Source organism: Rhamphochromis sp. 'chilingali', assembly GCF_963969265.1.
Source record: "Rhamphochromis sp. 'chilingali' genome assembly, chromosome: 1".
NCBI classification, from domain to species: Eukaryota; Metazoa; Chordata; class Actinopteri; order Cichliformes; family Cichlidae; genus Rhamphochromis; species Rhamphochromis sp. 'chilingali'.
The window spans coordinates 18,721,934-18,866,112 of record NC_137929.1 but is presented as its reverse complement, the minus strand read 5'-3'; the positions used below and the strand labels follow the sequence as shown (position 1 = coordinate 18,866,112).

The 144,179-nt window shown below is 39.9% G+C and overlaps 2 protein-coding genes and 1 long non-coding RNA gene across 8 annotated transcripts; 1 reads left to right on the top strand and 2 right to left on the bottom strand.

Moving 5' to 3' along the window:
* Positions 1–40,644: 40,644 nt before the first annotated feature.
* Positions 40,645–113,453, top strand: pde5ab (phosphodiesterase 5A, cGMP-specific, b). Of its 3 annotated transcripts, none has more exons than XM_080905160.1 (22): positions 40,645–40,964; positions 44,211–44,733; positions 45,544–45,717; positions 51,248–51,337; positions 52,044–52,115; positions 52,426–52,515; positions 52,609–52,746; positions 66,362–66,444; positions 82,324–82,432; positions 82,512–82,596; positions 83,549–83,724; positions 88,683–88,742; positions 90,995–91,141; positions 94,242–94,367; positions 95,350–95,444; positions 95,538–95,625; positions 103,617–103,717; positions 104,414–104,491; positions 104,881–104,944; positions 109,307–109,381; positions 110,300–110,383; positions 110,498–113,453. In XM_080905160.1, exons 1-22 carry the CDS (start codon positions 40,867–40,869, stop codon positions 110,615–110,617), a joined length of 2,676 nt encoding a protein of 891 aa, XP_080761286.1. In that variant the 5' UTR covers positions 40,645–40,866; the 3' UTR covers positions 110,618–113,453. The 3 variants fall into 3 exon arrangements, with proteins under 3 accessions (XP_080761286.1, XP_080761288.1, XP_080761287.1); XM_080905161.1 differs by having other exon boundaries at positions 40,646–40,964; positions 88,683–88,733; XM_080905162.1 differs by lacking the exon at positions 109,307–109,381.
* Positions 113,454–113,747: 294 nt separating this feature from the next.
* Positions 113,748–118,325, bottom strand: LOC308411303 (mitotic spindle assembly checkpoint protein MAD2A-like). Its single transcript, XM_080905188.1, has 5 exons — positions 118,149–118,325; positions 117,531–117,677; positions 115,713–115,833; positions 114,354–114,457; positions 113,748–114,280 (listed from the first exon to the last, which is right to left on the bottom strand). The coding sequence occupies exons 1-5, from the start codon at positions 118,210–118,212 to the stop codon at positions 114,108–114,110; spliced, it is 609 nt and encodes a 202-aa protein (XP_080761314.1). The 5' UTR covers positions 118,213–118,325; the 3' UTR covers positions 113,748–114,107.
* Positions 118,326–118,923: 598 nt separating this feature from the next.
* LOC308393469 lies at positions 118,924–123,688 on the bottom strand. 4 transcript variants are annotated; one of them, XR_013970987.1, is made up of 5 exons: positions 123,548–123,688; positions 122,774–122,946; positions 121,754–121,819; positions 120,179–120,449; positions 118,924–120,003 (listed from the first exon to the last, which is right to left on the bottom strand). It is a non-coding gene; the product is annotated as an uncharacterized lncRNA (long non-coding RNA). The 4 variants fall into 4 exon arrangements; XR_013970988.1 differs by having other exon boundaries at positions 120,186–120,449; XR_013970986.1 differs by having other exon boundaries at positions 118,924–120,449.
* Between the last annotated feature and the right edge of the window lie 20,491 nt (positions 123,689–144,179).

Here is a 144,179-nt window from a genome sequence, read left to right as displayed (position 1 = left end):
TCTTCTATCACCCTCATCTCCAACATAGCAACCAATTCTTTCTGAACTATTTGCCACTTATGTTCAGTTAATCTGTAGGGCTGTGAATGCACCATCACCCGTGGGTGGGTTTCAGAATGGTGCCCTATGAGAGTAGTGTAACTGGCAGGGCTAAATCCTGTTGCAATGCAGCAACATCCACTCTCTGGGCTGGTGTGAGATGGTCATCGCAAAGGAGCGAGAATGGAATATTAGAATTTGGCACCTCAGACCCCAACTTTTCTTGATCCGTAACCAGGTTCACCAGAAAAACAGGTTCAACCTCTCTCCACACTATCAGCAGTCAATACATTTGACAAGCTAATGAATACTTACAGATAACTGCCTGGGTGGGAATTAGTACAGTATACAAATCTTAGAATCTTTATGGCTGTAGAGTTCTTGGCTCCAGTCAAACTGTCCCCAGTGCTCTGGTTGCTTTTTGAAGCCTGTGGAACATTTCCTGGGAATGATGGAGTGAACTCAAGATAAGCCAAGTAGACTTATGTGTGCAAGCACATTACTTTCCAAAAGCCAAAGCAAAATGATGGAAAGAAGGGTGATTGGATATAACAATAAAGATTTTAAAAAATGTGAGGGTGGTACATGTGTGGTCAGGTGTGGATTGGGGGGAGAAATCAGCTCTGAGCCCCTTCTTGGTTGCAGTGGTGATGATCAGACAGACAACACTATGATCTGCAGTGAGTGTTTGGTGTTGACAGATGAGAATCTGTAGAGGTGGAGGCATGTTCTTGAGAGAAGATGAACGAGTCAATAGAAGCATGTACATGTATGCGAAGAAGACAGAGGCTGGTGTAATAGTTAAAGAGCAGAAAGAGTGAAAGCTGATTAGTTTAAATACCTGTGGTCAGCAAGGCACTGTGCACAACAGAGGTGAAGAAGAGAGTTTTTGAGAGAAGATTGTCGTGAAACGTACTATGATGTATGGTTTGGACATGGTGCTGCTGACTAAAGACAGGAAGTGAAGATTGAGGTGGCAGAAATGATGATTTTCATTGGGATTGACAGGAGGGACAAGATTAGAAATAACTATATCAGAGGGACAGGTCAGGCTGAGCAGTTTGAAGATAAACGTAGACGTAGCGTTTTCAGCGGGAGAAACATGTTGTCACTCATCCAAGTGACTTCCCGTTCTTTCCCCAATCTTATAAACAGCAACCTGCATATTAATGTTTAAGGAACTGACCTCCCAGCCCATTGTTCCTTCAGTGGGCTGGTTTCAGTCATTATGCAAATGTACTGTTTATAAGTCTGGGGAAACCTGCAGTCAGCTGGGACTGAAGAAGTCACTTGGATGAGTGACGAAATGTTTCTCCCACTGAAAACGCTACGTCCAGATGAACAGAATCAACTTTTGGGGATTTACTTACCTGAATGATTGAGCATGCATCAAGACGATTTGAAGGAGGAAAAGTAAAGGTTTGGTGGGGTGAACCAAGATCACAAAATTTCCGCTGGGAGGTGTGAAGGGCTGATAACTAAGGCCTTATTTTCCAAGTCATTTAGTTTTGAGAAGGCTTTAGCCCTCAATAACTGAAACTTATTCAAATCAACAAGAATTGAAGAATCCTTGATCACCAGGGTTCAATTAAAGATGTAGTGGAGTATTATCAACATTTTCATACCAGCATTTAATTTTATTTTCCAGTTAATTCCACTGTAAGTTGCATAATTAGGAGATAATTAGGAGATTTGCTAATGACGTCAAGGAAATATGAGATAATTTAGCGTTCAAAAGTTACTTTGAAGAGTCTAATAAAGGTTATCTTATCTTATCTTATCTTTTGATCAGTTCCCATGAACTATAAAATATAAGTAGTATTGTTGCCAGACAGTTGTAAGATTTAGTTGGAATATAGAAAAGCCATGAATGCTACAAAGGAAATGTGTTATTTTTTTATTGCTCAAACTTTTGTGGGTTTTAAAACTGCCGCAGTTTTGGGAAAACAAAGGACAGTGAGAGCCAAAGTCACTGGAGAATCCCTGTCACAGGATAAAATTGGAAAAGTGAGGGCAGCCTCTTTGTGGGCCTGCACAGTGTTCAAGCTGGAGCGAAGGAGGAGAAGGGAAGAAAAAAGAGGCACGTTTGGAAGGGATACTGGTGTCACAGTAAGGTCCCTGGCTTGGGACACTGTGAGAAAATATTTTGATCCTATTTCTACTTCCCTTGCTTGCTTTCTGACAATTTTATTATTCATTTTTTTTCTCTCTTCCCTAATTCCAAAATAGGATACAGCTGAAGCCAGAGAAAGGAGGGTGAAGATAAAAACAGTGGGAGAAACCAGCAAAGGAAACCCCCTGGTAGGCTCCATCAGTGCATGTGCATAAGAGTTTGAGACTGAGGTTGCTAAGTGGAGCCACAAAGACATCTTTCCACTGCCATGGGGTAAGTACAATGCATGAGTGAGGATGGGGGTTGCCCATTTAGACAGACCGCAGCCACATTGAACCATGGGAGAGTTCACTGTTTTGTGTGTGTTGAAGAGAGTGATGGAGGAAGGAGTGGTTTGTAAGGAAGTGGAAGAGTTTGTGTGCGACACTCTGTGGTGAAACAGAGCGCTCATGCTGTGTGTGACAGTTACTTGAATATACTTGTTACTATAATTGACTACATCATGGAACAATCTGAGTGTAACTCTTTCTGAGACATTTTTACAACACCCTGAAAGAAAAGTGGTTTTGGCATTTATTAAAAAACACAAAACTGCTGCCTCACAGCTGCAAAGGGGAATTTTAAGTACTGTCAGTAAGTCTTTCTTTCTTTCTTTCTTTCTTTCTTTCTTGTTCCAACTGTTTGTCCTCTAGTAGTGTGGCTTTAGTAGAGTGCCAGGCTGAGTCTGTCAGCTCTCACACTTTGACAGCCCCTCCTCTTGGATGATTTTTCATGTCTTACCGTAGCCGCCCACAGAAGCTAACATTAACAAACACATGCTGTCCCTTGAAAAAAAAGAAAGGTCTGTGCAAATCCCACAGTCCTGCGTCGTACGGCACCACTTCCAACGAGGTCGTGGGACTTCTGGGATGAATCTGAACTGAGTCCAGGGACTAGGGGACCAAGCTTGAAAGACAGCCAGGAAATCCTCACCTTTGACCCCCTTTCCCTTCTTTAAAGAGTGGACTACTATGATTGGAAATGGAGAGTCTGAAGGGAAGTGGAGAATTTGACTGGCTTACCGGTTGGTTTTATTTTTGTATTCTCCATCTGTCCCCTGTCTCTGTCCCCTCTGCTTTTGGTTTCTTTTTCACCATTTCAAGGTCACATTCTTTCTATCTTCTATAACTTAACACACATAAACACCAGACATCTTATTTTTTTTCCCACATTTTCCCCTCTTAGCCACTAAAATAAGTCATTAGTTCTGATAACTTATCACTGAGGTTAACAACACAAGTGTGCTGAGTTCTTAAAGTCAAGCATGAGTTTGTTCTGACTATATAAGGCCTCTGCTCCTGCTCCTCGTTCTGCAATTTGGCCTACTTAGTGGTGAAAATATCTCAAGAGGCCTTTTTGCTTTGGTTTTACTACACAAGACATTAATGCTTATCTGCTGAGATCTTTGATGCTCTTTTAGAGGTTTGTTTTTTTTAAAGTAGAGCATTGGGGTGGTTAGTGCTGAGTGTAGATTTGTGTACAGTGGAGATATATTAAGAATCGTGGCAAACAAGGCAAAGTGGAAACATTTTCAACCTCTAAAGTGATGGTTAGTATCCAGCTGAGCTGTTCAAAAGATTGAGAGCTTCATTTGAATTTGCTTCATTAACTAATTCGCAATACCACAACCACAAGATGAGAGTGACAGAACCACTTGTAACATTAATTTATGTATATATATATATATATATATATATATATATATATATATATATATATATATATATATATATATATATATATTACAACAGATGAAATAATACACCATACAAAATGTGGAGCATCTTGTTGTAAAATTGCCTGCTATCAGGTTTGCACAACATTATAGGATTGTAAACATCTTGCGGCTCTTTCCGCTCTCGTCTGCTGTTGCTCTGAACTACAAGGTAGCAAAGTTAGCAAAGAGAGAGACTATGAGTTAGAGAAAGTTGGTTATCTTGCAAGTATCCAGTAAACAATGCATGCTAAGAATCTTTATTTCCTGAGTAAAATCTGCATAATATTATTTTTTGCACCTCTATTAGACCAGGACTACAGCCTTTGTTGTCATGTTCACCAATAAACACTTAAGAGCAATGCTGATAAGTTTGTTAAGTGTAGTAATTTTACAGTAACAGTACATTCAGCAACTTGACAGTTCTGGTATGTGGTAAGCAGTGTTGGGTAAGTTACTTTAAATTAGTAACTTAGTTACATTACTAGTTACTTCTAGCAAAAGTAACTCAGTTACTTCAAGTTACTCGTTACTTTCAGAGTAACTAGTTACTAGGGAAAGTAACTTTGGTTTTACTCAGAATTCTCTTGTTAATGTGTTGCTTCCGTAACTGGATACCCAGCCAGACTGCCAGTCTTCTAGCTTGCTTACATGCCACAAGTGCACTGTGCCACCTACCAATAGAAAGGAAAGAATAATGTGCACATTTCCACGAGAGAAATCCCACACCTGATTCTATCCTAGCCTGCTTTTTACATCCAACACAAAAACTGCAGTCGTGGTGCTTTCGATTGTACTCAGAACTCGGAAATTCTGCCTTCTGAATAGGAAGATGTAGGTAACACCAGACTGCAGATGGACTGGGACAAAAAAATCGTCCCGGGCATTTTGACTAGAGGCCGGCCCACCATTATAGGAAAAATCATAAAGCCTTTGAATGAAAATAAACGCTGTTGTGACAGTGATGTACACTGTTCTGATGGTATATATGCATCAATCTATCAATCGTTTGTTGTAAGACTCAGATAATTATTTTTTTAAAAGTGAGACATTTTAAATGAGAATAAGAAAGAAAAGTATTTCTTTGTGCCCCCCTTTCCCTGTTAATGCCCTACATGGACCCCTGGCAACACTTTGCTAGACCCGCCCCTGCACAGTTACCAGCTGTCAGCTACATAGAAAAGGATCCTGGTGTTATTTGTCTCTCAGAAACAGTTCATAACTTCCCTTCAACTCATTCATGTCACCTAAAAGGTAAACCTGTTTCTCCATCACCTGCTCAGCTCTGATGATTCAGTAAGGACATCTCCTGGTTTCATCTTCATGTTTCCCTCTCATCACATAACCAAACCGATATCATGACCAGCAGGTTTACAGCTGTGGCTCCAGCAAACATCAGCTGATACTAGAAATTAATATTAAATAAATTCTAACAACAGCTGATCAAACGTGCTGCTGTTGTTTATAGAAACTCCGTCATGCTAGCTAGAAAAAGTCAGCATAACGAAAATAAACTCCACCTAAACTTGGTTCATATCTGACCCAGATGGACTGCAGGTAATAACTACTTACCTGAAGTTCTGTTCACCTGACACTCTCGGACCAGCGGCCGCTTCGGGTCTCTCCTCTTGCCTCCCTTTTCCTTCATCCACCTGCTGGCTTCCTCCACTCGCTAATGTTACTGAATCTGTGGAAGCTCCGCGATAGCCACCACACGAAGTAACGAATAACGAGCCTATCTAAATCCCAGTAACGAGTAACGTGTTCCCGGTTTTGGCATAATAACTAGTTACCATGCTCGTTACCACAATAATAACGTAGTTACTGTAACGCGTTACTTAATAACGCGTTAGTCCCAACACTGGTGGTAAGTGGTTTCTTTTCTCCCAACCCTCAGAAAAACTACAAAGAAATTTCTGTCTTGGTTTCTGTGGCTTAAGAATTTGCCTAAAATGTGTATTTTTCTGTTCTTGTTTCAAGTTTGCTGGATATGTAAAATGGCTCCTTATTAACATGGCGGTGTTAACACGTTTAAAAGGTGATAACTCAACATATTCTACAGGGTGGGCCATTTATATGGATACACCGTAATAAAATGGGAATGGTTGGTGATATTTAAGTCCTGTTTGTGGCACATTATGTGAACTCCTCAAGATGGGTGGTGACCATGGTGGCCATTTAGAAGTCGGCCATCTTGGATACAACTTTTGTTTTTTCAATAGGAAGAGGGCCATGTGACACATCAAACTTATTGGTAATGTCACAAGAAAAACAATGGTGTGCTTGGTTTCAACAGTCATATGTGTTTATAGAAGAATATATTTGCTTTCTCTCTCTCCCTCCCTCTAGCGGGTGCAGATCCTTTCGGGTGTAACAGTTTGATTAATGGCCCTGCTCTTCAGCTAGATTTAGATTGAGCTTGCCCAGCTTGGAAGTTATTGCTTTATAATAGGAACATGTAAGCAAAGGCCATGTGCTTTTCGTCACTCCAGGAGCAACAATTACATAATGAAGAAGGAAAGAAAAAAGTAGGATCAAAGGTTTACATATAGGCCTTGTTTGAATATGGACAAGTGTTGGCACAAGTTTGTATTTGTGTTCTTTGGTTCACGTTTCCAGTGCCTTCTTTCACCCAATCCTCTTCTTCCTCTCTTCTTTTGGTTTGTTGAGGTTACACGAGTCACCTATTCCCTCTGGAGGTGACACTAATGGAGCAAAGTTCCCGTTCTGTGGATCCCAAGTTTCCATTTTAGGATGAGAGCTATTCCAAGCCATCTCCAAGATGAGATTAAAACAAAAACTGCATTTTGATGAGAGAAAGAGAGAATGAAATGAACAGATGTGTAAAAGTTATTAATACTCACAGTTTTCACCCATATCTTAAGAGCCTTACTCATTAAGAGCAATACTGTATTTTTACAATTCTGTTTTACACTTTAAAATATCTGTTTTTCACTCAAGCTTTAGAAAACCTTTAATGGAGCACAGTGTCAAAACGTGATTTACACTTAGAGGCGGTTCTCCACGGTACCTTTCAAAAGATATAACAGCACAGAGCCTGACTCTAGGACAAGTTTCCGCTGCAGAGGTGAAGTGTCAGCCAGCCAGGCGCCTTTGCGTTTATGTGAGCTGGGTAATAGATTCACTGAATCTGTGAATGGGGAGAATAAACAGAATCAAGTCCATGAAAGGAAGGTGAATCAAAGGATAGCTTATTATGACCCTGGCCAGAGTCGTCCCTTGACTGTTAGAGATGAAGATTTATAGTCACGCCTGCTGTAGATCACTGGTAATAAGGAACAAGCACTCAGAACTTCAAAAATGTAATACAGGTCTTACATAAATTATTATATTAAAAATAATAGTAATTATATATAATATTTAAAAATATCTGCTGACCTTGGGCAGATTGGATATAAATATTCAGCTTTAGATGAAGTTTATATAGAACAAAATTAGAATATTAGAAACAGCAAAGTCATACTTACTTTTCCAAGATCCTTCTAAAACTATATCCACCACTTATTCCTTTCATTTGAGTAGTATAGCCACAATGGGATGCTGTTCCTTTATTTTGTGTCATAGTAATTTGTAAAAACTTTTGCTTCAAAAATTTGAATGGAAACTGATATTGTACCGTTTTTCCCAACACTTTATTATGCGACTTTTATGTGCTAAATGTTTGGCCTGCCACACAAGACCATAATGACTTAGGTTCAGCCACAAATTAGCGTCATTTTATTGACTTGCTGCCAGAACCAGCTGACTCCCACAGCATCAGCAGAAATGATGAGGGCAGTGAGCTGGTGATCTAACCCAAAATCCCATGTATATAATAAGGTTACTGTTCCTACTGGACTGTTGTGGTTGGTATAGGCTGTGCCCTCACCTGGATAGCCCTTTATGTGTGTTTAAAAAAAGTTGTTATGTTATCCTGTTCTGGTGAATAAAATACTATACATGGACACTTTCAGAACATTTTTAAAACGTTTTTGTCAAAATTTAACAGATTATTAGATTTATTAATATTAAATTTATAAAGTTTCAAGAACATCAATTTCAGCAAAAACAATAAATGCACTAGGGGCAATAATATTAATCCTCATGTATTTGTAATGACAAAGTCTAACGTCATATTTACATGATATAAAATGACATTTAAAAGGTACAGGGAGACAGCAAACCTTATGAACAGTTTGTGACACACTTAGGACTGCAGCTAACAGTAATGAGATGATAAAGGATTGCATGGTGTTTGTCAGAGGTTGCTAAGTGCCAGTTCTGATTTAATACTGTGCAAAGCAATAGATATTGCTAGGTCTTACAAACTGGCACAAGCACAACTCAAAACAATCAATAGCTGCCATAGTCTGAAGATACAGACAGTTCATGAATCAAAGGAAGCAGTCTGGTTAAGCTTGGCATACACTGTATGATTTTTGGCCATTTTGAGACGATTTTTCAGTCGTGCGACCGTTTTAGGGATCGGCCCGAGTTTCGCCTTAATCGTGTGTCGTGCATCATATAGTACACATGGGGTAACGAGAAGCGATTAACACCTCACGACCAGCTCCCGATCAGCAATCGTATGGTCGCAAGAAAATGTTTGAAATGTCTGAAATCCTGTCGCCCCTCGTGGGGTATCAACGCAAGCTCTCACACTGTGCACACACAAACACAGAAATAGAAGTGAAAAGATGGAGTAGCACGACAGTGCAGTCTTTGATCTGGACACAAGCGATGGAGGCACAACTTCTAGAACTTTGGCAAGCTCATCTGAGCCTTTTCCATGTGGCCTAAAATTATCACGACCACAACAACCGTGAAAAGAGACGGACGGACGTAAAGAGACGAGAGACAGATTTTGTGTTATAACCTTCATGTTATGGACGCAGAGTGTGAGCACTCAGGTCGCATCAGAGCATGTGAGACCATGCATCGTGACAGACGAACTTCTAACCCCTGCGATTCAATCGTACAGATTGACCAGGAGCTAAATAAGACGACTGAAAAAAATCGCACAGTTTATGCCCAGCTTTAGTAAAAATTAACCTAGTGAGAATGTAGACAGTAACAATTTATTTATTGACCAAAGGGAATAACACCTGCAATACAAACATGTTTGCAAACATGCCAATTGGACCAAACAGAACTCCATTTGTTTTTATCTTGTTTGAGCCATGAGCATGCCCACTTCATGACAAGGTCACTGAAACAAATAGTTTCAGTGGTAGTTGTTGGGTAATCCTGACTTTATGACCAATAAGATGTGAATAAGGTAATCAAACTTTCACCCTACAGCTTACCAACCTTCGACAAAATCACATCCAGGGTCAGTGAAGCATACTAAATTAGAGTCATGAATGCTAGGACAGGCTCCTGGGGCCTAAAGCTCAAAGGAATCTTCCAAGTTAACATAGGGAATTGAAAAAGACAATCAACAATGGATGCCCATGGCAAACTGTTGCTACACTTGGAATATAGAGCTGCAATCATAATGCACAAACTCAAGGAAATCTTGAAAATTGTTGTAATGGAAAATGGTTATAGTTATAATATTTGTTTTCCACTGTATGTGGTCCACCTTTACCAGGTTTTATAAGTGGTAAAGGAGGTTCTTTTTATATTTGGGTTTCTGCCAGGCAGAGGTTTCTGCTAAGTGCCACATAGCAAAATATCAGGATCTGGAGCAGACCTCCCCAGATAGAGAAGAATAAGATGAATGCCCAGGATCTGCACTGCCTCAACACATTACCTTACACCCTCTGCTGACTATTCATCTGCAGGCTGCCACACTGGCTCTAACCCAGTTAGCAGAGCGAGCATGGAGCACCAGATTCCACTGAGGAATTAGTGTATGGATGCATATTTTCAGCTAACAAATTACCTAGGAAACCTGACTGCAGTGACTGGTTCACTTTGTGAGCACTCTTGAGTGCTTTCAAAGAAGAAACACCTTAACATCTATATTTAATATACTGAAAGTATATTTTTCACTTGTGAATACGTCCGCGAGCATATAGCTGTTTACTTTTAGATCCTTTAACTAGTCTTAGTGAATAATTTTTTTAAGTTATAATATTAGTGTTAATCGATAAATGTTAACTAGTATGTTACATATTATTTACTCTTTCAAACTGAGAGCGGAGCACTGCAAGCAAGCAACATTTCATAAATGTTTTGGCTTTGTATTGTATAGCTGATTAGTATATTAGTATATTATATGATGCAAAAAAATATTACAGTTGTGTAAGAATAATTTTTAAAAAAGTGTAATGTGTAGGAAAACCTGAGGAAAAACCTGTATTGATGGATCAGTTCAAGTTGACATGTCAGACAGAAGGTAACATATCCATTAATACAGAGGTGTAATATACCAAATCATGAGAAATAGACAGCACCCCGTAGTTTCGGGGCCAGAATTGTACAGTGGTTTCAATTTGTCTCTAAAAACAGCTCCTGCTTCTGTTGCTCCCAAAAACTCTTGCTCTTGTTCATGCCAGCAATCGCTAAAAGTGAAATTTTAACTGCTGGCACATGCCACGCTATGGTATCTTTTTGGCAGGTCACTTATATGTATGTAAATATATGATTGTGTCTTCTTCTACTGGCATTTGAATGATATATCACTACATTAGCTCAGAGATTCTCAGATTACAAAGAGGGAGATGCTGCAAGAGCTAGAAAGGATGAGACATTTTGGAGAAAACCGTTAGCAATATAAAAAATGGATGTAGCTACAACCAGTGATAATGTAGGCATCATCCACTGGTTTCTGAAGTCCTGTTTTGAGGCCTAGAAATGAATATTTCCACTCTTGCTTGGTTCCAAAAAAACAGATGTAAGAAGGAGGGGCAATTTTGACTGTGAAAAATTAGTTTGCCACAGAAGGTCTTGCAATCCTTTTAACAGATTATATCCCCAAGAAACAAACAGAACATCTATTCCAAAACAAACCTAAGTTTTTATCCATAACTCTATCTCTGTAAACTCATCAGGAAAGTGTTTACAGAGGTCAAGTCAGAAAGTTGTTTTCCCATAGACTTGTATAGAAGCAGACAGTCTAATTCACTTCTGCATTCCCTTTATTTTTAAGAGATGACTCCAATGGGTCCAGCATGCCAATATACTGCTCAAAAAAATTTAAGAAACACTTTTTAGTCAGTGTATAGCATCAAGCTGATTAAACTCCTGCGGTATTAATTAGAGATGGACCGATCCGATATTACGTATCGGTATCGGACATAAAAAAGTGGTATCGTGCCATCTCTAGTATTAATCTGGTCAGTTAAGTAGCAGAGGTGTTTTTTAATCCGTGTTGGCTTCATTGGTGTTAATGAAATCAACAACAGGTGCACTAGAGGGGCAACAATGAGACAAGCTCCCAAAACAGAAATGGTTTAAGCGGTCAAGGGCAGTGACATTTTTTCTCCTCATCTTTTCTGACTGTTCTTTCCACTAGTTTTGCATTTAGCTAGGGTCAGTGTCACCACTAGTAGCCTGAAGAGATACTCTTAAAATGTATTTCTTTTAGTTGCAATAACATTTGCAGTGACTCCAACATAATGCTTTGTCACACTATCAATATCAACATTGTTTATTTATTTATTCATTGTATTATTTTTATTTATTGTACTTTATTGTATTTTTACTCACTCTTTCATGTGTACAATGGAAAATGCAGGTTTAATGAAAATCATGAGGAGGAAAAGAAGCATTGAAATTGCTTGTGCAGCAATTTTTAGGTAATTTGCAAAAGAGATACTGAACACTTTCAGAATAGTGTTCAGTATCTCTACAAAGTACTGAACACTGTAGAGGTTTTATATAGTAGATTTGACAGCTTAAAAGCAGAGATTGGTTGATGGTAGATGTTATAGATATGGGGAAAAACTAGCTCTGATGACATAAACGCAGGGACCTCAATTCAGTAGCAAGAGCTGCAGTCTGTAAATATCTATTCTGACAGACACCTGTTGACACAGTGAATGTGTAGCACTGCACATACTTGTCCTCACTGTCATGTGAACATGCAAATTGTGCCAAAAAGAGGAAGCTTGTGTTTACTTTAAAGACGAGCCTTAGCAGTTATGACCCATTTAAACATGCAGTACTGAGCAACTTTCTCTGCATTTCTCTCTGAGGTTACTCAGATATTATTGATGAAAATGGGTTCTTCACCAGTCATCTCAGGCAGCAATTTTTCTCCTGTTCCCAAGCAACTAATGATCCTCTAATGGTTTCAAATCCATCTTGTGCTCTAAAGGAAGTAAGTAAGTGATTTTCCACGTAGAGCAATTATTAAAAGTTGGCGTGATGGTATGATGTGCAGCATGTTTTCTTTTAAATTCTGCTTATTCCAAATTGGACTACTTGTTGTAGTTCTGTGTCATGTTTTTACAGCAAACGTTTTAGCTTGTCATTGCCGTGGAATATTAAACAAAGCCCTTGTGCAATATTCAAAATGATTGCATTCCAGTTGGGTTCCAAGTTCTTGGTGTTTTGCATGCTGGCTCACTGAGCTTGTATAATGGGACTATCTCAGCTGTAAAAAGGCTTGGAGGATTTTTGTCTGTAGAGTAGACAACATGTTGGAATTGTCTGGTCTTGTTGCAGCTAAGTAATGCTGTACATTATTCAGTTTTCACTACAGTGGCCAAAACATAAAAAAGAAGAATGTTTACCAGACATATGATTAGGTGAACTAGCACTTGATCTTGTTTTTTGCATGCATGGCAGCTTTGATGCTTAGGTAACAGTGTTCCACGAAAAAGAAAAAAAATAAACATCACACACACACACTGAAGCTTTGAATGGGGAAAGCGCCTTGGAAAGCCTGCCATGGAGGTTGTAGAATTGTTTGCTTACTCCACCCAGGTAATTTGCACTGTTTGGTAGTAGCCACATACCGGAATGACACATCCTCCTGGTTGGTTCTCTCTGCTTGTCCATTGGTCTGGAGGTAAAAGCCATAAGAAAAATTAACCAAAGTCCTCCTTCTACACCCAAGAAGGAAACTGGGGTCCACAGACCGACACAATATCCAAAGGAATTCCATGTTAACATGTGCTCTAGCAACAGGGCTGTTTCCATTAAGTTTCAATACAGTTTTATTTATACAGCGCCAAATCACAATAGCAGTCCCCTCAAGGTGCTTTATATTGTAAGGTAGACCCTACAATAATACGTTCAGAGAAAAAACCCAACAATTATGTGACCCTCTATGAGCAAACACTTTAGCAACAGTGGGAAGGAAAAACTCCCTTTTAACAGGAAGGAGCCTCACGGCCGAACCTGGCTCAGGGTTAGGGCCATCTGCTTTTGTGGTGAGAGAAAGAAGACAGGATGAAAGACAGCTGTGTTTCTAGCCCTGATGGGAGCTTGAGCAGAGTGAAAAAGTGAGCAGCGTTAGAAATATGATCAGTGATGGTCAAGACCATTCATGAAGTCCAGAGCAATGTAGGACTAGTCGTGTACAAGCGTCGGCAGCAATCTAAACTGTCCCCACAGCGCAGAGATGGAATTTTAGACACAAAGAGAAAAGACAAACATATTCATAAATATTTTTGAACAGAATTGGCCACAAAAAATAGTCTGAAGGAAAGCAATTGTGTATTTCTTTTGTAGGATGACATGAGAATTTGGCTGTGACCACAATGTCCTGATACCTAATGTAATGTAGAGGAGACGGGGAGGTCAGGTTTATTCTGTTGAGCGTTGATGGCCAGAGACTTCCAAACTCTTCCAACCGAGAGACAGCCAATGATCCAGACAGAATCAGTGGCCACACGTTGGTGGTACAAGGCATTTGGCTTTATATTAGATAATGGGAACTGGGATGATAAGTTATAGTGAAGTTTAACCTAATAAATAACAGGGCCAACTGGACTTGTTTAATGTTTAGGTGCTTTACTACCCAACTATGCCAAGGTTTTGTGATCTGCCCAAAAGGGATACAGTGGCAGCTCTGTATAGTCACTGACTACAGGATTTCCTCAGCCTTAAATACTGTATCATGAAGTGATGAAGGTGCAAAGAATCAACGTCTTCAAGGTCTGTGAGATTGGAGGACAGTCACCAAAGACAACAACATGAAATGAGAAGATAAAACTTTACACAAAGTTCAGATCACATGTTAAAAATACAATCCTGGTGCTTCCTAGATTGAGGCAGTAATGCTAATGAATGAGCTCCGATGCTGCTTATTTAAATGTCAAAATACATGGGGAGCAATCTTTGAATAATATGAAAATTAGAATGACTTTACAGTTTTACAGGTCTTTCACACAACAGCTCTGTCTTAAACCGGCTGGTGTAGTTTGACAGTAGCATCCTGGGCATCAGAAATAATGTCTCTAATATAACATATTTAAAGCACTTACTAACAATAACACGATCTTCAGCAACAGTGCAACTGGAGCAAGCTACAAACGATGCAGTCCACTTTGCCATAATTTCCAAAAAGGTAAGCTAGGCTGAGTATAAATGAGCAGGAATACTGTAGGCCGTATTTGAAACTTCCTTCAGGAGCGTTGTTTTATTACTGTGGGAAAGGCTTCTCACCAAGCTTCTCATCGGTCTTGTAGTTCATTCCTGCCTTGTGCAGGTCTACACTCTTGTCTCTGACATCCTTTGGGAGCTCTTTGGACTTGCACGAGGTAGTGGCAAGGTTAGTATGGAATTAACTGATGGTTTGGACAGGGTTGCTTTATACATATAAGGAGTTTACATCCATTTGCAATTGATTAAATGATTGATTGATCATAATCCAGTCTGTCGGAGTCTATAAGAGTCAGAATTCTGGCTGGGTTGTAGGGTATTGAATACTTATTTCACTCATTGAAATAAGTATACACTTATTTCAGCATACACCACATACATTATGTGGTGTATGCTGGACAGTGCAGCGAGGAATGCTCAGACCTCTACATTGGAGAGACCAAACAGCCACTTCACAAGCGCATGGCACAACACAGAAGAGCCACCTCCACAGGACAAGACTCAGCAGTCCATCTGCATCTTAAGGATAAAGGACACTCTTTCAAGGATGCCAATGTTCACATTTTGGACAGAGAGGACAGATGGTTTGAAAGAGGAGTGAAAGAATCCATCTATGTCCACTGTGAGCGACCATCTTTGAACAGAGGCGGGGGTTTACAACACCAACTCTCTGCCATCTATAATCCAGTTTTGAGTTCCCTTCCCAGACGCCTTAACGCCCACTCACATCCTGGGCCATCTGACCTCAGGAATTCGCATGATAAGGTGGGGCCAGGTTTCACAATGAACACACCTGAAACTCTGGCTGATTGGGACCCACGCCCAGTTTCCCACCTTGGCTCAGGCGACTAGAGGATCATCAGGGGGTCCTTTTGTCCCTCTGTGGGGGGTCACTACCACTAGGTTTATATCTGGGACTCTCCACCATTTGACCTTAGAACTGAAGAAGCTTCTCGGATGAGAGGTGAAACGTCTTCAAGCAACTTAAAGAAGTCCAGACGCTTTTCTTTGCAAGCTCCTTTGACTACGATGACCTGGATGACTGAGAACCTTCACAGACATATTTCACTCATTAATGTGGAAATCAATTTATGACTTATATGTAATGGATATTTAGTTGGTATTATGTCTCTCACCAGATGGAATGAAACTACCATAAACACTAGAGGATGTTATTTCTTTTCAACTGAGCAAATTTACAAATTCAGCAGGGCATCAAATAATTATTTCCCCCACTGTAACATGCATGTCCTCTGCCCTGTTAGTCCAATCTTTGTGAGTCCACTTACTCTGGTTTGTTGCACCCAGTTACAGAAGCATACAAAGTACATCGTAGCATATGCATTAATTGCGTCAAGTAGTTCAAGAAATTTCACATTTCTCCTAACACAAAGTCACTGTAGATGTATGTGGTGAAACTGTGACATGCTGTAGATGCAGGTACAATAAGATAAAATTGCAATTTAATTTTAAATAAAGAACCTGACAGCTGGCATCAGTGACAATAAATACACTCCACGGTTCTTATGATTAATAATTAATCAGAGTCCTTTGAGGAAACAATAATTTTATGTCACATTATGAAATATTTCATATTTTCCCTCCATTATTTTAATGTTCTTCTTTTCATTTCCTTAAGATACCTTGATGATCTTTCCTGGCCCTGTGGCATTTTAATGGCTTTACTGGTTAAAAATAAGGTTGTGTTGACTTGTTACATCATCTTGTGGCACAAAGAGGTATTACACAAAAGTATGGCAGGGCATCATTTCAATGTCGGTTGATATCTCTTGAGCAATATAAAGGATTTAGAGACAATGTCATGACAGTTGTTTCTTCACATTCTTTTTAAAGGCTTAGTTAAATTTGGAATGGTTTAATGGTTTTAAAACACATGAATTTACAAAAAATACATTTATGCCTAGTTTGAGACGTCATTATCATCACGCTAATTCATGCTTTGGTACATAAAAGTAACCTTTATTTTTCTGCTGTTACAGGGCAATGATTACGATGGAAATCATTTTCTGATATGATGTAGTTTCTTCCAGTCTAGACATAAATCTCCACATTTGATCTAAACATAGTTAGATTAATATATATATATATATATATGTATATATATATATATATATATATATATATATATATATATATATATATATATATATATATATATATATACACGCGATCAAGAACACAGGCCACAGACAACAACAGGGACACCACCAACAGTATCCCTTTAGATTGGAAAAATAGATGTCAACCACGCCATAAATCATGGTGGGTCAATGACTGAGGCAGCTAGAATAATTCAATTTAACCTCGAAAGATCAGCTGTGGTCTCAGTGATCAGAACTGCAGTGAGAACTGCTGAGTCTATAGTGTACATTACAGAACTATAGACGTCTGTAGGCTCAAACAGCGAAGCTTATGTAACTGTAAATGTGTTCTACAGTCTGAGGTCATGTTCTCATGTAATTTTCCCCACTATATTAAGACTAAATCAAATAGTGGAGACAGATTCAGATTCAAGAGTGAATTGTGTTTACCTTAGTCTGGGACAGAAATTACATTTGTCTTACAGAAAGACAGCACATCCAATCAATATTGGTACCAAATGTACCTAAAACAGTCATACAATGTGGATTTTGAGAGAAGTGTATCCACAATTCACCAGCATTTCCCCCCCGCTTCCATTACCGTTTCAAAACATTCAAAACATTGCATTCATATTCTTTAAGGAAATCTCAGACTTTCAAAATAATGAAGAGATTTTGTTAGAGCACCCACATAAAAAGGTACCGATAGTTTCACTGTTTATGTCTTCATAAAACCATTAGTTTTTGTAGCACAGAATATGTAATACATGCTTCATCATGGAGCTACATGTGATGCCGCTGCAAAAGGACTAGCATAGCGAATACCAGAGACGCCGTTGAATCATTAAAGAAATATGAAAATTATTGATGAAAAACACAGTTTAAATTTAAATGAAGTCAACAATTAGCCGCAAAAATAAAACAAAATAAATCACTTATCTGTAACAGTTGATACTATTGTCTCATTGTCCTGAAATTTTCACAGTATGAACTTGGAATATTTTTCTTGAGTTTCCCAGAAAGAAACAAAAACATAAACACTGAAAAGGAATGCAACTGTTGCTCATCAGTTTAAGCAGTTGTTTCACCATAAATATAACTTACATAACTATTGACCAGGGATCATGATCAGCAGTCTTACCAATCAGGGATAAGTGCATTTGCATGCACATAATGTGACAAACACTGTTTGCAGTGTGTGTTTATAGGTTAGCAACCAAACATCATCTAACAACCCTGGAGAATAACACAACGCAGAGATCTACACACCTATACAAACAGCTTTAATGAGTGTGTTTCCGCTCATCAGAGATCTTTTCCATAGGGTCATTTTTTTCCACATACATGTGCACACATGTACTTTAAAGGCAAGTACGACATAAATTATTGAGGAATTTAATTTAAAAACCACTGATGATTCATTCTAATGTGGATCTAATTTTTCCATTTGAACATTTGCTGTGTTCTGTGATTTGATGTTTTACAGGGACTAAAGTTTAGTCTCAGACTGTATCGAGACCTAAACATCAATCATTATTTCTCTTAGCTTTCTTTCAAATTGTTCTACTTGTTTCTATTACTGTGCTCTGACAATCACACATCCAGTCTACTGCATAATGGGGCCACAAATAAATACATTTATTAATAATGCCAACATGGACAGCTTTTTTCTGTTGATGAAGAGTCTGTGACATCTAGGGTAAATGGACATTGAGTTTAAATGTTTTTCCTATCAACACTCAGTTGTTATCTTAACTAGTAATACACTGATTGCCATGGCATTTGACTCAAAGATATCTATTTCATCATGATGAAGATGGTGTTATATGTCAATGTCATCATCATCGGATCCCAATTTCAACTCATCATTAAATTATTACTAATGACCAAGTACCTGCCAAACAGCTAGGGTTATCTTTCTCCTCTAAGTGCTAAATAAACACATGAAATATTTTTCTTTTGGCCAAATTCAGCTTACTACATGCTGACATCTTTTAGTGGCACACCTCCAGCACTTGCTCATTGTAATAACCATGGCTGCTAAGACAACTGTATTGGTTTTTGTTGTATCAGCGTCAGAAAAATTATATAACTCATCATGTTACTTCCCAATCAGGGCAGTAGATGATACTATAGCCTTGTGTAATTAAGTAACAAAATACAAAGTTCAAAATGAGATCACTGGCGAAGAATGCCATAAAATATGAGGGGAAATCTATTTAGGCTAATACATGCAGTCTAGATGGGAACACCTACTGTAAGCCTATATCTGCTGAGTTATTGAGGCCAGTATGACTGTGGAAACAGCCATAAATCTGGACAGTAACTGAAATCAGGACAAGCATTTGTTACACAAGGTAGATGAACAGGAAACTGAAAGCACTGCCCGATGTAAGGCAAAAAGTGCTTTTAGGAGACACAGGGGTCAATGCTGGTTCACATACTTGTGTTAAATATGTATCAGTTCTTTTCAAACTATACATTTCACTAGCTGAGCCCACGTCCTCATTCTAGGTTTGACAGCGTTTTAGTAGGTAAAGGCGAATGCTTTGACATGAATTGAGCTGTGGGACTGGGGAAGGCCTCGAAGGGGACTGGCGACGGCTCCCAGGCCTGGCAGATCCCCATGCACTAAATAGAAATGAGGCACGTAAACAAGAATGAACAGCTTGCAGAACTGGGGGAGCCTATGTAGATGACAACCGGAAAGAACGTGTTTGGGGGCGTGATCCTGCTCCTGAAATTCCGATACATAATCTCCAATGAAAGCCCTGGAATTCCAAATTGGTCTCTTTAAGCATTTTTAAACAGCAAATAATTTCATCAGCTTAAAACTATTCTAACAATATGCCAGAATTATTTGATAACATAGCTATTTGACTTACAAGTATAAAGATTCAAAGGTAAAAGGTTGAGTGCAAAAAGTGTTATTTCTAAAAACAAGTTCCACAAAAAATTACCAAAATGATTATTCTCTGTTTATACTCCGTTAGCCGGCAGTTAAGTCTCGAGACTGTTCTTTTCTTGTAGTAGTAGTTCACACACATTATGGAGGTATTGTCTAGGTTGCCTTCTTGCTGTAGGGTAATCCCATGAGGAAAAAAGTATAGACCAGAGGGAGTTGCATTGCTTGGTGTGGTAGTTCTGTAGTTCTCAACCAGTTATGCCTTTTTTGAACCTTGAAATTGTACATAAAAGAACCATCCTTTCAAATACCTTATAGTCCAGACAATCCCAGTCTAATGAACATAAGAGCTGCAATTTCTTAGTAATACCCAATTTTAGCCTCTTGGAAGTTTCTCATGACTAAGGCAGGATTCATTTATTTTTCTAGTCTTGCTAACCATACACAGCACTTACACTACAAGTCGCACTTTACCTTTTATTTTATTTATTTATTCATACCTTTATTCTGTGCATATAAGCACTTTTTCCACGCAGCCAGACATCTAGCTAATTTAAAATCATCAGTTATTCCAGCATCAATATCTTTGGGCTGTGGAGGAAGCTGAAAATCAACCCACAGGAATATCATAGCAACTCTTCCCAAAAAGGCTTTGTCACCAGGAAATTCAAACCCTTAACCTACACAGCTGAACCTGATACCTGCTAAGTTTAATCACTTTTAAGCTGTGCTTGAAGCTTTTAGCACGTTGGCCTTTTCACACATTGCCAGTTCTCCAGTTTTCCATGTGCTTTTGGCTCTAGGGAATTGGACTGTCAGATCCTTTGGCTTTTATTGCAGTTTCTTTGCAGATTGAACAGTGTTTTAAGTTTAAGTTGTTTTGGCATATTGAAGCTGCATCGTAGTTCATCCGATAGTAGTGGCTGTTGCACCTTGGGGTGCCATTAAGATAGGTTAAGCTAAGCATGTTACTGAGGTCTGAACAGAATATGTGGTTATTTACCAGGCTTGAACTGTAATTATTAGGGTGCCTCACCTTTTTGGCATTAATTTTCCCAACCACTTAACTAATTCAGGGTCACTGGAGGATACACCTTGAATAGATTGCCAGTCTATTACAGGGCAAACACTGAGAGACTAATTTAAAATCATCAGTTACCTTAGTCTCTGGGTTAATATGTGACTGTGAGTGAGGCAGAATACGCAGAGAACCCACATAGGGAAAACATGCAAACTCCAAACAGAAGGACCCTGGTTAGCTGGTGGATTTGAACCAGGAGACTTCTTGCTGTGAGGTGAAACTATTATGACATCCAGTCCAACTAAACCCCATTGTTGCACTGCAATACAGCAAACAAAAGTAAGATATGTCCCCCAATTAAGCACTCAAAGGTCATCTTGTGTCTTGTAAGTTGCTGGTTAGCTGCTTTGATGATTACAGGAATGCACAGTTTTCTGTGTCCTTTAGGGCGAAGCCTACCCCAGTGTACACTGGCCGAAAAAAGGGTAGGAAATCAAGTACAAGTAATTGTGTGGATGCCCTCAAGGGCATCCACACAATTGAGATCCTGTTTCTCTTTATTCTTTATCTTTTCTTCATCTTCAAGTTGCTTCCGTACGTTTTTCGGCGCTTAACTACTCCCTCAGTTTTCAGCCGATTTTCTCAGTTCAAATCTTAAAAAATTCTGCTCTTTCTGCTAATTCCAGCTATGACTTTTGGTGCTCATAACTTCTATACTTTTTGAGATATTGATTTTTCTTTTCAATACTTTTTGAGCTTTTTTGCATATTAACAGTGGCCTCACTGATTTTCCTTGCCGGGTTGAGCTGTGTTTTAGCTCAGTGAGATGAGCATCCGTTCTCGGACTGGGAGGCCGGGGTTCAAATCCCGCTTATGGCAACATTTCTTTCAGTCAACACTTAAACTTTTTTAACTCTTTTCAACACAAATTTAAGCTTTTTCTCCCCTTTTCAGCATATTTTTCAGTTTTTTCACCACTTTTCAGCACAAATACCAGCTTTTTAAACTGTTTTCAGCAAAAACCTCTTTTCAGCAGAATTCTACTCATTTAACTCTTTTCAGCACAAATTCTTCTGATTGAACTCTTTTCAGAAAAGTTTTTCAGTTTTTTCTGCTATTTTCAGCAAAAACCTCTTTTCAGGAGAATTCTGCTCATTCAACTCTTTTCAGTAGAAATTCTGCTGATTAAACTCTTTTCAGTAGAAATTGTGCTGATTGAACTCTTTTCAGCAGAATTTTCATCTCTTTTCAGCAGAAATTCTACTTATTCACCTCTTCTGTAAAATTTTCAGCCTTTCCACCTCTTATCAGCCCAATTCACCGCAGCTTCTGCTCATTTCAGCACAATTGTCAGTCTCTCCACCTCTTCTTTGTGAGAAAGAGTGTGGCGCAGTGAGATATGTGCCTTCCTTGAGTACCAGAAGGGCCAGGTTCGAATCCTGCTCAGGGCAACTTTTTTTTTTTTTTCAACCTTTTCTGCTTTTTTCAGCAGACATCTTCAGCGTTAAGGCATCCACACAGCATTTTCGCAGGAAATGCAAATTTTTCTAGTTTATTTTAGTTGTAATGGAAATAAAGATAAACATAATGCCTTCTAAATTAGTGATGTGTCGGTCGCGAACGAAATGGCTCTTAGAGCCGGGTCTTTGACGTGAACGACGCAAGTCGGCTCCTTATCGCAAGCCGTGGTTTTTTTTTTTTCCTTTTCTCTCTCTCTTTTTTTTGCACTTCACTCTGCACACAAGCCTTGTGCTTTGCGCTGGGAAGAGGGGGGAGGGGCCGTAGTTACACTCACAGTAGCACAGGAACAGAGCGGGAGGAAGAGAGAGAGAAAGAGAGCCAGGGACAACAACGTCACATTAGAAAGGTATAGTAATCATCCACATCCAATAAAGGATTCAGAAAGTTTATTCATGCAGGCCCATATGACAGAGAATATGCATCTTCTTTTTGTTTTCATATTATAATTTATATTTAATTGTGTTGTGGTTTGCAGTGTTTTGTGTTGTTTCACTTTAAATTTGTTTAAAAGGAAAAAGCTGAAAATTTAAATAGTTAAAAGTTGAACTGTGACTAGTTGGTTTTTGTATTATATGATTTATTTATTAGATTTTATGTGGAGTGAATAAATAAAAGTATATTTACAGTGGCCCCTAGAGACAAAGCACGTACAAACTCCAAAACACGTAAAAACTCCAAAATACGTAAAAACTCCAAAATACGTAAAAACTCAAAACAGGTACGAAACACAACAGAAGTGCTCCAGGATGCTAGGCGCAGTGCTGAGCTTTTGTTACCTAGTGGCTACACAAGCCAGCAAGTACCCACGACCAGATTTGGTGTGTGGTAGTAACAGGTAAATGAACATTTTTTTTAAATTATTTGAATATATATGAGTGCTTGTGTATAAATACACAAACAATACACACATGCTTTCAATTGTGTAATTTAAGTGATCTAGGTAGCTCTGTTTTGGAAGTTCAGTTAACTCTAGGAATGTGTTTTGGAGTTTGTACGTGCTTTGTCTCTAGGGGCCACCACATATATTTATATATAAACATATATAAATAAAACCACTTTTGTTTTTACATTAGTAATTCCTTTTGTGCATAATTTTATATTATTGTTAATAATAAATTAATTAAAGCAACAAAACAACCTGAAGAGCCGGTTGGGAGCCGAAAGAGCCGGCTCTCTAAAAAGAGCCGGAAATCCCTATTCTAAATGCATTCACACTCTGAAAGTAGATGAAACATCTCAGAAAGCTTTTTTTTCTAAGATGAAACTGCTGTGCAAACACATATACACCCTCTGTCTTTGTCATTATAATTTCCGTCTATTTTCACTCTGTGCTGTCTAACTGGAAACCTGCCAAAGTACAGTCAGAGCAGGCGAATGAATTATATTCCTCTACAAAAAGAGTCATTTTCTCTTGTCTCTTTTCTGCTGCGTAGGAATTTGCCTTTTTTTTCTAAGTATTGGGTGCATCCATTTTTCTGTATGTAGACTCAGACCAACAACACACCAACAAAGTGGTGTTTCTGGGGACGGTAGTTCAGTTTAGTAATGTGGTCCTCATTTCTAGCACAGGATAGGGGAAGATTATGTGATATTTGTACAGTAATTGTCATTTTTAGCTCGGTGCAATCAAAGGCTTCTCTGTTATTTCTGAGAAAAACAGCTCCATTTGAGCTGGAGGAGAGCAGCTCTCTGTCACTCTGACTCTCTTGTGAGAGTTATTCCTGCTGTCCTCACTCTGTGCTGACACTGTGCAGACACACATCTGTGTTTTCTCCAACTTTACTGGATGGAGGGAACCCATTACAGTTTTTGCTCGTTGCTTGAACACTATAAACCCATGCTTAGACTAAAGTAACACAACTTGAAGCTTTTGTTACCATACCTCAAACACATGTACCCATACCTTAAACAAAAGTGCTGCTTTGCACTCTGGTTGCAATTATGCAACACACTTACTCCTTTATGCAACACACATGGTCCTGCATACTACACTCTATTTCATACATAAGACACTTCGTTCAAAAATGAAATTTCAGGGTGCCATTTGGAAAACACATGTATCCAAAATACAAAACACATCGGGTAATTGCAACCACTCAAATATACACCTGAAGGCACTTACTTGCAACGAAACAGCATATTCTTTAGTCAGATAAATGATTACAACCTAACAGAGCACCCACAAACAAACAGCAACTGAGCAGTGGAGGAAAAAGAAAGCAACTGACTGAAACTGCTTTTCAGTCATTCCAGTAACTTTTGAGTCTCTAAAAAATGTGTTGCTAAACAATTAATATAATACTTTTGTTAAACCCCTTGAACTAAAGCCGAACTAAAGCTGAAAGTCTGCACTTCAGTCACATCTTGATTGTTTGATTTAAAATCCAGTTTACAGAGGTAGAACTAACAAAACTGCCTTCAGCCAACTAATTAGGGACCTAACTATTATTTTTCAAAATGAATAACAAAAAACGTGAATGGATGAAAATTCTGTGATTGTTCTGCTGTAACGAAAACTCTACTAAACAGTTATTTTATGTAACTTATTCCAAATATTCTGGTTTTCATTCAGAAAGCTTGCATGACTAAATCTTTAGTGCCTTGTGATGTTATGTTTTAATAATAATAATAATGGATTGCATTTATATAGCGCTTTTCGGGGCCCTCAAAGCGCTTTACAATGCCACTATTCATTCACTCTCACATTCACACACTGGTGGAGGCAGCTACTGTTGTAGCCACAGCTGCCCTGGGGCAGACTGACAGAAGCAAGGCTGCCATATCGCGCCATCGGCCCCTCTAGCCAACACCAGTAGGCGGTAGGTGAAGTGTAATGCCCAAGGACACAACGACCGAGACTGTCCGAGCCGGGGCTCGAACCGGCAACCTTCCGGTTACAAGACGAACTGCCGATTCTTTGAGCCACGACCGTTTTAGCAGCTTTTCTATCCATGAAACTACATTACAGGGATACACTTAACAATGATTGTGAAAATAAAATTTATTTTTTATTCTAGCATTCAAATGTGCATCTACAATGCCTCCCAAATTTGGACACTCTCTCTACACTGCACACACACACACACATGGCACACACACACGGCACACACACACTCAGGCAGCCTTTCAATTATGTCAGTTCTGATCTGACCTGAGGGGATAGACAAAGAGAAAGAGGAGTCGGGTGGGGGTGAGGTGGCTTCCTCTTCCACAAACATTCCACTTTAATGTTCACACACATACAGATAGGTCCAGATATATTTGGACACTGACACAAGATTTTTTTTTTTTTTTTTTTACCAGTTTACTGAAACATATTCCAATTATAGTTATAAAATGGGCATGGGAATAATGTGTAGACTCTCAGCTTTTATTTGAGGGTATCCACATTCAAATTGGATGAAGGATTTAGGAGTTTCAGCTCTTTAATATGTGCCACCGTCTTTTTACAGGGGAAAAAATAATTCAACAAGTGACTCAAAGGCTATTTCATGGTCAGGTGTGGGCAGTTCCTTTGCCATGTTATTATCCATTAAACAGATAAAAGGCTGGAGTTGATTTGATATGTGGTGTTTGCATTAGAAAGATTTTGCTTTGAACAGACAACATACGGTCAAAGGAGCTCTTCATGCAGGTGAATCAAGCCATCCTTAAACTGCAAAAACAGAAAAAAAAACCATCTGAGAAACTGCTACAATAGTAGGAGTGGCAAAATCTCCAGTTTGGTGCATCCTGAGAAAGAAAGAAAGCACTGTTGAACTCACCAACACAAAATGACCTGGACTTACACAGAAGACAATTGTGCTGGATGATCGCAGAATCATTTCCATGGTGAAGAGAAATCCCTTACCAACAGTGTTGGGGGAAAATTCTGTAAAAGACTCAGGAGAAATAAAGACACAATGAGACAAGATCACTTTTTATGCTTTAACGTGCACACGGGTAAGCTGTTCAGAACAACTCACACCGTGTACAGAGGCTGGGCACTTTTTATAGGAAAGACAGTGAGAACAGGATAAGAAAATACAAAACAAATAAAATAAACAACTCCATATGTGGCGCTAGTCTCGTCAGCAGAGAGCTGGGAGAAGGCTGTGAGAGATAAAACAATCTAAAACAATATGTCCCAAAACAGTATGTCTTTGCTGAGAAAGTCTAAAAAGATAATTCTAAACTAATCTAACCATAGACAAAAGGGCATGCTTGCACATTTAAAAGAAGGTAAAGAAACATAGAATCATTTTTCCTGTAACATTCCCTCCTGTTTTAACTTATTTTAAATGTATACAACAATTGTCTGTGAAGGTTATTTATTAAGTATCTTAAGCAATTTTTTAATTTTCAAAATGTCAGCATAGCAGAAATGGAAGTCATTTGGTCTAAAGATTAAAACAAAATAAAATAATAAAAAGAAAAAGAAAAAAGAAAATCATAGTAAATGAAAATCATAGTAAATGAAATAACAAGTGGAATAAACAAGAAAAAATAATAAAACTAAACTACAAAAAATAAAAGGATGAAAACTAAAATGAAAACTTTGTATTTAAAAATGATGAAAACCTAATATGTAAAATGAAAACTTCAAAAAATACAAGGATGAAAACCTTATATTTAAAATGATGCAAACCTTAAATTGAAAACTTCATATGTAAAATGATGAAAACTTCATATGTAAAATGATGAAAACTTCATATTTAAAATGAAAACTTCAAAAAAATAAAAGGATGAAAACCTTATATTGTACCTGCATAAACTACTAATGTGTTAATCAGTGCATGATCACTTGAAAAAGGCAGAAGTCATTTTTAATCACCACGTCATTCATTAGCAGTTATTACAAGTTCTCCTCTAACAGAATTGCAACAGGATGCTGGTCTTCTTGAGGCACGGCAACATAAGCAGTCATTGTAGTTGTTATCATCTTTGAAATCATTACTCTTAGGCATGGCAACACACACAACACTAATATGAGCAGTGCTATCATGATGAGACCTAGAAGGAAAAATGGCTTTGCTACAGCAGCCAGCCATGAACCGCTGAACAGCCAGTCCAGCCAGCCTTGTGCTGTAGCTGCTCCAGGTGTGTGGTCAATGACATATTTTTGCAGAGCGGTCAAATTCTGCAAAGCTTCATAAATGTCTCCTCCAGTTTCGTATCCATCAGGGATAAAAGTGCAACATGTTTCCCCGATCAGCTTGCAAACTCCTCCTTGTGATGCTGTTAGCAGGTCTAGTGTCAGTCTGTTCTGCAGCACCATCGTTCTGATGGCCTTCTGTTCTCCTGCTAAGGCCGTTCCCAGGGTCTTTGTCAGAGTTGATGCGTCGTAGCAGAGCATATCGATTGATTTCCACGTGATCCCGCACCTCGGCAACTCCAATGCCGGGGATCAAGCTCTGTAAGAATTTCACTCCTCCCCAGATGCGAAACTCTCCCGGCACTCCAGTGTCCACAGTAATGCCGAAAGAATTGGGTGAGGTGAAGTCCACTTCACGTCTCTGTCGGCTGCTTGGGTGATGTGCAACACGTTGCATGAAGAAAACGTGATCTGATAATTCCACCAGGGCGCACAGACCTCCCCAACCTTCAGGGAGTGACAGATAAGCCTTATTGCCACATAGGAAGTACCAGTCAGCCAAAACTCTGGTTCCTTTACTGCTGGGTGCCGTCCGTGCACATCCTGTCTGGTACTGAGTCTTTGTTTGTAGTGGCATTCGGTAGCTGTAGTTGGAGCGACAGTTGAGGCTCATCAGTGTCGCGTTACTGGCACAGGTTTCGTTGAGTGAACAGTCCATACACTTCCTCTCGTTCCTCGGTGGGCAGAAAGTGTATATGTATTTGCATAGCAGTCAGTTTTATTATTCCAGTAAGCTGTAGTGTTCATAAACTGCCACCAGAAATTAGTGGCATAGCCATGGGGAAACTTGGTGTACTTTCCTTTGTCATACAGTGTCTGCCTTTTCTTCATATAGCGTGACTTATTGTCCCTCACGGAAGCAAAGATGAGGAGCCCGGCCATGGTCAGGGCCGCTGCAGTTATTAAGAGCCACCACTTCATGACGACGGGACACACCCTCCTGTCGCGAGTAGACCCCCCGGCCAGGAAAGCTGACCCCTCCACCGGGCGAGATCACAACAAGTGGGCAAGCCTGCTGTCAGCTGTGTTTAGATGGCTTCACTTACTGGCTCTGATGGATGCAAGATGGTCGTTCCGCTATTTTTGCAAGCTCCAGTTTTTCCTTTGGAGCACCTTGATCAGAACCCAGTCACCGGGCTGTGATCTGCAAGACACTTGATAGACATCATTACATTCTTCGTTATTTACAATCATCTCTTTATTTTCCTACAACTTAGACATACATTTTGCTACTGAAATTGTATCTGCCTTTTTCACTGGGTAGATTTCTGGCCACTTTGAGAATACATCTATAACCACTAGGGCGTATTTTTACCCTTGGCATTCATTTAGCTCAATAAAGTCCATATGGATTGTGTGGTCTCAGGTTTCCCTGAGCATTACATTTTTGACACGTCATGCACGTTCTGACAAATTGTTTTGCTGAGGTTTCAAAATTTACAGTGTAGAATTTACAGTGTAGAAATGAGAGTTGACAATACTGGTCAGTCCCCCCGTTGACAAATGCGTACAGCCATGAGTCACTAATGCCGCCATCTTGTGGAGCGATTTTGGCAACACTGGCTTGCCATAACACATCATTAAATCGTTTGTCAGAACTGCACCGTGTTTTAGCCATTTTGCCTGCTCTGCTGTGCTTGCTGCTTTTTGTTCATTTTTCAACACATCCAGTGGAATCTGATGTGTGTTCACTGCCATCAATGTGATGTTTGTCTTTTGTGCCGCCTATTTTGCTGCTCTGTCAGCAAAATTGTTGCCTGTAGTAATGAAAGAGTCAGTAGGCGTTGTAAGAGGTTGGCATGCTGGTTTGCCAGTTGGTGTAATCATTCCTCTGTTATGCCAAATTTTTTGCAAAATGATGCGCAGCAGAGAAAACATACTGGCTGTCTGTATGTATGTTTATTAGTTTGTCTTTGTGTATTTAGCTTTCGCGTATCACAGCTATCAGCTCAGCGCTCTGTGCAGAACATGAAGAAGAAAGTGGTTTTGCTTCTATTATTTTACTATCTGTGGTTACTGCGTAACCTACACAATTTCGGCCTGTGCTGTAAGGTCAAATGCTGTTCTCCTAGCTTCCACACTTGCTGATCATAAGGTGGATCTGGGCCTGGGGTTTGTTTAAATCTCAGAATGTTGTGATACTCGGTCGGTTTCTGGCACTCAGGTGTAATACCAGAAAAGAATGGCATGACTGCTATCTTAAGTTTTGTCAGAGCGTCTCTACCTAGCAAATTTACTGGACACGACGGGTCATATATGCATTTAATAAAGCACCTGCGGCCACTTGCTGTGTGTACTAGTTCTAAAAGGGCAGTTAATTGTTGTACAGTTGTGTGGCCTGAAGCTGACTTTACAACTAATTTGTCCTCTACTCCTACAATCTCGTGGGAAGTGACCTTCCTCTCCATGGTTCTAGCAGGCGTTGTCTCTATGTTATCTGCTGTTTCTGCGTGGCTGTCTGCAGCCTTGGTGTTTGTGACTTTGCTCGCCTCTCTGTTCCTGATAGCCACCTGCGAATTAGTGTTTTAGTCTGTTGTCAACACGTCAGCCTTATTTCTAAGTTACAGAATGCTTCTTCTCCTTTTTTTTTTTTTTGTTTGGGAGAATAGATGCAACTCTACATTTTCACTTAAGGCATTTTTAGATAATTTCTAGTTCTTCAAACAATTCATGGATCTCACACATTTCAAACTTTCAAGTTAGGGTTGTTTCCCATTTATACAAATATATATATATTTAACTTTGCATTGCTCACAGCTCATAGCTCTAAACCTAGGCATTTTTCAATCATATGCCTAATCACTATGTGTCACTGTGATTCTCAAGTATTGTCACAAGTTCGTTTAAATTCGTTTCCAAAACCAACAAAATAATCAAACAAAAACAAAAAACATAAACGTGTCAGGACACAAAAGAAAAAGAAAAATGCTGCCACCCGAACAAGGCAGAAGTCTGCATATGTTGGCTTTTAATAGCATGCAGCTTGTAACATGGTAGACTAATGTGTCTGTGTTAATTCAGCTCCATATTATTGTGTGAAGTTGCACTGGGTTGGGAGTGGTTTTGTGTGTGTCACATTTTTGGTGAGCCAATGGCTGGAATGGGGTTGGAGTAATTAGAGGCAGGTGTACTTGATTGCACTGATACACCGGTCTTCTTATAGCCCACACTACAAACACTGCTGTGTCGTTTTGTCTCTCTGTGCAGGTATGTAATGTGATGAAATCAGATATGTTTGGGATGGACGGGTTTTGCCCTATGAATTTTATATTAAGTGTGTCGTTTTGTCTCTCTGTGCAGTCCAGGGCCTATTATATGCCACAGCCTAAAGGCAGCAGAGTTGCAGAGGCTTGAGTGACCACTGACTATATGCTTGCAGGGTGGTGGGTCTCCAAGGACGACTTCTAACCCTGTTAAAGGCAACATGTGGGGTGCAACTTGGCTGTGTGGCATAGCTGGCTCTGGCCTTGGGACTGTGTGTTTTTATACAATTCTTAAGTGGGACACTGGACTGTTTTATCCTTTATCTCTTGATATATTTTTTGTCAATAAATTATCTTTTAGAATTTTATTGACTGACATCTTTTTGCCCACGACTGAGACGGTTGGTCAGACCTAGAGTCTTTCTTTGGGTGTGTTACAGCAGCTTCTGCTCTAAAAGAAACAAATAAATAAAAAGAAAAGAAAATGTGTAACATGCTCATCAGCTTAGCAGTGTCTACATATTTAATTCAGCTTCTCAATCCTGTAGTTTTAGCTGTTGTCTACAGGGTTTTGCTTATTGGTTGTTATTGTAGGTGTGCTCTATATCTCAGCAATGTGTCATGCTAGAATGATAAGTTTCAAGCTGGTCAAGTGCCTCTATGCACTTCATTAGTTTAGTTATTCTCTGTATTGTCTTCATCTCACATGTCATTACACTGAGTTTCAGCAAACCTTAAGCTTGATGCAGACTACTGCTTAACAATTATCCACCTCACATCATAACCGATTAAGGTGCCTCTTCATATTAATATTATGTCATTGTTAATATTATCCTCTTTGTCTTATATAACAGCAATAGCATATTATAATGTTTTATTAGTGTGTACCATTATACTACTACTGAGCCAATTTGATAGTTAGGATCATCTTATTCAGCAAACAGATAATTTTGAATTCATCCAATCTGCGGTCACATTTGTTCTCTCTGTTGCATGGCGGACCAGGCAGGTCTATTATAATATATTATTTATATTTTATTTTGTATCCATCAAGGGCTTCAGATGACCTGCAGAATCATCCTTTTCCCAAGGTGGAGACAGTTACCTTTTCACACACTGTCCTTGGCTGAACAGTGACACAGCCTTAATATTCCTTATTTATTTTATTAAAATATTTTCGTGCGAATTATTTGCTTTATATTCATTTTATACATGCTGGGCATGGTCATCATGTCAACTGTGTTTCATTGTTAATATCACTTTACAGGTTGTTATCCTTGCTATTATTAATTTCAAATACTCTAAAGATAATTTCTACTGTAACTTTCCCTTTGTTTAGCTTTATTTCGTACTTTTTATATTTATATCTACTCAGTGGGGTCTGTTTTCAACCCTTTTAAACTACTTCAAACTACTGTGATCTCTAGTTTTCACTTAAGGGATTATTATGTTCTTCCTGATATGGGTGTTGCTGCAGATGCGGCTGCAGGAGTGAGTGATGGTTTACTAAAAGGATTGTGGGAACTGCACAGTGTCTCGTCTTCTGGTTTTACTAAACTGGCAGTTGAGTTCTATTCTTCTGACTGTTTATATTTTGTTTTCTTAAATCTCTCAGTTTACAGACACTGTTTTTGTCCGGCGTCTGGACTTTTCTTTTCTCACCACTGCTCGTCAGCAGGAGTGAGTTTTAATTTCACTTGCTTGATTACCCATCTTATTTATGTATTTACTTATTTTTGTTTAAGTAATATATACACAATACAGCTGCTATCACCTTCGCTGGTATTAGAGACGAGAGTGGTTGCTCACACGCCCTTCTACTTTCGGACTATTTCCAAAAGCGGTGTGAACTTTACGAGACGGAACTCGACCGTTCTCTCAACTCACCAGCACGTCAGTGAATAGCAGTAAAAGAAAAACACAGTAGGAGCAGCTCAGTCTCTTATTGGACCGTGAAAATTCAGCTTGCTCCATTAATTAAAACAATACACACACATACATTCACATTCACACTTATTCGCGCGATCGGAACCCTTATCATAAGGGGAGCTGCCAGTCTTTCTGTAGACGAGCTACTTATTCCCTTGACCCAGCTGGGGGAGCTACCCAGAGCTCCAAACCTAACCCACAAGAGTGGGGAGCTTCCAGTCGACGAGCTCCAAGCTACCAGCCGACGAGCTACTTTAAACCTAACCCACAGAGGTGGGGAGCTTCCAGTCGACGAGCTCCAATGCTACCAGTCGACGAGCTACTTTCGCTATTTTAAATTCCCTGAATTTATTTTAAATTCCCTGAATTTAAAATACGCTTTTACGCAAAATTGTGTCAGTGTGTCTGTATCTACCTGGTCAGTGTCGCCGGGTCTGGTCCACCTCGATCGGGCCCCACCACCGTGGGTCGCTTTCTAAGACGTTGGCCAAGACTCGAATTTAACGCCCTTGGTCTTTGACCACACACCTAGTGTGTGGGCTGTCGACAGACGAACAACGTGGACTGGTCACGGAGATGGGACACGATGGAGGCGCTCCGGCTGTCGAAGGACCAAGAAATGTTGGGGGAAAATTCTGTAAAAGACTCAGGAGAAATAAAGACACAATGAGACAAGATCACTTTTTATGCTTTAACGTGCACACGGGTAAGCTGTTCAGAACAACTCACACCGTGTACAGAGGCTGGGCACTTTTTATAGGAAAGACAGTGAGAACAGGATAAGAAAATACAAAACAAATAAAATAAACAACTCCATATGTGGCGCTAGTCTCGTCAGCAGAGAGCTGGGAGAAGGCTGTGAGAGATAAAACAATCTAAAACAATATGTCCCAAAACAGTATGTCTTTGCTGAGAAAGTCTAAAAAGATAATTCTAAACTAATCTAACCATAGACAAAAGGGCATGCTTGCACATTTAAAAGAAGGTAAAGAAACATAGAATCATTTTTCCTGTAACAAACAGCCAGCCAAGTGAGCAACACTCCAGGAGACCCAAGTCTACCATAAAGAGAAGAAAATTGAAGTAATACAAAGCATTCACTCTAAGCCCAAAATCACTCACAAACCTCAAGAATACAAAGGCTAGATTGACCTAAAAAAAAAAAAAACATCAAAAGGAGCCAGCACAGCTCTGGGAAAACATTCATTGGACAGATGAAACCAAGATCAACATCTACCAGAATAACGGTAAGAAAAAAGTATGGGGAAGGCATGGAACAGCTCATGAGCCAAAGCATAGCACATCATCTGAAAACACAGCACAGGCAGTGTAATGACTTGGGCGTGCATGGCTGCCAGTGGCACTGGGACACTAGTGATAAAGGACAGAAGCATCCAAGTCTGAGTGTTCAGAGACATACTGTTGGCTCAAATGCAGTCAAATTGATTTATTTATTATTAAATACTGAATAGAGATATAAATAAGAAAAAAGAAACATTTGACTGACCAGAGGTTATATTGTCTCTGATTGGTTGGGTGTGTGTGCTGTGCGGTTGGTGGGAGGTTGAAAGGGGGTTGGGATGGATCCCCCGTAGATGAACAACCACCATCTGCTGGTAAGATGACACCACCAATGGGGTGCAAGTGTCCAGCTGGGAGGGACACGAGAGACCAAAGAGCAGACACAGACACACTAGATTTTATCAATAAAATCTGGAGCTCCTTCAGGCATGTGATTTGCTATAATAATTGAAAAGCTAATTACTGGGAGAGTTGATTGTGTGTAGTTTAACTTTGAATTAGTAGTTTTATTACAATGCACAGGTTAAGAAAGATCAGGGCAGATAAACAATGCATACTTTGAGGCGAACCTTGAGGAATTTCTGTATTTTCCTTCATTCACACCAGTTTTAACTGATAGAAATGATCACTTTTAAACAAAATACTGAAAATCTTGGTGACTGTTTCTTCCTTAGAAAAAAATGCATTGATATAATTCATTATAATTTAGTATAAAAACTCTTTGTTGCTTGTTTCTCAGCTTTTTATGCATTAGGATTATATTACACTCATGCATGTGTATTTACTGTAACTTGTTATAAATGCTGATTGTTCCATTGGATCTTTACATGACATATTTCAACATCTGTGACTTAAGAATCTGTCTGTAGCTTATAGTTGTGAAGTGTCTTGTAATTTCACACTATCAGTGTACTGTATAAGTTTTCAGTCGTTTAACAAGCTGAGGTCTAAAGTCACCATCTGTAGTTTTTGAAATATTTTTTTAGAATCATCTTCCAAGCGTTGGCAGTCAGGGGAAAAAAACAAAGGGTGAAAGGTTCTGAGATAGGTTTGGGGTTATCACTGATGATAACTTAAAACTCAAAAGGTTAAACAAATAGTTAAATATTTTCTCCAATAATATGCTAAGATATGCTGCAAGGTGAGTGGAAGCCTTTGTGTGGACATCTGTTTGTACTCTGATCAAATGAACCAATGCTGCAGTCACACAAGGGAAAACTACTTGGAAACCACAGTGGAAGCAAAATTAATACGAGCATGACCTTTGAGATGGTTACTTTGAAGACAGAGACCAGGCCTGTGACCACTCTCAGTTAGTTGCTGCCTTCAAAGTAACTTTGGTGTGTCAGATAACAAGAATAAAGATCAGTCTACCATCAGTTTGTAATTCAAGTTGGTGATTGCATTGCAATTAAATGATATTTAACTATGAAAAATTGGCAAAAAAAAAAGAGTTACTCCTCTAAAAATAGTGACATAGTTGTGTAATTAACAGCAACATAATAAAAACACTTAGCAGACTTGCTTTTATATAATCATAGCAAACCCAATTAAGTAGAGTCCTCTTTTGCAAAGGGACACGTCACAGATAAATGGTACTCTCTGGTGCAGACTCAGATGCATTGACTTAGATTTGGAAATAATTTGCATTTAATCATACACTGGGGAAATTCACTTCTTATAGCAGCTTTGTGAAGGTGCAGCAAGAAAAGGTTAATTAAAAATATATAAGAAAAAAATTATAAATAGAAAAAATAGATAACTAAGATAACAGTGTACAAAAAAACCCCAAAACTATGTAAAAGTGAATATATAGAGTAAAATACATCAATACTTTTCTTTTAATATGTACATCATCACCAGTGGGTGTGATAATGATACACCTGTGTTTTTAAACATTGCAGTGTCCTGGCAGTTGGCAGTCCTTTCACGATAACAAAGTTGGATGGCAGTTATGTGGAGAAACCCTCAACCCAGATGACCAATTGGATGCCACAACTACTTGCAACCATTTGCAAAAAGCAGGGAAAAAAACAACCACTGACTGCAAATTCACAACGTACACAACGTATAAAAAACAAAGAAATAAGAAATAAATAGAGATTATTTTTGTGTGCTAAACATATACAATCAAATGCACAGGAGAGACAAACAGACAGACTTAAATGCCAGTCAGTAAAAATAAGTTTTATGGGTAGACCCAGTGGAGGGAACAGATTTGACTCTCCTATGAATTTAAACCTGGAACCTGGAACCAAACCATGAAGGGGCAAACAGGAAGATCTTGAAATTGATTCTGAACCTCACTGGCAGCCAGTGGGGAAAAACTAAAAGAGGTGGGATATGATCTCTTTTTTGGGTGCCTGTGAGGAGCTGGCACCAGTATCTTGGACAAGATGAATATGGGAAAGAGAAGACTGACTGAGTCTGGTGTGAAGTGAACTGCAGTAGTCAAGTGGGAGGAAATTAGAGCATTAATGACAATTTCACGACAACGAGATTGCAATCCTGTTTTTACACTAGTGTGACTGATTCTTTACTCACTGGCATATGCATCCTTCTACTAAATGGACAAGCAAATAGTCATAGAGTAAATAGAAGCAGTAAAATAAGGGTAACTTCTGCTCCATTATGTATGCAGCTCTTGATGTGTCCAGCCATAAGATAGTGGAATCCTGCAATATAGGCAGGTAGTCAAAAGCTAAACACTAGTGAGATTATTGTACAAGAAGAGGAAATAGCTTTGATTGATACTTCTATTTACTATTTACAGAACAATCAGCTGTTCTGCATCAAATTTGATGCCACACAAATTATTTGTGTCACTCCAAAAAATAATTTCTGTCCACTATGAGATAAAGGAGAACAACAGCCTGATACCTTCAGGCCTGACAACAGGAGATGTATCACTCCTGTAACACCTGTAACATTCAGCAGTTGCCTCACTGTTCTGACACACACAACAAAACTATTGACTACACTACACACTAACTACACAAGATTTGCGCTAAACGTGGCAAATCTCTCATCTCAAAACACCGCCGTCACTCCTAAAACTTCCCCCTTTCCTAAACAACTAAATGCCACGTTGCCATGTAATTTTTTGATTGGTCAACATGGTAATTTTTTCGACAAATAGGAAAGGGGGGGGGGGGGGGGTTGGTTTTGTTTTTGCTTACAGGCGGAGAGTGTTTTCGAACGTTTTCCTTATAAAATGCAGTTTTTACCGTTTCTTACCACAGTAAATATAAACAAACATAGCATTCAGGAAAAACAAACATTGCAGATATTTTTATCATAACTCTGGTTTTACGTGGCCTATCAACACAATTTAAAAACTGGTATAAAGTCCACACTTTTTCCGTCAATTGTTCCGTCTGTCCTGCTCACATCTCCAATGGTTGTACACGTTGTCATTAACGTGGCTTCACTCCACATCAGCCACGACGCTTTGCTAGCTAAAACACCGGTGTCGCACATAAGGACGCTGTCATAGCCTGTCAACCACGCTGATTAACTGCTTATATACGAATGTGAATCGCATCATCGGCTGGACTACAGGATAAGGTGGCATCGTTCTAATCCCATACAGGGAGCAGCCAGTCACTTACTGACTACACTGCAAAACAGAATTGTTAAAGTTTTATTTTCAATTCAGGTTAGATTTTTTTTTTTCACAATGCAGTTTTTCCTGTGCGCAGAGACCGAGCCCGCAGTGCGCAACTGCGCATGCGTGCAGCTTAGAGGGAACATTGGTGAATGGTGATGGGATTTCCGGCTCTTTTTAGAGAGCCGGCTCTTTCGGCTCCCAACTGGCTCTTCAGGTTGTCTTGTTGCTTTAATTAATTTATTATTAACAATAATATAAAATTATGCACAAAAGGAATTACTAATGTAAAAAAAGTGGTTTTATTTATATATGTTTATATATAAATATATGCGGTGGCCCCTAGAGACAAAACACGTACAAACTCCAAAACACGAACAAACTCCAAAACACATTTCTAGCATGAACTGAACTTCCAAAACAGAGCTACCTAGATCACTTAAATTACACAATTGAAAGCATGTGTGTATTGTTTGTGTATTTATACACAAGTACTCATATGTATTGAAATATTTTTTTTAAAAAAAGTTCATTTACCTGTTACAACCACACACCAAATCTGGTCGTTGGTACTTGTGTATCCACTAGGTAACAAAAGCTCAACACTGACACTAGCATCCTGGAGCATTGTGTTTTGTACGTGTTTTGAGTTTTTATGTGCTTCTGAGTTTTTACGTGTTTTGGAGTTTGTACGTGCTTCGGAGTGCGTACGTGTTTGTACGTGCTTTCCCATATGGAAAAGATATATATAAAGCTTATAAAGTTTGTATCTGTCTTGTGTGAAACTTGTATGAAAAGCATATAAGAGTGAAAACAGATATAAGAGCCCTTGAAAAATTATATAATGAAACTTGTATGTTTTGGATACTTACTAAAACAATGTATGAAAGTAATGAGAAAGTGGCCACTTTCATGAGTAAATCATGTAAGCCTTATATGATTTACTCATGAAAGTGGCCACTTTCATGAGTAATCACATATAAGTTTTTACTATTTCTTTTCCATATGGGTTGTCTCTAGGGGCCACCATAAATATACTTTTATTTATTCACTCCACATAAAATCTAATAAATAAATCATATAATACAAAAACCAACTATTCATATTTCAACTTTTAACTATTTAAATTTTCAGCTTTTTCCTTTTAAACAAATTTAAAGTGAAACAGCAGAAAACACTGCAAACCACAACTCAATTAAATATAAATTAAAATATGAAAATAAAAAGAAGATGCATATTCTCTGTCATATGGGCCTGCATGAATAAACTTTCTGAATCCTTTATCATCTGCAAATGAAAATAGTTGTGGATGATTACTATACCTTTCTAATGTGAAGTTGTTGTCCCCTGCTCTCTTTCTCTCTCTCTCCCTCCCGCTCTGTTCCTGTGCTACTGCCAGTGTAACTACGGCCCCTCCCCCCTCTTCCCAGCGCAAAACACAAGGCTTGTGTGCAGAGTGAAGGGGAAAAAAAGTGCGAGAGAGAGGGTGAGAGAAAGAAAGAGAAAAAAACCCCACAGCTCGTGATAAGGAGCCGGCTCGCGTCGTTCACGTCAAAGACCCGGCTCTAAGAGCCATTTCGTTCGCGACCGACACATCACTACTTGCTAGTAGTCCTCACTGCTAACCAGTTTTATTCAACTGGCATAACCTGAGGCAATTTTGGACTTTGCACAACTTTCTTTCTCCTCAGCATGAGTTACCAGAAAGAAGCAAGCTGTAAAATCTCTGACTGTAATGAAATGTTGTTTTTTTGTTCAGAATATGGTCTTACTGAGATCTAGTCAGAATAATGTGGTAGATGTGGTGAGCATGATCTGACTTTTGACTAGCGGACAGGAATTCTAGTTTGCTTTGGGGCCATTTTTAGGCTTTGGTGTCATTTTCCTATTGCTGTTTGTTTATATTTCTGTTTGAATCACAAAAAGTACTTGGTTAGAGTTAGAAAAAAAATTAAAACACATCTTTTTACAATGTGAACCACAAATGACAAGCCATATTTGACATACATTACTGCTTCTTTCTGTTAAAGGATACTTGGGGCTATAACACAATATACAATATATATCAGAATATGTTTAAATAACCTCCAAAAACAAATGTAATTTAAACCATATTGTGCCTGAAATTGCACTGGTATACTCATTCAAATCGACCACTCAGTATTTTTTCTACATTTAATACAACAAAATCTGAATTAATAGAAATGTTTTATTTTAACTATTTTAACTCGATGGTTACCATAAAGCTGTTTTAACCATGGTACGTGGCAAAACCTGTCTTACAATTAGTATATTAGATAGGTCGCCCAGTCCTAGTTTGAAACTTTAGTATCCTATAGTAGTTTTGCTTTTGAGACAAGTACTTTATTCACAGCACTGATGTACATATCACACACTGCAGTGTCTACAGTAAACACTGACAGACAGGGATCTGACATCAAATGTTTTAACATTTGGTAATTATTACTTGGGTTCTCTTAAACAAAGAATGTTTAATAAATGTGCACTTTTCTTAGTGTGAAAGGTGGCGCCAATGCAAAAAAAAAAGCTTAAAACCTAATAGCCAGTGAAGGATGCCACATCTGGTGTCAACAAGCTGGTTGTATGCAAGTTTATGGGAAAATAGCCCTTTGCCTCCCTTATCTATGACCTCAATAAACACATTCCTTATGACTTTATGATCTCAGTCACAAGCTCACACGTCTTATTGAATACAATATGAAGTTTATTTTGGAAATATTACTGTCAAACAGAAGGATAAACAAGATTAGACTTTACCCATTTGATTGAAACACAGCTGAATATTTAGAGCCAGACAGTGTTCTACATCCAGTTTCAAAACACCACAAATATGGGACCTTACTAACCAGAGGCTGATGCCCATTGTTACAGTACAGATAGAATAAAGTTGGGCTAGTTTGGTAATGTGTTCCCAGGTTGAAAAAATCTAGGGAAGTAGCAAGAATAGGCTAACTAGTTAATAAAAGACAACGATTTATCTACGCAGAAGTGTGTGGAACAATGGCCACACGATGCTATTTTAGATGCAGAGTTAGTCTGATTGGCTGACCCATGGAAGCAAACATATAAACATCTAATGGCAAACATCAGTGACTGGAAGCAAAGCAGAATATTTCAACAATACAAATCAAACCCATGTAGCAGTAGGTTACATTTGTTATTTCTTTACTTAAATTATCATTAGACTTATATATATATAGACCAATTGTTGTCGTGTTTGCCGTCCTCCAATTTAAAATAACCTTAAGCATTATTAATATTATATCTAATAATAATAATAATAATAATAATAATAATAATAATAATAATAATAATAATAATAACAACAACAATAGTTAGTAGAAATAACTTTGTCAGGCTATAGCCTAACAATGTGGTTTCTACATAAAACAAACAAACAAACGAAACTAAACTATAACATCTCTCATACTTGGGTTTTTCGATTGCTATCCCCTCTCTCCTCACTCCCTCGCTCACTCGTTCTCTCTCTCCAGTTCACTCAGAGTCGCTTGACCAACTAGGAAGCGCGCAGTCACAGCTCTGATCCGCGCGCACCGACCTACCAACCGGCTAGCGAGGAGCTCTCTCTCGGATCCCCCTCTTTCTCTCCCGCCTTGCTCCCTCTTTATTCCTCCACATATATTCGGTACCGGGTCTTCCGCGGATAAATGTAATCGGAGCTCACAGTGGGGAGACGCTGTTGTCGCTTTTCCACCATGGAGGACTGTTGTTCCCTGGAAAACGAGAGGATGGAAGCGTGGCTGGACGACCACTTGGAGTTCACCCATTCCTACTTTGTCAGAAAGGCGTCAAGGTAAAAATAAGAAAAAAAAAATAACAGTGGAGAGGTCAGTGTACGTTCAGCCGGGTGTATGTGACTTTCCAGGGCTTTTCTCTGCAAATAAACTATTTTATGTGCAGCCGCGCAGGCAATCAGATTCCCTTTGTTAGTTCTGACTGTTTCCATTGTAGGTGTCACTTTACCTCGCTGTTTATTCAGGAAGACTGTAAAACCTGCACTGATCGTATCTTGACACCAATCATCGTGTGCAGTGGAGGTGAGCCTGCTCAGGTGCGCTACCTGCAGTGTTTTGGATGTCACAGAGCTGCTGTGCTGGCGAGCTCCTTTCAGTCTACGACTTTATTTCGTTTCACCGTCCACGTCACAACACCTCTGAGAGTTAGACTGAGCCCTTTAATCATTAACTTTTACTGCTGCCAGTGATTCTGTTTAATTCTCATAGTTTGCTGTTCAGTGATAATTACACTTACCTTCCATATAAAAGAAAGCACTTCATTTGTGTTGTAGCGTTCAGTTTTTGAACCTCAGAGAGTGTGGTTTGGAACAAATTAGCCTTTCAATTTGTTCGGCAAACACAGAATCCAAAGCAGTTTTTCTGGAACTGTAGCGGCTGTGTAAGACTTTTTTACAGCATGCATACCTGGGAATTTCATCAGTGCACTTCATCAGGGCACTTTATGTCTGTGTTTGCTTTAGTGACAAACCCCTTCAGACCTATTTATTCACTACCACCAAGGTAATGTCACTCAGTGTTTTTTCATCTGTCACAACATCCCAAGTCCATCTTGAAATATTTTCCATTGTCAGAGGACATTTTTTTCTCTCCCTCCTGCGTTTTTTGACCACATTACTAAAGCAAAAAAGTTGATTGGCTTGGAGCAAGAGGTTTGCACACATCAGCCATTCTGCAGTTCTGGTTGAGAGGCATTTCTTAGAGAGGTATTGATTCAGCCACACATCCCCTGGATACATTAGGGTCAGCCCTGTGGGGAGTCAGGCAGCTCAATGGGAGATGGAGGAGGAGAGGACCTCTGAGAAACTGCACATAACGAGCACTTTGTCTCCTACAAAGTTTTACTTGCTTGGATATGCCCAAGATACCACGGACAATTTCACAGCCAGCACTTTTTATCACCTTCTCAAGGTTCTGACCTTCCGTTCAGGTGAACAGAGCTTTGGTGACAGGCATAGAAACAGAATGAGTCACATGACCTTCGGCGCGTTTGAAAACTGGACCTGAAGTGGAGTGCATGCTCGAAATGTGTGTGGGTTGATTAGACAATGTGTTGGCTGATTGGAGAGATTCTCCATAATCACATTCAATTTAATGTTTCTGTTTACACACTAGCATACACTCTGTCTAATACACACACTCATATTTGATTTGTTCCAGTAAATGTCATCATTAGAGGCTTCCAGTGGTTATCTCACACACAAACACACATAAACACATAGCCTTGATAAAAGTATTCTGGCTACTGCTGCATTTACATTCATTCAATTTACATTGTTATCACTGTTTACTGTTATTTAATATCATATAATAATTTCATCTTCTAAGCATGTAAAGAGCACTCTGCTTGCTCAACATTTCATCTCTTTCTCACTCTCACGTGTACATTTATTTCTAAATCTTTTTGCAAGCTTTCTCTTATTAAATTTAAAGGCTAACTCTGAATACTTTCAAGTATTTGAGATTCATTTTGAAGGTGGTCTGGCTGTTTATGAACACAATTTCAGCTGTTTGTGTCCTGAGCCACAGTGAGAGACAGCCTGCTTTTAGTTATTTCTTTTGCATAAAGTTTGTGGTTAATTTTATAATAAGAAATATTGCAGGTTGTATAACTTACTGTATGCTGTTTGTTAGTGTACTTGGAAATAATTGGCAGGTCAGCGTGGGTAGTCTTCTCAGATATATAGGCTCAGATGGGGTTTTGCAAAAGTAGAGCCATGGAGGACTTTGGAATTCAGTGTTTTATCATTGCATTTAAACATCTGTAAACTCCTGACACTTTTATGTCGAGGTGTCTGCTGATACTGAGTTGATGTTGATGTGTGATGTCGTAAATGCAGAGAATAGAATTGAATTTCATAAATCTCCCAGCAGTCATTGAGACCCTGTCCAGCTTTCTTGAGTCAGGATTAGATTGCATCCTTAGAAGTAGACTTAAGAACCAACAGCTTGTTTCTCCAGCAAATTATTGACTCTTTTCTGTCCCACGTGCCCTCATGAATGTTGGTCAGCAAAACTTCCATTCTCCCTAAAGGATAGCATCAGCTTCAGACTTAAAATGCAAGAAGGAATAAGAAGGAATAGTTTTCATGAGTTATTACATTGAATGAAGAGCAGCTGAAGACGCATGTTTGTTTGTACATAATCAACAATTCTTTTGTAACTTTGGTCATTTTTGCACTGTTTTCATTCATTTGAGTTGGATTTCAGTTAGTTGATGTAAACAGGTTTTATGGAACCTCTGTAATTTATGTTCAGTCGATGCTGATCCTGTTCTTTTGGTGTGGAAGCTCTGTGATCCTCATCTCAACTAAGTCCTTTTGAAGTTGAAGCTTGTGAGCTTTGATTAGGTACAAAGAAGAGATTTTTATTAGATTAAAGTGTGTATAATGTGATCATCTGGTTAAATTTTAATGTTCTTCTTCTTTCCACTACACGGGCATGGAACTCATTTCATGATGGAAAAAATTTAAAATTCAGCCTGTAATGAGATGCCTAACAAATGATTTGAATTCGTATCGTTCTCCATTTTTATTCTAATTGCAGAATAAATTTCGGCAAACTGTTCTTGATTAATGTCTGTTTTTGTTTTGATGCAGTAGCAGACAAGAATTTGTGCAGGAGTTTGGCTTTGATTAGCAACACAGCACTACTCACAGTCTACCTGTCAATCAATTTGCCTTGTGCATTTACTCAAAAAGGCTTCATATATAATATAGTATATCTGCAGGTAATCTAACCCTATGAGCCAAAACAGTATGTCTAGTCACAGTTGAAGCAAATTAGACTGATTACCTCCTAACAATAGATCTAACAATGGAGCATATTAAGGTTTGAGATATATGTGTGGGTAAGTAAGACAGTTCTTCTGGTCAATATGTGTACTTGTGCAGGCAAGGCTTATGTGGTCTAAAGCTGTTTTGGTATCATGCCAAGTGCCAACAGCCTTTTAGTTGTGGGTGGTCATAATGTTTTGGAGATATTCTAAAAACTTCTGACGGACATTTTCTTTTTAATTTTGACAGGGAGATGGTGAATGCCTGGTTTGCTGAACGCATCCATTCCTTTCAGCCATCTGTGTCCAAAGAAAGTCCTTCACAGCAGCGAGCCCACCAGCCCACCACTGACCTTGGCCCTTCCTGTGCCTCCACCATCCTCCCACCTACCCTCAGCCACTTGGACAACCGCTGTCCATCCCCAGCTACAGTCTCCAGCCCGGCCCCTGGTACCCCAACTCGCAAAATCTCAGCGTCAGAGTTTGACCGCCCACTCAGACCCATTGTGGTTAAAGACTCAGAGGGCTCGCTGACATTTTTGAGTGACGCTGACCGTGAAATTGTCCCTGTGAGGGGCTTGGTGATGGGTGAGGGTGGTATTGGTGGGGGAGGTGGGAATGGAGGTGGTGGTGGTCTTGAGGGTGACCGCTGTGCCAGGCTGCTGGAGCTGGTGAAGGATGTATCGAGTCATCTGGATGTGACAGCGCTCTGCCATAAGATCTTCCTCCACATCAATGAGCTGATTGCTGCAGACCGCTACTCACTGTTTCTGGTACGTCAGGAAAGAAAGCTACAGTTGTAACTGATTTAACTGTTGCAGAGCACAAAAAGAAGATACGCCTCTTTATATGCTCACTAGTATGTTACAAGAAGCGTATTACATTGCCACCCTCGTTTTATTTAACAGTTTATGTAGAACAACGTAAATCTCCTGTCACTAAGCCTGTCACTGTGCTCCCTAACAAAAAGTTACATGTATGCATGAATGTTATTTCATTTCATAAGTTTATCATTAGCGGTAAGCTTAAAGCAGTAGTTACACATTTAAAAATTTGATTCTGAGCAGTGTTTTTCAGAGTTGGATGGAGCTTTAATACAGGTATCAGGTACTTGTGTTGCAAGCTAGAAGTGATTAGCATGCTTAGCTAAGTTAATTACCCTCTGGCTCTAGCTCTGCACGCAGTTGTTGTTCTTGTCTCATCTTGGAAAGAAAGGAAGTGACTATAGCGCACGGTCATCTGGTAAAAACAAAAGCAGGCTGTGGTTTATTTCATATTTCACAGTTATTGTGATGCTCTCTTAACACTGTGATAAAAAAAGAGTGTAGCAATATTACTTTGCTATAAATGCTATGTTGTAAATGCTAAAAATTCCTCTATATCATTTTTTTATGATTTAGTCTTTTGGAATAAAAAGTTAAACTCTAAATATAAGATGCTAACAGTCACCAAAACTGGAACATGCAAAAAAAAAAAACACAATTATTTGTGTTTTTGTCATATGTACAGTATTGGCTTATAACTTCTATTTCAGTCATTAGTTTTATTTCAGTTGTGTTGCTACTTTTTGTTTTTGGTCTCAGGTGGGTGAGGATAGCTCAAACAGGAAGTTCTTGGTCAGCCGGCTGTTTGATGTGGCAGAAGGAACCACACTGGAAGAATCTTCCAGTAACTCTATCCGACTGGAGTGGAACAAAGGGATTGTGGGACACGTAGCTTCTACGGGACAACCACTCAATATCAAGAATGCTTACGAGGTGAGCACTTTTAAGTCTTCTTTAAAAACAGAGATCTTTAGCAGCATCAGTTAAAGTATCTTACATGAGCTGATTTGCCGTGTGTATGTGGGTGTTCAAAAACAGACTTACGTATGCTTTAGTTTAGTTTGATCATTCTTGCTGATAGAGCTCAGTGGATATGAGAGGAACCAAAGAGGGTGAGTAGGTCAAAGTGCTCCTCTCGAGTTTCAGCTTTTACCACACATGTGGACGTATGGACGTAATACAAACTAGCGATTTAATTTTTGGGAGGCTTGCAGTGCCTGTTGGCTTTGGTCATGTAATAAAACATACATTGGTTGTGTTTTTTCATATCACTCTGTATAGCCACATGGCAAAACAGCTGCTGACAACAACCAAACAAATAAAAAAGAAATACATACAGTCAGAAAATTATTTAAACCCCTGCTGATTTTGTAAGTTTGGCCACTAACAAAGAAATGATCAGTCTATAATTTCAATGGTAGGTTTGTCTGAACAGCGAGAGACAGAACAATAACCAAAAAATCCAGAAAAAAGTTAATAATTTGCATTTTCATGCAGGAAATAAGTATTTGATCCCTTTGAAAAAAGTGCTTGGTCGCAAAACCGAAGGTCAAACGTGTCTTGTAGTTGGCCACAAATTTTGCACACATCTCAGGGAGGATTTTGTGGCATTCTTCTTTGCAGATCCTATCCTTGTCATTATTGTTTTGTGGCTGATGTTTGGCAGCTTGAACCTTCAGCTGTGGGATTAAGGTCTGGAGACTGACTAGGCCCCTCCAAGACCTTAATATGCTTCTTCTTGAGCCAATCCTTTGTTTCTTTGGCCGCTTGTTTTGGATCATTGTCATGTTGGAATACCCACCCATACCCATTTTCGATGCCCTGTTCGAGGGAAGGATGTTCTCACCCAAGATTTGACGGTACGTGGCCCCATTCATCCTCTCTGTGATGTGGTGCAGTTGTCCTGTCCCGTTGGCAGAAAAACACTCCCACAGCATAATGTTTCCACCTCCATGTTTGACGGTGGGGACAGTGTTCTTGGACTCATAGGCAGTTTTCCTTCTTCTCCTCCAAACACGAGTTGATGCCAAATAGCTTGATTGCGGTCTCATCTGACCACAACACTTTCACCCAGTCCTCCTCTGAATCATTGAGATGTTCAGTGGGAAATCTCAAACAGGCCTGTACATGGGCTTTCTTGAGCAGGGGGACCTTGTGGGCACTGCAGGATTTCAGTCCTTCACGGTATAGTGTGTTACCAACTGTTTTCTTGGTAACTAGCGTTCTGGGCTGGTTCCAGACTGTTCTCATTGTCATTGAAACTCCACGGGGTGAGATCTTGCGTGGAGCTCCGGATTGAGGGAGTTATTTTATGGTTCTTCAATTTGCGAATGTTCGCACCAGCTGATGCCACCTTCTCACCCAGCTGCTTGGCAATGGTCTTGTAGCTCATTCCAGCCTTATGTAGGTCCACAATCTTGTCCCTGACATCCTTAGAAAGCTCTTTGGTCTTGGGCATGGTGAACAGCGTTCTTTTATACAGGTAACTAGTTGAGAAGGCTCCCAGTGTCAGCTTGTTACCTGTATAAAATACACCTAGGATCCAGAAATCTTGCTCACTAATAGGAGATCAAATACTTGTTTCATTCATCAAAATGCAAATTAATTTGTAACCTAATTTATCACTGTTCAAATAAACCTACCATTGAAATTATAGACTGATCATTTCTTTGTTAGTGGGAAAACTTACAAAATCAGCTGGCAGTTCAAATATTTTTTCCCTTACTGTATAATTAGTCTTCTTATTTTTTTGCAAGCTTTATGTAAAGCTTTATGTAATGTAACACAAAGCGACAGGTACTAATAGCATCAGTGTTTGATGAGCATTTATTTACAGATATGAATGACAGCACATTCATTTCTGCACAGTGACCCCAAACTGCCACTGCATTAAAAATTGTTTTGCTAAATATATTTACAAACATAAATTAGGCACCATGTTGTTAAAATATAACAACGTTATATAGAGCATATTTATAAAAATATAAATAACATTTCTTTTAAACAAAAGCTCATTTTGTATAAATGCTGTGTAGATGCTGTGTAAACCAGAAAACATGAATGCCATGTGGAGGTGCTGGATTGTTGAATTCTTGCCAATAGAACCTTAATGTGTTTTGGCACATGAATAATTAGATGCCTGTTTCTACTGTCATGCATAAGCTGCTCTTCTTTTTTGCACCTGTGCACAGATAAAAGGCAAATTAGAGGCCTGATTACAGCTATATAGGACAAAAGCATCCATGTTCTACAGGACAAATCCCGAGTACAGGGGAAGCAAGTACCTGACTGTTAGCATGCTGCTGTTATGCTTGTACTGCATTGGCAGTGTGTTTGGTATCGTTGTCATACTGAAAAATGAGCATGTTGCTAATCACATACTTTCCAGATTGCATTCATAATTTGATCAATTTTGACAAGATGCCCAACACCACTCGCTGAAATTTAGCTATGAGTAGATGCATCTGAAGGGCCAAATGCATCTCCCTGTTGTTGTTTCTCTGTATTTTTTGATTCTGTCAATCTGCTGTAAATACTATACGCCACACACCATGATAAGATATGCCAAGTTTTCAGCTAATAGTTCTTTGATAATAATGTTGTTGGGGTAAAAATGCAGTTTCATGCCTGTCAGACTGTTTTATCTTTGTAATTTTTCAAAGATTCAGCTAAAGAAATTGGAATAACTGTGTTATGTGTTTTTGTGACAGGCTTAATTAATAATCTCTGTTAAGTGTCTCAATAAATATAGAACCATTCCTCTGAAAATAGTCCGGTACAAGGACTAGAGTAAAAAAAAATCCACCAATGCCCAAATAAACCCTTTGAAAGACCTTCCAAAAGCCTGGAATACTGCTGCCCAAGACCACTTTAAAAATTACAAAATGGTCTGGTAGGCTTGAAGCAAAATAAAGAAATGAAGGGAAGCTCAAGACTTTTTGCATGACACTGTAAATCAAAACATGCACAGCAGCAAATAAGATGGACTGGTGTGGTGTGATTCTGTGTGTGCAAAAAAGATTTCCTGCTGGGTACCATCCTCCTTTGATAACACTGTCATCTGGTTGCCTGCCAACCACAAGATGATGATTATGGAGCTGGAAGAGAAAGAGAGAGAGGAACAGATCAAGAATGACTTATGGGATGTGCATGTGCATGTGTGTGTGTGTGTGTGTGTGTGTGTGTGTGTGTGGGTGTGTGTGTGTGTGTGGGTGTGTGTGTGTGTGTGTGTGTGTGTACCTGCTAAGTGTGCACTTGGGGGTTCAAGTGTTTTTGAGTGTGTCTGTGTGTGAATCAGAATCAGAGTTCTTTATTAATCCCAGAAGAAATTATAATTGTGTATAATTAATGCCTGCATGGATTTGTGTCATGAAATGTAAAAAAAAAAGTGCACATATGAGATTTGTTTTCCAGGTCAGATTTAATTTGTGCTTCTATGGCTGACCTTATTTGCTTTATAGTTCCTCGTATTTGTGTTCAAATATAATAATGCGTAATGTTTGTGTATGCATCGCCTCCCTGCCACAACTGCAGCTGTGTTGGTAAATGCAGTGTGTTAGTCTGACAGTCAGTGTAGATGTGGCAAGCTGTGTGTGTGTGTGTGTATGAACACACATGCCTGTGTGCTGCTGCAGAACCTCGTACTGCTTCCAGGAAGTCTATCGACATCATCTGACGGAGTCCCCAACCCTCTGATTGGATCTTTAACTTCCCATTAGTCTGCACAGGATTACATTGACTTCAGCAGCACAGGCCAAAACAGCTCCACCTCTGCCCGTTTATATTAATACAGCTCTCTGTGGAGTGGACTAAATAATGTGTTTTCGAAATAGCCTGGACCAAACCAATTTACAAAGGAGCTTGTGTGTGTGTGTGGACGGTGATCAGCTTATTAGTGCTGCGTGCTGGATTGCTGAATTAAACTGGGAGCACCTTTTCAGGAATGGAACCAAATGTTTGCCAAAGTGCTGTGTCTCACTGAATGGCCTTTCACTGTGTAGAAAATGAGTCATATAATTTATACTGAAATTAAGGATTTCTGAGAAAATTAAAGCAACAGATTGAGTTTTGAGGTGATAATTCTTTCAAAAAAACTACTGAACAGCTCGAACACATGCTGACAAAAAGCAATACAACCTGTAATACTATTTAATTCAATTTTTTTTAAACTTTTATTTATTGTTTTATTTATATAGCACTAATTCACAACAGTCACCTCTAGGTGCTTTGTATTGTAAGGTAAAGCCTACAATGTTATAGAGAAAGCAGCAGCAATTTAACGAATTCTTCCTTATTAGTATCCCCCTCTTAACACAAAGAGATCCCTGGTAAAATCAGTTGAAGGGAGGAGCAGCGGTGAAGTGAAGAGAGATGAGAAAAAAGGAGCGTATACAGAGATAAGGACTAAACACAAACTATGGGAGAGAAAAGGTAAAAGTTGAGGGCATGCAGTAGTTGTATATAAAACACATGGGTAGCAAAAAGAGGCGAGGGTAGAAGAAGGGTAAAAGAAATCCTAAAAATAGAGGTGTTTGTCTCCAGAACCCAAACTGGGAGGGTCCTGATATCTGACAGCTCTGCCTCCCATTCTACCTTTAGAGAATGCAGTCTGAGACCAAAGTGCTCTGGCGCTCCCTATTATACTTTGTATTGCAGCACTGGACATGAAGCTACTACAGATTGTACATTGTTTGCATGATGCACTGTGTGCCTGTATTGTTTTCATAGTATCAACACACGGCGGTGTGTACACCACTGAGGGCTGAGCCAGTCATATAATCCATTACTTGCTGTGTTAAGAGTGTAACTGTGAAGTCAGTGTAGGACTCCTCTTGTATGCATGTTTTTGTCAACACACAAACACACAAATCTCTTGGGTCTAGAGAATCATAGAAATGGACATAGAAGCCGAGTGTTTAAAGGTCAGCTGGTGGGTGGCAGAGCTGCAAACAGGGGAATAGTTCTCTAAACAAAACATGTCTCCATCCGCGGTCCTAGTATGCTCTTGTTAGCCTCTTTGTCACTGATCCCAAACAATAAGAGTTCTAATGCACGTGAGGTGTTTGTTTTGGAGAAGAGCGAGGCATTTGTTTGCATAATGATTGTAGCTGCAGGTGTTCAGCTACTACAGAGTATCTGCTTCTTTATGCAAATTGGACACCCAGTTGTGGTGAGTACAGGTCACTGAACTGGTTGTTCAACAGATGGGAGTGCCTCACGCCTGCTTGTTCAACAGCTTGTACTTTGATACACTACAAAAACACAAAAAGCTGAGCATTCAGAGATGTTTGAAGCATAAACCTTTTGGCTCACAGGGTTAGGATCACAATATTGCTTTTGCATTTTCATTCAAAAGCTACAGCGCAAAAAACCACAACAGTGTCTATTGAAAGCTAATGTAAGTATCAAAATGTTTGATAGCAGCTCTTTGAAAAGGGTTATATGCATGTTCTTGTTCCCCCAGGACCCCAGGTTTAACGCTGAGGTCGACCACATCACAGGTTACAAAACCCAAAGTATCCTTTGTCTGCCTATCAAGAACCACAGAGACGAGGTGAGATGCCATGATCAATATAATTTGTTATGGTTTGTTTTAAACCTTACTTTACCTTTACATAGATAAGATGTTTAAATTCTAGTGGAGCTTCTTGTCCAGTGTGTGCTGGCTATTACAGCAATCAAATCTGAGATCTCGAATTATCTGCTTGAGAAAGCGTTTCTTTTTTGACAACCTTTTCTTTTTTTTCTCCAGCGTACTAGCAATAAGACTCTCCACACACAGCTTAGCAGTTTGGCAGAGTTTACTGTACTTATTCGTTTAAAAGGCACATTCTTTTATTCTTTTTAATTCTTTTTAATTCTTTTAGAGAAGCCCCTTACTGGGCATGCATCTGGACGATGATTGAGCATGCATCTTTGAGAGAAGCTAAAGATAATTCATGCATTATGACATGACTCGTGATTTGCAGTTGTGTGAGCCTCTGCAGCCATTAAAACATTACATAGATTTGTGCCCCCATTCTCCATTTAAAAAGAACCTTGATACGTCTTATCCAAACCAAACTTTCAGTTTTCCTATTAGTATAACTTTTAATAACATTAATTAGCAGATAATTTAAATGTAATATGAATGAAGTATGCTCACATCAGTGCACATTCAGACTGATGATGTTTCCCTTCTTATTGCAATACTAGTTTAATATGTTATTTTGCTAAGATTTGCTGGTTTTCACTTAACATTTTCTTTTAATTTATCGCAGGTAGTTGGAGTGGCTCAGGCTATAAACAAGAAATGCGGGGACGGTGGAGCCTTCACTGAGCAGGATGAAAAGGTTACATCATGGTTCCACCTAAAATAACACTTTTTTCAATTTAAAAACATTTGAATTTTCACCAAGACATCATCAAAGTGTGTTACTTTGTACTTGTGTTGGACAATATGACTTATATCTGTTAAAATATAACTGCGGATCAGATTTTAAGAAGCCATCCTTTAATAAAATCCTTCTTTCTCCATATTTCCCTGCTCATGTCATCCTCTCGTTGCTCTCTAATTTGCTAATTTATCTTTTTGCGTACATTTTTCCCTTTATTTTTCCTCTCTTTCTGGTACTCAGATGTTGCTCTGTTTCTTTCCAACAGGACTTCTCAGCTTATTTGGCGTTTTCAGGCATCGTACTACACAACGCACAGCTGTATGAGACGTCGCAGCTGGAAAACAGACGCAATCAGGTGTGTGCGAATGTGTTTTTCTGAAGGTTAGCGTGAACATACAGTCACGCTCAGATCCATAAATGATGTTTATGTGTGTGTATGTGTTTGTAGGTGTTGCTGGACCTGGCCAGTCTGATCTTTGAGGAGCAGCAGTGTCTGGAGGTTTTACTGAGAAAGATTGCAGGAACCATCCTGTCCTTCATGCAGGCCCAGGCTTGTACCGTCTTCATCGCTGACGAGGACTCAATGGTCAGCACACACACACTAACACACATGCTCGCAACATGCTAATGTTTCTGTACTTGGTGTGCAAAATCCATTTTCAAAGAATGCAAACTGAGGTGATACGATTTACTGGCTAAATGGATGTTCGATCTGTACGATAGTGGTTGTTTGAATGCAGCGCATTAAGAGCTCAGGGCAGGAAGATTTTGATTTGATGTCATTTAAAGTGAGGTTACAAAAAAGCAGCACCTCAAAGAGTTCATGTGTTTCATTACAAGACATGATTGATATCTTGTAGACAGGTCATATATAATATGTGTAAATTATTTTAGCTGGTTGCATTTTTTATTATAACTGGACATTTTGTGTGTGATAGATTCTGGCAAATATATTGGCTGTGCGTGTCTGACAAAGAAGAAATATCAGATGATATATTGGAATATTGGATTTTTAAATTCGTTTTAAAAATCCTATTGTAGTTAGACTTTAGAACTTGAGCTATTGGTTTGAGTGATTTGAATCTTTCTAGTGTCAGTTACTAGATCACAGAGATTTCAAAAAAGAAGAGAGAGCAAAACTCCCACATAAAGTGGCGTAGTGTTTAATGATAGATTTATCAGCATGTAAAACTTGCTTCTGGTTTTATGTGTAGTTAAAATAGACATACATTGAACTGATGCTGCAGAATGCCTTCTTATGATATAAACTTAGTGCAATAAAAAGTGTGTTTCATGGTAATTAGAAAACAATTTAGTACATGTCCCATATTTACTGTCAGAGAGAAAATACAATCTGATAAGGCAGGAAAAATTTCATGAATAATTCAGTGGCACAAAGAAAGACAAAGTGAACATTTCTTAGTGCCACTCTGTGCAAACATTAAACTACAGTACACAGCCTCCAGAGAATAAAGTCAAAATTAAAAAATGACAAATGCACCAAACAGGAAAGTGCAGTGAAGCGATTTGGAGGAAGAATACACTTACAGTATAGTGAGATATTAAATAAATAATAAGCTTTACTATCAAGTACAAACACATTGTAAACTTACCTTGTTGTTTGCTATATTCCTTAAAATATTTAAAACATTTTCAGTTGTGCTTTGTCTCTAACTGTAGATGACAAAACAAGTTAAGGTTATAAAACAGCAAAGTGTGATTTTGAGCAGGGCGATATGACCAAAATTATTTATCACGATATACATTTGAAAATTTGCGATAACGATATAACTGACAATATAATTGACACTAGACAAAATACTTTACAACTCCACAACTTTATTAGTGCAAAAAAACCACTTAAACAAGCAGCTGTTTTCTAAGTGCATTAAAGTTATATAAAATTTAACAGTGCAAATGAAAATTCCTTGCTGACAGTTTAACCAAAAGGCATTTCCAGTGGAAATTGGCCGACATATCCTCAGCATAACCATGTATAATATCCACAAATCTTAAAAAGGGGTTATACACACAACACGGTAATATTATGTTGAAGCTTAGCAAAGTCGTACTGAAACATTTGACAGATTTTCGAGCGCCGTGTACATAAAATCGTTTCAAGGTCAGTAAACACAACCACAATTCATACATGAGGCACACGGGATTATAACTTTTATAACACTGTCGATTTTCAGAAAAATCAAAGGATTGATTTTAAGTGTGCCGTATTTTCCAAACAACACGGTAATAATGACGGCCCGCTGGCATGCTCTACCAAAAATAGTGCTTTGTTGTGTATCTGACGGACGAAAGCTAACCCAGTTCCACACCACTGAAGCTGCAGCATTTTTACAAACCAGTTCTGGTTCATCTGTTTCATTCAACAATCCGCTTTCACCCTTCTCATTCTGCGTCGCCGACATGCTTTTTCTGCCATGTGCGTATGAAAACAAAGGCATTGTGCATGTGCGTTTTACCCACATTCTATCACGATATTTCATTTTCTTATCGTTGCCCAACATTATGCCCGTAATTACTGTGAATGGTATGATATGGCAAAGCGCTAATTCTATTTTAATTGTTAATTCCAGCAAGCAGCGTGTCAGAGTAGATTTTAAGAAGGACAAATCATATTTTATATATTTTATATCTTTTTAAAGATATATCTGGTACTAAATAGCTGTTTCAAAATAGTTAGATTTCAAAATTGGCTATTTTGACTTCCTTGTTTTAAAGACTCACAGTGTCAACCTTTCAAATGGAAATCTGTTGCATTGCATTGTCCATTGTCTTTTTTTTTTGGCTCCTTGTGATCATTCTCGTGTTAGAAATATCTCTTATTACCTTCCATGACCTGGGATTATTAGTTGCTTTACATTTTTTTGTGATCTTTAGACAGATTGGTGCCTTTCTTCAGGATTTTGTCTGTGCACTACTTTGTAGTGTGGTGACTGTTTTATTTTTTCACCTTATTCCCTTACCTTTTCTTCAAAAAAAGATATCCACCTGGTGTAACAAATGCCTGATTACCTGAAGTGTTGCTAAGTCAAGCTTTGACACTATTTCTAAGGGGATTATTGGCACACCTTTAGGGGCACCATGCATATTTACTTTTTGGATATTTACTTGGCTGGTTTACACAAATGAAAAAAGGGTTGCAGTTAGCAACCTTAACATATTGTGTCTATCCATGTCACAAATTATCACTGTCAACCTCAAAGAAAATGCTAATTCTTGTTTAGCACCTTTAAAATTTATTTTATATGTAGTTTTAGGCTCTAGTCATCATCTTTGTGTCAGGCGCAGTGGCCCGTGGAAATGGAAGGGACTCAAGTGCAGATTCAAAACCGGAGGCCAGGGGTGAGGTGTAACGAAAAGAGATATTTATTTTACAATGCTCAAAGGCTAACAGAAAGTGCAGACTAGAATCAATGAACATAAACTAGATGTCTGAGGCGAGAGAAGATACTGTGATGATAACTAGACGGCAGGGATAACTGAGTGCAGGTACTGGGCAGGGGAAACTGTGGCGGGCCAGGGCACTGAAACAGAGGAGAGAGCAGTCAGGGGAATCCCACAGAGAGCTGCGAGTGAATCTAAGGATAGTACACTGAGCTGTCTTACAAACTTGCAGGTGAGGGTTGCGTGGAGGGGGGAGGCAGGAGAGGTCCAGGTGGGTACTGCATGCAATGCAGGGAGGCAGGCAGGAAAGAATGGCAGCTCCGACACGGAGAGGGATTACCGGCGGCAGCAAACTGGTTTCCAGGAGAGCTTGGTAGGTGGGTTTTCGCGGCTGACGAGAAAAACAGAGATACGGTTAATACATCTGATGAGTCACCAAGGAATGGACGTGAGGCCGAGAACTGACTAAAGTTGGCAGATAATCTGGCGACGACCAGTTGAGTGCGCCGGTCATAAATACTGCTGGTACGATTGCCATCAGGTGAGGAACAACAAAGACTCCACCCAGTGGGGAGGAGCTGATGCTGTGGAAAACCACCCAGACCACGACACTTTGTGGTTATTTTACCTCCACCAACATGTTTTTAGTAATGCGTGCATGCAAATCATCGTTCTGTCTGTAAACAGAATCGCTCTAAAAGTTTTGGATGAGTTTGGGTAAAACTTTGTATGGTTCTACAGTGTGTTCATTATAGCAATTCATTAAAACTGGCCTTGCAGCACCCAAGGTCTTTAAGGTCAGCTAAATCGTTTATTGGTCAAAAATTAACAAAGAGCCCTAAAACTTACAAACTATGATTCTTACAACTGTGGTGTGTATTGTCAACATATAGAAAGTACCATAAAGATATAAATAAATAATTAAGGATTTCAAATATCATGTCACATTTGACCTCTGACCCCTCCTTCAAGGTCAAATAAGTTAAACCTTTCATAAAATATATTACATTTAGAACTATGCTCAAAATGCCTTTGTTTGTATTGGTAACATTTAGGAAATGATACAGATATATGGCGACTTTAAATATCACATTATAAGTATCATGTCAACTTTGACCAAATATCTGACATCTGCCTTTCTTTGAAGTTGACCCCAAAACGTGCTATTTTACTGCACTACAAACTTTTAAAGATACATATTAAAAAATAAAACAAAAGTAAAAGCTGCTGTGAGCAGCCTTGGTGGAGGTTTGCACTCGCTGAGTGCTTCTTGTTTATTTTTCTTGTTTGTGTATGTTTTCAGGCAAGTTGTCCTCAAGAAGTGCAATGGATACTCTCTTTTCATATTGTGTCTATTTGAACAGGCCCTCTGTCCTTTTGCTTGACCTATCCAAGAGCAGTAATTCATTGAGAAGATTAGAGGTGTGGTATTGCTTCCAAAACATCATGTTACACCCTACATGCTATTTTTATCACCTTTTTTAAAACTATCATGGAGTTCCTTTTATGGTCAGAAATTTTCAAAGCTAACACTACTGACAGACACTTCAGGTAGCTTATATAGGCCTTATGTAAAGTGCTTTATGTTAACATTAGTACAGTGGGGAATGTGGCAGATCAACCTTTGAACAAGAGATATTTTGGGAGATGGAAGAAACTTTTACAAAGCAGGTGCTCCAGGGAAATATTCCACTGCTGAATGAAACACTGCATTAAACAGTGGTTTGTTAGTGTTCCCATTCCTCTGTCTTGAACAAGACCATTCAGTTTTTAGTAAGGCAAAACATGTAAAATATTCTTAAGCAAGAAAAAATAGGCAGTGGAATAATTTTTTAAATTCATTTTTTAATCATAGTGGTGCAAACTTTGGAGAAAATTAGAAGTTTTGATATTTTTTTGTTAGTTTGTTTCCTTTTTCAACTTTTATTTCTGTCCAGCAGTCAAGTGGTAATTTGTTTTTTTTTTGAGCAATGACACCTATTGTTAGAAAGTGAGGAGCAAGCTGAATGCACCTCCAGTGCAACTCTAAAGAGATGCATTGATGTCACAGTACATATGCAAGCAGTGACCTATACTGTAATATCAAAAATCACTACATCAGTGTAACTTGTTAATTTGTAGCTATGCTTTTATGAGTAATAGTTATTTTTAAAAATTAGAGTTAATATTACATGACTATGCTACTTAACTAAGATGGCACAGGGTTCTGATGAGTAGAAAATGGCCTTTGGTGCATGACATTCATCTTTATGTCTGTATTTTTAATGTAGAATTAAAGGTTTTAATAGATATATTAGTATATATATCAGTCGAATATATGTGGTAATCACATTGCCACCATCGTCCCTGCCAATGCGCAGCACAGAATGAGACCCTAGGGCTGGAAGATAATCCAAAGATAACACAAGAAAACTTGGAGCAATGAGCATGAGGAAGCAGGCAGGCTGGCAGCTGAGCAAAACACACAGTATTAAACTACAGGGGTTCCAGTGACTGGGCAGGCACAGTGGGATTGTCTATACAAGAAGTCACAGAAGCTTTAGTCACAGGAATATTTACGAAGGATGAATGGTGACCTGTCAATGCGTTACCGGTGTTTGAAAAGAGAGCACTGCCTTTAGCTAAGACACATGGAAAAAGGTGTGGATCTTTATGTGTCTAGGAAGTTTTAAATGGACAGTCACAGGATTAATCTATGAATTAACTTCAAAGGGGCCTACAAAACTCCAAGATTGTTTTCTGGACTAAGCACATAATTGACTGTGGTTACCCATCTTCTGACCAGGACGGTAGACATGAGCAGCAAGCCGGTGCTAATCGTCCAGGCATTTTTTTTTTGTACGTACAGAGGAGAGCCGCCTGTGTGATTCTACATTGATGATGGCAGCGATAGAGGTGGTGTTCTCCTTCTTGCAAGCAGAATAGGGTGGCCAGGTGGTCCATTTCCAGGATGTGGTTTGGAGAGCTAATCACTTCTTATTTGGCACTCAGTTTCCCAAGTAAGAGTTCCCACCACAGACGTTGGTGAAAGGATAGTTTCTGGCTTGGAAGAGGTGTCCTTGGGGGAATATCGAGCATCTGGCTTTACATTTTGTGAACATTGGCGGTAAGTTATTTTGAAATTTAAATGGGTACAGAGCAATGCCCACCTGGCCTAACAAGAATTGAGATGCTTGACTGCTTGGATGTATGCTAGGTCCAGACATTGAATAGTTTTTCTGTACCCTCGAGCCAGTGCCTTGACTCCTCTGATGCCAACTTACTACAGTCAACAGCTCACAATCACCCACACTGTAATTTTTGCTCCTTGGAAGTCAAACAAAAGGAAAAGCAGGCCTAGGGATGCATTTTTGTTATGATGATGTTGACAAGGGAAAGGATCAGGATCAGGTGTAGGACCTGATTTTGGGGTTCCCCTGCCACGATGAACTTGCCCTGGATGTTGGGTTCTGTGAGGACCAGGGCAAAGGAGAACTTGTCCTTCGGGAAGTTAAACGTACGTCGGGCCGTCAGCTCCCACTGAAACAGGGCCTCGGTAGATGTTAAACAGGTAAATGAGGAATATTCACGATGGTCAAATGGTGGCCTGTCAATACATTACAGGTGATAACACGACAAAATGGCATCAACTGGAGAATTTCCACAGCCTTAAGAATGCTGGGAGAAAGGTGAGTGACCTGAGACCAGAGGCCTGCTGCCAGGTGTGTCCAATAAAAGTGGACACAGGGCACAGCAAGGCAGAACCTCCGGAGACAATTAAACAGAGAACCAAAGAGAGAGTGACGGAGTGCGAGACAGAGAGCGAGCAAGGACGAGCAAAAACCACCACACACACCAAAACCCAGAGCCCAGTAGGGCTGCCCAGGAGGACAGAAGAACTTCAATACTGTGGATTTGGAGTTGGAATAGCTGTCTGTTGTTCTGGATTAGATTAGATTATTTTGGCTTAATTCAAAAAAGGTTGATTAGATGTATTTTACCAAACTTTGAATTGTTTCTTAGCTTTTCTATATCTTGCAATTGGTCACTTGACTAGCCCGGGTTCCATGGTTCCAGAATTTCTGCATCTCAAAAGGTACAAGGACCTCAAATCACAATGTGTGGGTGCACACAAACTGAAATTTTTGTTTTACTATCAGCAGATTCACACAAACATCCAAAGATTAGGGGCTGACGGCCAGTGACCTCCACTGGTCATGGAAAAACAGAGCAGTGAAAACCTGTATGATTAACCCCTGGTTAATGATCTGACTGGAAGTCAGATCATTACAAGAGCAACATTAAAAGCAGTCACACTGACCAAGAGAACTGTTCTGATTGAAAATTTCAGATCCTTCTGTTTATTATTCAAGGAAAAGAGGTAGCGTATTTAAAAGTGTTTTCTCCTAATTCAGTTCTGTATTGTGAGAGTGTAGGTAGTACTGTTTTCGCTTTTGTACACATATAAACACACAGATAAGAATGACCATTCCCAAAAAGAGATGTATTTACAAAAATAACTAATAGGCAAGTCTGGAAGCAGAGATGACAGCTTAGCCGCAGCATAACAATGATGTACATGATTTTGACAGTCAGTAATAAAACATAAAGCACAATTATAGTTCTTATTAATCTCTGGCTCTCTTCGACAGCATGTCTTTTATTCCGTCTTTTATTTTATTCCTTCTCTCACTCCAACCAGCAGATGGCCGCCCCTCCCTTAGCCTGGTTCTGCTGGAGGTTTCTTCCTATTAAAAGGGAGTTTTTCCTTCCCACTGTCGCCAAAGTGCTTGCTCATAGGGGGTCATATGACTGTTGGGTATTTCTCTGTATATATTATTGTTGGGTCTTTAACTTACAATATAAAGCGCCTTGAAGCGACTGTTGTTGTGATTTGGCACTGTGTAAATAAAAGTGAATTGTATAGAATTGAACAGACATTATCCAGCTTCTTTATGTGCTGACCAGGTGCATTCCTAAAGAGCAGATCTAATATCACCTTACTCTAGTAAATTTAAAAACAATTGCAGAAAAGAAGTGCTCTTAACCTGAGGTAAGAAAGGGAGTTTTACCTAAGGATGGAAAATTGATAAAAATTCAAAATCCATTACGATATCACTTTGATTCAGTTGTCTCATAATTACCATCTAACATTATATACCTGTAGGCTACAGTTCTAGGCACCAACAAAAATCTCTATGCTAATGAGGACACACAAATAGTCTTTCTCTTAGTATTTATGTATGAACACGAAGCCAACAGCACAAAGCAAAAATAAAAAACAGCACAAAGAGACTTTAAAGTGATCACCACAATGATTCTATGTTACAAACAAGAACAGGTAGAAACAGAGGCTCCAGCCTGACTGCTAATGACTATTTTTTGTTACCTGTTGAAAGTCCAGGTCTGGCTACTGGGCTGTGGTTGGCATTCACTCAGCTCTATCACTCTGGGTTCTTGGCTAGCTTAGCGTTAGCATGAGGTGTGTGGAAGTGCTTGCAAAGAGCCGAGGTTTTGTTATCAGCATAATGCAGATATTTCTGCCTGGATACAGTTTTCAACTTTATCATTGCACTCTTATCTTTGAGTGCAATAAAATATAAATAAAATGTTCATGTCCAGACTGTAGACTGTGCCACTAATTTCTTCCTCCGGAAAACAGCAGCAGATTTGCAATCACAGTTCATCACCATATAATTAGTTACTTGACAGGACTGAATCAGAAATTGATTCCAGACTGACTCCTCCTTTCTACCATCTTTATGCACCAAAGTCAAAGGAGCTTGCAAAGAAAAGCGTCTGGACTTCTTTAAGTTGCTTGAAGACGTTTCACCTCTCATCCGAGAAGCTTCTTCAGTTCTAAGGCGTTAAGGCGCCCACTCACATCCTGGGCCATCTGACCTCAGGAATTCGCATGATAAGGTGGGGCCAGGTTTCACAATGAACGCACCCGAAACTCTGGCTGATTGGGACCCACGCCCAGTTTCCCACCTTGGCTCAGGCGATTAGAGGATCATCAGGGGGTCCTTTTGTCCCTCTGTGGGGGGAAACTCCCACTAGGTTTATATCTGGGACTCTCCACCATTTGACCTTAGAACTGAAGAAGCTTCTCGGATGAGAGGTGAAACGTCTTCAAGCAACTTAAAGAAGTCCAGACGCTTTTCTTTGCAAGCTCCTTTGACTACGATGACCTGGATGACTGAGAACATTCACAGATTTATGCACCAAAGTTGCTATGAAGACAGCAACTGACTGGAAGTGCTCAGAGACCTGGTTCTCTGTCTTCAAAGCAAAGCTTTGTTTCCTTTGAAATAAGGAATCAAGTTCATTGCACGTGGTTGCACTAATTTTGGTCATGTTGCACATGTTCCAACCACTTTTTCCCCCTAGTACCACTGTAGGTTGATGCAGTGAGTGAGTGGACAACAACAAAGATGATGCCAGAAAGAGATGTTACTACAGGGACCACAAGGAGGAATTCTTTGGTAGGAAAGCTGTGATTCAGGGTGATTCAGAGAGGAGAAAATAAAAAGATCTAATTTTGTTGTTGAAAAAATAATCTTTTGGGGCTTAACGTTGTCCAGCAGACGTAAGGCTCATCAGAATAGCTTTTCCATCATTAAATATACCTGGTAGTAATCTATGATATGTTCACTCTATAAAAATACATATTAGCAGCTGCAGGCTAAAAAATAATATAAAATAATATAAACCACATTTAGGCACAACATTCTAACTATTATAATATCTAGTTATTTTATTTAATATTTAATTAATTGCTATATTTTTTTCATTTATGTGTAAAATGAACCCATACTTAGTAATATAACAGCTTTTTAACAGTATGTACTAATGTGTAAACATTATGTGCATGCCTAAATCTGGATAAAGCTGAAACCATTAATACTTTAAATCACTCAAGTCAAGGCAGCACCAATGCAACCTTTAAACAGCCACAACATGATGGATACTCGCATGTGCTCTTCTTATGACCTGTCACCATAATGTCAGAATATATTGTCTTGTTGATATCTGTGATATGTATATACTTTTATATATAGTGAAGTGGATGACGGCGCACCAGATGTGTTGGGTGGACTGCTGGGTTGGGTTTATTTTTCAGGAACGATCCGAGCATGTACAATGTCTTATATTTCTCATTAGAGATATTTTTCAGGAAATAGATTTCAGCATTCATTTATCTTCACTTACCTACATCACTGCACTTGGCTAAGCAGTGCAATTCCAATCTCATTGCCAGTCCCAACATCAACAGATCAGTTTTATATTTCTTTCCATCTGGCTAGTGGGTAACTGTACTGAATGTTGAGTTTTTCTACATATTGGTTTTGTAAAGCATCAACTGCACAGTCAGTTCACTGTTTAATGTTTGTGTTTAGGCCTGATTTAACTGGCTTAGGAATGATGAAATGGTTTGCATTAGGTTACAAAACACTGGTGCTTTACTTTGTCTGGTATTTATTGTAACCCAGTTAGCCCAATTAAGATGATTGCTTGTTCTGAATGTTATCCAGACAAAGAAAGCAGCTGTCATAACGATTTCAGAATAACCATTGTATGGAAAATAGTGTAAAGCTATGTCTACCTTGGACTTCACTATGAGGAGTATAATAAAATTACTTTGCACAGAGGGAGAGATTACCCAATAGGTCCCAAACCCTCACTTTGTTTGAGACCTCATGCAGTATGTCCTCTTGCAATTTAAAGGCCAGAAGATAATAAAAATATAATCTTTTACTTACCAGGTTCTGGATTTCTGCTACAAAAGCAGTGAAAAACTAACCTAAGATTCACTAGCTTGTAGAACTATTTTTAGCAGCAGTAATCTGAGTAACTTGAAATAATAATTTTCTGTAAAACTTTCACATCAGTGGGGAGGGATTTTGGTCCAATCTTCTCTATAACATTGCTTCAGTTCGTTGAAGTTTGTGGTCATTTGGGTCTCACTGTGGTGAGACTACAGTCATGTTGAAGGTTGAAAAGCAGAGGGTTTCTCCTTGCAGCCCTTCCAAACAAGCCATTCTTGTTCAGTGTTTTTATAATTCTACTGTCACAAATTTTAACATTGTAACTGAGGCCTGTAGAGTCTGAGGTGCGGCTTTTGGTTTTTTTGGGGGTTTTTTTTGCAGTCATCAACTGACTTTGGGGTGACTTTGCTGGGATGTTGATGCCTTGAAAGACTGGCAACTATCTGTGAATAATCTTTCACAGTGTAAAATGATGGACTTCAGACTACAGACTACAGGACTGTGATTGCAGCCATTACCCAACTCTCTGTGAATGGTACTCATGGCCATTGATCAGTGGGCTTTGATCAGTGGTTGTTGATCAATGGTCATGAGAATTTGCATAATTAAGATTAAGGAACTGACCTCCCAGCCCACTGTTCCTTCAGTGGGCTGTTTTCAGTCATTGTGGTGATCGTGGTTCAAGAGTTAGCAGTTCGTCTTGTAATCGGAAGGTTGCCGGTTCAAGCCCCAGCTTGGACAGTCTCGGTCGTTGTGTCCTTGGGCAAGACACTTCATCTACCTCTTACTGTCAGTCTGCCCCAGGGCAGCTGTGGCTACAACTGTAGCTGCCTCCACCAGTGTGTGAATGTGAGAGTGAATGAATAGTGGGATTGTAAAGCGCTTTGAGGGTCTCGAAAAGCGCTATAGAAATGCAATCCATTATTATTATTATGCAAATGTACTGTTTATAAGATTTGGGGAAACCTGCAGTCAGCTGAGATTGAAGAAGTCACCTGGATGAGTGACGAAACGTTTCTCCCACAAAACGCTACGTCCAAATGAACAGAATCAACTTTTGGAGATTTACTTAGCTGGATGATTGAGCGTGCATCAAGATGGACTTCAGATAGTGTGGAAATGGCTTTATAACCTTACAATGATTAACTGAATTTCAAGGGTTAAAGAGTATCTCAAAGTGATTAATATGTCAAAACCACTTCACCCGCAATTCTCTCAGGTGCTCTCGATGTTTTTGGGTAAAGTGACTCCTTTTTACAAACCACTGCTTAAGTTTGCGTATAGATTCTGGGCATGTGTGTGTGTCTTTGTCCCTCTCCTGACCTCACAAGTTGTCAGACTAGCTGTCTCCTTTTCTTTTATACCAATCCCCCTTTCTCTCTTACCTCTTTCCTTTCTTACTAAACATTTACTCTGAGAAGAGACTTCTTCTAACCTTATCTACAAGACAGCCCTCTGTATACACGTGTCAGTGTTAGATATCTGTACTTTTTCAAGCAGGACACACAAGTCTTTGGATTTTAACATAACATTTTGTCTAGGAAAGGAGCTTTCCTGTAGGAAGTCTACTAAATGAAAGTGCTGTTCTTAAACACTGACTGTACCAACAATAACATGGAACTTTTTAAGATGTGAGCCTGCATTAGCTCACTTCATTTTACTGCAGTACATGGTATCTCTTTGGACACAGTGCTATATATTGTGTGTGTGTGTGTGTGTGTGTGTGTGTGTGTGTGTGTGTGTGTGTGTGTGTGTGTGTGTGTGTGTGTGTGTGTGAGAGAGAGAGAGTCTGCTTGTATGTGAGCGCCCATATCTAATATATGGGCTCTCGAATGCATGCACTTGTATGGTGTTTAGCATTTTGCATGTAAATATGTGCACAGTAGATGTTCATAGTGTGGAGATGTGGATGTTTGGCTTGGTGCGTGAATGTGATAGGGTTTGACATTTGGCACACCACCATAACTATGTTGTTGTTCTGTATAGTTTAGCTCTCCCCAGTAGAAATAAATCTGAAATTGTTTCCTAAAAACATATTACGCCATTAGCGTGAGTGAATTTGTGTGCGTAGAAACCAGCCAATGTTTTAGACTTTCTTTTTATCATTTTCTGATTTTCCCATTTCCGACCGTCTTATTATTTTCCTATCTGAACAACAAAATAGGGCTTTTTATATCAACATAAACCACCACTATGATTTCTTTAATGACTTGTATGTTTAATCTGTTTAATCTATAATCTGCTGTAGTTAACTATTTCTTCGTCTTTCCTTCACATGATGATGCTTCGAATGAATATAAGACAAACCTAATTTATTCCAGTGTTCCCACATGCAGGAAAACATTCCATTATCATGTGTCATCCTGTTATAAACTATTCCACTTGCCAAAGACCCCAATAAATGTCATAACATCGTTTGGTCCTATTTATGTTTAAAACAGCTTTATTACACTCACCTAAAAAGATCAGTTACCCAAGAGCAAAACTATGTGTAAGTATGTACAATAATGGGGGCAATCTTTCCAAATGAAGAAAGATCATTCGTCTTTAACATCCTGTCCCAACCTTTTTAAAATAGAAAAAAAAGTATCCTTTGTGAAGGGTTGGGAGTGCAGATTGAGAGAAACAAGTCCCTATAAGGGGGGAAAGGAGAAAAGAGGACTGGAATGTCAAAATAAACTCTCATTCTGGCAAGGCTTCATAGGTAATAGATCAACATCCATTTTTCATGCTAGGAAATCTGTTTTAGGCGCTGTGCACAGTACCTCTGTTTAACTTGAGGCATCTGGATGCTGGGTTTTGCTTTAGTAGCTTAACTGAAGGGCAAGAGGAAATCAATATAGCCAGAAAACACACAGTAGACCTGCAGCAAGTCATAGAAATGTTTATGTTTATATTAAACCACAAAATTCTGAATGTTTTTTTATAATCTTGCTTCTAATAGCAACTTCTACCTCTTGTTATCCCCTACACCTCACCAAACTCCACCATCCAAATTAGTCATGTTTTTGACATCTCAGAGAAGTAAACTGTCTTTCATTCTTTTTGCAGAACACTTTCTCAAGCGTCTTTCACATGGATTATGAGGAACTGGTGAAGGACTTTACTGGTGAAGTCCTAGATGCCCCAAAAAGGTAAGAGGATCACCCTCAGCACAAGCCTGTTAAAATGGCATTCGAGTGTTAATGACTTTATGCCTTCAGGCATACTCTAGCTATTTTCATCAGTATTTTTGCAATGTTGAAAACTGTCCTTTCTCTCTCCCTAAGAGGCCTTTAGATGATGTTTGCATAATGGACACTTGCACAAAGATCTATTATCATCATGTAGAAGGAGATGTTTTGGAAGTAATGAAAGTCTTATTATGCCCCTTCAGTCACACTGAATTGATACAGTGTAGACAAGAACAAGGGGTTCAATACTCTTAAGTTTGCTGAGCTGATTTGCAGCCTGTTGGGATCTTTTTAAGGTAATCCAAATTCTTCACCTGCCATGTTCCTAGATATTCAACTGCAGGATTTCAGTACAAAGCTTTTGGTCCTCATTAGCTGGGCCCTTTTGGCTTCATTGCACTGTCCTTAGGTTAAAGTTGACAGATCTTGGGTTACAACCCATTTACCATGATGATGTGGACGCTTTTACTGACTTGGAGGCCATCTGAAGCCTTTCTCAGACACCATCCATTATGAACATTGTTTTGAGATACATGTGCACTCCTATTACATCTGACAACTCAGGTGGATGATGGAGATTTTGGTTGCTGTTAGTTTGTTGTGTTCCCTGAATTAGCGGTTTTTGTGGCGTTGTAGGGCACATGGTCATATTGGTGGAAACAGCTGCCATTTCCATGAGCTGTGTGCTTGGTCTATAGCTCAGGTGGTAGAGCAGATCACCTACTAACCGGAATGTTAGATGGGAAGCACTTAGGAACAGCATAGAAAAAAGTGCTTGTGCAATTTGGTGTGAATATGTGAATGTACAAGTTGTGTAAAGCGTGTTGAGTGTTCAGATAGAGTAGAAAAGTGACATATAAGAACCAGTCCATTTAACCTGCAACTTTCCAGTTAGTACCATTGATCAATGGGGTTTGATGAGTGGTTGTTGACCAGTGGTCATGATAATTTGCATATTAATGATCGAGGAACTGACCTCACAGCCCATTGTTCATTTAGTGGGCTTGTTTCAGTCATTGTGAAAATATACTGTTGATAAGATTGGGGAAACCTGCAGTCAGCTGAGACTGAAGAAGTCACTTGGATGAGTGGCGAAAAGTTTCTCCTGCTGAAAACGCTGCGTCCAGATGAACAGAATCAACCAGTCCATTTACCATTTAACAGTCATTAGGGGTAGTCACATCCATAGCAGGACATCTCTGTCATGGTCCTGGGTCGTTGATCCAGCATTTTGTGTTCATTATTATTATTATTATTATTATTATTATTATTATTATTATTATATGTTTGGGGGGTTCTGTCTATATGTATTTGGGGTTGGATGTTCTAGGTCTTTGGTTATAGTTTATGCTCCCGGTTAGGTTTCGTCAGTGTATACTTCCTGTTTTACTTTGTATATCCATGTATGACTCCTCTGTGTTCAGTTTTGTGCTCTCCCTGCCTCGTCTGTGTAATTAGGATCAGCTGTGCCTCCCTCCGGTTTGCCATTTTGTGTTCCTCAGCGTGTGCATACATAGTGTCTGGTTACCTGTGTTCCCCGATGGTTCGTCTGTGTTATTCTGCGTCATTGGGTCATCTTTGCGTCTCTCTGCTCCACATTCTGCTCTCCATTTGCAGCTCTCCATCCCCTGTGTACCTCCTTATGTCTTTCCCTGCGTGTGACTTTGTGAGTTATGGTTTCGTGTTTTGTTATTATTAGTGTTCCCCAGTTTAGGTTTATGTTAAGTTCTGCCCTCGCTTTTGTTATTGTGCACTGTAAATAAACTCACTCGCACCTCCGCCGCTGTCGGCAACATTCACTCCACCACACGACTGCTGCCCCAGCCGTGACAATGTCACTCCAACTAAATAAACAATTTCATTCACAGTATTCTCAAACTTGGAGACTTGAAGACGGGTGAGTGGTAATAACAGTGTGTCCGGAAGGGATGTGACTGGGAAGGACCTAAACCCAAGTGGCGTTCTTTTATTGGACTTATGTGCTAACCACAGTTTGTCCATTATAAACACCAAATTTAACCATAAGGGTGTTCATAAGTACATGTGGCAAAAGGACAGTTGCAGGTCGACAATCAATTTTGTAAAAGCAGGTTTGCAAGCTATATTCTGGACACTAAGTGTAAACAGGCACTCAATTGTGAACTGATCATCACCTAGTGGTGAGTTGGCTCATGTGGTGAAGGAAAGGCCTGGTGCATCCAGACATATAGTGAGGGTGTACTGGCTTCATCTGGAAGAGGCCCAGTAAGCAAGGTATTCGGTTCCCACTTCCAACATGTTCTGCACCTCCTCCTGTCATGGTCCCATTTCAAATCAGATAGAGGTTGCTGGAGGTGACGGGAGCCATCAAGCTGAAGAAGAGGTTGTATGGGGGCTCGGATTGTCTGTAGAACTCTGGAGGGAGCTGGCAGGCACTGGCAGGCCAAGTGGAGTGCAGTTCTTGCAATAGCTCAAACAAAAACTCGGGTGTGGGAAGAGCTCGGTAAGGTTATGGAACAAGACTTTTGATTGGCCTTGAAATTATTCTGGTAAACCACCAAGCAACTAAGAAGTGAAAAGTAGTGCTTTACTCACACAGTGTATGATGTGCTGCTGACTTCCACTGAGCATGTATTTGGGCAGTGGAAGGAATACTTTCAGGGTCTCCTCAATCCCACTGACACATGTTCTGGAGAGGAAACAGAGTCTGGTGACGAGGGGGGGGGGGGGGGGGGGGGGGGGTGACTCGTCCATGTCAAAAAGCTTCCACTTTGATGGCCTCATCTCTGCTTTTGGTGAATAATGTGGTCCTGTCAGCTTCATTGGTTGGTGCTGACTTACACTTAATTGTCCTGGTCTGTTGGTCATGAGTCAAGGGAGAGAGGAGCAGGTGATTGAGAGATGGATTCATGAAAAAGTAGATTCTATTAATCTGGATGTAGGGTTTTTTAGTGGGAAAACTAAAATTGCTAGATGAACGGAACAAACTTTTTTGGATTTCTTTACCTGGATGATTGAGCATGCATTAAGAAACAGATGGATTTACAACCTCTGAGCAATAACAGAAAGAATTACATTTTGGATACAAAAAGCAAAAATTAGCTTTCTCCAAAGGCTAGCCGTTCCTTAGAGATAGAGTGAAAAGTTCAGTCATTCAGGATGAACTCAGAGTCACTCCTCCTCCTCACTAAAAGGAAGTAACTGAGTTGGTTTGGGCATCTGACTAGGATACCTCTTGGGTGCCTTCTGGGCAAGGTTTTCTGTGCATATCCTACTCATAGGAGTCCCCACGGTGTTAAGTGACGGCTGTGTGCAGACAGGAATAGGACCCAAGGTGCAGACTCCAGAGACAAACTTAAACCGAAACAGCTTTAATGCTGAACTCAAACATAACATAACTGGAAAAAATCAAACTAAACTAACACCGGCGGACTGACAAAACACACAGCAAAATAAATGGTAGATCACGACACGGACACAGCGAAACACAGGGCTTAAATACACAGAGGGAGCAATCAGGGAATGGGTAACAGGAGGGAAACACAGCTGGGGCAAATCAGGCCTAACGAGACAAAGGAAGCAAAACACGAAATTAACATGAGACATGGACTTTCAAAGTAAAACAGGAAACATAACAGAGATGGAACAAAAGACACAGACTCACATGCAGTCACTACAACAGAGGGAACAGAGACGTGGGACCAGGGCAGACACAGACACTGACTGGACACAGGGATATAGCAGACAGGGGAGACAGCAACTAAGGATTACACAGACAGAAAACCAGAACACTAAAACTCTAACCAAACCCCACCCAGAGAACCTTAACTAAGAATAATCCTAAGACCCGTAAAGCAAAGCTAGAATATAATGAAATAACAAAATCAAAGAACCAAAAACACAAAACACTGGGTCAACGACCCAGGGACCCTCACACACGGTAGACCCAGGGAACACTGGGAAAGATTACATCTCTCAGCTGGCCAAGGAATGCCTTGATGTTCCCTCGGATGAGCTGAAACAACTGACAGGGGAACTATTGAACTGTTCTATATATGGTTTTGGTTGCTCATTAAAAGTTTGTGTACATTATGACTACTAGTGCATTCTTATGCTACGTCACTGGTTGCCTGTTAATATGATGCAATTATAATATGTCATGCATAATTAAGGTTTTGTGGGTCTAAATTGGAAGTTATTTTTGTGATATTAAAATTATATTATACATTTATAAGGTCTTACAGGTGCATAAACTTTACAAATAAGCCACTTTAGCAAGTTGTGTATATATTTGCCATGGCAGGAAAAAATTAATGATCAGTAGTTTTTATCTCTGTGTCCTGTTTGTTCTCTAGAAATGATAAAATGTCGCAAATAGTATAATGGTCATTTGTAAGGGAGAAACGGGAAAATAAGAGTCGTGAAATGATTAGAAAGGAAACACAAAGAGGTGAAGACTGAGTTCCCAACACAGGGTTAAATGGTTTTAGTATTTACAGCCAGGATGAGTAGAGGGCCATGGTACAAGGGAAAGGATTTGGGAATCTGCAGTTGTAGACTTGGGTTGCAGCCAAGAGGGGTGAATAAGAACTAATCTGATTTAAGATACAATGAGATAGAGATCCTTCCCCTTTACTCCCTCCCACTCACTCGTCTTTTGGCATGCTGCTCTCTAGGGCGGCCTGACCTCCACAGTTGCTATGTAGCATCTAAAATTCAATCTTAATCTCATCCTAAGCAATACAATTGGATTGCATGTTTGTATTTGTGTGTGTGTGTGTGTGTGTGTGTGTTTGTGTGTGCAGTTAAGTGTGCATTCACTACATTTTCTGTGTATCAACATATCCATATATAACCTATGCATATATGTTAGTGCTTTATGTGATTTTGATTAGTCAGTTTGGTTTGCCTGGGGTAAGAAGAAGAAAAAGAGGTATGCTATAGTTTGATGGACTGCATATTTATAGGAGAAGTGAGAATAAGATTTTATACTAATAAGAAGCAGATAAAATTGGATTTTAGTTTCTGATAAGTTTCTAATTAATGACAAGTTTCTGAAAATAAACTCTGCATGAAGTGCAGCCATATCAGCTTGCAGCCATGGATAAGTGTAAAGAGCTCACTGAGATTGAGTGTGGTACTATAACGGGATGCTATTCCTAGATATTGTGCTATCAACTTTCTAAATAGTATTACTGCAAAGTGAAAGTATTTAGGAGGCATAGTACCTCAGACACAAGGCTGAAACCCACATAAAATGACAGAGCATTATTGTCAAGTGCTGAGTCATATAGTGCATAAAATTCACCAACACTCTGCTGCTAAGAGAAGTGTGAAACCCCAAAAGTAGGGATATTACTATTTTCCACCAAAAAACATTAAAAATGTAGCTTTATGAAAATAAATACAATATGACAGAACAAACCAACTCAATAAGTAAAATATTAATACAGAAAAGTTAGGAGCTTAATAAATTAAGATCTAAATATGATTCAATAGGGAGCTTAAAATGAATGCAGGTATTGTGGTAGTAAATATACAGTACATGAACGTAGATAAAACTTTAACCAAACTTTAAAGTAGTTCCTTAACTTTAACGTAACTCTTTAATTCTGTGATATTATTTAGTAATGTGTGTATTTTTTATTGCATATTTCATAAACATTCCTAACTGTAAAATTGCAATATAAGCAAACAAATGAAGCCTGAATATAACATGCTATGTAATGTATTAACACTGCAGTTTGTAGACCCAATTTGAAGCTAATCTACATAAGAAAATATACAGCTCAAGAATCGAGAGGAAAGCTCAAATCACACATGAGATTTTGACTGAAATATTCAAGTTGAAAAATATTTTATGGCGTGGACAACAAATTGATGTGACAACATTACATATATTTCCTACAATATACAAGTTTAAGTTTTTTTTTTTAACAAAGAAGTCAAATTATTTTGAATTCAGCTATGCTACTCCAAATAAAAATCAAAAGCATGTCATGCACTACTCAACGACTCACTACAACGTTTTTGAAAATTAATTTAAAATCTGAACCACATATTTGTGGGTTAATTCCAAATATTAGGAGGGGCCAAAGCTCTTTGTGCTGAGAATCACAACAAGAAAGGCATGTCATAAGATTCTGAGAAATGGAATAACACACTGATTAATGTTCATAGGATTTGGTGACGATAATAATGTAAGTGGTCTTTAAATGTAACCTTAATGCATTTAAAATAAAGAAAACTAAAAATACAGAGAATTCATGGTTTGGTATATTTTTATTTTATTATTATTAAAGATCAGGTAATACATAAAACATGCTTTTGATCAGACTTTAATCACTTTTTCCATTACTTTTCCCATTCTGTGTCTCTTAGCTATATCTTTATAGCTAAGACACAGCTAGGACACAGTAAAGGAAAGTTTGGTGAAACAAATGGACCTGTGAGTTTCAAAACAGAGTTTTAACATCCTTTTCTTGTGTGTGACTGATTTAAACCCAACGCACAGATATTCTTCTTACTAGGTCTTTTATTTTTTAGATATTCTGCTCTCCAGGCCTCCTATTTTTGTGTCTGAAATTGAAATAATTGGTAGATGGACCAGACACAAACCAGACCTTGCCTTGTCTTCTATAGGGTCTCATTTTGTATATCCCACTTTCATTCCAGTTTCTCCTAATCTAATAATTCTGTTTAAATGCTGCTGTGTGTATGTGCTAGATTTCCTCTGGGACAGCTGCGAAATGGCAAAAATGAGCAACTCCATCTGGGCCGATGTGGGAAGGGAGGGAGGAGCAGTGCAGGATGTTAGCTTTGACTGTCTGGAACTGCTGGAGGCTTTTTATAGTGACATTAACTGCCACGGCTGTGGCTTCCCAGTGACACGAAATCTTTTTCGCTAAAGCTGGAAGTTCAGTCATGCTGAACTGATGCTGTAGATACAGCTCACAGGAATGGCAGGCAGATGATTTCAAGCAGACAAAGTGGGACAATGAAGTTTGTGTGGGTCTGGAGCTTGATTGTTGCCCGGAATCAAAACCCAAAATTTTCTGTCATGGTTTACATGATGCCGGCAGGTTTTCTATGACCTTGTTTAAGTCAGTCACAGGGCAAGGGAGAGGAAGGGTGGATTTTAGTGTGGATTTCAGTTTGAGTGATTAAACCCAAACACAAATGCACATAGTCTGCTCCTTTTCCATCTGTGTGTGGGTGTATACTGAGGTCACTTTGGATAGGACACATTGAGGTAATTAGCTTGAAGGATCAAATTTATCCAAATTTAAAGGCCTACCATGCATTAAATCTTGGAAATCAAAGAAAAACACTAAAAGACTCACTTTTACTTGAGTAAACGAATGACTATCAGAGACTTAAACACTCCATTGTGCTACAAATCTGCACACACATACACACTACAAAATTCATGTTTTAATGTTAAATGTTCTATTTTTGCTCTTAATAAAAAACTAGACAAATAATTTAAGTAAGTAACTTCAAGGGCCAAATACATTATATTTCTTTATGTCAATATAGTAGGGGTGTCGTGGACCGCAAGTGGCCCCCGGGCCACGAGTTTGAGACTCCTGCTCTAGTAGAACCAGGCTTAGGGAGAGGCAGACATCTGCTGTGTTGGGAGGAATTTGCCAATAAGTGTACTTCAGGTCTACTTCACTGGATGGTTAAGAGTGTAAAGAGTCTCAGAATCTGTGGGCACAGTTGGCTGGAATCACTTGCCCATAATTTTACCTCTAACCCTAGCCAGCCAATGGAAGAACACCCACTGGTTGAGGAATGTCTTCTCCTGGTCCACAGAGATGTTCACTTGCCCTAGTGCCCCATATTAATCATTTGCCAGTAAAGCCTTGCATAATGTATAATGGGCTTCTAAATAGTTCAAAACACAAAATACATCAATATTCAGTTTTTTGTTTTTTATTTATTTATTTATTAATCAATCGTTGTTTTTTGGGTCACGGCCTCCCTGATCTGAACCCGAGCGGTGCTCTGTTATTGGACTTCTGTGCTAACCACAGTTTGGCCATAACGAACACCCTGTTCGAACATAAGAGTGTCCATAAGTGCACGTGGCACCAGGACGCTCTAGGCCGTAGGTCGATGATCGATTTTGTAATCGTATCAGCAGACCTGCGACCATATGTTCTGGACACTCGGGTAAAGAGAGGGGCTGAGCTGTCAACTGATCACCACCTGGTGGTGAGTTGGATCAGGTGGCGGGGGAGGACGCTGGACAGACCTGGTGCACCTAAACGCGTAGTGAGGGTGTGCTGGGAACGTCTAGCAGAGGCCCCAGTCCGCGAGATCTTCAACGCACACCTCCGGCAGAGCTTCGACAGCATTCCGAGGGAGACTGGGGACATTGAGTCCGAATGGACCATGTTCAGAGTCTCCATTGCCGAAGCTGCTGCATTGAGCTGCGGCCGCAAGGTGGTGGGTGCCTGCCGTGGTGGTAATCCCCGAACCAAATGGTGGACACCAGAGGTGAAGGGAGCCACCAGGCTGAAGAAGGAGTCCTATCGGGCTTGGTTAGCCTGTGGGACTCCGGAGGCAGCTGACAGGTATCGACAGGCCAAGCGGAATGCGGCTCGGGCAGTGGCTGAAGCAAAAACTCGGGTGTGGGAGGAGTTCGGAGAGGCCATGGAAAAAGACTTTCGGACTGCCTCGAAGAGATTCTGGCAAACCGTCAGACGTCTCAGGAGGGGAAAGCGGTGCTCTACCTGCACTGTGTATAGTGCTGGCGGAGCGCTGCTGACGTTGACTGAGAAAATTGTCAGGCGGTGGAAGGAATACTTCGAGGACCTCCTTAATCCCACTGACACGTCTTCCGAGGAGGAAGCAGAGTCTGGGGATGAGGGGAATGACCCGCCAATTTCCGGGGGCGAGGTCACTGAGGCAGTTAAACAACTCCTTGGTGGCAGAGCCCCTGGTGTTGATGAGGTCCGCCCCGAGTTCCTGAAGGCTCTGGACATTGTAGGGCTGTCCTGGTTGACACGCCTCTGCAATGTTGCGTGGAGATCAGGGGCAGTACCTGTGGACTGGCAGACCGGGGTGGTGGTCCCCATCTTTAAGAAAGGGGACCGGAGGGTGTGTTCCAACTACAGGGGGATCACACTCCTCAGCCTCCCTGGGAAAGTCTATGCCAGGGTGCTGGAAAGGAGAGTTCGTCCGTTAGTCGAACCTCGGATACAGGAGGAACAATGCGGTTTTCGTCCTGGTCGCGGAACACTGGACCAGCTCTTTATCCTCTCCAGGATACTTGAGGGTGCATGGGAGTTTGCCCAACCAGTCTACATGTGTTTTGTGGACTTGGAGAAGGCATTCGACCGTGTCCCTCGGGGTGTCCTGTGGGAGGTGTTGCGGGAATATGGGGTGTCTGGCCCATTGCTACGGGCCATTCGATCCCTATACAACCGTTGCAAGAGCTTGGTTCGCATTGCCGGCAATAAGTCGGACTCGTTCCCGGTGGGTGATGGGCTTCGCCAGGGCTGCCCTTTGTCTCCGGTTCTGTTCATAATTTTTATGGACAGGATTTCTAGGCGCAGCCAAGTGGCGGAGGGCTTTCGCTTTGGTGGCCTCAGAATCTCATCTCTGATTTTTGCAGATGATGTGGTTCTGTTGGCTTCATCGGGTGAAGGCCTCCAGCTCGCACTGGAACGGTTCGCAGCCGAGTGTGAAGCAGCGGGAATGAGGATCAGCACCTCCAAATCTGAGGCCATGGTTCTCAGCCGGAAAAGGGTGGAGTGCCCACTCCGGGTCGGGGATGAGTTCCTGCCACAAGTGGAGGAGTTCAAGTATCTCGGGGTCTTGTTCGCGAGTGATGGGAGAAGGGAGCCGGAGATCGACAGACGGATTGGGGCTGCAGCTGCAGTAATGCGGACGCTGCACCGGTCCGTCGTGGTGAAGAGGGAGCTGAGTGTAAAAGCGAAGCTCTCAATTTACCGGTCGATCTACGTCCCTACCCTCACCTATGGCCACGAGCTGTGGGTAGTGACCGAAAGAACGAGATCGCGGATACAAGCGGCAGAAATGAGCTTCCTCCGAAGGGTGGCTGGCCTCTCCCTTAGAGATAGGGTGAGAAGTTCGGCCATCCAGGAGGGGCTCAGAGTAGAGCAGCTGCTGCTCCACATCGAAAGGAGCCAGCTGAGGTGGTTCGGGCATCTGACAAGGATGCCCCCTGGGCGCCTCCTGGGTGAGGTGTTCCAGGCATGTCCCACCGGGAGGAGGCCCCGGGGCAGACCCAGGACACGCTGGAGAGATTATATCTCTCGGCTGGCCTGGGAACGCCTTGGTATTCCCCCGGATAAGCTGGAGGAGGTGGCTGGGGAGAGGGAGGTCTGGGCCTCTTTGCTTAGGCTGCTGCCCCCGCGACCCGGCCCCGGACAAAGCGGATGAAGATGGATGGATGGATGGATGTTTTTTGGGTCATCCACAGGATTTTTCTGCTGGATTATTTGAAAGAAAATTGGAAAATTCACAAGTAGGCGTAGATTTCACTGTACTTTGTTGGACATTAATAGCAGATTAACACAACGGATGCAAAGACTATGCAATGCTCTTAAAAGTTAGTTAAAGAACCAAATTCTTTAACTAACTTTTACCACATGAACATGAAACCAGCCAGTGTTTGTGTCCACTTTTTTGACAGTGTTACAGCAAAGAAATAATTTAACACTATAAAGCTATATAGTAATCTACCGGAGATGGAACGGTCTCACCTTACTACACAACAACAGCAACGGGACTTGAGGCTAACCTCAAAACTGCTTTCACCTTGCTGTCTGATCACCCCATTTTTTTCTGCTTCCTTTGAGATTTAAGCTTCTCTCTTGCCAAGGTTGTGGTCTTTGGCAGGGATAGCTCAGTTGAGGCAGGAATAGCTCGGTAAGGAGAGTGGTGGTCCCATGATCGGAACATCGGGGTTTCAAATCTCCTAAACAGCTACTCTGAGGTACCCCTGAGCAAAGTACCTACACGCTGCTCCTCAGGCGCTAGATTCGGTGGCTTCTCACTGCTTTACTGAGTGAATGGGTTAAATGCAGAGAGGAATTTCCCCACAGGGATCAAGAAAGTATACAATTTTTATTTATTTATTTTGAGTTTCTCATTTTAAGGACGTAAGAGATTATATTTCTGTCCTTAACCTGATCCATTTCCTCCCAAGTCTCCCTCTAGTAAACCTCTGACCTGATGGGCAAACAGAAACACAAAAGGTGAAAAACCTGTAGAAACCTGAGGAAACTTACAATAGACAAACAGGAGAAGGTCTACCAGGTCTGTAAAAGGTTTACCTGTACAGTTATGACAGATAGTCTTGTCTGATCATCAACTGATGCTAAATGCTCTGGTCTTGGCACATAACACAAAACCAGAAGCTCTGTATATCTTAACTGGACAAACTGATATGACCTATCTACACCCATTATAATAGACTACTTCTGCTGTTTCCTTTGGCTGGGTTATGTTTCCCTTGTGTGAAGTAGATAAGTTTGCTAGATCTAGTCTAAGAAAATGAATTACTGAAATACTCCTTGACCCAAATCGTTATCAGCTATTTTGAAACAAAAAAAAGACACTTTTTATCCATAACAAGAACTCCATAAAGCAAATGAACTGTACAATAGAAAATGCAAATGCTATTTATGGTCTCCTCACAACAATGATAAGAAAACTAAACTGGGCCAATATGGCATGTTTGTTAATAGAGGGATACACATGTTAATGTGATCTCTGGTCTCCCACTCAGAGACACAGGACTCCGAGCATCCAGCATTCAGACGGCTACCTGAGGACACTCATGTGAGAGAAAATCTGCTCACACAGATATGTAGAACCAAATACTGTCAATAAGACAGTATTTGGACAGTTAAACTTGTCAGGTAGTGATTTCCAGCTGGTGAAAATGCAAGCTCCATGAACACGCACATATATGGATTCCAGCTGCTTTGATGTTGCATTAACTGGCATTACCGGGCATTTTGACTAGAGACCGGCCTACCAGGTATTAAAGCCATAAACTCCACCTAAACTTGGTTTATATCTGACCCAGATAGACTGCAGGTCATAACTTCTCACCTGAAGTTCAGTTCACCCGACACTCGGACCGGCGGCTGCCTCGAGTCTCTCCTCTTGCCTCCCCTTTCTCTCATCCACCCGCTGGCCTCCACCACTTGCTAATGTTACTGAATCTGTGGAAGCTACGCCATAGCCACCACCAAACAACTGAGTTGTTTTTACACACCGACCGGCATCTGGCCAATCCACCACCTTTCATTGTTTATACCGTTACAAAAAAATAAATAAAAAAATCATCGGCCCACCGAGCAAGCAGCCTGGTATGCCTGATGGCCAGTCCAGCTATGGCCGTGCCATCAGTTAACCCTTCGCGTGCCACAGGTTGCCGACCCCTGCTTTAGATAGAGCACTCTGAGATACTAGCCTAGGACAAGAGCTTCCATCATCCAAGACCGTTCTCGTCCATGATGCATTCACACTCGGTCTTCACGGAAGGTCTACTTTGCGCAGTCTCCTCTGAACAGTTGATTTAGAGATGTAACTGCTGCTGGAACTCTGTGTGGCATTTATCTGGGCTCTAATCTCAGATGCTGGTGATTTCTGAGGCTGGTGACTGAGATGAACTTCTCAGCAGCAGAGGTGACTCTTGGTCTTCCTTTCGTTTGGTGGTCCTCGTGTGAGCCAGTTTGGTTTTAGTGCTTGATGGTTTTTGCAACTGCACTTGGGGACACATTCAAGTTTAGCAACTTTCCGGACTGACTGACTGTTCCCATCTTCCCATTAAGAAGGCAAAAAATTCCACAAATGAGTCCTGACAAGGCACACCTGTGAAGTGAAAACCGTTTCAGCTGACTATGTCATGAAGCTCATTGAAAGAGGGCCGAGGGTTTGTAGTGCTGTCAACTAAGGAAAAAAAACATATTTAGGGGCGATCGTGGCTCAAGAGTTGTCAGTTCGTCTTGTAACCGGAAGGTTGCCGGTTCGAGCCCCGGCTTGGATAGTCTCGGTCGTTGTGTCTTTGGGCAAGACACTTCACCTACCGCCTACTGGTGTTGGGCAGAAGGGCTGATGGTGCAATATGGCAGCCTCGCTTCTGTCAGTCTGCCCCAGGGCGGCTGTGGCTACAACTGTAGCTGCCTCCACCAGTGTGTGAATGTGAGAGTGAATGAGTAGTGGAATTGTAAAGCGCTTTGAGGGTCTCGAAAAGCGCTATATAAATGCAATCCATTATTATATTTAGAGTTATTTATCAATTTCTTCTTTGCTACATAATTCCATATATCTTTCCGCATATATTAGATGTCTGTAGTACATATCTACAATGTAGAAAGTAGCTAAAATGAAGAAAAAACATAAATGAAAGAGCACATTAAATGTTTATATACTGTCCAGTATGGTGCAGAAACGTAAATAAAGACTTTCCAGTGATCCACGTTCACTGTTGACTATAAGGAAAAATCTGTAAGGTCCATCCTTGATCATTTTCATAATATAATTGCTAGATTTCATCAAAACATGCTTAACAGTTTGTGTCTCTCATCATGGGGTCCTTTCTGTCATTTGCTAACACATGCTCATATTCCCTCCCAGTCTTACTCACACACCACTTACACCACAGCACTACAGCCAAAATCCATTGGCTTTAACTTTAGCTGACTTTAAGCTTGTGCCATGTTTATATATCCTTTTTCCATCATTTCTCATGCAGTATTATAGCTGGACTCTGTGGTTAAACTTGGAGAGACAAAAGATAACAAACAGGGTTATTAAGTGGTGACAGACATGACTGATGGCTTTAGCTCCCAGGTCTGAGCCAGGGCACACTGAACTCAGGTGCGGCTCTCTAGCTCCCCTAGTTTTTATTAGCCAGCAGCTATTTTATTATTCAGTGCTGTTAGCCTAGAGCAGGGGTCGGCAACCTGCAGCTCTTTAGTCTTTAGACTGCGGCTCCTTGGTTTGAGAAAATAAATTGTAAAAGTATTTAGCTGAAGTGTATTTTATTTGTGTTAGTTCTTTTTATTTATTTATTTTTTATTTAACTTGTAGTTCTAAATTGGAAGATTATCATGATCTTGAAATATAAAGTAGTACTATGTATAAATACATAGTAGTGTGCCACTACTATGTCAAAGTTGATACTATACATACTACTTAACTGCTTGTTGCTAATTTTGGCTGTTGAAAATACTCAGGGCTGCTGTTACTTCTAAAAGTCAAAGTACTGATACAGCACCACAAAGTCCCCCCTAGTAGAATTAATAGAAAAGGTTGCGCATTTTAAGAAAAAAAAAACTATTAATTGAGGAAGCAAAAATACTTAATACACATTATGCATGCATATTATGCCATGACCACCACATAATAAATGTTGCCACCCCATAACCAGTAGCAAAGTATGATAGAAACTGCATACTAGAACTAATAACTGTTATTTCTCTGCCAGAAATATTAAAATTGATACAAGGCAGAATCCATTTTATGTTGTTTATCCCAAATTCTGACCCTCCCTATTGCAACAGAGACTCATCAACCCAGAGAATGTCTTTCCTATCCTCTGTTGCATAATTTTGGTGAGATGCTCTTCTGCATATCTTGAATGTGTTTTGCTTTCCTATAAACTCAAAGTCATCTGGGTATTCTCCTCTGACCTCTGGCATCAATAAGGCATTTTCTCCCGGACAATTGCTTCTTACTGGATATTTTCTATTTTTTTGATCATTCTCTGTATAACTTGGATAGTTGTGTGGGAAAATCCCAGTAGGTCAGTGGTTTCTGAAAAACTCTGGTTAGAACAACCATGCCACATTCAAAATCACTCAAGTCCCCTTCTTTTTCCAATCTGTTGCTTGGGAGATCTTTTGATATCAGCGTCCCTCAATTCATTGAGTTGATTGGCTTATTACGCATTTGTGTTAATAAGTAGATGAACTGGATATACCTAACAAAGTTGCTGGTAAATGTATAAGAAATTATAAGAGTGACCGAAAAATGTGTCTTCTGCTTTCAGTGATATGTGGGCCTATGTGATAAACCGTTCTACCATAGCAGTTTTTGGACAAAGCTGTGTCTGTTAAAAGAAATGCTTTTTTAAAAATGGTCGTCAGGCACATTTACTTAACCGCCCACATCTTGTTTATTTACCTTTTCACAAACAGTAATGTAGAACTTTCAGTTTTTGGTTTTAAGTGCAGTTAAATGGTGTAAATATTTCCTGACAAACACCAGTTTCACCATCTGCCCAACAGGCTGCCAGCAGGGTGGTGGCAAACCTGGCAGGGTAATAAATCCCACTCCACCCCCCAAATGTATTTTTTTAACATCTGTTTTACATTTCATTTGGAGCACTTGAAACCAACAACATTAGTCAGGTTGTTGGTAGCTGTACATTTAAACAGAGCCTTTTAGACGAATCCAGCTCCAACTGGGAGCTAATATGGTCAGTGCATTGCAGTCAGCGACAAAACACAGGCTGCAAAGCCAGTCAAATTAACAGTCACATGGCAGAGATGGTCCCAGTCATGATGGAATTATCATGACTGGGACCATAATGTTTCAGCTCTTTTTTAGTCTTAAACCCTTGAAATGCAAATGTTTTAACATTTTATACAGTTGTTGCACAATGTTTGTATTTATTTCCGCTTCTTGGAAAATGTCTTCATTTTGGGGGAATATTATGCCTTTTCTCTTTTGTGTTTTATGTTTGGTTTTGAGGATAGCCCTTCTATGGTATCATAGTGTCCACAAGGGTTCAATGGATTATTCCAAGTGAGCTTGATACTAAATGCTTAGTTGTGAAGCTCTTTCTCTTTGTGTGTTTCTTCTCAGGGGCCACGATAACAGCCAGATTAACTATATGTACGCCCAGTATGTTAAAAACACCATGCAGCCTCTGAACATTGCCGATGTCACCAAGGACCAGCGCTTTCCTTGGACGGTCTGTACTCTTTTCTTTTCTTTTTTCTCTCTTTTTTTCCTTTTCCAAAAGTGAGTAATTATCCATCTTTTTCTCACAGAGTGAAAACCCAGCTCACTCCAGCAATCAGATAAAGAGTTTGCTCTGCACTCCCATCAGGAATGGCAAGAAGGACAAAGTCATTGGTAGGCTTTGCTTTGTTGCCCGAATACAATGTTAGCATTGAAAGCATTAGCAGTTAGAAAGTAATATTGTGTTCTATGTCCAGATACATAAAAGGGAATAATAATTGTATATATTTTTTTGATAATGTAATCAGGAAAAGATTTTTGCATTACAGCATGTACTGTAGACAAAGTGGCTTATCACTGTCTTCAATTAATACCTTAGTTTTGTTTTTCTTTAAAAGTAATATAAATTATTTCTGTTTTGTGAAGCTATAGCATTAGCTAACCTTAGATTTTATGAGTTGCACCCTGAGTCAGTTGCATGCATGCAAGGAGAATACTAATGGCCTTACAATTAGTGTAGACTTTGACCATTATCCTACTCAAAACAAATGAAAGCATAAAGTTAAATTGAAAGCTTTGAAATAACTGACTAACTGGTAGCATTGTAGAAGTGCTTGTGTTTTGTGCTTGCAGGGACATTCTCCTGGTACTATGGTTTCCATTTTAAAACATGCTTGTTTGTTTTTTATTAATTACATAACACAGAATGATAATAAGATTTGGACAGTACAGATCCTGCATTAATATGGAAGCAATCCCTAAGAAATTCTGATCAGAGAGGGGTTTTTTCTCAGCAAGTTTTTCTCAAGATCGTTCTTACCTAAATTATTAGCTAGTTGTTTGTTAGTTGGTACAAACCATCATGAGATGGGATAACTATGGGCAAACTCATGACCCTGAGTCAGATGTTAGGTATTTACAGATTTTGTTGGACGTTGTTCATTGACTCCAATTCTGGAAGAATGAACTGATCCAATGACAAGATAAAATTGTTGTTATTCTAAAGCTTATAATCTTACCTGAAGGTTTGCTGAACTAACCTTTATATTAAGGCCTATTTAAAGTGAAGTGTTCTATACTAGACATTACCAAATATAAACAGTAATGTGTTTGTGTTTGCATGTAGGTGTTTGTCAGTTGGTGAACAAAATAGATGAAGTGTCAGGCAGCGTCAAGGCATTCAACAGAAATGATGACCAGTTCCTGGAGGCGTTTGCCATTTTCTGTGGTCTCGGCATCCAAAACACACAGATGTATGAAACCGTAGAGAGAGCTATGGCCAAGCAAGAGGTCACGCTGGAGGTGAGTCAAGCATAAACTAGGGCTGCTACAAACGATTGTTTTGATAGTTGACTAGTCACGGATTATTTTTGTGATTAGTTGGCTAATCAGATCATGCATCCATTGGACGTAAAATGTACAGCTTATTGCACCAGCAGCATCTGCTCTTATATAACTATTATTAGCTTACAGCTTTAAGTGTTTAAGGTATGTGCTAACTAAAAATAAAGACAAGATGATAATTTATTAAATTTTAATGAAATTTGCAGATTGTTTCAGTGGAGTTTAATAAACTCAGCCGTATGCTCCTTGCTATCTAACATATAACAGGACACCGGAGTATATTCTCGAGCATCTCACACTTCTGATAATCAGTTGTCTGCTTGACGTTTATTCAGCTGTGTGAAAACTTAATGTAATAACTTTAATCTCAGCCAAACCGATTTACTCAGGAGCAAATAAATTACTGAAAAAAGCCAAACAATAACATTTCTAAGTTATCTAAGTGTATTATATATCATGTTTAACCTGAGTAGCGAAAAATGGCGGTGGGTTTGAAAACGATTTCCCGGGAGTCCGGTGTTCTCACCGGCTCTAGTGAGCCTTGAACCCCAGCTAGCATCAAGCTGGTGGGTAACAGACGTCTCCGAAAACGTTGGAGCGCTTTTGAAAATATGTGGTGTCTTGATAAACTGAGCAGATATTTGAAGTTTACACAGCTACATTCTTGCCTGAAAGAATAATAAGAGTAATATTAAAACTAAGGAGCTGCCGCCATTGTTGGAAACTGAGCAGGACTGCGCTATGAAGGATGGGCCACGAAGTATATACCCGACCCATCCTTCAGATCTGGGGAAATGAAGGGCGCAATTGTCGGCCGCATTTGTCGGAGTCTTCGAATGTGGACAGTCTTCGTCGTGTCGCTGTAACATAAACGCCCTACTAATGCGGGCACAGGAGGATGCGGTTCCTTAATTTGGACACAGCTACGATACCGGACACTGCTTCTTCTTCTTCGGGGTTTAACGGCAGCTGGCATCCTTGTACATGCAGTGTTGCCATCTTCTGTTTCAGTCCGTTATTACACTCTTAAATCCTTCTACTTATTCCTGCGTCTTTTGGGATCTTAGAAAGCTTCAAACCACGCGCCGACTATTGAATTAGTCATCGACGATTTTGACTAGTCGACTCATCGTGGCAGCCCTAGCATAAACACACATATTGTACAAGTCTGTTTCTCCTCCTTTCCAACTCTTAGAAGGATATTGTAGATTTTCTTATTGTTAGCAGCCTCGCATTTGCATTTGCAAGGCCATTGTTTCAACTAGTGGTTTGAAAGGACGTTACAAAAAAAATAAAGGAACGAAAAAAAGGAATTTTAAGCCCCATTTTCACTAAAATGAATCTTTGTAGAACTTTAATTCACATGAATACTTTTCAGGGGGAAAAAAGTCTTTCACACTACATTCTCTAGATGAGTAAAGATAATTTGTTTGAAAAAACTGAATTTCATCTTGCTATCAAAAGGGATGACAACCATTACCTATATATAAATATTGTATAGTGTTCTGAGATTTCCCTTCATTTTTTTAGTGAAGTGAAACCCTGAGGTATCTTCTCATCTCTCTGTTGGAGACACAAGTATCTAAGCTGATGTTAATTTTGGTGAACTGCATTTATCGATGGCTGTCAGCCCCTTAGTTCACTGCAGAATCACAGAAACTGCATCTGAAATCTCTTACATTCCACTTTTTTTGGAGCACTAGAATTATCTTAATTTGTTCTGCATCTAAAGACTGCAATCAGATCTTCTTCTTTATGCCCAAAATCACACGATGTAATGTGGATCATTTTTCAGATGTTGGTATTTGACTCAGCAGCTGGTTGGCTGGTGATGACAGTTAGTTACCAGTGAACTTTGAACTGTAAACATGAGTTAAAACCACACAAGTATTAGACAGCTGTAGCCTTAAAATGTTGAAAAATATTACATTTTAAATGCAACAAACAGGAGATGAAATCATTTCAAATTAGTCAAAATTGTCCACAAATCCAAAATGAACACTGGTCATTTGGACTCTGAGTCAGGACGCCAGTCAGTTGCTGTAGATGGCACAGCAGTGAGCTGTGTTGATGAGGAGGTGAGCAGATTAATCTTTTGTGACATTTAACTGTCGGCTCTGTCCTAAAACACAAGCAATCACAGCATGTTTTCTGGACTTCAAAGACATGATTTAATATTTAATATCTCTTCCACATAGAGAGGATCAATGAGCACTTCTACTAGAACAAACATTTTTGTCCAAGTTCCAGTGTCAGCAATCACGTGACATCAGACACACTTTTGATTCTAAAGGAGATCACTGTCACAGTGGGGAGGCTTTGATGACACAACAACACATTTATGTGGACAGTTCTGAAAGCATATGAAAGGCAGCCACTGGATTACAGGCAGGGAGAAATAATAAGTTTTGCAATGTTTGCTGCAGGGCATGAGTAGGAACAAAATGGATAACCCTGTTCCATGTCCTTCATCATGTTCTCACTGAGCCATTAATCACACTATTTTATGTTTTTAAGCTTGAACAAAACAAAGGAGCTCTTCTTATTTTTAGGAGAATGCCATTGTGTTTTCACATATGTGAATATGTGATAATATATGTGAGACAATGACATTTTCATAAAAATGCACTTCCATTCTGAGCTAAGAAGCTACAGTGAAAGATCTTTATTTGTAAATTTGTATCAGTTATAACAGTGACAGCCAGTGCATGTTATGTTTACGGGCAAAAGAAGGAACAACACGTCTACATGGCTTCTGTAATAAAACAGCAGTCAATGAATTTGCTCCAATTAAAGCCACATGATACTGAAATATTACAAAAAAACATGTCTAATTAAAAGCTGATGAGCTCTGAGAAATTCACCTGTATTGTCATGTAGCGAGCGGCAGATAAAACTAGAAACCACAGCTTTATTGCTGGCACAAAAGGCAATGGGGAAAAAAGCTAAACTATAACAGAGCATGGAAGGATCTAGCTGACTGACTACAGACCAACAACAAGCTGAATTGACAAACAAACTGAATTCACACACACAATGAGGGAGAATGTGATGATGAACAGAGGGAGATGCAAACAATATACACACGGAGGGTGATTAAGGAAAGCAGACACACCTGGAGAACACAGCTTAAAAGAATCATAACTAACAAGACAGGGGAAGCAAAACAGAACATGACAAGACACGAGACTCAAAAGAAAACAGGAAGTAACACTGACACAGACACACACACACAGACACTCAAGACTAAGACGTGACGTTGACACTGGGACTGGGAACATACACAGAGACGTTTACAAACTGGGGAGACAAAGGGACGAAACACAAAGAGATGAACATGGGAACAGGAAGGGAGAAAACACAGGGCCAGGACTACAAAGGTATTCACAGAGACAGAACACAGAGAGACCAGGTAGAAACAGGGACATGACTGGGGAGAAAGGAAGTAAACAAACACAGGGACACTGATGACAGGATACTGAGATGAGACAGAGATAGATTGGAAACGAATGGGAAGAAAGATAAAACAAGAACCAAGAGTTTAAAATAACAAACTTGCAACACTAGTGAAATACAGAACTCAAACCTAATACAAAATTTGAATATAAACAATTAATACATTTAAAAGAATGAATAAAGAGTCCAGAACAACCTTAAAAACTGGGTCGAAGACCCAAGACAATGACACGTATCAGAAGATGTTCTCTGATCTTCTTTAGGGTCCTAGATCCAGTATCAACAAAAAGAAGAGCTGTAATGTGTATGGATCCAAAATTAACAAGACAACATGCATGCATCAAGTGCAAGAAACACACAGCAAAATGAAATGTTATGACTATGATTTCTGTCCCCTAAAGGAGAGAAATGAGTTGTCGTTGCCCCCACACTTGGGGGCTGACCCTTATAAATTTCACCTCTCAAATGGTAAACAGCCACCACAGTTCTGGGTGGATCATCCCTCTTCCCACCTGAGAGAGGAGGTCCCTGTAGAGACTGATTATCTCTGCATATCATGGCCACTGACAAGCCTTTAGAATCAGAAAACTGCTCCGCTGACACACTCTCCTTTGAATATGTGGTATCATTTACACTGGGGGAAATGCACACAGCAGAGAGTGATACAGCTTTAACAGGGAAAGGCGTACTTACTGAAGCTGCTATGAGTCCTATCATGCAGAAAGGCTAAGGTGCTCCTCTCTCAGTGAGGAATTAATGCTATCTTCATAAAGATGTAGGGAGCAATAAGATAACTTCACCAGGCAGCAGCACCAGGAATTTGTAGGATTATGCTGTTGAATGCATATGCACATATCAGCAAGTGTTTGCGGTCTGGATCTATGGCCACTTGAAAGGAAGTATCTGTTAGATCGATTGCTTTATACAAATCCCCTGGTCCAACTGCTGTTGGACTAGGAAGGAGCTTCCTACACTCAGAAGGGAGAAGGTCCACCCGACCGACAAGCACTGCACAAAACACTGATTGTATTTTCATCTGTTGGTAACTAAAAATAGTAAACACAAGATTTAGTCGCTGTGTTTGACAGTGCACTCCTCTTCATAAAGGATTCTTTTTTATTTTGGATTTGACTGACATCTGGTTGATGAGTAGTGCCACTTTTCTTTTTTATAGCCTGTCAAAAGCCTGTTGAGCTGTCCGTTTCATTTTGACAGCCTGCAAGTATCAGAGCCCACTTTTTTTTCTTTATAATTTCCAAAAGTCTCTGAACATGGCATGTTTACATCTTGTCTTTTATACTGATGTCTATTAACATGCACTGTGCCTGCTAAATAAAAGAAAGGTCATGCAGAATGTCCAGTCAGTCAGACATATTTGTATTTGGTGAAATAATTACTTGTGCAATAATCATATCTTTTTTTTCTGCAAAACTCATCTTTTTTAAATACATGTGTTGCAGGTCTTGTCGTATCATGCCTCTGCTGCAGATGAAGAATCACGGGAACTCCAGGTAGCTGAAGTAAATTGAAATGCATTAATTTAACATTATACACTTAGCATGGAAAGAGAGAAACACAGGCAGGTGATGTTGTTAAGAGAAAGAAGGCTTCGTGTAGAAATAACATCTTTGGCTGAATCAGTAAGAAAGTATGGGAACTACATGGGCCCAAAGATATTTGGCATGTAGACTGAAGCAGACGGGGATCAAACCACCAGCCTTCCAGTTAGTAGGTGATCTGCTCTACCACCTGAGCTACAGCCATCCATGACTGAGTATCTCAGAGATAAGCTGAGATACTCAGTCATTTGGGAGAGGCTTAAAGTAGAGTGGCTACTCTTCCACATCAAAAACAGCCACTTTTGATGGTTCTGGCATATCCTGGATTCCTCTTAGGTGACATGTTTTGGATATGCTAAGGATATGCTGGATAGATTATCTATCTATCAGTGGGATTTGTAATGCCACAGTTAGGGATGGGTATTGATAAGATTTTCACGATTCCGATTCCATTTTCGATTCTGTTTAACGATTCGATTCTTTATCGATTCTCTTATCGATTCTTATTTTTAAAAAAGGAGAACACTAAGGTCGATTAGCTTAGAACTTTGTTTTATATCTTCTCTTTGAACAAGACAGACATTTAGGAGTAACATGGCCTTACAAACCCAACAGTGAGATCTTAAGAGATCCACAGCCTACGGCTCTTCAATGGGGTGTCACAGGGTCCCCAGGAAAAAAATTGTAAATGTAAAATAATAAAATAAATATTCTTCTGTAGCAATAACAAAGTATAACATAAATTATTCTGTAGCAATTACACAAGAATATCCAGTAATGTCCCTGCCTACAATTAAACACATTCACTTACTGAAAATCGGGGGCATCTGCTGTGGCAAAGCCTTTTACCACAAACTTAGTCACTGCTCGGTGACATTCGTCTATCCTGCCTGAAAGGAGACGCTACCGGTAGACTGCAGCGAGAACTGCCAGCATCTGAGCCAGCCAGACTCTGTCTGTCTCTCTCATCATGGTCACCTAAATGCACAGTAATGGCAGGTTTGTAATAAGGCAGATCTCACTAACATAATATGCACTGTTAGTTGATTATTTATCTGCCACATTAACGGGAGAGGACGTGCAAACGTTACCGCTGCTGCTGGGTTGAGATTTACGAGTCCGGAGCGGAATTAAAAACACGACATTCATTTAAGGTTATCACGTGTTTTGTGAGCAAATGGTTTTGCATATTCGTAGTGTTTCCTCCCTTAAATGAAATATTTACTTTGCAAGTATTGCAAGTTGCCCTGTTGTCATCCGTTCTCGTAAAGTATAATCAAACTTTTGAGCGTTGAGCTTAGGCGCCGTGTTTCCTGTCAGGTAAATGACGCTCCGCAACGACTGGAATCGATAAGGGAATCGTTTGCAAAAATGGCAAACAATTCCAAGGAATTGACAGTGGGAACCGGTTCTCAACAAGAACCGGGTTTCGATACCCATCCCTAGCCACAGTATCCCCCTGGAACACATGGAGGAGAATGAATTGATGGACGGATGGAGTTTTGAATCCATGTGTCTTGTTTATGGGGACATTAGCACTTAATTTGATAATGTTGGTGGTAATATATCTGGTGATAATATATACTTCTCTTCATTGGGATTGGATCATTAATATGATTCTTTCTACTATTAGTATTTTGTGTCTAATTTAAATATTTTTGAGCAAATCGTGTATGAATGAACCCCACAAATCAACCAAAAAAAGAATAAAGGATATTCCAAGTGATTTTGAGTAGCTCATTTGTAGCATCTAACTGGCTCATTGACTTCAAGGTACCTCTTAAAATATGAACCAATTAGAGCAACCCATCTTCCCCACCAGCACTAACAGTGGCACTGCTTGACCATCTGAAAGGATCCTGCTCTCTTCCTCTCTCCTTATAGCAAACTAGCTGAACTAATAGCGTAGTGTCCTCCCTTGGGCACAAGAGAGAGGATGTGTCACTTGGTAACTAGGACACAGAATTGATTATTTTGGTAGTCTCTACTCAAGAGGTAGCTACATACTGTATATTTGGCACATTGCACACCTCATAACTGCATTTTAAATTAAAGTTGCTTCTGTAACAGCAACAGAATTAAGAATTGAGATTTGAATCTGATTAATATTTAATCATTAGTCTTTAGTTCAACTATATAATGCAGAATTTCTGAATTTGAAGCCTGTTGTTTTTCCTGCTGTTTGCATGTATATATTCTGTGTGTGTTTGAAGTTAGCAACCATTCCATCAGCCCAGTCGCTCCATCTTCTGGACTTCAGCTTCAGTGACTTTGACTTGTCAGATAGTGAAACCACGCTGGCTACTGTGCGGATGTTTGTTGACCTCCACCTGGTCCAAAACTTTCAGATGAAGTACACGGTAAGAACTGACCTGGGATTTTACACAAACAGGTTAGACTTAACATGTGCTCCATTAAAATCCATGAGAACTGCAAACTTGCTTTAAAAATACCACTCAGGCCTTTGTTTCAGAGGTGATGCTCTGTTCCCACTGCTCTTCTGCATAGGCCTCAACCACCTAAGCCAGCTCATCACTAAGAATGAATACAGATATAGATTCAGTACTGATCTAGGTCAAGCTGAGTGACCACTAGTTACCTCCTGTACAAGCTCTATGCCAGTAAGACTTACTGATTCACCTCACCAGCCAAATGTTTGCAAAAAGAAGAAAGGGGATCCGGATTGAAGGGATGAAATTCTCAGAAGGGAGAATAGCAGATGTAGAGGACAGCTTCAACTACCTGGGTATCCCACAGGCCAACAGGAACCATGATGAATATGCACTAAGTTAAGCCACAGCCAAATAAGGTAAGACAGGTGCTGAGAAGCCAGTTGAGTGTTCGGAATAAGAATCTGAGCCATCAGTACATACATCCTACCAGTCATCAGATACCCTGCAATAATAAGCTGCCAAAAGGAGGTTATTACTATGTCAACGCACAAGAATTCCCCACAGTGCATGGTAGTCTTCAAGCAACAAGCAACGGAAGATGTCCAAGCTACAATTCAGGATGAAACACTGATCATGCACAAATAAATCAGGAAGATGACACCCTGAGTTGAGCTGCTACAAAATGCCTCAGGCAGCTTAAGACAGAGAGTGACAGGACGTGGAACAGAATAAAAACAGAGTTGGTCTAGTGTTCCACGACCGGGATGAAAACCGCATTGTTCCTCCTGTATCCGAGGTTTGACTAACTGACGGACTCTCCCTTCCAGCATCCTGGCATAGACTTTCCTGAGCAGGCTGAGGAGTGTGATCCCCCTATATTTGGAGCACACCCTCTGGTCCCCCTTCTTGAACATGGAAACCACCACCTCACTCTGCCAATCCAGAGGTACCGCCCCAGATCTCCTCAAGACATTGCAAAGGCATGTTAACCAAGACAGCCCTACAACATCATGCAATGGAGGCGCTCAACATGCTCCATTCGGACTCAGTGTCCCCAGTCTCCCTCAGAATGTTGCCGAAGCTCTAACAGAGGTGAGAGTTGAAGCTCTTGTGGACCAGGGCTTCAGCTAGGCATTCCCCATCTGAGGTGGATCAGTGAGTCTTGCTCAATACTGGCATACAGCTTGTACAGGAGGTGACTTGGTGCTCATTCAACTTGACCTACGATTTAAATAGAGCTAAAGCGTTTTGGGTTTTTTTGGGGTTTTTTTAAAGGCTCAGCTACTGTACATGCACTGCAAGCCAAACCATTCATAATCTTAAGAGAACTAGCCTTAAAGTAGCTCTTATTGTGCAACAACAGATATTTTACTCAGAGTAGAAGGTTTGACTTTAAAAGGGCAGCACAGAAACAACCAATATCTTCAGTGTATATGATGAACTGTTGCAAAAAAAACAACCTCCTTTTTGTCAGCAACATTAAACCATTACATTATGAGCAAATGTGTCGGAGGACAAATAAATGTATTTACAGCTGAAGAAGTATCATCACACAACAGTATCACACAACAGTATCATGCACATAAAACAATACCCCTCCAAAAGTCACCGACACGAGACTGTGTCGGTGACTCTGTCATCGCTGTCTGTTAAACCCAATTCTCTGCTCATCTGACTTTTAATTGGCGCCAGCATCAGCAGATCATTGGCAGGATTGGCTCTCCACCTTTAGGTGCTCTTGGTGGCTGACCCCTGGGTGCCTGCGGGGAGAGGCCTCACAAAAAGAAACTTTGACTGGAGAAGTTATGGCCCTCCAGCAGTGCAGGCTGTCAGTTTAACTGTCACACCAATAGCTGACAAACTGGCCATCCCAGAGCATCACACCCTGGAAGCTGAACTGCACACCAAGTCATGATTTGATTGCAATCCTAACATGTTATACAGACACTCATTCAAGTCTGAGATCAAATTATAATGTTTCCTATAGAGAAAATGAGCCCCGATTTGATTAGATGAATAATAATTTGGATTCTCGTGGTGCCTCAGATTGGAATTAGTTTTATTCACAGTGTGGTCATGACGAGCGTGCAGCTTAGCACCCTGCCAGCAGATCAGGGCTCTCTGCTTTGTTCCTGCTAAGTGTTCACTTTCGGAAATGGCAAAGAAAATGACCCTGTGCTTGTCACATTTGCCTTTACTTTCAATTGCTAAAATTGTACCCCACTTACAATGTACTGCTTTAGTTTGTTTTTCATTTTCATTTTGGTCCCATTGTAATAACAATAATAATATTTAATATTTATAACAAGGTGCAATAATAACAGTGTGCGATACACATACACTTATTCTTCTTTTTTATACTAAGTTAATATACTGTGTTGTGTTGTTTGTTGCGTTGTGATGTTTCATATCGTGTCATGTTGTCTTATATGTAGTGCCGATGTAGGACAGTTTTCCAATTTCATTGTACTACTGTACTATGTATGACTGTGCAATGACAATAAAGAGTTATCTTATCTTATCGTATCTTATCTTGTACGTGTTGTGTTCTTGAAAAAACATTGTTCCTCTAGCATAAATTCTGTAGAGAATAATTTAACTTTAATTTATAATTCATTATTATTTTCTTAACTTAAATTAGTTTGTACTAGTATTAGTTCGTAAAGACATGATGGCTTGGCTGTCTGTGTCAGACATCTTCTAAGTGCTCAGCACATTAAAACCACACTGACTGTAGTAAGATCTTATTGACATAACATGGACATAAATGTCAACCCTTTTTATTTTAACCTGTGTCACAGTTTGTATCTCAGTGGACACAAATTTAAAAATTATCCCTGGTTGCTGTTGCTGTGGCCTTAGCCTTTTTCACCCCTTAGAAATGTGTCCCTTGTTGTAGGAAACTTACTTTCAGACAGATAGAAGCAGGGTAGTATTCTGCATACAAATAGCAGTCAATTTAGAATGATTGTCTCTACAATCAGGCGATGCAAAGAACAAAACCAAATTAAATTTTGTATATGCTTTTACTTTGCAACATTTTTATAACACTGGCTCTCTTCTGCAGAGTTTATGTCAGTGGATTATGAGTGTTAAGAAGAACTACAGGAAGAATGTGGCCTATCATAACTGGAGACATGCCTTCAACACAGCCCAGTGCATGTTTGTTGTCCTCAAGTCAGGGCACTTACAGGTAAGTGCAGTCAAAAAATATAGTCATTGATTCCCAGAGCATTCTCATTCCCAATAAGTAACATACCGAGGATTTTCCAAGGCATCTCACAGTAACAGTAATCTTGCTGCAAAGGGCAACCACTTTTTTTCTAAGTAATCCAACATGTTTTATTAACATTTTACATAGTTACAGTTTGTCAGAGCCACTTGCTACTACATTTGAAAGCAAAGTGTACCTTTTTAAAATGAATTTTTAATGTGTAGTAATGCAATGTGACACTAGTCAAATGTCCTCTTGTACAGAACTTGTACTGAGGTAAAGAAAAATGATAGAGAATATTTTAGCAGATGCAAGAACTTTGCTGTTTCAGATAGTTAATAAAGCCGTGAATGGTTGTTTTTAACCCAAACCATTCTTTTTTCTGACCATGCATTAAGTGCTTCTGGTGCTAAAATGTAAAAAGTACCGGTAGTCGTTGCCTGACAAATTCAAATCAAACCTCACCAAACTTAATATGAAATCAAAGTCCAAAACAAAAGTCTAAAACTTAAAATGAAGTAAAATGCTAACACCCCCTCATTCACCTTTTTTCAGTTATTTGTGCGTTTTTGGCTCTTTTTGAGGTGAGGTGAGACATAAAAACCAGCTCTCTTAAAAAGAGCCTAAATTCCAATTAAGAATCCTTGGCAAGGACTCCAGAATACCAATATCAAATAATTTTTGATTCGGGAATAATTCACATTATAAAAACTAGTGATTTTTGTGTGCAAAATTGGCAGCTGGCTGCATAAAAGCTTTTGTGTCATATGCAGAACCAGCTTTGATGTCCACTCCAGGGTGCATGCTGAGCACACACACTGCCAAAAGTGTATTATAACAGCATTGTGTACACAACTGTATTTTTTGGTTTGGTTGTGGAGGCAGTATGTCATCTGTTAACCTGCTGCCATTTTTCCCGCCTTCCTTCCTTGCCTTAATGTACTTATTCATCTCCTAACAGAGCTATATGAGTGATTTGGAGGTGCTGGCTCTAATGATTGCAACACTCTGCCACGACCTGGACCACAGAGGAGTCAATAACTCCTACATACAGAGGTACATCAGAGAGCATGAGTCACAGAGGTGTGTGCATGATCATATATGCATGCGTGGGAGCACACTATTCACCCTCGGTTTCTTCTTCTCCAGGAGTGACCACCCACTGGCCCAGCTCTACTGCCACTCCACCATGGAGCATCACCACTTCGATCAGTGCCTCATGATCCTCAACAGCCATGTAAGCACACTCACTTGCTCACTCACACACGCGCTCATATGTAGGAAGCCTTCTAGTCAGACTATCATTCTTCTCTCTACTCTATCCCTCTACTTGCCACCTGTGTAATTACATAAAACATTAGTACAGAATGGCTTCTTACTTTGTCTAATAAGCAGCAGACAACTTATATTGTGGGCTTTTTACATCCCTTCAGAAAGGCCTTCAGGAATAAAGATGTGGTGTGGTTCAACCATTGCCTCACAATACAATTCTCACACTGCATCCACAAATGCTAATTAAAAATTTCCCAAAATAAACGTAAAATCCATCCATCCATCCATTCGCTTCCGCTTATCCTTTTCAGGGTCGCGGGGGGCGCTGGAGCCTATCCCAGCTGTCATAGGGCGAGAGGCAGGGTACACCCTGGACAGGTCGCCAGTCTGTCGCAGGGCCAACACACAGGGACAGACAACCATTCGCACTCTCATTCATTCGCACATTCACACCTAGTGACAATTTGGATTATCCGATTAACCTATCCCCACAAGCTGCATGTCTTTGGACGGTGGGAGGAAGCCGGAGTACCCGGAAGGAACCGACGCAAACACGGGGAGAACATGCAAACTCCACACAGAAAGACCCCGGCCTGATGGTGGAATTGAACTCAGGACCTTCTTGCTGTACGGCAACAGTGCTAACCACGGTGCCACCGTGCTGTCCTAAACGTAAAATATATAGAAAGAAAAAAGAAAAAAAATCCAGAAACACATTTTTTGGTGCCAGGAATGTAGACATTTGGATATTTGGTCATGGACACAAACAGCTGGAGACCTGACAGCCGAGTAGTCAGTCCTGTTATCCCGTCGTTAAGTGATGACGCGACGAATCCTACTTCCGGGTCTAAAGTAGTCTGCGTTTAATGTGGCTTTTGTGTTGTTAACATGTTTAATGTTATGTATTTTCTTCTATTTAATCTCAAAAAGCTCCTAAAACAGTCAGTGATCACTGTTGACCTCCCTCTGCTTTTATTACCGCTAATCATTTATTTAAGCTCAGTTTTTAAAACCTTAGGATGTAACTACAGCCCAGCCCATGCAGCAGTATATGAATGACTAACCTCGTATTGTGGATGGATTATCTCAGTTGTTCTCCTGACTGAAGTTTGGTCCTTTTACAGCATCCTGCCATGCGATTACATTTGTTCCTGACCACCGAGAACACTCACGTTAACTTTTATCGAGTGGAAAAAAAGTTAGCTTGTTTATATTATGCTAACATAGCTGTGTCGCTAGCGGTCACGTAGCACATCATTATATACCAGCTAGCCCAACTTCAGTAACCCTACAAATGTCACTGCTGTTTAGTTTTCTGTCTTCATTTATGTTGGAAGTGATAACAGAGCTGTACGTTTTAATTTGTTTCCAAAACCCCGCAGTCAGGACATGGTATATTGTATTTAGATAGAAGCTAGCGAGCTAACTTCCTGCTAACTTCTAACTCCGTTAAATGTCATAAATTCCGTTTTCATGGATGCCTGGATGTTAAACTCAGTTGTTACACCTGGTAGAGCAGAACGCTGATCATTTTATTAAAGATGAAAGACTTTAGACAGTTTTTCAACTCTCAGTAATGCCATAGTGATCGTTTGATATATGGACCTGCAGCGGAGTTTAGGTCCAGACACGGCTAGTAGTGACGTCAGACTGAACAACCGGATACTTTTTTTGAAGTCCGCTACTTTGGGTGCAAGCATAGTTGGTGCACTGTGATCTAAATTCTTCACATACAAGTCTCTATGGTCACAAAAATAGGCAGGCATCTCAACCTCCTCACAGACCCTTGTGCTTACTATCTGATTAAACTTATGTAGTTTAAACTTATATGGAATATTTCATAGCAAGGAAATTTCATACCGACTGGGATCCTATCCTATGGTACAACGCTGGAATTCACAGAGCTCCTGAGACTGACCCATTCCTTCACAAATGTTTGTAGAAGCACTCTGCATCGCTTGATTTTAGACACCTGTGGCCATGGAAGTGATTTGGATGGATGAGTAAATACAGGGAGTGCAGAATTATTAGGCAAATGAGTATTTTGTCCACATCATCCTCTTCATGCATGTTGTCTTACTCCAAGCTGTATAGGCTCGAAAGCCTACTACCAATTAAGCATATTAGGGGATGTGCATCTCTGTAATGAGAAGGGGTGTGGTCTAATGACATCAACACCCTATATCAGGTGTGCATAATTATTAGGCAACGTCCTTTCCTTTGGCAAAATGGGTCAAAAGAAGGACTTGACAGGCTCAGAAAAGTCAAAAATAGTGGGATATCTTGCAGAGGGATGCAGCAGTCTCAAAATTGCAAAGCTTCTGAAGCGTGATCATCGAACAATCAAGCGTTTCATTCAAAATAGTCAACAGGGTCGCAAGAAGCGTGTGGAAAAACCAAGGCGCAAAATAACTGCCCATGAACTGAGAAAAGTCAAGCGTGCAGCTGCCAAGATGCCACTTGCCACCAGTTTGGCCATATTTCAGAGCTGCAACATCACTGGAGTGCCCAAAAGCACAAGGTGTGCAATACTCAGAGACGTGGCCAAGGTAAGAAAGGCTGAAAGACGACCACCACTGAACAAGACGCACAAGCTGAAACGTCAAGACTGGGCCAAGAAATATCTCAAGACTGGTTTTTCTAAGGTTTTATGGACTGATGAAATGAGAGTGAGTCTTGATGGGCCAGATGGATGGGCCCGTGGCTGGATTGGTAAAGGGCAGAGAGCTCCAGTCCGACTCAGACGCCAGCAAGGTGGAGGTGGAGTACTGGTTTGGGCTGGTATCATCAAAGATGAGCTTGTGGGGCCTTTTCGGGTTGAGGATGGAGTCAAGCTCAACTCCCAGTCCTACTGCCAGTTTCTGGAAGACACCTTCTTCAAGCAGTGGTACAGGAAGAAGTCTGCATCCTTCAAGAAAAACATGATTTTCATGCAGGACAATGCTCCATCACACGCGTCCAAGTACTCCACAGCGTGACTGGCAAGACAGGGTATAAAAGAAGAAAAACTAATGACATGGCCTCCTTGTTCACCTGATCTGAACCCCATTGAGAACCTGTGGTCCATCATCAAATGTGAGATTTACAAGGAGGGAAAACAGTACACCTCTCTGAACAGTGTCTGGGAGGCTGTGGTTGCTGCTGCACGCAATGTTGATGGTGAACAGATCAAAACACTGACAGAATCCATGGATGGCAGGCTTTTGAGTGTCCTTGCAAAGAAAGGTGGCTATATTGGTCGCTGAGTTGTTTTTGTTTTGTTTTTGAATGTCAGAAATGTATATTTGTGAATGTGGAGATGTTATATTGGTTTCACTGGTAAAAATAAATAATTGAAATGGGTATATATTTGTTTTTTGTTAAGTTGCCTAATAATTATGCACAGTTGTCACGGCTGCTGAGACGAGCCGTGTGGTATTGAAGGGAAAAAGGACCCAAAACACAGGCAGTAGATGATAACGCTGGTGATGATTTATTTACACAGTGGTGAGAAGGCAAAACAGGCAAGAGGGAAGACAAAACTAAAGACCTGAACTGGGAAAGCTAAATGACAAACCTGAGAAGATACAAAAAGGGATGAGAGGCAGAGAGGCAGAGAGGCAGAGAGGCAGAGAGGCAGAGAGGCAGAGAGGCAGAGAGGCAGAGAGGCAGAGAGGCAGAGAGGCAGAGAGGCGAGCAGGACACCGAGTAACACAGACTGACACGGAGGAACACAGACAAACCGGTAACAGGCAGGAGAACACACAGGGCTTAAATACACACACCAGTAATCAGGGGATGAGAGACAGGAGGGCAACACAGCTGGGAGGAATCTGGGCTGACGGGACAGGGGAAACGTAAACTGATCACACTCACATACGACACGGACCTTCACAATAAAACAGGAAACTCAGACACATGTAACCAGACAAGACATTGAACTAAACAGACAGATTCACAAACAGATGGGGTGACACCATAGACAGACAGATACAGACGCAGACTCAGAGGCAGACCGAATATAACACAGAACTTAAACAATCATCATCTAGAAAATGATAACAAACTAAAAGCGCTGGGTCACCGACCCAGGACCATGACAATAGTAATAGTCACCTGCACACGCAGATATCCCCTTAAAATAGCTAAAACAAAAACAAACTAAAAACTACTTCCACAAACATTCAGCTTTGATATTAATAAGTTTTTTGGGTTCATTGAGAACATGGTTGTTGTTCAATAATAAAATTGTTTCTCAAAAATACAACTTGCCTAATAATTCTGCACTCCCTGTACTTCTAAAGCCCTTGTTAACGTGTACCATCTTCTACTGTATTGTTGTGTTTTATAGCCCATTTAGATAATCAGACATTCATCAACTCCCACAGGCAGCAGAACCAGCATTAACAAAAGAAGCCTACAAATTTGTTCTTTGGTACTAAACGCTAGCTATTCTGCCTACACCTGAATGCCTCCTCTTTTAAACTGCACTGCATACTGATAGATGGAAATACAGACTGTAGCTAGCATCACTAATACAAGAGCAATACTAGGAAGACAGAGGGAGCAAATCTAGATCTTTTTCCACACCCAGATTTTAACCCCAATACTGTTATGTAAAACATGGCTTTAGCTGGCCTTTCACAGCTGCAGCTCATTCTTTATGCAGCAGCTGAGCTCTTGGCAGACTCAGTCCAGAGAATCCATCTCCACCCTCTGGTGTTCCCACATGGCTCCCTGCCAGCAGAAATAATTTCAAACTTTATAATCTACAAGGTTCTGTGTTATGTCCCACAAGATCAGGATGTCCAAAGTCTCCCATTTATGTTCTTTTGTGGAACACTGAAAAAAATTGCCAAAAAGTCACAGAAGAAAATGATAATTTAATAACTACCTCCTGGTAATGCAATAGCATGCCCATAATCCAATAAAAATACTGAGCATATAAAGTAATACATTTTTATGTGTAATGCAATAAGCATAATGTGTGTCTTCACTGAAAAAATTTAGCACAAGGAAACATTCATCTAGGCTCATTTCCTTAACTGGCGAAAGTTCCTAGTGTAAAAACAGGATATTATCTCTAACTGGCTTCCCACCCTCCACCTACAAACCCTGGCCAGGTTTTATGACTTCCTGCCAAAGACTAAAGTCAACTCTTGTGAGTCCTGTGAATTTTGATCTGTGTTTCATGTGAGGCCTGATTTAGATTTCTGGTAGGAAACATTGTAGAGCCTACGATGTAAGCTATGTAAGTGGCCGACGCTATTGCATTTATGGTTGTGAGTGGTGTATTATGTGTTAATTATCAAGTGTTTTACATGCGGTGCTGCCTCATAGAAACAAATAAGATGCTGGGACCTTTGCCACCCTTGTGCCCACTCTTTGTTTCTGAAATAAATTGCTGATATTTGTGAGTCCTTATATTGATGCTTTGATTAGTATTCTCATATTGAGGCAATGATTGTTATTCTCTCACTGATAAATTTAAAAATTGTGAAAAAGTACCCAGAAATAGACAGAAGGAATCAACTGAATAGTGTAATCACTATAGTTTCGGGCTGCGTTGATCCAATGCGTAGTTATCTTTCTTGGGAGTTTTACATTAGGTTGTCCTGTAGGTTATGTACCGATAAGCCCAAAGTAGAGATGTTTGACAATAATGCACAGTGCCACATTTGGTAAATATAGCATAAACATGTCATACCAACTGCCTAGCACAGTGGTGGAAGGGTAATGATTTGAACTTTGCAGTCATTAAATCAGCTTTATTCTAGAGTCAAATATGACGCTAGTTGTCTGACAGCTAAAGATTGGGCAAAACTCGGGCATGCAAGCGAACAGTGATCCCAGCACACCAGCAAATATACAACAAAAGGGTTAGAAATAAAAGAATTAAGGTGTTGCAGTGGCTCAAAATCGAGACCTCAACCTGATTGAAATGCTGTGGTGACACCTTAAGAAACCTACTGTATATGTAATCAAATACCCACAAACCTCAATGAACTGAGGCAATGTTGTAAAGAAGACTGGGGGAAAATTCCTCCACAACTATGTGACAGACAGATAAAGTCATAATCTTTAACTTATTGCTATAGGTGGTTTTACAGGCTATTGAATCTTGAGGTATATTTATCTTATCAGAGAACTGAATATATATTTCAGTTTTACATGACTGTTTCACCCTGAATGTGTAGAGAACAATAGGAGATAGCATTATCCTAACAAACTCCATATCCTGAAAAATCTCAAAGTGTAAACTCCCCTCGCTCAGGGTTAAGTCAGACACTGGGATGAAGACATAGATACCAAATCAAAATCTTAAATGGGGTTCTTTATCTTGCTCAAGAATACTTTGGCATGCAGAGTGTCACAATCTGGTTGTAGGAATTCAGGCGCAGAGCGGTTAGACGTCTCCAAAAAACAGTTTATTTACAGCACCAGTGCACAGTATATACAGTGAAGGGAATCCAAAACTCCAGGGAATCACAGGGTAGCTCTCTCACACTCGCTCACGTCTTCTTGCCCGCACTCACACATGTTCACACGGCAGGGAGGTCAAAGGTCCGGGGAGAAAGGTCTGAAGCAGAAGAGAAGGGAAGTCACAAACTAATCACGAATCTCAAATTACTAAGCACAAGTCTACAGGAGCTGCGAGAAACACTAACGTCAGTAGTACAATCATCCAGCGACGAGAGGATCTGTGTTCCAGCCTCAAATAGTGCTCCCGGTGATGACAGGTGATTGTTGTCAGGTGTGTGGGCCAAGGGCGGGAGCCCACAGTGAGCTCAGCCCAGGCAGAGAGGGAGAGAGAGAGAGAGAGAGAGAGAGAGAACCAAAATAGCACATGTAGCCTTGTGGGGCCAGCCGGGCAGGCACGGAGACCATGGATCAAACCACCAACCTTCTAATTGGTGGAAGACCTGTTCAACCTCCTTAGCAACAGCTTTCCTTATTGAGATACCTAGATGTTCCACAAACTTTTGCCCATGCTCATAGCGTAATTCAGTGAAGCTCAGACACATATACATTTACCATTTCACTGCTGCACCTGTTGGGAGGAAAATCATTTTAAAGTTCTTGCAATGAACTTTGTTTATTATGCGAGAATCACTGCACAGTACTACAGAGTACTACAGTTTTTTAATATTTTAAAAATCTTTTTGGAAATCAAATGTGCAGCAGGTGCTAACTTGCCTGAGAATATTACAAATGGGACTGTGTATTACTGCGGCTAACTATTTATTAGCTGTAGAACTGCAGCTTCACTACTTTCAGTCTTTTCTCAGAAAATTGCATTGAACACAGTATCATTTAGTTTTAATAATTACGTAGAGAATCAGACAGAATCAGACAGCTAACCCTACCCTGACCTTTAACAAAAGATTTACACTGTAGACCCAGTTGCTTGATAGTGGATAGCTATTTTAATGCCATTGCCCTCTTCTGCTGAATATCCCCATTTTATTTATTACGCGTATTATTCCGGTCATTTTTGAGCTGCTAGCCTACCACATATCTTTCAAATGGTCCAATAAAATGCAGAGAAGTACACCCTGCTCTGATTTCTATGGCCTCAAAGCAAACTCTAAATGCACTCCCAACTTCACAAACACCACTTAAGGCCACTGCTGCTGCACACATAAACACAGATGGAGGGATACAGACACCTTATCATATGTAGTGTGATAAGCCGTAATGCAAGTAATCACTAAACAGTGCTCAGCATTGAAGGGACATGTAATGATGTGTCAACATTTGCATATAAACACTCTGTTTATAGTTTTTGTGCAATCATTGCAATTGCCGCAGTAAAACCTTAGTAGTGAAACCTGCAGTTAGCTCTGTTGCTACCTTACTGCGAGGACATGAAAATTAAACTCCCATCCAGCAACTCAGTATGAGTATAACTCATGATATAGCATGCAGAGGTTTTCCTGCACTTACACTGTTTTCTCTCTGTCCCTCTCTCTCCAGGGAAACCAGATCCTGAGCGGCCTTTCTCTGGACGAGTACAAGGCCACTCTGAAGATGATTGAAAGGGCTATTCTGGCCACCGACCTCGCCCTGTACATGAAGTAAGTACTAAACATCAAGCCTCAATGGAGACTGAATGAGAGGAAAAGAACGGAAGAAGAAAAGCAGTATTTTAAAGGTTTTTAATCAGTGCAAAATTGAGTACAATTGAGATTACACTCACCTTGTGACTGTTAAAGCCTTCATCACTTAAGTTCTACTCACTCCTTATAGTAATTCTGTAGGTCTAGATACAAGTTAGTGTTTAAAAGTTGTGTCTTTCTTCTGGTGAGTGTGCATTTGTGTGTGGGTGTGGTGGTGTGGGTGGGTGGATGGAAAGGGGGTATTTTCTTTCTTTGTAATATAATTGGCTTAGAACTCATGTATGTCTACAGCCCCAGAGCAGCTAAAAGTTAAAATGAAAATAAAATACAGACTGTATAAGTACTCAAGCAATTTACCTGCCAAGTACGTTTGAACTGGTGGGATTTTAAGGGTGGCTTCACAGAAAATTTATAGTTTTTCAGTCTTCACAGTGTTGGTTGTTATACCCAGTCTTCTGAAAAGAGGGGTGACAATTTTTTACTACATCTTAATGCATTCATGTTTTTTCTTAACTCCCTCCTACTACCTCAGTGACTTCAGCTCTTATCTTAGCCCACTTTTAGTCTAGACAGTGGGTGGTTTGGGGGCTAAGTGGGTTATATATGAGGATAATTACCTGCTGTGACATTGTTCATGTGGGTGTGTGCTGTCAGGAGGCGAGGGGAGTTCTTTGAGCTGACCAAGAACAACCAGTTTGTTTGGGAGGATGAACACCACAGAGACCTGCTGAGGTGAGTATAGAGTCTCAGATGCCTGCATTAACATTTACATCAACATAAGATAAATGTTCGTGAGGGACAGGCCACCTGCTGTGCAAAGTCTGAAAAGTAAAAAAGCATCATGACAGCGTGATGATTAACACTTCTATTGATCAACATATAGTTGTAAAAGTTATGTGTTGAAACCATTTCTTCAAAAAAAATGGTTTAGCCATCAATGCAGGCATTCTTTGCATTATAGGTTGCCAGATATGGGTTAAGACCAAAGTTTTAGGTTTTGCTATACAAACCTTATATTCAAACCTGGCAATACCATGGTAACAAGTCCAGAGTTTCTCCTGCTATGAGAAACTAGTGTGTCTGTGGAAATTTAATGTCTGTAACTTTGTCACCCCCTTCAGGTCAATGCTGATGACCGCATGTGACATCTCTGCCATCACTAAGCCCTGGCCAGTACAAAAAAGGGTAAAAAACAAACAAACAAACAAACAAACAGAAAACCCCGCAACCTTTACCTGTCTGTATGTTGGTACGCTGCTTTTCTGTGTATTTATGTTTTTACTGTGGTATACACACACATCCCCTCATTTCTGTTTTCTATAGTTACATAGTGTTTCTATGAGATATAAAAAAAAAACAGCTGAAACTACTCACTTTACATATAAAGGGAAAATGGCAATGAGTAAAATATTAAAATGTATTTAAAAAATATAAAAATGTATCAAAAACTCAAAATGAAGCAAACAAACCAAATTTTAAAAATAGATTATAACTGCTAGTTAATTTGTTTAATGTAATTTAAAATCTTAGTTAAATTGATGATACAAAAATAATTAAGTTCCTTAGTATCAAGACAGTTAACACTTCTGCTTTGCAGAAGATGAGAGAAACTCAGGGAAAGAGAGTTAACTTCAACTCTGTGTCAGTTACTGGGGTAACAGAGTCTGAACTAAATTTTTGTCTCTGACTCCTCCCCTTCTGAGCTGGCTGTGTGACATCCTGATTCATTCATTCATTCATTAGATTACAGTTTTTTCTGATTGCTTAAGCACATTTTTTGTAACTATTGGCTAATTTTGCAAAACTCTTCACACAAATAAGAAAACCTGTCACCCAATCATCAAAACATTGTAGTTCTCTTGCAAAAGCAAACACAGCTAGATTAACTCTTCACACCTTCGTAAAAATGGTGTTTCCGTATCAAACAGTACACACAAGCCATCATCTACTAAGCACACAATGCGCCAACTGCACACCGATGGTATGAATACAAAACACATCTGGCGTTTGCCTTCCCTGTGCACAAGGTAGGCTATGTCAGTTTGAGCTCATACTTCTGTCATAGATCCATAAGCATGGAGGGATCCAAACTTCAAGTACTGGTGTTTAGTCAAACACATCAAAACAAACACAAGTGTTTATTTCCAAGTATAGGATTATTTGCAATCGCCATAATGACTATATGGGTTACGTGGTCTGCAGTGAACATGCTTCCTCTGCCCCCTCCTCGTCTTCCTCTTGCTCCTCCTTGTCCTTGTCGTCCTCTTCATCCTACTTCTTCACCTCCACGTCCTCTTCCTCGGCCTCCTCTACTTCTCACTCTTTCTGCTCCCACCATTGTACTCCGCACACACAGCTTACCTGTATTATAGTGCTTAGGCTGATTGCAAAGTGAACGAATTATCTAAGAAAGTTTTCACATGTGAAAGTGTGCCAGACAGTTGGCAAATTAGTGTTAATGATAGCCATACATGTGTATACTTTTGCTAGGAGTGTGTTGGAAATTTGGAAATTGAGTGTTGTGCAGTGAATTGTGCCTACAGTCTTGCAAAGTGTGTGTTACAAAATTGCAAACTGAGTGCAAAGCAGTTTTTGTGCTTTTAGTTTTGCAAACTCAGTGAGTGGTTTTGCTATAAGTCTGAATAGTTTTAGAGATTGTGCTACAGGATTCACAGTTAGTGTTTAGGCATTCGGTAAAAACTGTAATAATAACTAATGATTAAATGAAATGAAATCTAAAAAGGTGAGTAAAGAAGAAACAGGAAGTACATCACGAGAAACTCCCAGCAGCCTAGACCTATTGAAGTGTAACTAACTGAGGATTCAGGGTCACCTGATCCATACTTAACTATGAGCTTTATCAAAAAGAAAAGTTTCAAGTTTTATCTTAAATGTAGAAATCCAGGCCTGGAAGCTGAAAGCTTTATATCAGTATAAATGGTTAAACTGGGCAACATTAAAGCAGAGTTTTTCTCTAAATCTCATGGAGCACTTTCATTCAGTAAGTACAATTCTGTCAAAGGATGGAAGGAACACATTTCTTACATTTTTACTGATTAATTATTGGAACAAGAAAATAATCAGACTCATAAAAGCTGATTCGAGGGTGGATCTTCAGGTTTTATCTTCAGTTTCTGTCACCTGCATTTTGTCTCAATTGAATCATTACATTTAACAAATCAAACATAAAGAAACAGAATTCCAGCTTCATCTTATGAAAATTCAAGTTGGGTAAATGATAACAGCAGACACCATAAAAAAAAAAATTATATTATATTATATTATATTATATTATATTATATTATATTATATTATATTATATTATATTATATTATATTATATAACAAGCTTCCTGGAATAGAGCCCTGCTGACTGTGACCTGAGGTGCAACGTGCCTTAAAATGTATTCTTTGTTATTCATATCTGATCCTACAATTTCTTACTCTAATTACCTTTCAGAGCTCCTCCTTGTTTTCTCTTTTTTTCTTAATCACTGACCTACTACACACACACACGCACGTGAGCGTGCACTATATTCAATGCTGTAGTGTCCCTGCTGTCCCCCAGTGACCTTCATTAGTCTGTGTCTTGTTAGGAAACTCAGGCCCAGAGGAATTGTTATACAGATAAACATTCTGTGTGTGTGTATGAGAGTGCTGATAAATGAGAGCTTGTTAATAAAAACAGCTGGGCCCTGTCCTCAGATGACAACTCTAAAAAAAACCATTCAGGGCAGCAAACAAGTACATACGTTCCCTGGCTTACACACACTCTGGCAAATCACCTGCTCCTCATTAACAGATTGCGCTAAACCCATACCCCTCCTTCCCTGGTCTGTTTTACTTTCACAGCCTCCATCCATAGACTTTATATAAAGATTAACATATTCACTGTGACGTCACCCAATGGTTTTGGATTCTGGACTGATTCTAATGGTGTTTTCCTAGCATTTAGGCTGATCTGCCATATTGTTTTTGTTTTTTAGACTAGCTCTAAATCTGAAACTTCCAGTCATACTTTTTTCAGTCAGGTAAAGTCATTATAATCATTTAAGGTTATCACTGAGACTTAACAACATAAAATATCATAACGAAAAAGTTGTATTTAAAAAATGCAGTAAAGTCACCACGATTTACAAATATAGCATTCTTTAATATCATGCCATGTTTTTTACTTAAGAAATACATTCTGGTTGGTTTCCACTTTTGATTTTGAAGACCTTAAATAAGTGTCAGTGTTGATGGTATATTTGCACATAAACCACTACATTGGACACTGATGTGTCACTCCATACTCTGCCACACACTCCAAAAGTGATGTTGTTCACCTAAGTGGACAAGTAAAAAACTATTTAAAAAGTACCTGTTTAAAAAAATGTATTTCAAAAATCTTTTTTTCATGCCTAAACAAAAATACTTTAACAATAAAGTATAATCCTGATTGAGGTTGTCGTGATTCATGCATGAAAGGGTTAAAGAAATGATATGAGTTTGTGAAAGTAACCTCCATAAGCACTGCTAAAATATTTTCATAGATCATGGAGGAAGTAAAGGCAAAGCTTCTTAGTCTCAACAATTAACAACTGCATCATAGTACTTACGTTCCTTGCAGCACCACCGACTCAATCAAGAGCTGAAGACGGCTTCAGCAACACGTTCACACAGAGTGATGTTGATTGATCTTCTTTATCTCTTTGTTAAAAACTTGAGAACACTAACTTTGTGTGGCGCTTTTGGGAGAGCTCTTGCTATTCACTTGTTTCATTTTCCTTCTTCCTTCCAGCTGTCACACAGGCTGTCAGTCTGTCTGGGTCATTCCCAGTCATTTCCTCAAGATTAATGTTCTAACGATGCTGCCTCCAGCAGCAGTATAAGCATTTTGTTATTTCCATGTAGGAGACCTCTTTCTTATTACTCAAACTGCCACAATATGCCACAAAGTTTCCAAGGTTGCAATGACACTATGACTTGCATAGTATACAATTCACCCAACTTAGTCTTCTGTCCAACAATAAATGAGGATTTAAAATTGATGCTTTCAGAGCAAATTATAAATGGATTGATTCTTATAGACCTGTGTATATATATATATATATATGTATATATATATATATATATATATATATATATATATATATATATATATATATATATATATATATATATATATATATATATATATATATATAAGCGCTATATAAATACAGTATTCAAAAACGGTCATTCATCCCTTCACACAAGCACTTTTTCTTTACTTTCTATTTCATTCATACACATTTACACTCCAATGAACATATCAGAGAGCAGCTTTGCATTCGCTATTTTGCCTAAGGATACTTTGGCTCACAGACTAGAGCAGCTAGGGATCCAATCACCAACGTTCCAATTAGTAGATGCCCTGCTCTAACTCCTGAGCTACAGCCACCCCATCGTAAAAGCTTACTTTGCTTCTATCTTTGGTTTTACATTTAGTGTTATAAAATTTGCCTTTTAAGAACTAAAAGCTCATAAAATGTTTCAATGTTTCTGCATTTGGTTTCTGATGCAGATAGCAGAGCTGGTGGCCACTGAGTTTTTCGAGCAGGGGGATAAGGAGAGGCAAGAGCTGAACATTGAACCAATTGTAAGTAATTTCAGGGTTCATTTGAATGATATTGGATAAATCCTTCTCAACAGTGCAACATTTGCCATCGAGTGCCCGGGAATCTGTTCTGAATCCTCTGGTATTTCATCCTACTGCATTTAAATATATTCCCTTTCAAATCATGAAGTATCACAACACATTTTCAAGAACTGTGCTGATGTTACAGCCATGTGAAAAGAATGTTTTCTTAGGACTTTATGCAGTCTGTATTGGAAGATCTTTGTCCTACAGTATGAAGTGCCCAGGGATCACTGTTATTGTTATTTGACACTATTTAAACAAACATTTGCATTTACAGTCATGATTAGTTAATCAATTGCATTTGATAAGCAGCACCTGGCCTCTACTCACTCTTTTAATTACCTTTTTAATTCCTATTGAAGCAGTGGGAGGGTACTCATTCTTCACAGACGGTGCATTTATGTGACAAATTTCTTTTTTACATGACTATAAATACCTGTGTCTTATCTTGTCTCAGTTATTTTGTTTGTAAAATGATGTTGGACACACATTATAAATTTAACTAATTGTCATATTTTGTGGTAATCTCTCTCTCCCTCGCTCTATATATATTCTCTCTATATCTATCTATATATAGATATAGAGAGAGTGAGAGATAGCTATATATAGCAATATATATATGTATGTATGTGTATGTGTATGTGTATGTGTACACACACATATATATATATATATATATATATATATATATATATATATATATATATATATGTATATATATATATATATATATATATATATATATATATATATATATATATATATATATATATATATATATATATATATACACATTTTCTCATAGATTTGTCTGTTTTGGGGATAAACAGTTAACTTATATAAAGTTTACATCTCATTTTTTCAATCCTTTCACAGGACCTGATGAATCGTGAGAAAAGGGATAAGATACCAAGCATGCAGGTGTCCTTCATTGATGCCATTTGCATTCAGTTGTATGAGGTAATTCAGCCCTTGCTATTTTTGCTGACCAGTGTAGCTGATGAATAGCAATTCTTCCTGCATTCAGTTCTGCCTCTGATTTCCCATGCTGAATTGTCTTTATCACTGTCACAGACCTTGGCTGGCTTATCGGAGTATTGCTCCCCGTTGTTGGAAGGATGTCAGAAAAACCGGCAGCAGTGGAAGTGTTTAGCCGAGGAGTGTGAGAAGGGGCTTGTCAACGGCTTGGTGTGATCCAAACACCAGTTTGGTTTTCATCCAACTCAGATTTCCAGAGTTCTACATTTTCAACCTAGTCTCATTAAAATTATCTAATAGCGTATTGTGTGGACTGACAGTGAGGTAGAAAAGTAATTTTCCTATCATGAAATAAAACACTAGCTATGGTCTGATAATAGAAGAGGTCACCTGCCTTGAGCAGTCTTAATACTTTAAGACTTAATCTATTACGGTTGAGGTGCCGCAGTCAGGTTTCACAGCTTGTCTTTCTTTTCCTTGTTGTAATCTGGAGTTTACTCACCCGGCAAAGCGTTTGCTCAGATATAGGAAAATTACAAACGATCATGCATAGCCATGCCAATGAGTACAAGTTAAAAAATAAAGTAAGATAGAAAAACAACTGTAAAAACATCTACAAGTCAGTGAGTTGACTTGTTGGTAATCTGCATAGACTTGTCAGCACTTTTCCTGTCTCCCGGAGTATCAGTAATTCTTGTGAGTACTTTTCACAACAGATAAAAATAGATAAACTATGAAATAACATCAAAGTTGTACCTTTCCACCCCCACTATCAAACATTCGTTAAAAAGTTGTATGCTAGTTTTACAGCTAAGCCCTACCATGAACAGAAAGGAATGAAATGTGTCCATAACAAGAAATCATGGTCATTTTATCCTGTCACCACCATTTTTTCTCACTCACCAGAGATAATAACAAAGTCAGCACTAAGCTATATTTATTACCATAGACATTGTTATTTTTGCATAGAGTGGCTTTCATATTGATGGTCTCACCTACACTATCTGTGAAAGGTAGTGAACTTTAGGGAACACTGAATGGTTAAGCTGCATACACTGGAAGCTCTACATATTTACTTCCAGTTCATATGTATTCTTTATTCCTATTGGTAGTTGCTTCGGTTAAAAAAAAAAAAAAAAAACTTCCCTTAGCAAATAGGAAATGGTAAACGGACTGATTCTTATTTAGCACTTTTCTACTCTGCCTGAACATTCAAAGAATTTGCCTGTGGTTATTTCATCTGTAATCACTTGAAGTTGTGGGATGTGATTCACTTTGAATGGTCTGTATTCAGTATGTCGCTTCCAGTGTTCATGGAGCTTTAGCACCATTAGCACCATTCTAGTGGGATGAAAACAATGCAACTACTATATACTTAGTAGTATACTAGTGTCACAATAATCTTATAGACTTGTTATATGTCTTCACGGCACACACACACACACGACGTGGGTTTGAGTCTTTCGTACATTTTATTCACTGTCTTAACTATTGCATATTTATTTTTGTTTTATATATTTATTAGAGTCTATATTGTAAGGTCATTCTTTTGTCAAAGCACACAATTATCTAGAAAATGTTTTCATATGTGGAAAAAAAATCCCGTCTTTTTTTTTAGGCCCTTTCTTAGGAACAACTGCTTCTTCTGATGACATTTGGAAATGTACTGTATTGTGTTATTTGGAATTTAGATTTTCTATTTTTCCAGCTGTAGGAAGAGCCAAAGATTAGATCTGTGATTTCAAAGGAAAATGGATCTAGATGTTGCCACTGCCTTGTTGCGATAAAGTAGACAATTCAGTTTTACAGAACCACTTATTTTTATTTATCCATGTCCAGTAATGCTGTTTATGCATACCAATTTTACAAACTGAACGACGGAGTAATATCTACAGAATATAAAGTATGATTTACTCACCGAGGGTGGCATCTAGCTCTGATACATTGTGACGGTGTATAATTTCTATTTCTGTAAACCTGATTCTCTGATGGGTAAATGTAAAAATCTGTTCAAACAAGATATTTGCTACAAGGGGGCAAAAAGGATTCTTTAACATTTAGAGCAGTTTCTGTTGCACTACAAAGACTGACTAAACAACAGAATTTGGCAGAAAATTTCAGTGTGTAACCCAGAATGTATCCAGGAGCAACTTTTTCATTAGATAAGATATTAAGTGTTTCAGCGTTTTGATGTGTTTGGGTTCACTGCTGTCCACCCTTTAGAGGCAGAGGTTTTCAGTCTGTAGTCAGAGGCGAGGTGTCATCACCAACACATTTAAAAGAACAATCTGGTACCTTTGGACCTTGTGAAATGCAGGTTTTTGCTGATCCTGCAAGAGGGAACAATTACTCCTCAATAAAAGTGATTTCAGCATGTCCACACTAGGAATAAATAGAAAATGCAACATTACTATGACATTTTTCTCTACACCTAGAATGTTTGTTAATATCTAGTTTTGAAGGATGCTACTGTTACCCTTCAGAACTTCTTTTTTTTTATGCAGAAAAGAAAAAGTTCTGAAATGTTTTGGTAAATGAAACTGCTGAATCAGCAGAACTGGTAAAACAGTTAATTGTCCAGCCAATAAACTGTTGATGAGGAGCCACATAGGTGCATTTAATGAACAGCTTACTAATGGACATGACAGACTCATTTAAACTCAAGCACTTTTGTAGATGTACATGCTCAGAAAGTTAATTTGTGTCCGTGGTTGTCATTTGTACATTGAATAAGTCTCCAGGACTATTTTACTTGTGCCTGTAGCTTAGCCTCTGTGCTCTCTGGAGGAAAAAAAAAAAAAAAAAAAAAAAAAAAAAAAAAAAAAACCCTCACTGCTTGGTTGTCAGTTTTTTCTTTTGCATGTATATGAGAGGACATTACACGACAGATGGATGGATTTTTTTAGGTAAGAGAATTGTGGGTTTTCTTTTGCAAAATGTAATATGCTGATACGGTACTATGATGGTGTTACACATCTGCAACTGTCGACACCTTTCAACACTGTGAGCGAAGTGAATAGTATGTCCCATTAAATAATACTTATTTACTATGTCTCCTGTGTGCTGTCTATAATTTCTCAAATGTACTAAACAAGCAATGAATGGATGGATGGATGTCAGTGTGCTTTCCAGTTATTAAAACACGTTACTAAAAGAGTGCATTCCAAACTAACTTCTCTTTCTTGACCTTGATGAAAAGGTCAGCTTATACTATTGAAATGCACCCCAAGACGGCATCGTCTCAAGGCTCCAAAAACCATGTGATATCTTTTATACAATGCTCCAAAATAAATAACACGATGAAAAACCTTGGCACCTCCTGAACAAAAGAAAACCACAGAATCACTTCTTTGGGAAAAAGCAAAATGCATTTATTTATGTCATTTTATAAAAGTTCAACATATATACCACTATCTTCTAAAACAGACTGAAAGAATGAAAGAAAGCAAAAGACTAAAGAAAAGACAGTTGTTTTCTACAGACAAATGCCACGTGGCAGAAATATTTACATCAATGTAGAAAGAACACATTTCCTTCATGTCCTTATCATATTGACAAATAAGACACAGTGAAGCTCAACAAAGGAAAACAGGTCCTCGTTGTCCAGTCACGCACAGGCAGTGAACAAAGACACGGCAGTGTTAGATCTACTGGTTTCTATGAGAATCAGTGGTCGGTGCTGTAACAGCTCATGTGGTTTAGAAGTTTAAGCTGACTCAGTCTTCTTGTACGCCACCATGCTGTTCACCTTGTGGATCGAAGTGGTGAAGGAATGCAAACGCACCTCCTCTGGCTGGTCAATGGTCTGCGGCCCTGATTCTTCCCATTTATCTGGAACCACCAGGTCCTTGTCTGTATAAACCAAGAGGTCAAAAGCACCTGAGGGGAGGAGTTGAAATTATTACCCAACCACCACATCAAAGGCTCAAATGTCAAAAGTCTCATTACTCACATGGCGTCTCCAGCAGGGGCAAGAAAGTAACAGTGGCTGTTATCTGTCTGATAACTGAGCGGATCTCATGCTGAATTGTCTTAATGGACTTCTCTCTGGGTGCACTGGGAGACACATGAGAACTCAGTTAACATGCATTATTTATTAGTCAAACAATAGTTGAGTGTAATGACAGATGCTCATTTAACCAAATTACATAATCTGTTGTAAAGACTCTTCTAAAGTACAAATTTCATGTCATTTTATTGCAAAAAACCAAAACAAAAAAACTAATCCACTGCAAACATACAAATTCACATCTGTGTTGACAAATCAGCCAACCAACCCAAAGTCTGCACCATTCAACTCCTGTCAATAAGTAAGTAAACAGATCTGTCCAGATGCCTTAGAGCAGGGGTAGGCAACCTTTCTGATGATGAGTGCATCTAAAATGTCCTCAGAAGTCAGTGTGCCATATGATTGTATTAGCAAGAAATTGAATAACGCTCTATATTAACAGTTACACACTATATAGAACCACTTTATAGTTCGCAGCGAATAGCTTTCAGCTATTTTGAAACAAAAAAATAAAAAGACACTTTTCATCCATAACAGCAAATGAACTGTACAACAGAAAATACAAATGCTATTTATGGTCTCCTCGCAACAATGATAAGAAAAATAAACTGGGCCAATATGGCATGTTTGTTAATACACTCTGATCTCTGGTCTCCCACTCAGAGACACAGGGCTCCGAGCATCCAGCTACCTGACGGCTACCTGAGGACACTCTTCATGTGAGAGGAAATCTGCTCACACAGATATGTAGAACCAAATACTGTCAATAAGGCCTCTGTAATGTTTTGAAGACAGTTAAACTTGTCAGGTAGTGATGTCCAGCAGGTGAAAATGCAGCTCCATGAACACACACATATGGATTCCAGCTGCTTCGATGTTGCATTAACTCAGCCAGTTAATGCGAGACAAGTCTAGCTGCTCATTAAAGCTTTCTGGTTTGATCAGAAAATAAAACATTGGTCCAAACACCTGAAAGTCCCAAAAACACATTGTGAATTCTGTCTCGAATCTACAGATGCATCTGTGTATTTCTTCCTTCCCTTATAACTTCCCTTCAACTCATTCATGTCACCTAAAAGGTGAACCTGTTTCTCCATCACCTGTTCGGCTCTGATGATTGTCCTGAAGCTACCTGAAGCTCAAAACAATTTATATAATATATCACTCCACTCAAACTGACGGTGGGGGAAGTACAAGTGCAACATGCCAGGTGTTGGAATTAGAAGACAGCAAATTAATGACCATTAGCATGGAGCCTTTAAAACAAAACAAACAAACAAAAAAGGTAATAGAGGTCCTGACCTGCTCTCTTTAGCCGACTTGTCACACTCAATGTCAAACTGCCATCTCTCGAGCACCTCGTTGGTTTCCAGACACGTGATCACCAACACCAGCTTTTGCACAGTGCACTCAAACAGCCACTCTGCAACACCAAAAGAGCAAACAACACTTATTAAAGTTTGTTATGCAAAGTGAGAGGTAGTTAAACACCCTAAAAACATAATACAAACATGCACAGAATTTTGTATCCACAATAGTTGTGGATACAAAATATTGATCTCTTGGATATCAACGATATGGCAGCCTCGCTTCTGTCAGTCTGCCCCAGGGCAGCTGTGGCTACAACCGTAGCTGCCTCCACCAGTGTGTGAATGTGAGAGTGAATGAATAGTGGTATTGTAAAGCGCTTTGGGTGCCTTGAAAAGCGCTATATAAATCCAATCCATTATTATATAGTATCCAAGAGATCACAATTTCTGTGAGAAAAATGATGATTGATTTGTATTCTGTAATTTCACTACTCTTAGCCTTACACAATTGAGAGCTTGAGTGATTTGACATATGCACCCAAAAATATGAATATTCTGGTACGAATTACATTAAACTTGAACTGACAATCCAGAGATATTTACTCCATTTAGTTTTATTTACATTGCACTAAAAATCACAACAGTTGCTTCAAGAGACTTTATACTTTAAAGTAAAGACCCCACAGGCCTAAAAAGAAAAACAATCAGAGGATCCCAGAACAGCAAGCACTAGGCATTGATGGGAATAAAAAACAAACAAACTTCTTTTTAACAGGAAGAAACCTGAGGAGGCAGCCATCAACAGTTGCGGGCATTGGATTTAGGAAAAAAAAAAAAAAATATTACAATGGCATCACCTTGGACAGAAAAGGGTGCACCGATCTCCTTCCTCATTCACATACATAAGTATTTATGGCAAAATCAAAAATTGGTAAATCAAAAATTAAAAATCTAGCGTTTTTAACCAGAAATAGCTTGTAGTTCACCTGACAAGAGCCTAAGAGTAGCTTAACACAAATTTGTGTAACATGGGAATGGAAACTCACGTGTGCTGCTTTGTATGTTACTTAACATTGATCATAAGATGCCAGGTCATACCAATTAAAATCTCAGGCACGAGTCTCATAGGCATCTGCGTTCATCTTCAACATCATGCTGCTCTGCTGTACGTTAATTGCCCCTTGGGGATAAATAAAGTCTTTCCGATTCTGACTCTGATCTAATTCAACGCAACAAAAAGGGGAGGGGGGAATGCACCACCACGTGGCCCTACTCAGCAATCGCAACTAACAAGTTACTATTTATTGAGTAAAGACGATCACCGAATTAGCAAAATAAATTGACAAAATCATTCATTGTTCACAAACATCTTATTTTGTACTTCACTACGGATTTTGCCTTTACTTTGCCTTCTCCATAAAAATCCAAAGTCACTCCCCACCAAGCTGTGAGCTCAGTTCTCACCAATTACGTTTTTTCTTTTCTATCTGGTGTTCAAGGAAATCCACTTAAAGTAAAGTAGACTGAAGTTTTGTTTTTTTTCTTAAGTACAATATGTCCACATTTTTTTCAAGGTCTAAGAGTAAATATGTAAAACGAAGAAAAAAAGCATCTCCATAGTGACCAAAATAACCGTGAGTAAGATTTCTTGCCGTAAGCCAGCAGCCTTGTAGATATAGCTACAGAACTCGAAGCCCAAAACTACAACTGGAGTGCCTTCAGACCGCAGTTGGTTAGCTCACTCAGTTCCACAGTTATTCCACTTTCTCCTTAGTTGTGTCACGAGTGGGGAAGCCCACTATTGAGATACCTTTAAGTTGAGACACCACGTTAGTCAGATAGCTCTTCAGCTTGGGGTCGGTAGTTAGTAGGAGACTCAGGTCATAGTGGGTAACTCTGGTGAATGTCTCTGGAGGATAGATGCCCCGTTGGTACAAGATGCTGTTGATGCCGAAAGCTGTGAATGACAATGGGGAAATCAAAGGCTTCAAATACGCCGGAATTCCAGTATTCGTAAACTTTAGAGGCTTATATGATTCAAACTTGAAAGGCACAGAAGATTACAAAAACAACTACACAAGAAAGCGAATAACACGAGAGAAAACTAACTGGGAATCAATTAATATATTAGCTCGGTAGAATAGAAACGATGTATGGTGTACGTTCACGATTCTCAATAGAAGGGCAGACAACAAGACAGTCTTTACAAATTATTCGGTTTGAAGTTGTGAGTTGACGCTTATAGGACACATCAGGCTTAAACACTTTATTTTTCATCAACTGGAGCTATGCTTGCCATGTGAGTGCATACATGCTGCGTTGATGCTAATATGTTATCGGGCACTATGTAGGCCCAATAGCATATTAGCGTTACATGCATGCGTGTCGAAAACGAGCGACTAAAAGACGAAATAACAGAAATACTTACAAAAGAACTCGGCTACTAACTCCGCGCTTCCTTTGAGAGTAATTCCCTTCAACGTGCTTGTCATTTTCTTAACGCTTTGGTCTAGCTCTCAACAGTAAATATATTGTACTCTTTATTTTCTTCTTCTAGGTCTTCCGACTTCAACTACCCGCCACCCAGTTTGAATTTTGTCACCTTCCACACTATTGCGCATGCGTGTGAGATTGCGGCGCGATTTTGATGACGTTTTAGGTTACGCTTACAATTTTTCTACACTAGAGAGCAGTGTAGAATAATTAAAGACCTTTCTACCTTGTAATTGACAGTATATTAATTTATTTTATCTAAAACTTCAGTGCACGGATGCAGGGACAAGCTGACACAGATCGCTGGCACAGGCTGGTTAGTTATTTAATGGTTTCGGCTTAGTTTATTTTATCTAAAACTTAGTGCACGGTCGCAGGGATCAGCTGACACAGATCCCTGGCACAGGCTGGTTAGTTATTTAATGGTTTCGGCTTAGTTATTTAATGGTTTCAGCTTAGTTTATTTGATCTAAAACTTCAGTGCACGGTCGCAGGGATCATCTGACACAGATCGCTGTTACTGGCTGGTTAGTTATTTAATGGTTTCAGCTTAGTTTATTTGATCTAAACTTCAGTGCACGGATGCAGGGACAAGCTGACACAGATCGCTGGCACAGATTGCTGGTTAGTTATTTAATGGTTTCGGCTTAGTTTATTTTATCTAAAACTTAGTGCACGGTCGCAGGGACCAGCTGACACAGATCGCTGGCACAGGCTGGTTAGTTATTTAATGGTTTCAGCTTAGTTAATCCAGGAAACGGAATACAGTTATCATCTCTTATGTGTTTATTTTTGTTGGATAATTAACACAGAGCACCCTAAACCAAATGTTTCTCTATAATTGCACTCTCCTGCAGATGCAGTGAAAGTAAGACATCAGCAATCACATATATACCTCTTATACAGTTTTTTTGTGTCCCCTGCAGTACTCAAACATGGCAGCGTTTTAGTCTTCAGATGATTTCTGCAAACATTCGTCACATGTAGATGCACAAACACATCAGCCGAGGTTTACCAATGCTAACAAGAGCTTAATTTATGATTTAATCACCTCTTCTCTGTGCTTTCTCTCTGCCTCAACACTTCAGTCTGGTGGAATCCTTTTATTTCCCTGAAGACATTACACTGGCTACACATGCTCCCTCGGAAGATTTTAAAAAGAAATCTGTTCTCATTTTCCTGTAAGTCAACCTCAGAGGAGGAAGTGCAGCCTTACAAAACATGTAAGGCTGCACTTCATCCCCGGCTGCCTCCCTCTTCCCGCTCCAACACACCCACCCACAAAAGTAGGGCCTTGGGGTGCAGGTGTGTCACCAGGGTGCAGGGGAGGCATTCCCCCCCCCCTCCCCCCTTGGGGGTGGGCACGTTAACGGCGTCCAGTGGACGGTCTGTGTATTCAACCCCACCTCTGGCGCCGGTGCCCACCCCTCAATTTTAAATCCATGTAGACATTGAGGGTTCTCGGGAGGGGCCGTGCTAACACCTGCTGCTCTCTGGCAGCAGCACCATGCTCTCCCGTGTTTTAAATGCACCTTAGAACAACACGCAGCAACACTACACATCAGCGAGAGGAGGGTGGTTTGGGGTCTTCACACACCCCCTGTTCTCTGCTTGCCATCGGGGCGGGGGGGCTGGGAGGAGGTGTTGGCCGTCTGATTGGGATCTGGGATGCGGGGCCTCCCTGCTGCTGCGGAGCCTGGGGCGGTCTGCTTGCTTCCACCCCGGGGGAAAGTGTAACATCTCCTGGGTCTAGGTGCCGTTTCCCCCTCCAGGGACGAGGGTACCTGGACCTGGGGTATAGAGTTTGTTTGGGGAGTGTGATTATTTGTACATTGTCCATGTATGTCTATCCCTACATTGGGTGAGTGCTGAGTATATTTGTATATGTGTGCATGAGGGTGGGAATGCATGTTTGTGTCTGTGTGTGCCTGTTTGTCTGTGTTTATATGTCAGGTCGGGTCTTACACTCCACCTCTCTGGGAACTCCCAGGCCCTGAAAGGCCTATCTCCCCTCACCACACTGCCTGCCGGTAACTGATGCCCTCAGTGGTCGGTGGGTTGGTGGTTCTTGGTGTCCGGGGCTGGGCGCTCAGGTATGTACCAGCTCACTCCCGGTGACTACTTGGCAGGGCCTGGTGCTCGGTCAGGCCTCTTCCGGGGCAAATGGGGCCCTCGGGCCTCCGGCCTCTGGGCCTGCGGCTCGGTTCACTCTGGCACAACTGGCTGCCGGCAGAGCCTGCGGGCACGCATATCAACAAAATGATAAAACTCCAGCAGAGGCATGTTTTACTCGCAGCCATCTTCCAGAAAGGCATTATAAATAATTGAGAAAGTAATTTAGTTATGGTTGCTTCACCAGCATTTGCTGCTGGCTGAAAAGACTAACTTTTCAAGAATGGAGAAAGGCAGCTTTGTTTGCAGCAAGTAAGGTCAAGGTGTGCAAAGTTCCCTCTGAGCAAGTAAATCCTTCAATTAAAGGAAAAATTTTTAAATCACTCTAATGAGAGGTTAACTAAGAGCAAATGATAATGAGCTGCTTAAAAGGCAAATAATCTTTTAGGCTTAATTACTTGTTGCTTGAAGAAACTATTAAATGAGCAGCTGTGATTTGAAAACTCGCAAAGCAAAAAAGATTTGTCACCAACGTGAGGTTACACTTCCATCGCCAGGGAAGAGACTTCTGTGAACACCACAGCCTCCAGTTTAGAGAACAACTCGGGGTTGCTGTGGTTCAGCAGATCGAGCAAGAAATCTACTAAGCAGGTGGTTAGGGGTTCAATCTCTTGCTGTTCCAGTCTGCATGCTAAAGTGCAAGATACTGAACTACAAGTTGCTCTGTGATGTTTTCAAGTAAGCTGTGTAAAGCACTTTGCACCTTTGAGTAGAAAAGCACTACATAAGAACTTCTCTGTTGTCTTGAGATGATCAACATTTGTTCAATGGCTTGTCTGCAGAACTAAATACACAAATGAGGAGCTGGTTTATTTAAAAAAATAATTAGTTCTTCTGTGCATCCCAAGACACCTGATGGGATTTTTGTTGACAGAGATAGAGATAAGAAAGAAGCTGCCACATTTCACTTTTGGTTTTCATCAGGTGTTATTCTGGTCAGAGCTACATTTTCACCCATGGAGGGGCATTTTTACCTTGGAGTCTTTATTGGGTTTGGGAACCTTGTCATGGTTTAGGGTTTGCCTGGATTTCTTCTGTGGGCTTTCAGCTTTCCCCCCTGCAGCTGACTATGGGTGGCTCTTGCTCCGAGCTTCACCCAGTGCTGGAGCCTTCCCTGTTCACGCTTCTTGCTCATCATGCTTGTGGACCATCTGGTGATCAGTGACCATCAGATTTGCATCAATCATCATGGTAATCAGGCTACACTAGCTCTCAGAGATTGCTCGATTGCTATTCCTGCACTAAAATCTTCTTTCTTTGTCTTCATACCCTTGAATTACATGTTGAGCAACTCATCTAAGAGAAAAACTTATCCCAGGATTGACAAGATGGTCTGTATTTAATGAAAAGGGAACTAAGGGAAGTTACCTGCCAGTCGCACCTGCCTGTCCTTCCTCCGGTGCTCCAAGTTATCTGAGGAACCCAGTGCAGTCTCTAGAAAACAGCAAGAAGCATGATTAAAGTTTTCTAATTACACCTCAGAATATTGTGTAAATAAACTTGCTGACAACAGTCTGTCTTGTTGTTGGGTTGTGAATTTAGGGTCCAAAACTTTAGAGCCAACTTAGGCTCATGTCAAGCCTAATGTTTGTGACATCGAGCATTAATACTTGCAGAGCAAAAGCCTTGTAGCTGTTCCTTTAAATGCACTGGAAATTCTAGGAAAAACACTTATTTACTCTTTTCTTGGTGAGCGAGCTAAACGTTGTTATAAATAACAATTTGTCCTCAGTGACTTGCCTGGTTAAAGAAAATAGATTAACCCCAGCAGAGGCTACTTGTGTGAAAACCTCTAAATCACAACACTCATGGCAGGGATTTAATATGTCCTCAACAAGAGCCAACTCAGTGAATATCGCTGTACTAACTAATTAACAAATCTATAAGCCATGTGAGAGGACAATAAGCCACAAAATCCATAAAATCATGAACCTCACTATGTTGTGCAAGAGCACTTTTCAAGTACTGCTCAAAGTACATTTGTGCATGACAGAGAGAGACACCAAATGTGTGAGGTGTGAGGACACTGTTACATGCCCACAAAGTCCACAATAGGAAGTCAGTGGCAGGTTTGTCAGTGTGACAATCCAGGTGTGCTTCTAGCTGTATTTGTATAGCAAATGAGGCAGCACGAGGTGGGAATAAAGTAAATATTCTTCACAGTTTAAAAGACAACGCCACCCTGGGGATTTCACCCAGAGAATACTGGATGTAACACTAATCATCAAGAAGGCACTTAGGTTCGCTATACTCAGTACAGAGACAAGGTTCAATGATAAAACAGTTGGACAATTTATTAATAATTATTTAAAACAACATATAAAAGCACAATCATAAATATCAATGTACAAATATGCTTAAAAAAGGGTATTCAGAGCCGAGGCTTACCAGTGGAGGGGCAGGGATGCCACGCACAAACTTAAAAAAAAGAAAACTCACCAAGACACAAGTGCAGCACACTATCACACACTCACACTAATAAACTAAAAAAGGCAGGTGTGTACACTCAAAGGATCCCACCACCAAGGCACCCTCGTCTCCTCCACGTCGGCATTCCGCATCTGGATAAAAGAAACAAAGAAAATTTTAATATATTACAACAAAACTAATATAACCCAACTGCAGGACCACACTGGTGATCTGCAGCTAGAAAAAGGGCCTCCCACCAGTGGCATAACAAAAATCAAAACAGAAAAACAACATACAATCTAGATAAAACTTTAAAATATGGAGCAGGCAGAATCGCTGTATTGCTCCAACTTGCCGTCTGCCCGACTATAAGTTAATCATCCAGTCAATCACTATGCACGCCAACCGACTCCCATAACCGGCATGCATATAGCCGCTGTCCACGCCAACGTCCACTTTAAAAAGCTGGCAGCAGCAGGAAAAGTAACCTCGCAACAGGAACAGACAGTAAAAGCAAAGCAGCAGCACTTCGGTTAGCGTAGCGTTCTGTAAAACTAAGGGCCACACTTCCTGCAAAGCATAATAAGTATTTACAATAAAAGAACAATAAAAGGCAGAGATCGTAACAAAACTGAATTACGTACTGAGTAAACAGCGTCATGAATCATGAATGGAGTGGCTCATAGCAGGCTTATACAGCTACGACCTAAAAACAATACCTGTTTACGACCAAGTAAATGAGTAAACACCTACCAGCCACGATGGAGGCTTCAGAAGGGTAACCTGCAAATGATCTCTGCAACACCAAGGGAAGTCAGGTGACCAAGAAGGAGATCACAGGTAAGCGATCCAGGAATGCTCAAATGGCCATTATTTATACTAGCGCCTCCCTAATGTGCCAGGCCGAAAGTGGGCTGAACCGAGAAATAACATTCATCCTGCCACACAAACATTTATTTAGAACCTGGGACCATTTCGTGGCCTTTCCGTTTTTTAATTCCACGCCATTTCCACTGTGTTTAATGGAGTATAGCCAAATTTTCAAACATGTATTTTTTTCCCATTTTATTTTAAAATTTCAGTCTGAGTTTTTTAAATGAGCTTAAATGGCTGAATAAAAGGCATACATCCACTATCGAACCTCGTGGCCGATTTGTGCCCCATTGAAACCCATTATAAACGCTATTTTTCACTGTACAATTATTACCATTAACGTAGTGGCGATGGCTTAACTTTCACTTTCATTCTGGACTCAGGGCCTTAGAATTGTAATTTTTTATTTGGCCACCGGGTGGCGCCCTTGTTCCGCCTGCTGGAACATACACACCTTCTCCAGCGGCCTGCTCGAGACAGATACCCGGAAAAGGCAGACTAATTTCCCGCGTGCAGCAGCAGCTTGGCCCGCTGCTCGTTCCGGACCATTTTCTGCCCTTAGGATCGTTTGAGGGTGCATTAATTTTTTTTAATCAACAGGAAATGACATATTTGTTTTCACGTGGTAGCGGAAGTGTGTGCTGCAGACACGGGAACCGAACCATATGCTCCGGCGCTGCGCGAAACACACCCGCGGCAGAGGCACTCCTCCCCGGGGGAGCAGGAGCAGCAGCGCCGCCTGGGGACATTTTCGGCTTCTGCAAAAAAAATTAAAAACGGATCGAAATTAATGTTGGTGCCAATCTTTTGTCCATCTAAAGGCCTAATTATAATAACAATAAAATATTACTTCAAATGTTTTTTTTGGAAAATATTTTATGTTTTATGTTTTATGTTTTTGGGGCAAAAAAAGCAGTGCGCTCATGTGACGAAACCGGGATATAAAGGGTTAAAATCCGCGAAATGTAATTAAAACTTGACATGAATATTTCAAGGAGAAGTAGGTCTAAAAGATTGGCTAATTTAAAGTGGAATAAAATATTAATATATAAATTTTTTATAGCACTTTTTGGGCGTGGTCGATAGTGTGCATTTTATGAAATGCGCTCCTGGAAAAAAAATAAAAGGCGATCGAAATGACTGTTGGTGCCAATCTTTAGTCCATCTAAAGGCCTAATTATAATAACAAACAAATATTACTTCAAATGTTTTTTTTGGAAAATATTTAGTTTTTTTGTTTTTTGGGGCTAAAAAAACAGGGCGCTCATGTAATAAAACTGGGATTTAAAGGGTTAAAACAATGAAAATATAATTAAAACTTGACATGGATATTTTAAGCAGAAGTAGTTTTAAAAGATTGACTAATTTAAAGTAGAAAAAAATATTGATATATAACATTTTTAGAGCACTTTTGGGGCGGGACCATTTTTGGTCCCGAGGTTCACGAAAGGATGGGATTTTGAGGTTCTACCAAAGGTTAAACAAATATTAGAACATTTGTATTCTGGGATGATGAACTTGAACAGCAAAGTTTGCAGTGAAAAGAAGAAGTCTGGAAACAAAAGTAAAGATCCCAAAAAGTCCTGCAAGAAGCTCAAACAGTGGCTGCATTAAACAGGCCTCGAGCCTATAGAGGGGTCCTTGATTATCTGGAAATCACCAATCAGTGAGGGAGAGCCTAGCTCGCTGGTGAGTGGTCACTGGGGATGAATCACAGTCACTCTGAAATTAATTGCTAAAGCCCAGTCATGCAGAACTGGAGACCAGTCAGTGACCTCCTTGGAGCCACAGGTCACCAGCAAGAAAACTATATCCTCCAACCTGTTGGTGCAACTTTTACTTTGAAAGCGAGAACAAATGGTGGGGAATATTTAATTTCTTATTGGTCTGTTAGGCCTTTAGAGTCATTGAATGAGTCCATAGTCTCCACTGAGGACTGTGTTGAGGCCTAAAGGAACATAATTAAGGGTGTCAATATTACAGTCATATCTGTGACATTTTGATAATCAAGCTAGCCATGCAGTGTTACAATAAGCTAATAGCCTCCTGCTAGACCCGATTTTCTATATATGGTCATGTCCACAATGCCTAATTCAAGGCTTCAAACTTCAATCAATTAACCACACTGTCAGCATCTCTCTTTTATATGGATTTGTTGCTAATGCTGTTGTTTTTGTTCCAGCATTTAGACATTTAGATAATATTCCCTAGCTTCGCCTAATCGTAAAAATGGCAACGAATAGTTCATTCAGCAACCATAAAAGAAAGCCTTGAGATGTGCCTCTGTCATCTTTTGGTTCCTTCCCACTTCTGTAGCTGATTTAGACATTATACTGTATGATATACTAGCTTATGTCTATAAACTTCTTAAGTTTAAAATCCCCTCCAAGAGCTCCTTGGTGTCCTTTTTGCCTTTGAAGTGTGTACAGAGAAGTCAGTTACATATGTGCTAAAATCTGGCACAGATAGATAATTTGTCAGGAACTGATGTCTTCAGCCGTAATGCAGACTGTCTGATACAAAGAAAGCCTCTAGAAAACAGAGGACATGCAGACAACCCTTGCAACTATTGCTGTCAGAATCCGGTTTCATAAATATGGCCTGCATGCGGGGTATATCACGAAACAGCCTTTGCTGTCCAACAAAAAATACAGTTTGCCCTTGAAGGCAAATAGCACGCTCAGGACAAATGGATCAGTAGAAATATATAGCTGCTTTTTGGGTGAAGAACTGTGAAGCACGGAGGTGAAAATGAAACTGTTTGGGGTGGCTTAGCTACCCGAGGGACTGGCCAGCTAGCAGCCACTGAGTCAGTTATGAATTCTGGATCATGTCAAAGAGTGCTTGAAAATATTGGGAAGCTATCTGTCTGAAAATTGAAGTTGAACCTGAAATGGATCTTTCAACAGGATAACAATGCTAATCATGGTAGCAAATCCAGCAAGGAACAGCTCAGAAAGAAAAAGAAATGTGAAATGTTGTGAAGTATTATTATGGGTGCTACATGCATATAATACATGTCATTAATATATATATAAATCAACAAAAACCTTTAAAATTTAGGAAAATATTTCAGTTTCTTTAGGATGAACTTTTATTAATACAGGTTAGCCAAATTGATATATGTCATATGGTCAAAAAGTAAAATGTATTTCACAAGGTAAATCTTAAAACCTTAGAATACAATTGAAATTAAAAATGCTTTCTTTTATTATTCATATATATATTCATTTATTAATGAATTGTGTTTAATGAATTTAAACTTGTGTTTAAATGATCTGTGTTTTGAAAGATTCCAAAGTGGGTGAATATTCAATATGCTTCATTTCATTTTCTGCCCACTGTTGAGTGCTTTAATTAAGATATTTCAGCTTGCATCAGAAAACGTAACACTGTAAATTTGAAGTGTTTAATATCGAGCATTTTGCTCATGTGTTCTCCAGTATGTGGTCTTTTACCACATGTTTGGGTAGGCAGGCTATAATCTGAAAACAAACAACTCTTCTTATAATGATGTATAGAATTGCTTGACTTTTGACAGTTTGACTTCATGTTTAAAATTAACACTTGCAGCTTGAAAGAAGAAATGCTAATGTTAAAGTACTGTCAGATTTGCAAACAAGCTAAAAAAAACAACAGCAATCCAGTTAGCAAGTTAGAGGGACTTTTCAAAAAGCGATTCAATTGTAAAAAGTTAAAAAATGAAACACTGTACTTTATTGGCACCATCGAAATTTACTATACACAACACTGGCTTTGCTCATAGGCAGTGTTGGTCAAGTTACTTGAAAAAAGTAATCAGTAACTAATTACTGATTACTTACCCAAAAAAGTAATCCCGTTACTTTACTGATTACTTATTTTCAAAAAAAAAAAAAAAAAGAGAATGGTAGATATTATTGCTTTAAAATAGCTGGCAGTCATCATTTCCAAACTAGTCATCCAGCCCACACACATATTTTTTTTCTTTGCATAAAGATTTGTCTGATAAACTGATTACAGACCATGATTTTTTTCTACCTATCTTTTATATTTCTTTCTCTGGCAGCAAATAGTTTAACATAACATGTTAATAAGCACTTACCAGGCCTGCTCAGATTGTGGATTGGGCCAGTCCAAGCGGCACATGCGGCCCACAGTACCATTATGCCTTGGGAAACACCGGATAGGGCACCATGATTAACAATGACACCACCCAGGTAGCAGCGATGACGCGATAGGCGTGAGATCGGGTCTGCCATGCACGGGATTTCAGTGGGTTACAGATGGCACTGTAACTTTCGATAGCAATGGCTAAGTTGTAGATGCTGACAGAGACTCCTGAAAGAGGAAAATAAATCAGACTAAGAAAACATTTGCAAAGCCAGAGAGACACATTGTTGCAAAATATACATTCTACATTCGTACTCCTCAATAGATAAATCATTTGATTATCCTTCAGTTTGGACTCTCCACAAGGTTCTCCGGGTGCCAGCCGGAGATACTGAAAAAAATCTGAACTGAACAAAAACACATAAAGTGAAAAAGTGGAAAAAGAAGGCAGACATATTTGTTCATTCATTTGACTGAAAACATGCTTTGCTCCTGACTTTTAAGTGGCACACCTGGCAAAATCATGTTAAAATTGCATTTAACATTTTGTATTGTTATGCTTAATTGGATTCCCTGTGTCCACAAGAGGAAAACATGAGAAAGAGAATATTACTTGAATTATTTTTTATGACACAACCTATCCCCTTGGATTATCTCACAAACTGTGCCATCACTATTACTCAGTATAACAAATATCAACCTGTTGGCAAGAAACATGTCCATGTACAGATGGCACATTTTGGAAATAGAGCAGTACTAAGCACATACATTTAAGTCTAATATTTGCTCATCTTTTAGTTAACACTAACAAACAAATTGATCAAACTGTTTAAACATGTCAAAAGCAGCTGTGACTATTTACAGAGCAGAAAAGTATGTGAAAGAACACACCCTTGCAATACAAGAGCCTCCCAGTTCAATAAATGTCAGGCTGCTCCATCAACAGTAGCAATGAATGTGGCCTAGTTTTCTATGGACCCAAACTGACTGATGGCAGCAGTTCAGCCACAGATCCAACAGGATACTTTTCAACGCTGTAACTAAGTGCCAAACATCGCCCAGATTAGGTTTAAATGTCTCTGCTATCTGGATATCAGTCAGACTAGAAAGCCAATTCAATTTGTGGGCTTTAAGCACACTTTTAGAGATGTGCATGCACTATGCACTTTAGACGTGAAGCATACAGAGCATAATTTATGCGATAGCAGTGTTAACAGTGTTAACAGTGATGCCATCTTCACTGCCTAGAGAGTGACATCGCTACCCAGACTGCATTCCAATGTAAGCAAGAATTGTAGCTTAGGAATGAAAGGACCTTTACAAGTCTAACAGGTTTTTGGTATGAGTTTTAAATAGCTAGTGTTAAAATCCAGGTTATGGTCACATTTTGTTTTAGACACATGGGAAACAGGAAAAAAGGCTAAAGGATGTTACATTTCAAATGAAGTCTTGTAACGAGTGAGAATCAGCTAAACTCAAACTTTACCACAAAGCCTAACCCAGGTCGCCTCAAGGCGCCTTACATTGCAAGGTAGACCCTTTGACACAACAAAGAAAGGGATGCGACCCCCACGTGGGGGTGTGAGGGAGGCCTTCCATATTCAACGTGCTGGGACCTGATGAGTTTGTTGTTGTTGTTGTGTGTATGTGTGGCTGGCGGCTGAAAAGCTGCAACTGGGAAAAAAAGGGTGTCAAAAGTGTGAACTATGTGGTCGGGTCCGTCCTTACTGCCATAGACACAAACCAAGGCCAAGTTGAATTTGCATGTATTTGTATCCATAATCAGCTGAGGGGGAATGAAGTAACTTGTTGTGTGTCTGTGCTTGAAGTGTGAGTCCAGATGAGACAAATAGCACACGCACATACCTGAGTGTCACAAGCAGGAATAAATTCCCTGCGCTGATCATGTGTCGCTACGAGAGGCAGCAACCTCAGTCCTCCATTTCTCTGTCACGCAGCATATTAATCCCCATTTATTGTTCCTCCAGGACGGAAGAAGATATCCTGCCTAAACCCGGGCTTTACGTTATCACTCATGGGAGGAAGTCATTCTGCATTCTACTGTGAGCACGGTGCAACTCAATTTACAGAAACAATACTAAGCTTTTGAGTGATGGTCAGAAACTGTTTCCCTTCATCCTTTGGTGCAGGCTTTTCCTGCAAACCTGTGATTAAAAAAAATAAAACTGTGTTCCTTTCTATTGTGATAAGCTTTTATCTTATCAATGGTAAAAGATTAAGGATTTAAGTATATGTTGAGTGGAAAATGCAAGAATTGAAACCCCCAGAGGAAAAAAAAGGGGGAACAGCAAGGATAGTTGGTGTTGGATTTGGTGTGGATCTGATGGGAGCAGGGAGGAGCTGTATCTTATTCCTGCGCCACCAGAACAAAGGAGCTGACTGGTAAAGATAATCAAAAACAAAGAGAACATCAGCTGCACAAAAAGACGTCTGAATGCCTTTTCTGTTCCATGAGCTGTAGAAAAAAAGTATTTCAGCTCTTTGCAAGACGGGTAACTTTTTGATCGCTGCTTCACTTGCATGAAACCTGAAGGGATAACAAAGCTGCCCCTTGATAATCAGGCAATCATTAGTCCAACCAAATCAGTAAACCCAGTGCAGTAAAAATGTATTTTTCCCTTCCTGATTTCGTAGTTTCTTGGTATATTGGCGAAGCTCAGCCACAGCACCGGCTTACACTGATTGCAGAGAAAGGGAACACAGAAAGGGAGGAATGTTGTTCATTCATTCTTTCACTGCAAGGCAAAGAAGAGGTATAATCAAATAAACAATGCAATGAGTAGATGGAGAAAAACAAGTATTATTTATAAAGCACATTCAATGATGCATTAGAAAGCAAATATGTGTGTGTGTGTTGTGTGTGTGTGTGTGTGTGTGTGTGTGTGTGTGTGTGTGTGTGTGTGTGTGTGTTATAGTTAAGTTAGAAATGAACACATGGTTGGGGACCCTGCCAACAAACATGGAAGATGCAGGTTTTGGGAATGAATGACTGCAGGAGTGACACTTTCATATGTAGCCTGTAAACTGCATGAGGACTTGGGCTTTCTGAGGACATATTAATGAAGATAAGTAGGTTTATAGTTATTACTGAGGCCTGTAGAGTCACAAATTCACATGAGTGATGATTTTAAACCCTACACTTATAGTAACTGATGGCCGTGAGGCTCTGTAGATCCATTCTGACAGGAAATACACTTTCAGGTGATGTACAGCACCGATCCTTCAGTGATTTAAACTGATGACACTGTTACACAGACAGCACAAGGAAATTCAGACCAGACTAATGTGCTCTTAATCGGAAAGTTTGGCCCTAATCCTTCAACCCTTTCAACATTTCAGAGAAAAAAATATCAGACCATCTGTTTTATTACAGCCACTAGAAGTCAACACTGAGATGAGATCAGCACCATCGATGGACCAATTTATGAAACCTCTAAAAAAAAATTAAACTTAAAATTAAACTCCAACCAATACTGATGGGGTTCTCCCACACAGGCTGCCCAGGTATAATACTGGCCTCTGAGATGTATTTTTCATTTAGCATTTTTCAGGTTTTTGACAGGACAAAGTTACCTACAATGCCCCCTTCTTTCTTATTTTTAAAGTTCAGTCCCTCCTAACCAGGTAGCACTGCTTATTTTGGTTTCGTAATAGCTGGCTTGTTAGCCAGATTTTAGCTGTGCTCGGTATCATTCACTCAGAGACCCTACTTCAAAGAGGATCTGTGCTGTGAGTTGTAGAACCTGCAGCAAATAGCAAAATGGGTAAGCCATGCTCACCAAGGCTAACAAGTAAAACAAGGACTACCAGCTGCAGCCCAAAATAATGGAGTTGAAGCTCTTTACTGTGTCCAAGTCGTCCCCTCAACCATCCCAAAAGAGAATTAGAAAAACTCTCTTTTTTGGCTTATTATGCTTGCTTATTTTAGCCTATGACAGTACTGTTCACAACCAGCCATAACATAAAAACTAATTGACAGCTTGGATTTATAAAACTTGTGTCTTGACATTCATATCATCAGCATTTTATCACCTAAAACTCAACCAGACATTGTTCCAAATTAAGTTCGCCCCCTCACAGCTTTCCACAGCAGGAAAGTATGACCTGCCACACCACAAAAACTGCAACTGCCTCCAAAATTGTTAAAGTCCAATCTGGCCGAGTGTTGGAACAAACCTAATCCACAGGCGTCGAGGTGAGGACAGAGGTGTGTGTACTGGGACTAATGACTCTCTCTCCTCTATATACAGTGATGACAAAAACAGACAGGAGAGGAATGTGAGTCGAGCAGCTAGGGAAGTAAAAGCTCATAGAGTTACCTGTGCTGAAACACAGGAGAAACTGCTGTTCAAGCAAAATAAAAACTTTCACTAGCACAGAAATCCTGTGTGGGTCCTTTGTCAGAAATATGTATGTGCATATATATACACACATCCATCCATCCATCCATCCATCTATCCATCTAGAGATATATATATATATATATATATCTCTAGATATAGATAAAATAAATAAAATTATATATATATATATATAATTTTATTTTATTTTATTTTTTTTCTTTCCCCGCTCGCCCCTGTGGGCGGTCAATCTTTATATATATATATATATATATATATATATATATATATATATATATATATATATATATATATATATATATATATATATATATATATATATATATATATATATATATATATATATATATATATATATATCTACAGGCCTTTGGAGCCGAGGATCGCAAGTTTCATTCCCGCCTGGGATGTCTGTATCCAGTAAGGGTCCTGAGGCTAGACCCCCTATGCTAAGTGAGCCTACTGCAGACATGAGCGAGACAGATTTTTTTTTATAGATATATATAACATATCAGAGGGGCTTTTAATAAGATATATATATAAAAAAAACCCTCTTTACATCTGCTAATGAAAGTGAAAATGAATGAAAATAAAATGCTAGAGAAAGGGCTGTGTGGAGAGCTGTTATAAATGCATGATCTGTTGATCTGTTAGAGTTTAAGTTGAGTTTAAACTACATACATCTTATGTAATACTCAATACAAATACACTATGAACACCTTCATCTTGTTGAATTTAATATGCTGTGTGTATTATATTCTGACAAGATGAAATGTAAATGTAACTGATTTTGTTCAATAATGAGTTTGAGTGGGTTTTATTTCTTTTATGTCATTTTTGATTTCGTTGTTAGTTATTATTTTGTTTTGTTTATGACTTTGAATAAATAAAGTTTGGAGGAAAAAACACCAGTGGTTGTTATCCTGCTGGGATTTGTGGTTCATTAAATACTTGGTGTTGATTTTTAAATTCACTTCTGGAACCTTATGAAGTGGAGTCAGCTTTGGATACCATGGGAACCATTGGTGCATCTCTCAGAGTTCAGTGAAGGCAAGCATTAAGCAGGACCAAAACAAATGTCCCTCACATGCCAAGGGTAAGAAAAAAACTGGTGGTCAGTGGTAGTTTTAGTAAATCAAAGGACATTCAGTGTTTTTTTTTCCTTTTAATTGTGTTATTTTCAATTGAATTCATGTTTCAGGTCCAGTTTATCTTTAAAACTAGGCACAAACACGAGACGGAATGTCTGTAAATTTGTAGTATCTAACTTGATTATCTTTCTTATTGCTACTTTAAAGTATTTAATCATATTTTCAAGCTAAATTTTAAAGGTACATATGTTGTTTTTCATTTATGTGCTTGGATGAGAAGTCTTAACATCATTGTTGTTTTTAAGGCAGTATTTGGATAATTTTTCTCTAAACTTATTATCTTTATGTTTGTCAGAGCTGATTCACTGAGTAACACCAGCAGCCAAATGCTCACAGTGGCAGAGGTAAGTCACTTTAACGTGACACATTAGATAAGGAAGAGACATGGCATTCCAAGTGTAACCCACCTAAAATTGCCTCATGAAAATTAACTGCTGATCCCGAGGAATGCCAGGTAGGTGGCACTATGAGATTATGTAGTGCTTGTGAATTTAAATAGCGAAGGAAAACGACGTTAAGGCTGTATCCCAATTCGGGGTCTGCAGCTTTAAAGTACGCAGCCTTAACGGTCCTCAAGGTCCGCGTACTCAAAGACCGTTAAGGCCGGAAGTGCGAGGCTTGGAAACGTTTCATACAGCTTTGTTTGACAGAAATGAAGGAGAACATATTTTGTACATTTGTTTCTACATGAGCTCTGTGTGATTTGATAAGAATCTGAGGCTGAGACCACAGGACTGTACAAACATGATTGTTGGGCTTCATTTCTGTACTGAACAGTCATTTTAAGATTAGCTAGTAAATAACAATTAGATAGTGTTGTTCATGAGACTAAAATCATCTCACTTTGGTAATGTAACTATAATATGGCCAATATTATAGTTATTATATTAATCATTATTAGTTATTACAGCAGTGAGTTTGAACTCTGTGTCAAATACTGAGCTTCAGTAAAGATTCAAGTTGCAGTTATTTATTTATATCACCTTAAATCTTCACTCAAAGACAAGTATCTGTTACAGTGTATATATAGATGTATCATACATAAGAGACAAATGTTGTTCTTTTAATGTGTTGGCATTACTAAATTTGGCTCAGTGCTTACATATATGTGTAAAAAGAAAATGTACGAGCTGTGATAACTGTTTCTGATAGAATGAAGAGTAGACTTTGCTGCTCTTAACTTTTTACTGTCCACTTTCTGCTGTGAACAAACAAATTTCCTATGTGTGGGACTAATAAAGGTTTATCTTATCTTATCTTATGTGAAGGTGAAAGGTAAACTTCACAGTGACATAAAAATGTTCCCAAAGGGGCCAGGGGAACAGTTAATTTAGCATTTTTGGCATTACAGGTACAGCCAGGATATATTTTTACTTACCTTTCACTAAAATTGCAGTTTCCCTGCTGACTCCAATTATGGAATCAGATGGGGAAGCACAGAGTTTCCGTTGTTGAATAGTGGGTTTGTGTATGCATTTGGTGACGTGTGAACAGGATTACTTTGCTTACTTGTAAATAGCCTGTTTAAGTTACATATAAATGGGTAAAAAACATGTATAATTAATATGCAAAATATTGTTGGGGTAATGAGCATGCTGACTGCATCAAAACATCTTCTGACTACAAACACGTTTTTCATCCCTCACCTGGCGGGAGGAGTTTATGAAAGAAGGACACAACAACTCTTCAGTAATTTCCCATTTCCACTTTTTCACAACACCTCAGTCTTTGTAAGGAGGAAGTCTATCAGATCAAATGGTTGTAGATTGTTGTTACTCTGTCCATCTCTTCTTTCTCTTTATATACAGACCGGGAAAATGCAAAGAAGACCTCACCATAAGAAGGGGGTAGATTCAACTGAAGAACAGCTGGATCTGCGCACAAAAGTTCACACCAAACGATACCTCTGTGAGCAGTGTGGGAAAATGTTCAAAACACTATTAAGTTTGAAGGTCCATCAGCGTCTGCACACTGGACAAAAACCCTATTCTTGTGATCAGTGTGGCCAGAGCTTTGCCCAGTTAGTTCATCTTCAGGTGCATCAGTTTGGGCACAGTGGAAAAAAACCATTCCTCTGTGAAGAGTGTGGAAAGACCTTCACTCACCGAAGTCCTTTGAAAAGACACCAATACACCCACACAGGAGAAAAACCATTCCCCTGTGATGAGTGTGGAAAAAGGTTCTCTCACTTAGGGAACTTGAAAATGCACCAGCGTATTCACACAGGAGAAAAACCATTCCCCTGTAATAACTGTGGAAAACGCTTCGTCCAAGCAATTCATTTACAGAAACACAAGTGCATGCCACAGGTGTAGGAAGCATCCTGCCCTACATCGGCACTTCCACAAATGTTTATCAACCCATTAAAATAATTTGCAAGCATATTAACATGTTGTCATTCTAATTTCATTTTCAAATGAAAGCCAATGACAGGGAGATATTTTCTTTCTTTTCTAAGTGCATGTCTCATGTGTCTTAGTTATTGCTTCTTTTGATAGAGTTTTCAGATGCACTGATCAAAGCTTCACTCTCTGCAACTTGGCAGAATTGTGAGGATTTTGTTTGACTAGAGGATTTTGTGCTGCAATTCTGGATGAGGTGCTGACAAATTAATTATCAGACAACTAACTGAACCAAATGTTTACATTTTCCCCTTGCACTGTCTCTGCTCTGCTCCAAATGAAGATGCTCTAATTCTTTCTTTTTTTTCATTAAACCTGACTCGAGTCAACACTCACAGCCTGATAACTGGCTTTTCAAGCTCTGAAGTTTGGTGTTGCAGATCTCCCGGCACACCTCAGCCTGGGAGAAAAGATTTGCATTCCTCAGGTGAAACCATGCGTGTTTATTGTAGTAACACCTAATTTTCTGCTGAAGGATGGCCTCAAGAAGTGCAAAGGTCTTAAAACTGTACCAGTGGAATTAGTGTGTTACAGGTGCCAGATATCCTTACAGCTGTTTCTGTTCAGACGTTTACTGTAAGCCACGAACGTCCCAAACCACAAACATGGATGCCTAAATATGATTGAAGATTGTGCTCGTACATGAAAGCATACTCTCTGAATATTACAACATCAATCTCATAACTGCCATGGAAACAACACAGGGGCTATTATTCGTATGATTACCGAGCTGGAGCAGATCGGTGGATGCTTAGATGAATGGGCAAGTAGAAGGATGCATGGTGTATTATATGTCTAGTGGGTATGTGTTAACAGATGGGATTGCAAAGCTTAGATGAGTCCCTTGAATTGGTTTGTCATAATATCGATAGCTGAGGATGGGCACAGTGATGCTGTTTATTGATTGGTTTTGGCTAGATCAGGGGTTGGCAACCTTTCTATCTGTTAAGAAATATACTCTAAAACACTTCTTCAGTAAAGACTCAGAGAAGAGAAACACACAGAACTTCTTGCTAGCAAGGGCAGTCTCCAGAACAGACTCGCACTGAGAAACTGCCCCGGTCTTTATTTATATGCTTCAGTGGGCGTTTGTTCCATACATTGAAATGTGGAGCTGTACGTGTGTGTGGTGTGTGTAGTGTGTGTGGTGGGTCAGAGTGTGACCCCATAAATGACTTCCCTACACCTGCTGGTCTCGAAGTCCAGCAGTTCATCAAACCAAAAGGCACTTAGACTAAGACAGATATAGCTACGTTAATTCTACCGTAAAACAATAAGACAAGGTACGACCTCTCCCATACTCCTAGGATGTGGGTGTGAACACCCTGGAATGTTACAGACATTCTTTCAATATGCCACCAACTATATACTTCTAAACACAAATGATTACATGCAGTATTCTACCATATGCAAACTTATATCATTAAAAGATTATACTGACTACTAAGTACAATTTTCCTATTGACACTATCTAAAAGCCATCTAAAATTTTCTCAGAAGTCAATGTGCCATATGATGTATTAGCAATAAATTTAATAATGCTTTATATTAACAGTCACACACTATATAAAACAACTTTATAGAACTATATTTGTTCGTAGATGTTGGTGTTACACCCCTGAAAACAGGGGGGAAAGAATTACGAGAGTGATTATGACTTGCGTCTCTCATGCAGTAGTTTATTGCAGTGAGGAGAACGCGCGAAAGCCCTCTAGTGGAGAATAGAGACACTACTAATCGATCCCAGAAAAGGCTTACTAGCCAATCACTGATGTATAGATTGTAGTTCTCTTAAGTAACATGAAAGCAATTAATATAACATGAAAAATAATAAACTCTTAACCATTTTCTTACCATATTTACATTATTTTCGTCCTCATATCAACTGATATGAATTTGTATTAACTGAACAGCATATGCAGTAGTCCTTCAACCTGTCACACTTGCAGCTATCAGCGAATAGTTATCAGCTATTTTGAAACAAAAAAATACACTTTTTATCCATAACAAGAAATCTATAACAGCAAATGAACTGTACAGCAGAAAATGCAAATGCTATTTATGGTCTCCTCACAATAATGATAAGAAAAATAAACTGGGCCAATATGGCATGTTGGTTAATACAGAGATACACATGTTAATGTGATCTCTGGTCTCCCACTCAGAGACACAGGTCTCCGAGTGTCCAGCATTCAGACGGCTGCCTAAGGACACTCTTCATGTGAGAGAAAATCTGCTCACACAGATATGTAGAGCCAAATACTGTCAATGAGGCCTCTGCAATGTTCTAAAGACAGTTAAGCTTGTCAGGTAGTGATGTCCAGCAGGTGAAAATGCAGCTCCATGAACACACACAGCTGTGGATTCCAGCTGCGTTCGTAGTTCTGCAAACTTCGACCCCCACAGAGTCGAGCTCTTTAGTTCAATCAGCTGCATTTGGATGTCCTCTGTGTCCAGCCAGTTAATGCGGGACAAATCCAGCTGCTCATTAAAGCTTTCTGATGAGAGCATGAGGGTGGGAATGGATGTTTGTGTCTGTGTGTGCCTGTATGTCTGTGTCTATATGTCAGGTTGGGTATCAGACGCCACCTCTCTGGGGACACCTCAGGCCCTCCAAGGTTTGGAGGCCTATCTCCACCCACCACCACTTCCCCTGCCGGTGGCGGACTCCCTCAGGTGTCGGTGTGTTGGTGGTTCTTTGTGTCTGGGGGTGGGCGTCCGGGTACACACCGGCTCACTCCTTGGCGGCCGCTTGTCGGGGCCTGGGGCTCGCTCGGGCCCCTTTGGAGGTGGGGTGCCCCCGGCCTCTCGGCCTGGGGCTCGGTCACTCAGGCGCAGCTGGGGGCCGGCGGAGCTCACGGGCGCGTCACTGCAACTCCCCCTGACTTCTGCTCCGCGGCTGCTGGGCGAGCCCTCATCTGGGACTCTCCTCAGCTCTTACTGGAACAGTGGCGCGGCTGCCCCTCTGTTGGTCTTCCATGGTCTCTTGTGTTCTGGGGGCCTCTGGATGTCTGGAGTTTTGATCTCCTCCATACCCGCTTCACACCCTGGAGGACGGGGCTGTGGCCCCCCCACACTCCCTAGCAGATCATTACATGGAGAAACCTTTGGAATGCAAGCATGCTGATCCACACAGGTATGCACACATGGGTATTCACAGACGCGGACTAAAGCTTTCTTGGCTGCTACCTCAAAGCACACTGTGCGCTGTCTATCTTGCGTGCTGCACAATATCGTTTATTATTTAGTAAATATTGATATCTATGGCTAGCTAGTTTATTGTGATGGTGCTTTGTTTTCTCTATTATTATGTTGCTCTTTGTTGTTTGCTGTCTCCTCTGTTTGTTTGTTTGTTTTTTTTTTTCTCCATACAGGTGACCCAGGAGTTTTTTTTTTTTTTTTTTTTTCTCTCTCTTCCCCCCCCCTTCTCACCGTCTCTTCTCCCCTTTGGTTTTCTTTCTTTCTCTCCCCCTCTTTCTCTCATTCATTCCCCCTGTCCTATTTATTAAAAAAAAAAAAAAAATGACAAAGGATGAACTGAAGCTCTGCCATCACGTAATGTCGCATACTGCTGTTTCTGATGTCATTTAAAAGTAGAAAAAAAAAAAAAAAAAAAAAAAAAAAAAAGCTTTCTGATGTGATTTGAGAAGAAAACATTGGTCCATACACCTGAAAGTCCCGAAAACACATTTTGAATTCTGTCTCGAGTCTACAGATGTATCCGTGTATTTCCGTGGTGCTGATGCTGCACTGAGCTGAAAGCTCCTGAAGCATTTGAAGTGTCGGAATGTGGAAATTTCAACATTGCTTGAAAAAACTGCCAGCTAGCAACGTCCCTCTTATTTTTAGCCAATTACAAGTTGAATCTGGTAGTTGGGCTTGTTAGCTAAGATACTGTCATTAAGAAGCGGCACAACTAATGTGTCTATGCGAGCTAATTTGCGATGTGCACCGCTGGCCCGGCCATTTATTTTTTAATGCACCTTCTCAGATTACTTCACTGCGTGTCGTGCCCAGGGCTGGACTGGGACAAAAAAAATCGGCCCTGGCATTTTGACTAGAGACCGGCCCACCAGGTATTAAAGCTATAAAGCCTTTGAATGAAAACAAACGCTGTTGTGACAGTGATGTACAGTCTTGTTGGTATATGTATGATATCTATACATTTTACATTAGATAAAAACTGCGATTTGATTATCTTAAGATATTTATTTATTAAAAGCTAGACATTTTAAATGAGAATAAGAAAAAAAAGTATTTCTTTGTGCCCCCCTTTCCCTGTTAATGCCCTACCTGGCCCCCTGGCAACACTTTGCTAGACCCGCCCCTGTACACATAGCCGTCAGCTACGTACAAAATGTATTACCCTGCTAAAAGAGTTCCCTCATCATCTTTTAAGACAGAGCTTCCCAAAGTGTGGGGACCGCCCCCTGGGGGGGGGGGGGGGGGGCGCAGAGCCATGGCAGGGGGGGCGCGGTATGAAAAGGAAAAAACAAAAACAAAGAAACAATGCTTGTACACTGCTAGCACGGGGCGCCCACACAAACGCAAATCAGGAGATGACGCATCGCTGAATATGTTTCCAAACCAACTTCATTCTAAGCCAAAGACTAGAAAGCATATCTTCCCTTTGGCTTCACCTGCACAAGTGCCAAGGTAGGTCTCCCCTGCTTAATTGGTTTTACCTTCGTCGTGAGCACGCGCTGGGCTCTCCAAATTATGGACAAACAGTATCCCACATTCTTGATTTTTAGTTCACAAACACTTCTTGTAATGACTAACTACTCCTGACATTTTGGAGATGTTAGCTCTTTATACAGTAAAGTTACAGTGGGATAGTCAGATTAACAGTAACAGTATTTTGTCATTCTGTCTGCCATTCTATCTGCCATTCTGCAATTCATCTCATGTAAACAATAACGTACCGCACAGCGTGACGTGAAAAAAGGCACATACCTTTGACGTTGAGTGACGAACTCTGTATTCCTCGTCCACACGTAAACGCAAAAAAGGAGTTTAAAAAAAAATCTCCGTTTTAGGTGATTCCAAATGCCATTTAGGTGTGGACGAAACAGCTGCATTTTCAAAAATACCTGTATAGGTGTTGTTTGTCGTTCAATAATGACTCAGGGTTCGTGAATATCATCGAGCATCATTTACTTCGAAACAAAGCAACCATTACACGTTAGTCATTCCATTCCCGGGGGCGGGTTCCCTCCTCTTGCTTCCCGTCTCACTGCGTGCATGCGCAGCATACTAATACGGAACAGGTATATTAAAGCAGCATTAATGAACAACATTGGTCAGATGTTCTACATCCCCTCTCTTTAGCTTATGGCTGTATAAACTGCTAACAACACCTTTAGCAATAACACGTTAACAACATGTCCATATCATAACATTCTAGCCTAAACATTAACAAATTACTTCACACCTTGAACTGTGTCATTGGTAAGGACACGGAGAGCATTTAACTTTGCTGACATCACATCACTTGTACTGTCCACTTTTTTTTTTTCTTTTTTGTGTTACTGTCCATCTCTAATGCCTTAGTGTTCATACTTGGGGTTTGGTTTGCAGACCCTCCCAGATCGTGTGATGTAAGCATCACGTGCCGGGCGACAGGGGGACTGGACTGGGGCTTGTGTGAAGTGTTGCGTGTGGCTATGTGTTTGTTCGTCGGTTTGTGTCACGGGTTCTTGGATGTGCTGTGGGGAGTCAGTGGTAGGTGGTTGGGCTGCGGTGTAATCATCACGGGAATCTCCGTGTGGTGGTGGCGGTTCAGAGACTGGGAGGATATGTCTGCGGTTTCGCCTGTACTCTCCAGCTCCTGACTGGACGATGTACGATCTGGGCTCTTCGCGGGCTTCCTTGATGGTTCCTAAGGAGTCATGTCCTTGACGCGTTTGCATCCGCACAACCTCACCTGGCATGAGGGGGCGGAGGGGTCTGCTGGACTTGTCATAGTATCTCTTTTGTGCCTGGCGCTTGTGAAGTAGGTTTGTTTTAACTGTTCTGTTGCTTTTGGGGCTGGGAACGAGCAGACGTCTACACACGGGTAGGGTCGTGCGCGTCTGTCTTGACATCAGCCTTTCAGCTGGGGAACCCAATGTGTTGTCTCGTGGCACGTTGCGGAGATTGAGTAGGTTAAGGAAGACATCCGTTCCATCTCTCTTTGATCTTTCCATCAACTGCTTTGCACTGCGAACCGCACGTTCAGCCAATCCATTGGCCTGCGGGTATTCTGGGCTACTTGTCACATGAACAAAGTCCCATGCTGAAGCAAAGTCTGCAAAGCGTTGGCTGGTGAACTGAGTGCCGTTTTCTGATATTACTTTGTGCGGGCTGCCATGGACAGAAAAGTGTCTTTTGAGCTTTGTGATGACAGTGTTGGCGGTTAGGTCTGGAAGCAGGTCTACTTCGAACCAACCTGAGTAAGAGTCGACTACAACCAGGTGATGTTGTCCGTTCCACTCGAAGATGTCGGTGGCGACGGTTGACCAGGGTAGGTCCGGCACTGGATGTAGCTTTAACGGCTCTTTCTGTTGATGTGGCCTTGTGCTGTTGCACACTGGACACGCAGCTGTTTCTTGCTCAATATCTGCTGTCATTGTGGGCCAAAACACAATGCCACGGGCCCTGCGTTTAGTAGCTTCCATGCCTGGGTGCCCTCTGTGGAGGATGACGATATAATCTTTTTGCAAAGATTTAGGAATCACTGTTTTCAGCCCTTTCATGACAATGCCATCTTCTAGAGTGAGTTCGTCTCGATATGGGTGGTATTGACGAAGTTCTGTGGGCAGCTGAGTTTGTCTGCAAGGCCATCCTCTCATTATGACAGTGCTCAGTTTCTGTAGCTCTGGATCTGAGGCAGTATGTTCCTTTAGCTGCATCAGCCTGTAAGAAGAGATTTGCTGGATCGACATGATCTCGTAGTCAGCTGTTTCATCACTGTTCTGATCCGTCGAGGTTGTGGGAGCACGGGATAAAGTGTCGGCGAGGTACATCTGCGAGCCTTTTTTGTACACTATCTGAAAGTTGTACTTTTGCAGCCTAAGCATCATGCGTTGCAGTCTGGCTGGAGCTGAATGTATTGGCTTGTTCAAGATAGTGACTAATGGCTGATGATCGGTTTCAATTTGGATTTGTTTCCCATAGATGTAATCATTAAACTTGGAACAACCAAATACGACTGCAAGAAGCTCCTTCTCAATCTGCGCATAGCGCGTTTCTGTCTGTGTCAGAGTACGAGATGAGTAGGCAATCGGGGCGCCTTCTTGGAGGCATGCAGCCCCGAGTCCATGCTGCGATGCGTCACACGTTAGCGTGACGGGTTTCTTTACGTCGTAGTATCTGAGGGTAGGAGGACTGATCAGGCTTCGTTTTAAAGCATGGAATGCATCTTGATGCTGCTTGAGCCAACACCACTGTACGTCTTTGCACGTTAGCTCCCGAAGTGGGGCTGAAAGCTCGCTGAAATTAGGAATGAACTTTCCTAGGTAATTAATCATCCCTAAGAAGCGTTGGAGAGCTGTGACGTTTTCAGGTGTGGGCATCTCTTCAATTGCTTTGGTCTTTGCTGGGTCAGGCTTCAAGCCCTCGCTTGTGAAGACGTGGCCAACGTAGCAGGCTTCTTTGAGACTGAATTTGCACTTCAGGGGGTTAAGTCTCAGCTTGACTTCCCTTGCACGGTCGAGTACTTTTCTGAGATTGTGTTCATGCTCTTTCATATCTCTTCCACCGATGAGTATGTCATCGACAATGATAGCACAGGGGTATCCAGCAAAGATCTGCTCCATTGCACGCTGGAACACCTCACTGGCTGAGTTTATTCCATATGGCATTCTTAGAAAGCGGAATCTGCCAAACGGTGAGCTGAAAGTTGTGAGCATGGATGATTGGTGGTCAAGTGTTATCTGCCAAAAGGAGCATTTCCACTTCCTTAGTCACATGGTGGACTTCTTTGTTTAGTGTGATTAATTGTAAGTGAAGTGAGTCTGGTAAGCCAAGAAGGGGTTGTACGTCTCGTTTCACTATGAAGAACTGCAGAGGGTAGTCCTTGCCTGCAGAGTGGCATGAGAGTGTTGCTGTGCCAGCTGTTTGAATTTCCTCTCCCCCATATGCCACCAGTTTAGTGTTTCGTGATGGCATGAGTTTTTCATCATGTCTCAGTTGTTCAAAAAGGTTAGCTGGCATGACATTACATTTGGCGCCAGTGTCCACTTTGAGCTCTAAGGGTTTTCCATTAATATGCACCGTGGTGAAAATGTCATTCTTGTATGGAAAGCAGGGATTTATAGTGTCTATGTCAATTCCATTCACATAGAACATTTCTTCATCGCTGCCGTGCGCCTGCATTTCAATGTGATTTACGGGTCTCTTTTTGAATTGCCGTGTTTGTGATGACTTGCAGCATTTCTGGAAATGATTCCATTTTTGGCACTTATGGCATTGCTGGCCATATGCTGGGCATTTGTCCCTTTTT

What these genes read in the sequence shown, in the direction of transcription:
- pde5ab (XM_080905160.1), top strand. Translation starts at nt 40,867, where the DNA reads ATGGAGGACTGTTGTTCCCTGGAAAACGAGAGGATGGAAGCGTGGCTG. An exon ending in TCACTGAGCAGGATGAAAAG is followed by an intron (nt 52,116 to 52,425) that starts GTTACATCATGG and finishes TCTTTCCAACAG; the next exon opens with GACTTCTCAGCTTATTTGGC. An exon ending in AGCAAGAGGTCACGCTGGAG is followed by an intron (nt 83,725 to 88,682) that starts GTGAGTCAAGCA and finishes CATGTGTTGCAG; the next exon opens with GTCTTGTCGTATCATGCCTC.
- LOC308411303 (XM_080905188.1), bottom strand. Translation starts at nt 118,212, where the DNA reads ATGACAAGCACGTTGAAGGGAATTACTCTCAAAGGAAGCGCGGAGTTA. An exon ending in CGTGGTGTCTCAACTTAAAG is followed by an intron (nt 115,834 to 117,530) that starts GTATCTCAATAG and finishes TTGGTGTTGCAG; the next exon opens with AGTGGCTGTTTGAGTGCACT. An exon ending in AAGTCGGCTAAAGAGAGCAG is followed by an intron (nt 114,458 to 115,712) that starts GTCAGGACCTCT and finishes TGTGTCTCCCAG; the next exon opens with TGCACCCAGAGAGAAGTCCA.